Genomic DNA, 144,179 nt, shown 5'->3' on the forward strand with positions numbered 1-144,179 from the left:
TTACTTTTAAAATGTATTCCATTACAGAATACAGAATACATGCCCCAAAATGTATTCTGTAACGTATTCCGTTACGTTACTCAATGACAGTAACGTATTCTGAATACTTTGGATTACTTAATATATTATCATGCTTTTTACAACAACGTGAATGTACTATTGCTGTGTGATTTATTACTATTACTGAAGGTCCGCGACTCCGAACTGTAGTAAAGGGACCTCTGACTAATACGGCGGGGTCCCTGTCAGCTCGTAGCCGAAAAATAGCTTTACTTTGTTGTGTGGGTCAACTTTTCTTGCGAGAGACAGAGAGAGGCGTTGAAAGACTGCTCCAATGGAACTTATTGTTTTCGGAGGAAAACACGAACACAGTGTACAGTCGAGTCTTAATAGCTTACTTACAACTGGGCTCGTCAGGCTCTCTTCTTGGCTGAAGTGGTTATTATTATATTTACATGCTTCCAGCTCCCGTTTTTCCTCGATGACAACTCATACCTTTCCACTCCCCTTTTTCTCCCTCCTCGCGCTCACAGACCCATAACGTGTATGGCAGTCCATTCTCCCTGCAACACGGACTACACACGGACTACACTGCCCATGATGCTACATTCTTTAGAGCTATGCTTGTAGCATTCTGCCTGTTAGCTTAGCACAACAACAACAACAACGAAAAGGCGCTCTCTCACCCAGGAAACACACAGTCGCAGAGAGAGAGAGAGAGAGCGCGTCGCCCTGTAGCCATGGCAACCGTAACGCTGCCGCCTGGAACAACAGAACGTAGCTGTCAAACAAAACCCAAACAGTCCTGACCCGCGACAAAATGAAACAGGAAAGTACCGCAGTGTAATCCATTTATTTCAACAAAGTAACTGTATTCTGAATACCACCTTTTTAAACGGTAACTGTAACGGAATACAGTTACTCATATTTTGTATTTTAAATACGTAACGGCGGTACATGTATTCCGTTACTCCCCAACACTGTATACCATATATACACATATATAAATACAGAATATATAATAGAGATAAATAGGAATACTAGTGAATTCCACATTTGAGTTTGAATATTGGTGTGTGTATACACACACCAATATTTTTGAATACACGTGTCCATATTAATGTTTCCAGATTGTTTGTATAGTGCACTTTCTACACCGTGCTCTTTGTACAGTTTTTATTTAGCTGCTTTTGTCTTGCACTGTCCACTTTTTTGCAATGACAATGCAGATTTTCCACTTGTGGGACAAATAAATGCAGATTTGCTGTGTGTGTGTGTGTGTGTGTGTGTGTGTGTACGCGTGCGCGTGTGTGTGTTTGTGCAATATTGGCATTTGTTTACTAAGATCCAAGGCAGGCCAAACCTCTGTGTTACAACCTACATACAAAAGACACACATTCACAATATATGGCTACACAAGTCTGTTTTATTTCAAAGTGTTTCAAACTTTACAGCGTTTGCAGACCCAGTGTCCATCATCCCTGCATTTGGTACAGGTGAATTTCTGACATGTTGCACAGGTAAACCTGCTGCGATTCCTGTTGCAGCTCTCTTGCACCTGGCACTGCGTTGTCTTTACAATCCCTGGCACAGCAGCTGCAGCAGCTTCAGCAGCCTGCCTCTGTGCTAATATTTCCTTGAGCTGCATGAATCGGCAACGAAGTTGCTGAGCTAGAAGACTCAGAAACAATCTTCTTTTGCCTGTCCACCCTGTACATGTCTTGTACAAAATGTAGGCATTCACCGCCGCCAGGTACAGCATATTGTAGAAAACCGCTACTGGCCACCTGCGTGTTGCTGCTCTTACGGAATACATCCGTGCCATTTGGTCCAACACGTCTACACCACACTGTAAAAGCAGAGAGAGAGAGTCATGAGTATATGTTTTTTTTTTCTATAGGCCTGTATAGCACACATCAGAAAACATTGTAGCACTGGTGTAAAATTGTACACACATTCACATACCTTCATGTGGTTATAGTCTGTTATCGTGTTGGGTTTCCTCTTTCTGCCGTCACCGATCATCACGTCTTGGTGCATGGAACTTAGAACACACACAGTCTTGTTTTTTTAGGCGCAGAAATTGTCAAGGAGACACCGCCACTTCTAAGCACTGAAGTGGAGAATACCTCTCGCTTTGCAGTATCTTTTGCAAGTTGAGGAAGTTCAAGCCGGACTTTATTCACTGTGCCCAGTAACGTTGTTTTGCGCTGCAGCAGTCTGTGCAACAGTAACAGTGAAGTAAAGAAATTGTCCGTTGTGACGTTTGTCCCATCATCCAAAAACGGCTCCATCAGTTTCATGACCACGTTCTCTGCCAGCCTCTCTCCCTTCTGACGACTGGGGTCCTTTCCCAAGTAAGGAGATGCACTGCAGACATATTTGGTGTCCAAATCCGTGGCCATCCAGAACTTGATCCCAAATTTGTCTGACTTGGTTGCAATATACTGTATGAATGGACAGTGAAGTGAAGCACGAACGATTTGCTACTGCACTGGGCATTCCAATGTCCTCCTCTACCCACACAGTGCCGTCTTTTGCCGTGTGGCTCTGGCTGGGCTTCCCAGAACCACAGGGCCTCTTCCGTGGAGGCATGTTGGGTTCTTGTTCCGTCTCCTTTTCAGATTCTTCTGAGGAGGTATCAGTGGCCTGCTGGACAAATGAAACCTCTCCTCCATCAGAATCTGCTTCGTCCATTTCCTGAAGCAAGGCCAAAGCCTGTTGCGTTGAGAGGTTCTTCCTGCGTTCCCTGTTTATCTGCTCCTGCTGAGATGGGGCAGTATGCTCTGTTCTCTTCTAATCAGACAAATAAGGCGATGACTTTCTGCGAACAGTATTTCTTATAACTCAGCAGTATAATGCATCATAAAACAATATCATTCATTCACAATAAATCAGCAGTCTAATGTAATGCAAATCAGTTTAACAAATGTAATAGTTATCACCTTCTTCTAATTCAGGAGAATAATGCAAACTAAAACTGCATAATAATTCACAATCTTTAATTAGGGGTCTAACATGGCATAAAGTAATATTATAATCCCACATTCCCCCTTTTGATCTCTTTAAAATAAAGAGCTCACCTACACCCTGCAATCCAGTGTTGCCAGGTTCATTTCTTCTTACCCCTGAGGCCCTTTGTCCCCCTTCAACGGGTGAACCATATCTGAGATGACCTTTGTGTTTGCGCAGTTCAGATGCAAGAAAAACTATCATTACAACAACAATAGTAGGTACAGATGACACTCCCATCACTCCCCAGTTCTCCCACAGCTTTATTTTGGTGCTACCTTATACCCTTCAAATGTACTCAGACTAGAACCTCTGTCCGAGGAGCTTTTAGCCTTTATTTTATTGCTGCAGCTACCAGCGTCTTCCAGTCGGGTGATCCTCTGCTCTTCTTTCTTCAACCTCAGGGGTTAGACAACCCTTCAGTCGTTGCACAGATCAGGGGATTATTCTGCCCCGATTTCAAACAACGATCTGTGTATTCTGGGGTCACAGCTGTGTCCCCCAGAGAAAGGAACAGGAACGTGTCCCCCTTTTTCCAAGAGCCTCTCGAACCTCGTTGGTCTGGTGTTCCTGGATTTCCGCCAACCCCTTCATGGTTATTGCTGTGTTTATGGGATCCATCCTCTCCAGGTCACTAGTCGGAGCCCAAACGCCATGACACTTGAACCCAGTTGGTGTCTTGGGAGTCTCTGTGTCTGCCTCTGCTGCGAAGGATCCTCGTATATCTGTGACCTCGTCTGGTGTCGTATATCTGTGACCTTGTCTGGTGTCTGTTGCTTTCTCTGTAAGAGACAGCAAACCAAAACACCTCTCGTCCTAGCCCTAATCATCTAATGTTGTTATCCATTGTTCCTCTAGTGATTCAAAATCGGTTTAGCGCATCATGTTCAGGACTTCCTGACCAGTAACTTATTCTAATCATAACTTATGTGTGTGTAAGCGTGTTTGCATTTAGCCCTCTGCACTCAAGTCATTTCCTACACTTTATCAGTCCGGACATCACGCCGAACGAAGCTTATGACCCTCAAAAGACCGAGTGCCAACTCATTATAAGCACATTTGCAAGGTGTGTATGAAAATTATTAAAACCACTCATTTTAACAAAAGACATCAAAAACAAATTAGTCATTTTTAATTCTAACATTTGCCCCCCGTTCTCACAAAAATCATGTGTTTCCTTCCGCCTACCGTCCCACGGTTTCCTCTCCAGTGTGGTACTCAGCTTCTCGTGAACACAGGCATTTTATCTTCTAAACGCTATTCAGTTCATTTCAATGATTAGCGCTTAAACATGGAAATAATGATTTATGCTTCTCACTGGTTCTCTAAAAAAGTCTGGAAACCTTTTGGGTCAGTATTAGCTTAAGTTTTACCATACCTAAGTTATTAAAACACAAATGAAGTCATAAAAATGTTCATATAACCCTTGTTTGATGTTAAAACTCAACTTCCCCCTCTTTTTGACACATTCCCATGTGTCAATTCAACGGAGCTAGAAAATTAAAAGAAAAGGTTAGTGACCTCATATCTCAGAAAGTATCAGACTTTCTCCCATCCAGTGTCGTTGCTCCAGTCCTGTCATCCTGTGCCAGGGAATGAAATCAATTTAATCGTCATGTTAGATCTGTTCAACTCCTGGCTCCGCCCAGAGCCTGTGTCCGCAGAATTGCCTAGAAACAAAACCTGTATTAGTATGAACTTCACACATAAAAACGCCTCTTTTAAATTCTATTCCCCCTGTTTTTCCCTCACTGACCACAGCAGGGGAATCCATGTCTTGATTCAGCCATGAATCCAGCTCACGTGATACATCACTGAGCCCCACCGTCACTGGCATCTGACAGGGTGGTGCTGCATATTCTTCCTTTAATGTCGCTATTTTCAATCTGTTAATTAGAGTGCTTAAATATCAAATAGACTGAGTCTATAACAAGTCAATACAGCTGTAAATGTGGCCAATTATCAATCTATTACCAATCAATAACAAAAGATAGCTTTTATTTTATGCATGCTTTTAGTCAACCACTCACCCAGAGGATCTTCAATCCCAGAAAATTCCTTCTCCACATTTAATAAGTCTGTCCTCCTTCCATGCCCTGGTAACTGGTCCATCCAGAGCCATATCTGTGTGAAGCACAGTAAACAATTCAGTCGAGGCCTTAAGCCATAAACAGACATCACGCACAGACATTGTTTTCATAACCAAACTGCCTTAGACCCTGTCCCTTAAATCTACACAAATGCCCTCTGGGTGACATGAAATGCATTTAACCAATAAACAATCAATGGCTTCTTGTTGTTGTAACAGATTCTGTATTTGGATGTTTGTGTGCAGCATTTTGCGTGTCAGCATAACCATTTGTTAGTAAAGCATTCTTCATTGCATCAGCGTGTGTGTGGATCACTTTTCATTGCACAAGCGTGTGCATGTGTGTGTGTGTGTGGATCACTTCTCAGTGAATTGAATCAGCATTTTGATTTGTGTGCGTGTGTGTGTGTCATTTCTCACTCAATCAACGAGTGCATATGTGTTCATATGTGTGTTTCTCTTCATTCTGAGTCAGTGTATGTAGATGTGTGTGTTTGTGTTCATCACTTTCCTGTTCTGGTGTTCTGGGTAAACCACGGCCTGAAGCGTGCCCTGGGGTCCTGCCCTCCTCCTTTTCAGTCTGTTTGGTCCATTGGTGCTACTGCTCAAAGTTCTGTCCATACTGGTTCTGGCCCCAATTGAGGCAGTCCTTTTCTCCAGTGTCCTGCATCTTCTCCTTGTCCAGCTCCTCCTTAACTTGACCCTTTTGCTTCTGTAGCTCCTTCAGGGTTTGCTCCTGCTGTTGGAGCTTCTCGTCAGGTTTGGCGACCTCCTGCTCCAGCAAGCTCCGGCCTGATTTCAAGTCCTGTATCTGGGACTCTAAGCCTGACTGATGGGTTCGATTAGCAGCCAGCTCCTCCTGAGCCATGCTCAGTTTCTGCTCTGATGCCTTGAGCTCTTACTGAGGGCAGAAACCTCAGAGTCTTTTCCGTACACGTCAGATTGAAGTTTATTGATGTTTTCCTTGCTTTGCTCCACGGCCTTCTGCAGCTCTGCTGTTCGGCTCTTCTCAGAGGTCAGCTCCTGGCCGAGCTCCGACACCTGTGCCTTCAGCTTATTTTCTTCTGGTGCTTTTGTCCATTCTGAGGTGCCTCCTGACCTCAGTTACTCCCTTTTTGCTGTCCGATCATCCGTGTTGGTCCGTCACTGTCCTGCACAGTTTTAATGCAGAGTTGTTAAGGTCAGCATTCTTTTGCTCACCCTCACTTTTCATCCGGGCTTAATGGGCGTCTCGTCACAGCTCTGTCAGCTGAAGCTGTCTGGAAATCTCCCCCGTGTAGTGAAACGGGCCTTGGATTTAACGCTCTCCGTCTCCGCTGCATGAGATCGCTTTCCTGCAGCACTGTTGACATTTTCAGGTTGTTGTTGTGGGTCCAGCTGCTGTAGCATTTGGTCAGGGTCACATCAAAGATGGTAGAGGGGAGAGCAAAGATGGTAGAGGGGAGAGCAGGAGTCCAGGTCAGGCTCGGCTTTCAGGGCCGGCAACGCAGCCTGTAATCAAGCATAAAGAGAATAAACAAAACAAAAACAGACGAACAGGAAAATGATGTTGTGTTGGCTGTGTTATTCAGAGAGGGGAGAAACACCGGGCCAGGCCCTGTGTCAGCCTTCTCTCCCCCTTTTTTTTGTTTTTTCTCACCATATAATCAACTCATAACCCACCAAGTTGACAGGACAACACAGGTACATGTTAAAATTCTTAAGATCATGTTTAAAAGCCCAAAAAAGGAATTTTCTTTCATTCAGTAATCACTTGTATTAATCAATCAGCAGAAAACATGTCACAATTTGACTCTCTTAACCACTAAATTTGTTGTTTCATCACTGGTTGGTCAGACCAGTGTCTTTCTTTTTGAAGTTAAGTTGTTGTCCTGCAACCCAGAAAGTTTATTTGTTAGTAGTGGATAAACTTTATCATTTAACAACAGGTGTATGTTAAGTTTCGCTGCTTTAACCTTGCTGGAAAATCTTCACGTGTTCATGAATGTAAGCTGTTTTTTCATTGCGTGTGTGTGCGTTTGTAGGTGGGTTATTTTAATTTTTTTCTCAAACAAGGCATTTCTCTAACACGTGCCTTTCTCATACATTTCTCTGGTTGTGTGTGTGTTTTTATTTTGTTTCCCAAATATTGATTTCCCACCTTAAATAACAGCATTCCATGTCTTCAACCAGGAGTCAGAGCCTGCTTGTGAGATTCAGGGACACATGGTGCTAACAACAATTCAGCCAAAAACTTGCCTGAAAATTTCCAGTGATGGTAACCGATAACTGGAGGAGAAGATGTCCTTTAAGCTTCTTTTCAGGGTGGGGACAAAGTGAGAGGTCAAGCTGTAAAATTTTGAGCCAAAGCTTGGCCTGTCTGTCGTCCCAATTCTGTTAATCCATCCTTTTGCCGCTGTACTCAGGTTTCCAGGTTGAGAGAAATCCACCTGTATTAACACACTAAAACATTCACTTAGTATTTCTTTTCTGAAAACATCCATTCGCTTCATCTGCCTAGATTTTACTCTCTCTTGGTGCATACTTCACACAGTCAGACAGTTGCCTTTTATGGGCATGCAAAGTTCCTGTCACACACACACACAGCTACTCACCCCCAGCAGCTGCAAAGCCGTCTTCACGTCCTCTCTCCACACTCTCAGCCACAATCCTCCGCTCCTCAATATGAATGTATAAAACCAGTAATAATTATCCCTAGAAACACACCCTCAAGAAAATTCACTGTATTTAATCATTTATCCGTACTCACTGTGACAAATGCAATTCATGTAAAGAAGATCCCCTATAGGTGAAATTTCAACTCGGCACGACCCCGAAATAAGCATGCCTTTTATCTAAGTAAAATGCAATTACTACACCACCTCTAGTGCTGAAATTCATGCTTGATCACACCCTATATCATGATAAAACCAACAGTAAATCAAATGTAACTGCTTATATTATTGAACTGAACCAAGAACCACTTAAAAATCTTATAAATCCTGCTTCACACCACAAAACTGAAACAAATCACCCTCGTATTTATCACTCAATCTTATCCTGCCAACTGAAGTGCCGGTCTAAATCATGCACGATTTGTCTCTTCTATATCAAAACCCAGCCAAACATCAAACATTCACCGTAGTCATTCAAAACTTTATTTGTAATATTATAATCAGCAATATCAGCCTCTTAATTACAGGCATGTATCATTGTTTGCAACAGTGTTTATAAAGCCGCTAATACTCTAAGCGTTTCACCGCCTCCTCTCACACCAAACTCTCTTATTTTATATTACAAAGACGTCTTATATTTACGATCACTCTCAGGCCTGACAGCTTTAGCGCCTACACAATTTCGACAAATTTAAGTTAACGGTCCAACCGAAAAAGTCCAACTTTTTTGTGATCAATTAACCAGTATCTGTCCAACAGTTTCTGGCCTCATCTCTAAAGTCCCTAACTCAATTTAAAAGTGTCCAACACCCAAGGTCCAACCTTTGCTGCCCAAAAAAGCACCGATACCGTTCCAAACGGTAAGGAGACTCTAACTCCTAGCTTATTCCAGGATGCCCTGTACCCCACAGTCAAGCCAAACTGAACTAACCCTGTTCGCCGACAGGTCAAGGTCGCGCGTCCGCGGCCAGGAGGGACCGTAACGTCCGGGCTATGCGCTTCTTAGCAGTCCAACTGCCGTTCTTGAAAAATTTGTAATACTTTGAAACAACAGTCAACACCCCAAAACAAGAGTATGACTGACGCAGGTCTAACCTTATGACCAATGAGGACTCTAACCCACAAAATGACCAATTCCCTAACTTTCCTACTTGGGACTCTAACCCAATATCACTGTTTTCCTTTTCCTTGGGACTCTAACCCAGTACTGTAACTTACAAACTTCCATTATCATTACTTCAACTTTCAAACCTCATGAGATTTTCACCAGAATCAAAACAGACACCTACCGGCAATTTCAGTGAGTAGACTTTAATTTTCCATGTCCAATTTGGCACACTTCGGATAAAATCAACAGGCCTGTGCCTACCTCTTTTATAAAGGCGCCTGTCCACTCAGTTCAATTGCTGGACAACGTCTGCCCATCTGACCACCTCGGACCGTCCAAGCCTCCAACTTCCACCCCAATACCACAGGACGAGCCCCCAAACTGTTACGGATTCAAAATATTGGAGATGGATACAAGAGGAAAAACCAAAATAACAACACTGGTCCGGCCGGGTTGAGTCAAACGATGATTTTAATGTACACGCGTGGGAGATGGACACTGTACGCAGACAGCATCAGATCTCAAAATGGTGGAGCATTGATCAAACTCTTATAGCCTCTAGTGGCCCCCACCTAATCATAAAAGCCTACACATTCACATTCTTTCTCTCACACGGCACCTAAGCTACGACCTTGGCTCCCTGTTTATCTGCTCCTGCTGAGATGGGGCAGTATGCTCTGTTCTCTTCTAATCAGACAAATAAGGCGATGACTTTCTGCGAACAGTATTTCTTATAACTCAGCAGTATAATGCATCATAAAACAATATCATTCATTCACAATAAATCAGCAGTCTAATGTAATGCAAATCGCTTTAACAAATGTAATAGTTATCACCTTCTTCTAATTCAGGAGAATAATGCAAACTAAAACTACATAATAATTCACAATCTTTAATTAGGGGTATAACATGGCATAAGGTAATATTATAATCCCACACCTTCCACATAGTCTTACGCCATCCGCTCACTTAAACTGGGGATGAGCCACTGATGATGAGCCAATTTTACGACCTGAAATGGGGTATGGGCAAAGCTCTTAAACGTGGTAAAGTATTTTCTCATTTAAAATCTCTGTCTTCTGATGTAATGTTTTTTATAGGAGACCCATATTCATCCTTCAGAGCAGAGGCGATTGAGAGCAGTGTGGGTGTCACAGGTGTACCAGTCCACCTTCTCTTCCAGGGCGAGAGGGGTTGCCATTCTTGTTCGCAGAACTATTCATTTTATATTCAAAACTCAGACATGTGATCCAGTTGGGAGGTTCATACTTGTTACAGGCACGGTCAACTCCATCCCCGTAGTCCTCTTGAACATCTATGCCTCTAATCCGGACTTCTTTAGTAAAATATTCAATCTTGTCTCACAATACAATGACCATAATATCATTATCGGTGGTGATTTTAATTGTTATTTCGATCCATTGTTGGATAGGTCCTCTGCGTCCGTGGCCCCAACTTTGAAAGCTGTTTCTGTACTCAATACGCTTACTAAATCTTTGGATTTGGTTGACATTTGGAGGCACCAGCATCCGTTAGAAAAGCAGTACTCTTTTTTCTCCCCTGTCCATGGCAATTTCAGTAGAACTGACTTTTTTTCTTATTGATTCCAGGCTTATTTCGAAAATGATTAGTTCCACTTATCACAGTATTTTAATTTCGGACCACGCACCTCTCTCAACGGTAATTGACTTTAATCTATACACTCAATTACTCAATATACAATTCAACCCCTCTTTATATCTAAATGACTCTTTTACGATTACTTATCTACTAAAATTACAGAATTTTTACAATTCAATGATAACGGTGCAGTTTCAGACTCGGTTTTGTGGGAGTCCTTTAAAGTCATTATTAGAGGACATATCATTGCTTATCAAGCTTCTCATAAAAGGGACAAACTCAGGCTGCGTACTAATATTGAGGCAGAACTAGCTGTGTTACAGGAGAAGTATCGCGATACTGGGGCTGTTGACACACTTAATACCATTCTGAAACTGAAATATGACTTGTTAAGGGTTCAAATATTGAGGAGGGATACAGGAGGGATCAAAATAACAACACTGGTCCAGGAGGATTAGGTCAAACGATGATTTTAATGAACACACGCGTGGGGAGATGAACACTGTCACACACTCAGCGTCGATCTCCGCCCAATAATACACAAGCAGTTGTTTTTATAGCATTAGGGTATTATTTATGATTAAGGATGGGTATCGTTTAGGTTTTATCCGATACCGGTGCCAAACTGGTACTCTTGAAACTGTGCCGGTGCTTAAACGGTGCTCAAACCGGTGCTTAAGGAATGGAGAACACAAAATTGGTCCAAAAACCTCTCATGTTCAGCTGTTTTTTTGTAAAAACATAACAATGTTAGCCTTTTCTGCAGCTATGGGGCATATATGGTATCACTCTTGGCTGGAAGCAGTGCTTAAACAATGGAAAAAACACAAACTTTGTCCAAAAACCTCTCATGTTTAGCTGTTTTCCACTTTTTCTTTGGTCATTTTAGCCTTTTTGGCCAGGGTGAAGGGAGTATCTGCCATCAAACAAGAAGACAGCCGCATGTAGCTATGATGATGTTTGCTAGTTCACCTTACATGCATTAATGTAATAACGTGGTTAGCCTACTCAACGTAAATTACACACGAACAACATTAAGCTACTCACGCAGAGAAGAACGGCTGCTGCTGCCATCATCATCCTCATCATTTCTGCTACACTGGCAGGGCTAGGGGCCAGGACTCTACTCTTCGGGTTCTTGGGGGATGTTGCTAACTCCGGGTCCGATAACAGGCACCACACCCGCAGTAGATGTGCACGGTGTGAGGTCTCGCAGCAAGCTATCAAATACGGCACATTTCTCGGCTTTTAAAAAAAAAACGCTATGCGTCGCCAGGTGTTTCATCAGATTCGAGGTGTTACCTCCTTTGACAGTATCAGCTTAAAGCACTTGTTGCAGGCAGCTGAGTTTGCATCTTTTGCTGTGAAGTACGGCCAGACTTTTGACCACTTCGCCTTGGGCATTTTTAATCTGTAGCTCTGCTCTAAAAGAACGTACGTACCTGGACCCACCTACTATCCTCGGAAACGTAAAATGATTGGCTAGAATCTAAAGTGTATCACAGCTCAGGAAAAAAAAGCACCGAAATAAAGCACCGAAATGTGCGCTGCTTTTCGGTCTGGTTACTACTGTTTATGACAGAACCGGTGCCACAATGGCACCGGATACCGGTACCCATCCCTATTTATGATGCCCCCTCATGCGTCAAGCAGATACATCACATGCATAAGTTTCAAATCCACAAATGTTCTGTTAACGACTTTTGACACAGTTTGAAAAGAACATTTTCTTCGCCTCCAAGCCATGTGCTTCCTGTTCATCTTCTGACTCTCGCTTATCTCCTGGAACATCAGAGCACATCCTACAACAAACTATCACTTATGCAGGCACAAAATGCAGTTGCAAGCTTGCAAAATATGTCTGAACTCTTGCCTAGAAATGAATCTACCTACGATGTGTGTGTGTGGACGTCTCGACCTCAATTGCACTCTGTTTCACCTCTCACCTCGCCTACTAAATGTCAAGGTTGCAGGGGAAAAAGAGGACCCAAAATGCGGAGCTCAGGTTAGCAGGGTGAACAGTGCGTTTATTTACAGTGTCCAAGAGGTGTCACAAACAGTTAAAGGTGCTATCCAAATAGGTGTTTCAGTTAAATCCCCAAGTGCTCCTTCGTCTGTGCAACCCCGAGCGTGAGTTGTGTTTCCTGGTCCTCCTCTCCATGCCGTTTTTACAGTTTCTTCCTGCAGTAAATATAAACAACGATAGTATTCAGGAAGAAAACATTGCATATAATTTTATCATAACTCTGGTTTTACATGTCCTATCAACTCAATTTAAAAACTGGTATAAAGTCCACACTTTTCCCGTCAGTTGTTCCGTCTGTCCTGCTCACATCTCCAATGGTTGTACACGTTGTCATTAACGTAGCTTCACTCTACATCAGCCGCTTTGCTAGCTAAAACACCAGTGTCGGCACATAAGGACGCTGTCATAGCCTGTCAACCACGTTGATTAGCTGCGTATATACGAATGTGAATCGCATTATTGGCTGGACTATGGGTTAAGGTGGCATCGTTGTAATCCCATACGGGAGCAGCCAGTCACTTACTGACTAACACTGCAAAACAGAATTGTTAAAGTATTAATTTTAATTTCAATTCAGGTTAGATTTTTTTTTTGTGCGCAATGCAGAATTTCTGTGCGCAGAGACCGTGCCAGCAGTGCGCAATTGCGCACATGCGCAGCTTAGAGGGAACATTGCCTCCCGGATGGCCGAACTTCTCACCCTATCTCTAAGGGAGAGGCCAGCCACCCTTCGGAGGAAGCTCATTTCCGCCACTTGTATCCGCGATCTCGTTCTTTCGGTCACTACCCACAGCTCGTGGCTATAGGTGAGGGTAGGGACGTAGATCGACCGGTAAATTGAGAGCTTCGCTTTTACACTCAGCTCCCTCTTCACCACAACGGACCAGTGCAGCGTCCACATCACTGCAGCCACAGCACCAATCCATCTGTCGATCTCCGGCTCCCTTCTCCCATCACTCGCGAACAAGACCCCGAGATTAGGGATGGGTACCGGTATCCGGTGCCATGATGGCACCGGTTCTGACATAAACGGTAGTAACCAGACCGAAAAGCAGCGCACATTTCGGTGCCTTATTTCGGTGCTTTTTTTTCCTGAGCTGTGATACACTTTAGATTCTAGCCAATCATTTTACGTTTCCGAGGATAGTAGGCGGGTCCAGGTACGTACGTCCTTTTAGAGCAGAGCTACAGATTAAAAATGCCCAAGGAGGACCGGTCAAATGTATGGCTGTACTTCACAGCAAAATATGCAAACTCAGCAGCCTGCAACAAGTGCTTTAAGCTGATACTGTGATACTGTCAAAGGAGGTAACACCTCAAATCCGATGAAACACCTGGCGACGCATAGCGTTTTTTTTAAAAGCCGAGAAATGCGCCGTATTTGATAGCTTGCTGCGAGACCTCACTCCGTGCACATCTACTGCGGGTGGGTTGCCAGTTATCGGACCCGGAGCAACATCCCCCAAAAACCCGAAGAATAGAGTCCTGGCCCCTAGCCCTGCCAGTGTAGCAGAAATGATGACGGATGATGATGGCAGCAGCAGCCGTTCTTCTCTGCGTGAGTAGCTTAATGTTGTTCGTGTGTAATGTACGTTGAGTAGGCTAACCACGTTATTACATTAATGCATGTAAGGTGAACTAGCAAACATCATCATAGCTACATGCGGCTGTCTTCTTGTTTGATGGCAGATACTCCCTTCACCCTGGCCAAAAAGGCTAAAATGACCAAAGAAAAAGTGGAAAACAGTTAAACATAAGAGGTTTTTGGATAAAGTTTGTGTGTTTTCCATTGTTTAAGCACTGCTTCCAGCCAAGAGTGATACCATATATGCCCCATAGCTGCAGAAAAAGCTAACATTGTTATCTTTTTACAAAAAAACAGCTGAACATGAGAGGTTTTTGGACAAAGTTGGTGTTCTCCATTCTTTAAGCACCGGTTTGAGTACCGTTTAAGCACCGGCACCGTTTCAAAAGTACCGGTTTGGCACCGGTATCGGATAAAACCTAAACGATACCCATCCCTACCCGAGATACTTGAACTCCTCCACTTGGGGCAGGAACTCATCCCCGACCCGGAGTGAGCACTCCACCCTTTTCCGGCTGAGAACCATGGCCTCAGATTTGGAGGTGCTGATCCTCTTTCCCGCTGCTTCACACTCGGCTGCAAACCATTCCAGTGCGAGCTGGAGGCCTTCACCCAATGAAGCCAACAGAACCACATCATCCGCAAAAAGCAGAGATGAGATTCTGAGGCCACCAAAGTGAAAGCCCTCCGCCACTTGGCTGCGCCTAGAAATCCTGTCCATAAAAATTATGAACAGAATCGGTGACAAAGGGCAGCCCTGGCGGAGCCCATCACCCACCGGGAACGAGTCCGACTTATTGCCGGCAATGCGAACCAAGCTCTTGCAACGGTTGTATAGGGATCGAATGGCCCGTAGCAATGGGCCAGACACCCAGCCTGGTGGCTCCCTTCACCTCTGGTGTCCACCATTTGGTTCGAGGATTGCGGCCGCAGCTCAATGCAGCAGCTTCGGCAATGGAGATGCTGAACATGGTCCATTCGGACTCAATATCCCCAGTCTCCCTCGGAATGCTGTTGAAGCTCTGCCGGAGTTGTGCGTTGAAGATCTCGCAGACTGGGGCCTCTGCTAGACGTTCCCAGCACACCCTCACTACTCGTTTAGGTGCACCGGGTCTGTCCAGCGTCCTCCCCCGCCACCTGATCCAACTCACCACCAGGTGGTGATCAGTTGACAGCTCAGCCCCTCTCTTTACCCGAGTGTCCAGAACATGTGGTTGCAGGTCTGGTGATACAATTACAAAATCGATCATTGACCTGCGGCCTAGAGCGTCCTGGTGCCACGTGCACTTATGGACACTCTTATGTTCGAACAAGGTGTTCGTTATGGCCAAACTGTGATTTGCACAGAAGTCCAAAAACAAAACACCGCTCGGGTTCAGATCAGGGAGGCCGTTCCTCCCAATCACGCCCCTCCAGGTCTCGCTGTCGTTACCCACGTGAGCATTGAAGTCTCCCAGCGCAACTGCTGGGAGACTTCAATGCTTCTTAGAGCATTGAAGTCTCTAAGAAGCACTGAAGTCCGCTTGTTTATTTTCCACGTAAACCCCCCACCCCCCAGGGACTCTAAGAAGGCTGGGTACTCTGAACTGCCACTCGGCGCATAAGCGCAGATGACAGTCAGGGCCCGTTCCCCGACCCTAAGGCGCAAATTGTATTCCAGAATAGACTACTTTTTGGTATCAACTGAGCTGGCTCCTTATATAAAAGATTGCCAGTATAAGGAAATAATAATATCTGACCATGCAGCCTTTACTTTGACTTTCATAGAGCCAAAACTGATTAAAACTCGAACTGAATGGAGGTTTCAATTGAAGTGGATGCAGGATGCTTGAGTTTTTAGGCAAGCAAATTAATGAATACTTTGAGCACAATTTAAATCAAACATCGGCAAGTAGGGCTGGGTATTGTCACTGATTTCTAGAATCGATTCGATTCCGATTCACAAGGTCCTGAATCGATTCAATCCACGATTCGATTCGATTCGATTCGATTCAATTCTATTTGAATCTGGGACATTTTGCCTCAGACAGTCAGAAATATTATAATTCAGATCAGTACATTTACATATTTTTGTATCTATAAAAAGGAAGCTGACACTTTCCAGACTTTATCAAAGGTGTGAGCATCACAGCAGATGCCTTTGTGTCAAAGTAGCTGAAGATAAAACACAGAAAAACATGAAGGTGATTTTCCTGGCCTGGGATTTTATAAAAATATTCTGCAGTACATCAAAAACGAAAGAAAATCATTAATCAACTTATGAACATTACCTCTGACGTTACAGCGGTTTTATTAGAGACACGGCTAAGCGTTTTGCATTTTGTATAATTTTAAAAAGTTTAAATTTGTTCAGAAGCCTGTTGAACGGCAGAAATTAGGTTTTCTTTTCGGAAGTAAGTAAAAGGAAAAAAAAAACATCGGCCGACAGCGCTGTAAACAACAGTAGTTTTGTGCGTAACAAGCAAGCGAATAATAGTGTTCTTGAAGTACACTGAGAAAGAGAGAGAGAGCTGTGCATGAAGTGTGATTTTATTGTGGTGGAAGCAAAACAGCAAAAGTCAGAGTTAGTCCATGACGATGTTTATGTGAAGCTTAGTTTGGATCTTCTTTTGCTGCTGGTTCGGTCAATATTGTTTGGAGAGAGATAAACTAACAGCTTTAGAATCAGCGCAAAAAGGGTGTAAACACAAAGCACGGACCCGCGGATCAGAATCAGCGAGCTGTCGACTTTCAGCCCCGACCGTGTCCGTGCCGTCAGGTAAGAAAGGCGACATCTCACTGATTCTGATCCACGGGTCTGCGCTTTGTGTTTACGTCTTTGTGCAGAAGCCGTGTACCTGCTCTCATTTACTGTTTTAAATGTTTGGTGGTTGTCAAAATTTTGTGACGTTTCACCTGAGATTCTGGAATTTTGGGCAAAATACATTTATATAAAAAATTGATTCAGGATTTTAATGAATCGATATCACGTTATCCAAGCCAGAATCGATTTTAATCGATGAATCGATTATTAAAACCCAGCCCTATAAACAGCTCATATGTCAGCTGTCAGCAGAACTGTAGGACTGAACAACTTCAGATCCCGAGTGTGTGAGGACAGAGAAGGATCAGCTCCATTTCAGATTTGAGAGATAAACTTTATATTTCAGTTTGATGATTCTGTTCTGTTTGTGATTACAGGAGCCGTCCTCAGATTCAGACCTCAGCACCACCCAGTGACAGCAGACAGATCATCCTATATCTTCACTCTTTGTAGTAACCCAGAAATTAAGTGATGGGAACAGTACAAAGGTTCAAGGACCACATGTGCTGTCAGTGAAATCTGCAGCTGTTTTATTGATAACTTTAAAGACAAAAAGTCAAAAGGATTAATCACTCATGTAACTGTATACATCAGCATTAACAGTACCTCAGTTTAGTGTTTCACAAAGCTGCTGATCTCAGACCTGCACAGCTTCCGTTTTAAACACTGAATGTACTCAGCTACATGAAGAGCACATGATGTTTTCTCTGACACAATTAAATAAAACTCGATTAAAGTCAAAGGTTGTATTTTGAAAGAATTCCAGATCACAAGTTTATTTATTTTTATTTATTTTATTTAGGACAGTGCATGTTAATGAACATAAATGTAAAAAAAATAAAAAATTACATGAATGTAAACATACCAGATTATAGCCAAGGGCTAATTTCCATTTGTTGTCCTTAAGCATAAAAAATAGACATAATAATTCATAAAAATTCATCATTCATTCATAATAAAAACTCCATCACCAAACTGACACATACACACCATTCTGTTCCCAAATAAAACATTAAAACTATACAACTCATACATGATCACACACTTGATTTGTCCATAACCAGTTTTTAACCTTTGCCTTAAACAAATTGAGTGTAGAGCATTCTCTAATGGGTTGAGGACGACTGTTCCACAGATGGCCGCCCTTGACAGAGAGGACGTTCTGCCCAAATGCTGTCCGTCTGTGGGGTATAAACAAGTCTCCTCGGATTGAAGCTCGAGTGGTCCTGTCTGAGCTTTCTTTATGCCTAATGAACTGCTTTAGTGGTGGTGGAGCAAGGGAGTGCAAGACTTTATATATTAAACACACTCTTTTAAGTTTCACTAAGTTATTGAAGTTCAGTAATTTATGTTTTTTTAACACATGACAGTGGTGGTGGGAAGTCGGTTTTTTGTCAAGTAGTTTTAAACTTCTTTTATAAATGTTTTCAATAGTTTTAAGTGTTGTTGGACAAGCAAGTGACCAGGACGTCAAACAATAGTCCATATGAGAGATGATCATTGAGTTCTTTGTTCACTGTTTTTTGTCAATAGTGTGTTATTTATCATAAAGTAATTCAGAGTCATTCATACCAGAGTAACCAGAGAGCACAACATATATTTAACTTTCTACAGGACTTAAAGATATTATATTATGTAAAAGTCCAGGCCCTCTGAGGATTATCTGAGTACTTCTAACATTACACAAAGCAAAGGTCTCCATCAGCGTTCATGAAATGCTGGGTTTATCCCTCTTGTGAGGGAGCTGCTGGTGAAGATCACGAGCCCTGCTTGATCCCAGGGATGAGTTTCAGTCTTGCTGGTGTTTCTGATATGATGCCGCTCACTGTGGGTCAACAGAACATCTGGCACAGGACAGCTGTAATGAAATAAAGGGAAGAAGTTTTGAAAAAAAATCTTGGAAATGACCTATATGTGAGAAGCAGATTTTGTATTTACTTTTCTTTTGCCAATCAAGATAACTAGAAGTATAATTTTCACCATACAATTACTAACCTTGTCATCTCCTGCACTGTCTGTTTTGGGCTCTGGGCTTGAGACTGCTTTTGCTGCACTGTGGTATGAGGTGCTAACCTGTTGACAGTATTGGGAAGGTTACTTTTAAAATGTATTCCACTACACATTGCAACATTGCAGTAACATATTCTGAATACTTTACAACTACATGAATGTCCTATTGCTGTGTGATTTATTACTATTACTGAAGGCTACTCGCCATACCAACACCAACTAGATGTTAAAATCTTAATATAAATGAGTAACAGTAGGTGGACATTAGGTAAGGCTGCACTTTTTGCAGCGATCTCGTATAGAAAACTATTCCGCGCGTATATAAAAGAGGTCCGCGGCTCCGAACCGTAGTAAAGGGACCTCTGGCTAATACGTCGGGTTCGTGTCGGATTTGTAGCCGAAAACTAGCTTTACTTTGTTGTCTGGGTCAACTTTGTCAACCCATAGTCCAGCCAATGATGCGATTCACATTTGTATATACGCAGCTAATTAACGTGGTTGACAGGCTATGACAGCGTCCTTATGTGCTGCCACCGGTGTTTTAGCTAGCAAAGCAGCGTGGCTGATGTGGAGTGAAGCCACGTTAATGACAACGTGTACAACCATTGGAGATGTGAGCAGGACAGACGGAACAATTGACGGGAAAAGTGTGGACTTTAGAAACGGTAAAAATGGCGTTTTATAAGGAAAACGCTCGAAAACACTCTCCACCTGTGAGCAAAAACAAAACCAAAAAAACACCACCCTTTCCTATTGGTGGAAAAATGTACCATGTCGACCAATCAAAAAATGATATGACAACATGGCATTTAGGGAGGGGGGAAGTTTTAGGAGTGACGGCGGTGTTTTGAGATGTGAGAGATTTGAGACGTTTAGCGCAAATCTTGTGTAGTTAGTGTGAAGTGTAGTCAATAGTTTTGTTGTGTGTGTCAGAACAATGAGGCGACTGCTGAATGTTACAGGTGTTACAGCAGTGATACATCTGCTGCTGTCAGGCCTGCAGGTATCAGGCTGTTGTTCTCCTTCATCTCATAGTGGACAGAAATTATTTTTTGGAGTGGCACAAATAATTTGTGTGGCATCAGATTTGATGCAGAACAGCTGATTGTTCTGTAAATAGTTTGAAATGTTTGTTTAAAAAAACGCCTTGGCTGCATTTTTAGGTAAACAGCTGCAAAAAACTACACTTTAGGACTAGGGGTAAAGGGATCAATAACAATTTAAAATTTATAATTTACAGTTTGATGATTTAAAGTCTCACACAGCCTGTCGAGGGAGACATGCTGCTTCCAAATAGAGCACATTTCATTTATAATGTTGTAAATCCAAGCCCATTATGTATTCATGATTTGAATCCTGGGTTGTGGGAAATCCCAGAAATACACCTTAGACCAGGGGTCTGCAACCTTTAACACCCCAAGAGCCACTTGGACCCGGTTTCCACGCAAAAGAAAACACTGGGAGCCGCAAATACTTTTTGAAATCTAAAATGAAGATAACACTGTACAGGGAGTGCAGAATTATTAGGCAAGTTGTATTTTTGAGGAATAATTTTATTATTGATCAACAACCATGTTCTCAATGAACCCAAAAAACTCATTAATATCAAAGCTGAATGTTTTTGGAAGTAGTTTGTAGTTTGTTTTTAGTTTTAGCTATTTTAGGGGGATATCTGTGTGTGCAGGTGACTATTACTGTGCATAATTATTAGGCAACTTAACAAAAAACAAATATATACCCATTTCAATTATTTATTTTTACCAGTGAAACCAATATAACATCTCCACATTCACAAATATACATTTCTGACATTCAAAAACAAAACAAAAACAAATCAGCGACCAATATAGCCACCTTTCTTTGCAAGGACACTCAAAAGCCTGCCATCCATGGATTCTGTCAGTGTTTTGATCTGTTCACCATCAACATTGCGTGCAGCAGCAACCACAGCCTCCCAGACACTGTTCAGAGAGGTGTACTGTTTTCCCTCCTTGTAAATCTCACATTTGATGATGGACCACAGGTTCTCAATGGGGTTCAGATCAGGTGAACAAGGAGGCCATGTCATTAGTTTTTCTTCTTTTATACCCTTTCTTGCCAGCCACGCTGTGGAGTACTTGGACGCGTGTGATGGAGCATTGTCCTGCATGAAAATCATGTTTTTCTTTAAGGATGCAGACTTCTTCCTGTACCACTGCTTGAAGAAGGTGTCTTCCAGGAACTGGCAGTAGGACTGGGAGTTGAGCTTGACTCCATCCTCAACCCGAAAAGGCCCCACAAGCTCATCTTTGATGATACCAGCCCAAACCAGTACTCCACCTCCACCTTGCTGGCGTCTGAGTCGGACTGGAGCTCTCTGCCCTTTACCAATCCAGCCACGGGCCCATCCATCTGGCCCATCAAGACTCACTCTCATTTCATCAGTCCATAAAACCTTAGAAAAATCAGTCTTGAGATATTTCTTGGCCCAGTCTTGACGTTTCAGCTTGTGTGTCTTGTTCAGTGGTGGTCGTCTTTCAGCCTTTCTTACCTTGGCCATGTCTCTGAGTATTGCACACCTTGTGCTTTTGGGCACTCCAGTGATGTTGCAGCTCTGAAATATGGCCAAACTGGTGGCAAGTGGCATCTTGGCAGCTGCACGCTTGACTTTTCTCAGTTCATGGGCAGTTATTTTGCGCCTTGGTTTTTCCACACGCTTCTTGCGACCCTGTTGACTATTTTGAATGAAACGCTTGATTGTTCGATGATCACGCTTCAGAAGCTTTGCAATTTTGAGACTGCTGCATCCCTCTGCAAGATATCTCACTATTTTTGACTTTTCTGAGCCTGTCAAGTCCTTCTTTTGACCCATTTTGCCAAAGGAAAGGAAGTTGCCTAATAATTATGCACACCTGATATAGGGTGTTGATGTCATTAGACCACACCCCTTCTCATTACAGAGATGCACATCACCTAATATGCTTAATTGGTAGTACGCTTTCGAGCCTATACAGCTTGGAGTAGGACAACATGCATGAAGAGGATGATGTGGACAAAATACTCATTTGCCTAATAATTCTGCACTCCCTGTATATATTGTTTTTTTTTACCTTTATGCTTTGTGTGAACAACTAAAGCAAGTAAGTAAAGTTTATTTATTAAGCGCTTTTCACAGACAGGCAGTCACAAAGCGCTGTACACAAATATTAAAATAAACAACACAATCAATAGACATTATACACAATGTAAAAGATCAAATATAAATAATGTAAAGAATATAAAATATGTAGATCAACAAAAGGCTTGTTTGAACAGAATAGTTTTTAACTGCTTTTTAAAAGAATCCACAGAGCAACTAAAGTGTGTTGCTTATGAAATCCATGAAGTGCTACAGAGAAAATGACATGTTATTTATGTAATGAACACATTTTGAACTCTTAAAGAAATATAACCAAAGGAAAGACACCCAGCTGAACTAAAATGATCCAGCAAACAAAAACTGTTTTTGTGTCTGGTTGCCCTTTGTCTGCTCCTCAGCCTCAGTAACTCTTGCTTCATGCCCTGGGGGTGGGGGTTGATTGTCGTTCTGCCCTGCACCTCAGTTCTTTGTTCCCATCCCAGGCCTATTTTCTATTTTGTATCCTTACACCCATTACCACAATATTATAATGTTGCAAGCAATCACAACTATATTCTCTTTAACTTTGATGTACATTAAGGAATCTATTCTCAACAACCTGGTAGAGCAGCAATGCTGATCATTTTATTACAGATGAAAGAATTTAGACAGTTTTTCAACTCTCAGTGATGCTGCAGTGATCATATGACTTTGGGACCTGCAGCGGAGTTTGGGCCCAGACACGGCTAATGACGTCAGACTTAAAGACCGGATTGAAATGCCTAGGTCATTGCTGATGTGTTTACTCCATGTTAACACACATAAAGCCACAAACAACTACAACCTGACATGTTGCTTTTATAGTGGTGGTCACACTTGCTGATGATCACTTAATGAAATGCAATTAATCTAGCGATCGTGGCTCAAGAGTTGGGTGTTCGTCTTGTAATCGGAAGGTTGCCGGTTCGAGCCCCGGCTCCGACAGTCTCAGTCGTTGTGTCCTTGGGCAAGACACTTCACCCGTTGCCTACTGGTGGTGGTCAGAGGGCCTCGCCTCTGTCAGTGCGCCCCAGGGCAGCTGTGGCTACAATGTAGCCATCATCAGTGTGTGAATGTGTGTGTGGATGACTGAATGTAGTGTAAAGCGCTTTGGGGTCCATAGGGACTAAGTAAAGCGCTATACAAATACAGGCCATTTACCATTTAATTAGCAGCTCCTGGCTCCTACTAACTCTCTTAGTTCCTGTGGAAGCAGTAAGGGTGTAGTTAGTTTTTCACATTTATGCATTTTGGCGTAGGTTTTGTACATAATGATAATATGGTATATATCAGGGCTCTAGACTAACTTTTTGCCATGGGCGTACCGGTACGCCTAACTTTAAAAATTTAGGCGTACCGGCACAAAAGTTAGGCGCACACAAATTTTATAATAATTTATATAATATAATGTGTTTTTCTGGATACACTGTGCTTTTTCAGCATTCAAAGATTGATGACACCGTGTCAGAGCACTGGCTATGAATTTCAGAAGGATCAGGCCTTAACTTAACAGAAAAGTTAGCAATAGTTCTTTTCCTATTACAGCTACATCCACTTCTGTCGTGCCTAGGCTGCTCACTAGGGCTGGGTATCATCACTGATTTCTATAATCCATTCGATTCCGGTTTTCAAAGTCCCGATTCGATTCAACTTAGCCTCAGACAGTCAGAAATATTATAATTCTGATCATTTATCAGTACTGACTTCATCAGAATTGTGAACATCACAGCAGATGCCTTTGTGTGAAAGTAACTGAGAATAAAACACAGAAAAACATGATATGGTATGGCTTTTTATAGCATCCTGGTATGGCTTTTTATAGCAGATAACCTTAAAAATATTCTACAATGTTCTGCATATAAAGTTTAAATTTCTTCAGTATTGAACAACAGAAAAAATAGGCTTTCTTGTCCGAGGTCATTTAAGTGAAAAAAAAGAAAAAGAAAAGAAAAAGACAGCAGCCGACAGCGCTGTAAACAACGGTAGACTGGTGGGTAATAAGCGAATGAATAATACAGAAAACAGAGATCGGAGACGGGAAACTGTTCTTGAAGTACAGAGAGAGATAGAGAGAGAGCTAGCTGTGCATGAAGTGTGATTTTAATAGTCGTGGAAGCAAAACAGCAAAATTCATGACGACATTGATCAAATGTGAAGCGCAGTTTGCTGCTTCTTTTGCTGCTGGCTCGGTGAATTTTGGTTGGAGAGAGACAAAACCTGCAGCTCAGAATCAGCGCAAAAAGACGTAAACACTGCACGGACCGGACACATCAGAATCGCTAAGCTCCGACAGCGTGTCCGTCTACGGGCCGTCGGGTGAGAAAGCCGAGAAAGACAAAGTTGATTCTGATGCGTCGGTTCCGCTCTGTGTTTACGTCTTTGTGTGGAATCCGTGTACCTGCTCTCATCTGCTGTTTGGTTGTTGTTGAAATGGTTTTGTGAGCTTTAATCTGAGAATCTGGCGTTTCTGGCAAAACACAGTTATATTTAAAAGTCGATTCAGGATTTAATGAATTGATATCGCTTTATTCAAGCTACTCACCTCCCACTTCCACCTGCACTTTCAACTGGACCACGGCCAATCAGAGAGGTCCCGCCCCTTACTATCTCTGATTGGTTTAGTCCACGATAGGGGCAAAATGTGTGTCTGTTGTTGACCACAGGGAAGGTTGCAGATTTTTTTTTTTTTTTGCTACCCGAACAGTTGGTCGCACAGGTGCAACCAAATTTTTTTTTTTAGTCGCACCACTGAAAAATTTGGTCGCATTTGCGACCAAATTGGTCGCACTCTAGAGCCCTGTATATAATTAATTTTAAGACCTTTTTTATTTCTGTCCTGATATGTTGGAACTGAAACAAGGCATGCTCTTTTTTTCACACTTTTGTCAACTCAAAAAAGTGATAGCATTGGCTCTCAGTCCAGTATATACAATAAAAGAGACTTCTCCTTGTAGAGGCATACAGTACTGTAGCACATTCACACCCATTGACTCGGGCTGCTACAACCACACAAGGTGGAAAGCTGAATCTCCATAAACAAAAACACAAACTGGTATGGATTTTGCTTTTTAAGAAGAGCAGTTTATTATTTGATTAGATCCATAGTCATTTATAAATGGAGCAAATTAGCTGTCACTATGTGTTTATACACCACTCAATATTTAATCATTAGCTATTATAATAGTATTTTCTCTGTTATTATCTCTGTTTTTTCCCCCAGTGTGTCTGAGCTTGTCTTCCTCCCATCACTCACAGCCTGTGGGGGCAGATGGCCGCCCCTCCCTGAGCCTGGTTCTTCTGGAGGTTTCTTCCAGTTAAATGAGAGTTTTTCCACTCCACTGTCACCAAGTGCTTGCTCATAGGGGGTTGTCTCTCTATTATTGTAGGGTCTTTAAATTACAATATAAAGTACCTTGAGGCAGCTGTTGTTGTGATTTGTGGTAAAATAAATTACACCGAATAGAATTTTTAAAAAAGTATTATTCAACATCAACTACACAACCAGAAAAACACAACATTTTTACATTTTTGCAGTAACTTTCTCTTTTTGAAAACCTTTTATCTAAATTGCCATTTCATAACGCTGCATCCTTGAAAATCTAAAACATTTATAGCTTCTATTTCCATCACACTGAGTTGCCAGTAGCAACACTTCAGGGACCCAAAGGTGTTAACCATTATACTGCATTATATTGCACTTCTGCTTCAATCCTTTTTCTGCTAAATTATGGAGGAACATAATGTCTATCTTGCAGGTAGGTGTACTGAAAGCATGTCTTGAATTTTCCTCAGCATTTTTGTTTGCAGAGAACAACAAGACAATCTGCCCCAAGTGATTAACAGATCTTCATCCAGTGCTGTCACAACCAGAGATGGGCAGTAACGCGTTACTTGTAATGCGTTACTGTAATCTGATTACTTTTTTCAGGTAACGAGTAAAGTAAGGGATTACTATTGCAAAAACGGTAATTAGATTACTGTTACTTTCCCATAGGAACGCTGCGTTGCTGCGTTACTAAAACCATGATTTCTTTGTGAGAATGTCTCATGACAGTGACGTAAGCGAGTGCGACGTTCGTGGCAACAGCTGTGTGCAGATCAACAGTGGATAATATATCGAGTACGGAGAGAGTATGAGCGTGCAGCGTTTAAAGCGTGGAAGTACTGACCTTACTTTAAGTTTGATTCCATAAAAAGTGACAAAAACATTAGTGTCTGTTGTGCGTGGGAAGAAAACTTCTTTTTACAGCGAAGAAAAACCCCCAAACTTCCGAGCAAGCACCGAGTGCGCAACGACGTAATGGGAAACTCACAGAGAAACTCGCGGATTCTTCCACTGACCGCTGCGGCTCACCTGCACCAGGGTAAACCTCCGCCTACCCCACTCCTGCTTTACAGGTGAAAATAGAGCAAAAGGACCGCTGAGTCTTTGACTTTATTTATTTTCTGCTGTTTTACTTGCATCTATTTGAAAGACTGAGTGTAAACACAAAAAACTATTTTATTTTATGTGCTGGAATGTGCAGAAAATAAGTTTAAATGTTAAACAAATTTATTCCAGTCAGAGAATGTTGCATATAATTAAATTTTTGCTTGATGCATAAAGTTAAAAGATTAAAACTAATAAAACAAGTTTTAAAAAGAGACTTTTCCATTTGATTACATTTTGTATGATGGATTATGTAGAAAAAATAGAATTGGGCTGAAAGATCTATCGCTTTATTACCTATTCAGGTTGTAAATCGTGTTTTTAAAAAGTAACTAAGTAACTAAGTAATTAATTACTTTTGAAAATAAGTAATCAGTAAAGTAACGGGATTACTTTTTTGGGGAAGTAATCGGTAATTAGTTACTGATTACTTTTTTCAAGTAACTTGACCAACACTGGTCACAACACATGGTCTCTCGCATTGTGGCAGTGTACAACAGAAAGACTACTGACAGTATGTGCAGCAGCAGCTGCAATGACAAACAACTGAATATAAAGCAGCTTGCCCTTGTCAGTTACTGATACTTTTAAATCATTACAGGTACAATCACACTCAGCCTGCAAGTTTAAAGAAGGAAATGTGTCACAATGAACACACGAGAATGGAGAATAAGGACTCCATTGATTTATTCTCAAATGATTTATAACTAAGGAAGTATTAAAGGAAGTAATCAAAGTTAATGGCAGCCATAATTTTTAGGAATATTGTAAAATTACAATATATAATAAATCAGTAATAATCAATAATCATACGACCATAAAATATGATTATGAAAATATGATGATGGACTATGATGATGAATAAGATGTTTGAATTAAAAATGGCGTGCTGTTGTCATTTTAAGCCAACAAGTTTACTTTTTGGACCAAAAATGCCACCTTTTTAGACAACTGTTTTAGGGACCTGTGTAGGGGTGTGTGTGTGTGTGTGTGTGTGTGTGTGTGTGTGTGTGTGTGTGTGTGTGTCTGAGGTATTCACTGAGCATGTGGTCAGTTGGGGCCATCTTCCTGATGTATTCATGGATGTTTGTCGTCTCATCCTGGACCGTGGTGCTGACACTCATCAGTCCCCAGCCTCCATCCTTCTGCTTAGCGTACAGCCTCAGGTTGCTGGACTTGAGGTGAAACCCTCCATGCATGGTCAGGAGCTTCCTTGTCATTTGGAAAATCACAGAATAATTAGTATTTGAGATCAACACTAACATGTAGTTTAAAGGTGTGAGAAGTAAATGCATCACAGACACTAAAAAGGAGCTGCTTCTCCCTACATTTGTCCAAATAAAGTACAAGTGATTTGCAATAAGGTTGATACAAAACACACAAAAGAGATCCATGAGATGGTTCACATCATCTAAACAAGACTCGAACAGAACCTAAATTGTTAAAGTTCACTTCCTGTCTGTGGGTGGATTGCATTTTTATTACCTGAGCTACTGTTGATGCTGTAAAAGCACCCTCACTGAAAGAGAAATACACATTTGGAGAAACTGTGCTGTAACTTCACATATTGTAAATTTTTCTGTCATTTCTTTCAGAAAAGAAAAATAAATAAGTTATAAACTCCTTGATATGGTGATGTCAGTATTTCACACAGACATCACATGTTAAAAACAGGTAAGGTACGGTCCTCCACACAGACTGTACACACTTTGTCATAGATGTAAGAGGACTGAAAAAAGGTGTAATAATAAATACAACCAAAAATGTTAATCGAGTCATTTGATTTATTCTAAATTTGAAAATTGCTTTATGTCCACCATTCTTGTGACTGACAGTCTCACTACCAGGTGACTGTTGGTGTAATTTAGTGATCTATAGATAAAACTAGCGGTGTGCGATACTGCATATTTTGGAGGTGAGATGGACTCACCTGTACGGCATCTACAATCACACCTGGCCAGCTTAAAACCTGTGCTCTGCTTGTGTTGTTGTTTCTGGTGGTGATGTGTACATCTGGCAGCGAGAGAGCTGCAACCGTGTGATTATTGTAAATGTGGACAGCGCGTGGGAAGGACCGGAGGCTGGCGGGCCAGCGGGACCTGCCAAGCTGGAGACGGAGGTCGAGGTGGGGGTCCTGCCACATCCGAGGGCGGCGTGGTCCTGCGAGCTGGCCGCCTGCCCAGCTGCCTGTGAGCCCTGGCTCACTTCCACGCCTGCTGCGTTGCCACTGCTTGCCACATGGGTGGCCCCCGGACCAGCTCTGGGTCTGCCGCTGCAGGCAGCCCCGGGAATCACTCTCGTCACCGCCGCAACTGGATACAAAGTGGTTCATCATCAGGAACCCTCACGTTAACTTTTATAGAGTGGAAAGAGTTAGCATTCATCCTCCAGCTTCACTGTGTTTATGTTATGCTAACATAGCTGTGTAGCTAGCGATCATGTAGCACATCATTATATACCAGCTAGTCCAACTTCAGTAACCCTGCAAACATCACTGCTGTTTAGTTTTCTCTCTTCATTTATGTTGGAAGTGAAACTAGCGAGCTAACTTCCTGCTAACTTCTAACTCCGTAAAAATTCATAAATTCTGTTTTCATGGATGCCTGGATGTTAAACTTCATAGTTACACCTGGTAAAGCAGCAACGCTGATCATTTTATTAAAGATGAAAGAATTTAAACAGTTTTTAAGTCTCGGTAATGCTGCAGTGATCATTTGACTTTGGGACCTGAAGCTGAGTTTGAACCCGGAAACAGCTAATGAGGTCAGACTTAAAGACCAGATTACAGGTACTGCACTGCAGTGGTTTGTATTATAACTATTTAATGATGGCTGAGGGTCGAGGCCAACCCTCTTTGAATAGAGGGGGTGGCTTAATGACACTGTATGCTTATGACACTGGGTGGCTTATGACATAAAACACTTATTTGTACATTATAATGTTATAATTTTCTTACACTGTGTGTAATTTTTATAGACACCTTGTTCATTGTATCAATGTGTAATTATGTATCTTTGATAAATAAATTATTTAATCTTGTATTTGTGTACTTTCTGGTTATTGAATAAAAAAATAGTCACACATCGCTCTGATAAACACAAATGGCTGAAAGAAATGTTTGATGGAAAAAAGGAAACAAGTGTCTTGCTGCAGTAGTACTAGAAGTAGTACTAGTAGTCCTAGTATTGTGCAACAACGAGGCTTCAAGAGCGATCACTCTTCTGGCTTGCAAATGGTGAAATATTGTCACAGTCTTAGCTGCAAATCAGAAATCTTCGTAAATTAAATGCCACACTCAGGAAATTCACGTTACAGGAGCACAACAGTCAGTAAGAAAACGTGAATCAGAGATATATTAGAAAAATACAAAAAATAGTGCACAAATTTAAAACAAGCAAAACACTAATGATTTACAAATGCTTGTCATATGCAGCCAATACACTCAGGGAATTTTATATCAGCATATCAGTATAAAGCTGTCTGTAATTCCTGGACAGTTCATGAAATAATTTTAAATTAAAGCTGCACTCCAGTTAACTTTAATAACTAATAACAGGTTTATGTCTTAGATCTACGGATACAGCCAAAACATATTGCTTGTATAATGCTGTATTCTCTCCCAGCTTACCCTTTTCTCACAATCAAAGATTAAGGATTGTGTTTTTATAGCACATAGTAAACTATCCCCTTTTCTTCTAGGCCTTGTTGTGTGTACCTCACAAGTCAAATTATACATTAGTGATACTTCGCAAAACATTTTGACGAGACGAGTAAGACGGACAATTTCGGCTGTGCGCTGTATGTGAGAAGTTAGGAGTGCTGTGAGTTTGGAGGAAGACAGGGTTTTTTCAGGAGAACACTGTTAACTTGCCTGAGGTTTGGGGGATAGAGGGGAGACGCTGGGGGGTTTTTGGGATTGTGAGAGTTTGTGACTCGGACTTTGATTGTGAATTTCCTATTTCGTATTAAACAAATGGAAATAAATAGTAATAAAGCTTTCCATCGGGGCATGCAGCCTGTATCTCCATTCTAAATATTACAAAAGCACAAGTTTAACTAAGCACTAAGAACTATGGTTTAACACATATTCACACACACACGCACGCACACACAGGCCCACGAACAGATGGCATTTTTGGCCATAAAAAAATAAACTTCTTTTGGCTTTAAAATTGAAAAAAAAAAATTGATATTTTTAATAATCAAATAATTGTTGAATTATTGAATGAGTTATGAAATATGATCGTTTTAATAATAGTTTTATTAATATGATAATTTCATGTTATTAAAAATATGTATTAATAATTTTATTAATAACATATTTTTATGACTGCCATTTGTTTTATTACGTCCTTTATTACTCATAAATCATTTTATTGTGGGTCATAAATCACTCATTTGAAGGGGCATATTATCCCTCCTCATATGCACTTTATCTAGTGTAACTTGAACTAAATATATTTTTAAGAGAATCTGAAAGACACAAAGGCACAGCTAAAAGGCTGTGTAAGTGAAGGAAAGTCCAACCTTTGTGGGAAAGAGCCCCCTTCTGCTCGAAACTGTCTGATTCGTCCCACTTGAAAATAGACTAACACTCTTTAAAAAACAAACAAACACAACGTGACTGGACTCAGCTGATTTGCAGATTTTTTTATCCCACCCAAAAAAAAGAATCGGTAGAGAAAACAGAAAATATTACATACAAGTGGGCTTAGAGCATCTTTTGATTTGAAATGCACCAGCCCCAGTAACATTAATTTCATGGCCTTAATACTGTGAGGCAGACACCTTACAGTACTGCAGAGGATCCTCATGAATAGACGATTCCTATGAGCAAGCAGTCGGTGACGGTGGGGAGGATGAACTCTGTTTTAACAGGAAGTGAGCTTCAGATAAATTCAGGACGAAGTTAGTTTTCACTTGCAGGTGCACCAGTTAATGTCACATCCAGACAACGTCTCATTGGATTCATATTTGCTTATTGTGCTGAAATGATCCGTGCTCTTAGAGAGTCTGGCAGGTCAAAGTAAATCCTGCTTGTGGCAAACTCTTCTCTGTAGGGCAGCAAGTCCTGCAGTGAGAACTCATCACTGTGGCCCGTCCACACAGTTAGAGTGTAGCTGTCAATGTCAAGGAAAAAAAGGTATTAACATATGTCAGAATGGTTTTGGAAACTCCGCCCATTTGACTTTATTGTGATTTTTTTGACTTTATTGTAACAACAGATGAAAATCTAACTTTGTGGCATTGAAACATTAAAATGGTCCAATGAAATCACAGCTATGAGACAAGAGTGTGGATCGAGTTAAACTGTGATGCACACATGCTTCTGTGCAGTGATGACACTTTCTCTCTCACTGCTTGGCAGACAGAGATCTTATCTAAGAAGCTAAAAGGACAGTTTATGATTATATGGTAGGTGCACTTGCAGGTGCACTTGCAGGTGCACCAGTTAATGTCACATCCAGACAACGTCTCATTGGATTCATATTTGCTTATTGTGCTGAAATGATCCGTGCTCTTAGAGAGTCTGGCAGGTCAAAGTAAATCCTGCTTGTGGCAAACTCTTCTCTGTAGGGCAGCAAGTCCTGCAGTGAGAACTCATCACTGTGGCCCGTCCACACAGTTAGAGTGTAGCTGTCAATGTCAAGGAAAAAAAGGTATTAACATATGTCAGAATGGTTTTGGAAACTCCGCCCATTTGACTTTATTGTGATTTTTTTGACTTTATTGTAACAACAGATGAAAATCTAACTTTGTGGCATTGAAACATTAAAATGGTCCAATGAAATCACAGCTATGAGACAAGAGTGTGGATCGAGTTAAACTGTGATGTACACATGCTTCTGTGCAGTGATGACACTTTCTCTCTCACTGCTTGGCAGACAGAGATCTTATCTAAGAAGCTAAAAGGACAGTTTATGATTATATGGTAACATAACGCTTCAGCTGTGTCCCACACCAATGTGTGAGAAGTAAAAAGGAGAAACTACTGTGACTGCTTGCAGCCTACTGACTAACTCTGATCCACAATGAGACTAATTAGATGAATACAGTTTGCTGGATTCGATTTGCTCTCCTTTACTGATATCGAGCATATATATGGCTTCTTCAGACAACCAGGAGACAGCAAAGAAGCCACTGCATGTTTGTGGTGTTGTTCCGAGAAAAAGGTCCAATGTGGCCGATATTCACCTGTCTGACTGCTTCAGCAGCCATGTCAGCTGGGAGAAGGACTTGGCCAGCAGAGCTGCACGTACTGGGAATGTTACGGGATGTTTAAGGTCTCTGCAGATCTTCTCCATCATATGAACCATATCCCAGCTGTAGCCTGAACAAAAGAGAAACAAAACATAAACGTGTTATGTGAGATGTGTCACTATGGTCTGCTGAGGACTCACTGATTCTCGTTCTAACCTCACTCAGGAAGTGCTCTCAGGTGAGACAGGCACATAGTCCCACAATTCCCAGCAAGCATTCTTGCCTTCTTCCCCGTGAAAAATCACAAGAGCTCCTTAGCAGTTCTGGACCAACATTAGCCACCTGACTGCTGGCTGACTCGGCTGTCAAGGTAGTCCGTGAACATGAGTTCTTCTAGTGTCAGGATGAACTCTTATGTTGCATGCATGTATTTTCCTGGTGAGAATTTTATTTTTACTCTGCCAAGATGGTGTCAAAGAGACAGATGTTGTCCAAGACATGGAGGATGCTGGACAACACCTCCCACCCACTCCGTGATGTGCTGAGCATGCTCAGTGAGAGACAGATTTACCCAAATGAGACAGAAAATAGTTCCTGCCTGTGGCTACGTCCATCTAATGTGCAGCAACAGCTGCACATCCTCTACAAAGCAGAGTCTAAGAGGGCATCTCAATTTCAGCTTTATCTACACTCTCTTCCATGTGAGATAATGGGACATTTATTTATTTATTAGAACTATTGTTTAATATACTGTAATTTTTTATTGGTACTGTAACTTCTTAGTTACTGTCCTTACTGTCTTGGAGCAACTGTGACTGCAAAGTTTCCTCTGGCATTGATAAAGTATTCTGAGTCTCCTCACTGTTCGGGTACCTAAAGGCCCTGAGCTGCTGCACCACCTGCCCTTTGACCTCCAGGCGCTGAAACAGCGTGTGAGTTGTTGCTTCGTCAGGAGTGACTCTTCAATAGCAGCACTGCTGTTCATTCAGTTCTAAGAAGCAAATGAGTAAATCCACTTGCTGACAACATACTGCCAGGCTATTAGAGTCGGGTGCACCACCATGTTGTCTGCATATTTGAGAACTGTCATACTGTCCATATTACAGATTACATTATACGTGTAGGGTTAGAGGGTTAACCCTACATCTCCATCACCCCTCAGGTCTGTTGAGGACGCAGGATCCTCTGCTCTGGATGCACGGACCCATGCGAACCTAGAGCTCCCCTAGGGTGGACACAAAGCTATATATAACAGAGTTGTTGATTTAAAAAAAAGCAATAATAATATGAAGATGGTTTTGTGTTTCTCAGCCTAGAACAGCTACAATCTCATTTTCTGGGTTTAAGAGAGGAGAGTTCAAAACCAGAGAGAGGAGGCGTCTTATTTAAGCAGTGATAAGAATGATGAACATGTCTCTCAGTGTGTCACTTGCAGATGGGGAAACAGACCTGGATCAATTTCCCACATGCAGCGGTCGGAAGAAAATTATAGGTTAACATCTTTAGAAACACTCAGGCCGAGTTTTGACTGAATTGTTTACAGCTTCACTTCTATGTGTTAATTGCCCCTTGGGGATAAATGAAGTCTTTCTGATTCTGATTCAATTCAATTCAATTCAATTCAATTTTATTTATATAGCGCCAAATCACAACAAAAGTCGCCTCAAGGCCATCCTGAAAAGCGTGCTCCAAGGACGCCAACTTCTCCTTGAAGACAAGAAATGCAGTTCCAAAAAGCAACAACATGGCAGTCCAAGAGACAACAGCAGAGTCTTAAGCAGAGAGACCCAGCAGCAGCAGTATGTGCTGAGAGAAAGGGAACCCATCTTCTGACTGGATGGATGGACATGCGTTTCCAGCAAGCTGCAACTTCACTGTGTGTGACTGGTCTTTGAGAAGACTGTCTGAGTTTGACATTTTCCATGTTTGGAGTGAAATGGCAATGAACGAGACAGTGGGGACTGCACCGGACAAAGCTGAAGCTGGAATGCTGCAAGGGGGAGAGCAGACCAAAGTGGGCGGAGCAGGTGAGGACCCAGAGGAATGCTGTTGTTTAGAGTGGGAAATTAAATTTGGGTTGGCGAACCTGGGAGGAAAAATGACTGCTTTAAGTGGGAAAATTGAGAAGGAGTCTGAGACACTGCAGAGAGAAAGGTACACAAAATCACGCACAAACAGAAAATGCATTAACCATACTAACACATACAATGAAACTCATGAAGACCAGACAGCATCTTCAGCATGTGTTTCTGTTTGTCATCTTGTCCAGTTCACTTAGTAAGATGAGAAGTGATACATAGACCACTGGACTGATATTATAGTAGGACAGATGATTAAATTAAAGCAGGGGCAAACAGAATGGTGAAGAGGGGTCTGGATGAGTGAGGCTAATAGGTTGTTGAGTTTCTTGTTTCTGATGTGTGGAGGAAAGTTTTAACATGGCACACACCTGGTTACATGAGAAGAAACTCATGATCTAATAAGACATTCGGGTTATTTTGTGAGGTGTGTGGCTGATGGATGTTTTGAGATAATCTCTGTTGTTTGAGAGATCTGCACGATTAGAACAGAAAGCGCTATACAACATGTTGTCGGGAAAACGGTCGCAAAGTGAGCTTTTCCATACTAAAATGGGCTCGGGAGAAAGCCACTTATTTGGGACAATCAGAGAGCGAGTCCGGTTTAAAAGGATTCTTTTTTTTTTTTTTAAAGTGGCGTCATATTGCCGAAAGTGGGAACGAAATGCGACAAGATGCAAATGCTACTATCAGCAATGAATAATAAAAAAAAAATGGGGAACTGACTGGACTGACAAAAGTTTGACAGAAGTTGACTGACTTAACACCAACATGCAGGATTGCACCTCCACCCAGATGTGACAAAGGGTGGATGTATGGATGTGTGTTTCTTTATTGCAGGAGCAGGAGGATGACAGAGACCAGAGGGGGAGATTTTAGGGTCACATGAGAGGGTGGGCCCTGCAGACTTTAACCTTTAACTGCTACTTTTCTGGGAAACTGATGTTGTGTGAGGAAACTGTGTTTACAGCCTGTGTGTTGGTTATGCTATTACACTGTGTTGTTGAGAAAATGTTGAATGTTACAGCGGGGGAATGAGCATACAATGTGAGACACATACTGTGTTGAAACCAGTGTCACTCTTTTCACGGCAGATTGTTAACTTTCTGGCCTTTTACAGCACCTCTGGAATCTGGTGACCCAGGCCTGACCTCCAGGATGCTGCTGCTGATGTTTGTTTCTCTCTAAGAGCGCTTGTGGAGGATTCAGCACAGACAGACAAGTGACAATAGAGCAGATGTGCAGTGATTATAGAACATTTTAGTGTTGGGCTCATTATCTGACCATCACTGAGCTCATAGAGGTAAAATAAGTGAGTGACATTGCTTAAGGAACGTGTCATGGTCCTGAGTCTGCCGACTCAGTGTTTTGTGTTTCTTTATGCTTTTGTTTATTCTGAGTATGTATTCCGTTATGATTTGCCATTTGTTAGCTTTCTGTTCTGTGCCTGCCCTGGTCCCACTTCTGTGTTCCACAGTGTTCTGTTCCTCCGTCTGCGTCTCTCTGCCCCGCACCCCGTTTCTTATGATCTCAGGTTTGTCATTTAGTTTTCCCAGTTCAGGTTTCTCCAGTCATTTGTCATTCCTCACTGCCTGTTTTGTCTCTCCGTTACTGGTAGATAAACGTCACTAGCATTATCATCTACTGCCTGCATTTTGGGTCCTTTCTCCCTCCAACACCACACGGCTCGCCTCGGCAGCCGTGACAGTACGAACCGGCCACAATGGACCCAGCAGCATTCAACCCGACCGAGGAGCTTCGGGAGAACATTATTTACTCGGTGGATAAATTAATTAACTTATGGCTGGAGCACGAGGGGAGAGAATTCCGTCAAGCCATAGCTAATCGGCTGCAGCGCTTAGTTTCTGGTCTCCCCTGGTTGCTCAGCTCACTTCACCCGCTCACACAGAATTTTGTTCTGAACGAACTTTGTCTTCACCCCCCTGGCTGCTACCACCCACCCTGCAACTCATGCTTCGCTGCCTGGCCCGACGGAGGATGCTCTGCCTGGCCCGTCAACCCAGCCTTCAAGGGAAACGGCGCTCACTCCGTTGACGCTCCTCGCCACAGTTGGACCTAGGGATTTCAGAGCAGCCGGCTGTGGTGAGTGGACAGGACAATATTATTGGTCTGAACTAGAGATGGCATGATACCACATTTTTATGTCCGATACCGATATCATAAATTTGGATATCTGCCGATACCGATATGAATCTGATAGTGTTTTTTAATCAATAAAACTGTTTTTTAATATCTTGCTGCATTTTGTATAAGTTCATACTCAAGTTTAAATAAACAACAACACTAAAGCTATTCTGTTATACCTGTATGTAAAAAATACACTGCACCCAAAATCTTTCATAGTTCAGCAAAACTGATCAATCTAATAAACTTAAACCTGCTCCATCCTCCCTATTCTGGTATTTTAAAGAGTACTTAGCAGAAATATTAAGCAACCTAACTAATAGGGTTGCAAACTCCCAGCAAAAAAAAATAGGGAACCACCCCCCACCTCATGATGCTTAATCGACGTAATCAACTTTAATTTGATGCAGGGTGAAAAAAAATGCACAGAAATAAATTATTTTTCAAGAATAATTAAATAGATTCAACATCTTTCTTCAACAGAATTGCACAGATGGTACCTTCCCAAAGGAAAAAGTACTATAGCTTACTAGGGTATATTAGACTTAATAGTTACTATATACAGTAATAGACTTCTATACATTTTACATCAGATTAAAACTTTGGGTGTAAGATTCAGATAATTATTTATTAAAAGCTCGACATTTTAAATGAGAATGAGAAAGAAAAGTATGTCTTTGTGCCCCCTTTTCCCTGTTCATGCCCTATCGGCCCCCCTGGCTAAACTTTGCTAGATCCGCCCCTGCACAGTTACCAGCCGTCAGCTGCATAGAAAAAGATCCTGGTGTAGAAAGTAATATTAAATAAATTCTAACAACAGCTTATCAAGCTTAAACGTGCTGCTGTTGTTCAGCCGCTGGTTTCCTCTTTCTGGCATGAAGTGGGCCAAAAACAAACAAGACAGAAAAGCCGATCAGCTGATCATTGATCAGTTTCATGATTGAAGTAGCAGCAGGAGAGAGAGAGGCAGTTGCTCCATATATCGGTTGTTAAGCTCAACGCTGGAATGCTTTACAAACATTCAGAGATGAACTTACACACTTGCTTTACTTCTCTCTGGGGTAACTTCCTCAGAGATGAAATGCTGGTTTGGTAGCGAGGCTACAAATACACTCAGCCGCTCTATCACGTGACCACACTGCTCCGACGTGCTACGGTTATGAGCCGAGTTACGCCGTGTCGCAAGTTTTGTGAGGTGCTTTTTTGATATTTAATGGATCGATTACATTTTTTATTTCTCTCCGATATCCGATCCAGTAATTTACGTCAGTATCGGACCGATACCGATACGTAATATCGGATCGGTCCATCTCTAGTCTGAACTGTGGGACTGTTTACTCAGGGGTAATGTTCTGTACGGCAAAGGACAATGACTGCTTATCGCCTGTTCAGTCTACTGCTCAGCTACCTTCAACCCAGTTTCCAGTGTCACCTGCACAGCAGCCTGTAGCTCAGTTAGCCGCCCGGCCTCAAGCTCAGTTAGCCGCCCAGCCTCAAGCTCAGTCTCCAATTCCACCACAGTTGTCACCTCAACCATTATTTCAGTCACCCTCAGTTCAGCCTCCTGTTCAGCAGCCACTAGCCCTGCATCCTGTGTCACTTGCTCCTCCTATACAACAAGCTCAGTCAAATCAATCCGAAAGGAACTGTTTCATCCGTTCATTCTAAGCAGAGAGACAAACCAATTAATAATGTAATCATTCCTCAAAAGAGACTGCGATGCACTCCAGGGCCTCCCCAGAGGCTGGGTTTCAGCCCCCAGCAGACTCTGGACCCCTGGAGGTTAAGAAGCCAGCTGAGGACTGCACCCGACTGTCGCTGCCTAAGCGGGGTCAGTGCTCCGCCCAGCTGCAGTCTGCTCTGTGTTTGCCAGAGGCCTCCGTGCCTGCTGGTTCAGCCCTGTGTGTGCCAGGGGCCCCGGTGCCCGCTGGTTTTGGGACTGTTTTCGCTGGAGGGCCCGAGGAGCCCGTCCAGCCACCAGCAGCTTCATCCACGCCTGCAGCAGCAGCTTCATCCACGCCCCGCACCCCGTTTCTTATGATCTCAGGTTTGTCATTTAGTTTTCCCAGTTCAGGTTTCTCCAGTCATTTGTCATTCCTCACTGCCTGTTTTGTCTCTCCGTTACTGGTAGATAAACGTCACTAGCATTATCATCTACTGCCTGCATTTTGGGTCCTTTCTCCCTCCAACACCACACGGCTCGCCTCGGCGGTGTTAATTCCTCTTTTTGGACTGTTAACTTTCATTTGCTTACTTGTAGGATGCAGTTTACCATGTGTGAGATCAATGAGAAATAGGATAACTGCTAACACATTTATCAACTGTTTGCTTTTACAGTAATATGAGGTGAATGATAGGACAGAAGATTTGTGTAAATGATGCATGGTTGAAAAGTTTAAAGGACAAAAAGGACAAACAGGACAGACTGTTAGGGTGATTTTGATAATAGTTGTCATTGTTATACTTAAATTCGTAAACTGCATGTTGAGATATTTTTCTGTTCCTCCATCAGCAGGAAGTCACACAAACACACACACGTGCTTGCACATACATGCACACACACACAGTACCTGATACACCACAGGGGTTTTACAATGGGTGGTGCTTGTGTAAACGGTATGCATCTCAATATAAGGTGGCAAGCAAAGGCTGGGGGCGGAGTCGTCTGAGTCGAGTGCAGAGTTGCAGCTCTGAGATCCGACCAGGCTTCCCTTTTAAGTTAAATACTGTTTAAGCTGATGTCTTGCTTTCTTCACAGGTGACAAGTCTCTGAGCCAGCGGCTGCAAGCCCAGACCCAACATTTACATTTCTTCACTATTGAACAGCAGTTAGGCTTTTTAGTGATATCATCCTAAAACCCTCAAATATGGGTGACAATACTAAAAGGTCCTAAATGTGCTGGTGGCATCTCCTCCCACTAATCTGAATTAGGGGTGGGTTCTGATTATTGATTTTCTGATTACAATCGATTCCAGTTTGAATAACGCAATATCGATTCATTAAATCCTGAATCAATTTTTAAATATAAACGTATTTTACCTGAGACACCAGAATCTCAGGTTAAACCTCTCAAATTTCCAACAACCACCAAACAGCTAAAACAGTAAATGACAGCAGGAACACGGATTCTGCACAAAGACGTAACCACAAAGCACGGACCCGCCGACGGATCAGAATCAGTGAGATGTCAACTTTCTCACCCGACGGCACGGACATGGTCGGGGCTGAATCAGCTCACTGATTCTGATGTTTCGGCGGGTCCACGCTTTGTGTTCACGTGCTAGATTCTGGAGCTGCAGGTTTTATCTCTCTCCAAACAACATTGACTGAACCAGGAGCAAAAGAAGATCCAAACTACAGATAAACATCGTCATGACTTCACTCTGACTTTTGCTGCTTTGCTTCCACCACGATAAAAATCACACTTCCTGCACAGCTCTCTCTCTCTCTCTGTGTACTTGAAGAACAGTTTCCCATATGCTTGCTCATTACCAGTCTACCGTTGTTTACAGCGCTGTGGTTTTTCTTTTTACTTAAATGACTTCTGACAAGAAAGCCGCATTTCTGCTGTTCAATACTGAAGAAAACTTTTTAAAATGCTCACAAATTGCAAAACTCTTAGCTGTGTCTGTAATCAAACCTCTGTAACGTTGTTTTTCTGTTTTATCCTCAGCTACTTTGACACAAAGGCGTCTGCTGTGATGCTCACACCTCTGATCAAGTCTCAAACGTGTCAGCTTTGTTTTTATAGATATAAAAATATAGATATGTACTGATAAGTGATCAGAATTATAATATTTCTGACTGTCTGAGGCAAAATTTCCCCGATTCAAATCGAATCGAACTGAATCGATTCCAGAAATCAGTGACCATACCCAGCCATAATCTGAATACATTTGTTTACATGATATTATTCTTCTATTATCAATAAAATTGAGTTCTCAGTGTACAAAAAGGCAATGGTGATGAGGTATGTTTACCTGGATTATCTGTCCCAGCAGTCCATCCTGTAGTCCAGCCCAGAGACAGCACAGTGTGTGAGGGAAGATGAGTCACAACAGAGAGGAAGGTGTGATGCTCCAGAGGTCCGATCTGCCCCCCAGGACCCGAGAAGATGTCTGCGTTGATCCACACAGGACGGTATGGCTCAATCAGCACTTCCTGCAGCAGGACTAAAGATGTTGACACAGCCTCCATGCTATGTGGAGAGTATAGCTCAGCGTTAGCGTCACACAGACCCACACAGCATTGGTGGAACAGAACCTGCCTCTCACCTCTTAAAGTCCAACTTTATCCCCTTGCCGTACTCTTTCACTCCCTCCAGCCATTCCCTCAGAGTGATGTCACTGTCTGTATCAGGGGGATGTGCCATGATTGGCTCTTTGGGATCACGACCTCTCATGACAATGTCAGCTTCAATCATAAGAGAAGGACCTGAAAAACAGTTGTTGCCTATTAGAAACCGACTCTTATCTTTCTTAAATATCATCCCAACGACAAACATCACTGAATACATCTTTTTATTTTCAGCCCAGAGGAGGTTAGCGCAGTATGACGAGCACACAGTCGCTCTGTGTTCAGCACATCCACAAAGGCTCCTGATTTTACCTCCAGCTGTGGCCTCTGCGGGCAGTTTGTATGCTCTCCCTGTGCCTGTGTGGGTTTCTCCAGGGACTCTGGCCTCTTCCCACAGTCCAAACATGGATTAAATGTTAGGTTAACTGGAAAATCTGGCTACGGATGTGAGGCGGATAAAGTCCTCAAAGTGCACACAATGTAGTTAAAATGTGACTTGCAATCTAAAGTTCTTTGGTTGGTCAGTAAGACTAGAAAAGTGCTTTATAAAAAAGAATGCATTACATTACAGTGTCCAGATTATTAGCAGACCTGAGATGAATCACAGCTCACACACCAGCCCTCTAATCCATGTTACATATCATGAAGCCTCCTTCCTTCACAATAAAATTACATTTTATTTATTCAACACAAAATACAATAAGGACACGCTGTGGAAGATTAATAATAACTACTGATTAAATGTATCCACAAATGGTGAGTAAAAACACTGAGTGCATCATGGGAAGCTCCCAGCAGCCCAGACCTGGATCTGGGCTGCTGGGAGCCTCCGTTTGAGGAAGCAATGTGTTCCCATATTTCTGTAGAACAGCCAAAGATTATAATGCATTCTAATATTTGTACTCTAAAATTAGGATTTCTGTTGAAAAGTATGATAATTAACATGAGTCGGCGGGGAGAAACTATGATTTCAGCCTTTATCAGAGTGACGCTGCCATGGTTACGTTAATGCGGTTGCTAATGTGAAGGAAGCAGAAACTTAACACGGTCACGCAAAATAGTTTCAACCTTCAGGACTAAACAAGGGCTGATTTATACAAAATGACCTTTAACATAAACAAAAATAAAATGTCAGGTGTTTGAATTTTCATGTTGACGTCAGCGGGACCGACAGCCACGTCACGGACTCACCTGTGAGCGCCTCCGCCAGCCTGCTCCTGCTGTTCGCTGCATGCGACCAGCTAACCTCGGCAGCGTCCATCCTCGTTATAAAACTCCGACTGAAGAAATAGTCCAGCGTTTGGTCACGCATCCCACCTGCGAACAGAACACGAGGGTCGCAGCCATTAGCTCCTCTCTGTCACAGTAAAGTGCAGCTCGCTAAAACAAGTGAGCGTAGCTGCAAAGCTCGACATTACCTGTTTTACCCTTTAAATTCCACAAGACATAAAATATAAAACACACGATTAAAATTAAAGTAATTCTGTGAAAACTCAGCAAAAGACTCGTTTTCATTGCCGACTTCCACGATCCAAAACGGAAGATAAATAACAACACATTTCCGGTCCGAGATTGTCGAAATAAAAGAACCGGTAGTCTTTTACTGATTCAATACAATATTTATCGAGATTTCTAAGTTTAAAATCTAAGTGACCAAATTGCCCCAATCTTTATTCTACTCGACGTGAGACAATAAAATATAAGCTCTGAAAGAAAACATCTCTAAAGTTAGAAATATCCTGTCTCAGAGTGACGCTGAAAAACTAGTTCATGCATTTATTACTTCCAGGCTGGACGACTGTAATTCATTATTATCAGGAAGTCCTAAAAACTCCCTGAAAAGCCTTCAGTTAATCCAAAATGCTGCAGCAAGAGTCCTGACAGGGACTAGAAAGAGAGAGCAGATTTCTCCTGTTTTGGCTTCCCTTCATTGACTTCCTGTTAAATCCAGAATTCAAAATCCTGCTCCTCACATACAAGGTCTTAAATAATCAGGCCCCATCTTATCTTAATGACCTTGTAGTACCATATCACCCTATTAGAGCACTTCGCTCTCACACTGCAGGCCTACTTGTTGTTCCTCGAGTATTTAAAAGTAGAATGGGAGGCAGAGCCTTCAGTTTTCAGGCCCCTCTTCTGTGGAACCAGCTTCCAGTTTGGATTCAGGAGACAGACACTATCTCTACTTTCAAGATTAGGCTTCAAACTTTCCTTTGATAGAAACTCCCTCAGCAGTATTGCTAATGTGTCTTCTTGAGCAGGGGGACCTTGTGGGCCCTGCCAGATTTCTATCCACTCGAGTGTAGTGTGTTACTGATGGTGTTTTTGGTGACTGTGGTCCCAGCTGCATATAGATCTTTAACAAGTTCCTCCCATGTGGTTTTGGGCTGATCCAGCACCTTTCCTATAATCACTCTCAGCCCTGTGGTGTAAAGTGCTTTGAGTGATAAAATAAAGTAGAAAAGTGCGATATAAGAACCAGTCCATTTACCATGAGGCAAGGAGCTCTCTCATATTCTGGTTCCAGGCTTCTGGAGGGCATCGCTGCAGCTTCCCACCCTCGTTATCAAGCACATTTGTGACAAAGACATTCTCACTCTCACTGACACGACAAGAAGATTTCGATTTATGTATCTGTGTATTTTCTATGTTTGGGTTTTTTTGTTGTGTTTTTGTCTCTTACAGATGCAGCAGTTGGTGATACATTGTGGATTTCTATTTGCTGGTTCTGATAACATCTTCCCCCCTTGAAAATAAGTTCTTAGTAGCACCAGGCAGATTTTTTTTATGCATTCGTTTTGTTTGCGTAATTTGCAGTAAACTGTCTCATGACTCATTTAAATATTCTCCTACTGACAGTGTGATAGATTATTAGTCAAAGTTTAAAGCAGTCATGGTCAAAGGTGACTTGATTTCTTTAGAAAAGAATGTAAATATACAAATAAGAGTAAAAATGTCCCATCAAAGTGAGGTTAATTAATGCTTCAACTGTAAACATACTCCAGCAATCTCTATTAAACAGCCGTGTACCACAGGCCTTCAAGCTGGCAGTAGTTAACCTGTTGCTTGACCCAGCTGTCTTAGCTAATTATAGGCCAATCTCCAACCTTCCTTTATTTAAAAAAAAACCTTGAAAGAGTGGTTGTAAAACAGCTAAAAGACACACTGGTTCACTGTGTTCATTTCATGCTTTGCTTCTCCAAAATGTGCAACGTACACGCATGCTGAAGTTGCAGTATGCTGCAGTAACAGCAGAGGGACATATTTGATTTCGAGGCAACACGAACAGAATCACAGGAAATGTTTAAATTAATCTCCAGTTTATTAAAGATGTGGCTGCGGAAATAGACTAGTCTGCTCAGTAAAAAGAAACACAGAATATGGCATATAACACATTAGGGCTGCCACGATTAGTCGACTAGTCACGATTACGTCGACTATCAAAATCGTCGACGACTGATTTAATAGTCGACGCGTCGTTTGAAGCTTTGTAAGATCACAAAAGACGCAGGAATAAGTAGTAGGATTTAAGAGTGTAATAACAGACAGAAACAGAAGATGACAGCACTGCATGTACAAGGATGCCAGCTGCCGTTAAACCCCGAAGAAGAAGAAGAAGAAGCTGTGTCCCAGAATTCATAGTGCAGCCCAGCTCAGTTTCCAACAATGGCGGCAGCTAGTTAGTTTTAATGTTACTCTTATTATTCTTTCTGGGTCACAAAATAAACGTTTAACATATTTTCTGGCGAGAATGTAGCTGTGTAAACCTCAAATATCCGCTCAGTTTATCAAGACACCACATATTTTCAAAAGCGCTCCGACGTTTTCGGAGACGTCTGTTACCCGCTAGCTCGATAGCTAGCCGGACTCCCGGCAAATCGTTTTCAAACCCACCGCTGTCTTTCGCTACTCAGGTTAAACATATATAAGTCACTTAGATAACTTAAAAATGTTGTTTGGCTTTTTTTAGTATTTTATTTGTTCCTGAGTAAATCGGTTTGGCTGAGATTAAAGTTATAGTTTTTACACAGCTGAATAAACGTCAAGCAGACAGCTGATTATCAGAAGTGTGAGATGCTCGAGAATATACTCCGGTGTCCTGTTATATTTTAGATAGCAAGGAGTTTATTAAACTTCACCGAAACAATCTGCAAATTTCATTAAAATTTAATAAACTATCATCTTGTCTTTATTTTTAGTTAGCACATACCTTAAACACTTAAAGCTGTAAGCTAATGATAGTTATATAAGAGCAGATGCTGCTGGTGCAATAAGCTGTACGTCCAATGGATGATGATCTGATTAGTCGACTATCAAAATAGTCGTTTGTGGCAGCCCTATAACACATTCATGCAGCCTGGTCCTACCAGCAACAGCCTTGTTCTACGAACAAGTTACAGGGTTGTGTAACATGCTGCATGTGTCAGCATTCACCGTTTAGCTTTGGTCAGAGATACAGCTGCTATTAAAGTGTTCAGTAAAAAGGAGGGAAACAGGCTGTTAAGCAGTCTGCTGCATGTGAAAACCAAAAACAGGTGTGGAACAGGAGAGACAAAGAGGTCCTAAAATAAAAATTGAGGCTGCAGGCAGCGACGAGGGTCCTGGTGCACGTTTGGATGTGCCACGGTCGAGCCAACCTACAGCTCGAGTGTGTGGCTGGGTCTGAGATGCACTGCGACGTCCTGCTTGTAGAAAACGGTTCTGAATTTCTGTGACAAACCTGCTACGTAGGAGATGACAGCTTTGTTTCATCTGTCGCCCAGCTTCTCCCCAGTTGGTGTTTGACCTCGTTTCTTCTGCATCTTTGCTGAAGGCCCGATGAAATAACCACGTTTTAAGAACATTCGTTACACGCGTGTTCATTCTCCTTCCCTTTGTGACTCAGAAAAGTCAAAGATAGAAAAACACTTAACCCTGCATACAGGTGGTTTGTAATTACACTCATACACAACAGCACTAACCAGCACACTACAGTTACCCTCGCTCTATTCTCATGCTCAGTTTGAGCTTCAGATCACCCTGACTATAAATTACTCACACCTCCATGCAGTCACTTTTGTACACAACATATTTGCACACGTCCTTTACATTTGTAACTATATTTATGTTAGTATTTCTATCATTATCTCTGTTTCTGCACTCATTTTATGAAAGTGCTTGTTGAGTTGTTATAGCAGCAAACTTCCCTCTGGGATCAATAAAGTTCCTCAGATTCTGATTGATGCCTGAGTTACTGCCATGTGATTGGCCCACATACTTGCCTTACCAAGCAGCTGAACGGGTCAGTCAGTGAGTAAATGTAGGGACAGCAGGGTACTTACTTGCTATCATGAGGAAAAATGTGCTCCGGAGAAACGGGTGGAAATGCATTTACTGTGCTGGACGTGCGAGCAGAGCACAGTGAGCATTCAGAGCAGGACAGACATCTCTCAGTCAGTAATAATCTTTATTCCTTTTCCTCAGGACAGAACTGATTTAGCACCTAACCAAGGTATGAGGCAAGCAAGCCAATACAATCCCCATTACACAAGAAAACTAATTTAAAAGCCAGAACAGTCGGCAGTGTCAACGTAGCCACTTTTTCCACAAATCAAAACATGTCTTTTTACATCTATAGATTACACAAATACTTATTATATATGCAAATGAATAGACAAAACTACATACCTGGGCTTACAATGTCACTACTAACAAAGGTATATCAACACTGAAATATTCTTCATAGTCTGCTGCATCCCATAGGTCTTCATCTGAAGTGTAGATTAGCATTGAAACGTAACAAGACCACAGCATCAAACAGCACTTGCATTAAGCACAGGAATACAGGAACTTTGACATATCTGTTGGCCAAATAAAAGGTTCACAATAACAACAAAAACACAGACCAGCTCTGAATGCAACTGTACAGATGAATGAAGGCATTGATATTTCTCCTCACGCTTCCTTCTGACCCACATTACAGTTCAGTCCGGCTCCACTTTAAACACACAGGTGGGGAGCAGTGACAAGCTCTGCTGTATTCATTCTTGTAAGAAGCACGCCAGGTAAAAACGTCCGTCTAGCACACAGTCCTCAGCCCTCACGGTAAGAAATCTACAACTAAAAACAATACACGTGTGTGTCATACAAAGTCAGGCTGTAGTTAGGCTGGTACACCTGGAGCTTAAAAACAAAGAAGCCAGTACACAGGAGACGAGCATACGACATTTTAGTACAGCTGGTATGTAGATTCAATTCATAACGCAAGCTTAGAAACTGTCGTAATCTTTCTTGTCTTTTTTGCCTTCGCCCTCGAAGCTGTCTGTGCCATCGCTGTTGTCACGGCGACGCTTCCGGCTGTTGCGGATGCTGAAGCGAGGGTTCATCTGCGGTAGAGGGTCCATCCCCAAAACTTTATGAATCTGACGGAACGCCAGCAGCCTAAGAGCAAACTAAACACAAAGTTGGAGAACATTTGAGTCAAAGAGCAGAAGCAAACCTTTCAACAGTCTCGGATGTGCACGTTTGGGGGGTTTATTTACTCTTTCTGTGACCTGATCAACTACTTGGTAAAAACCTGACAGAAGGGCAAAGCCAGTGATTCCACTGGGGCACCAGGAGGAGCAAGGCCGGGAATGCTGCAGGTGGATTTAACGTGACATCCACGCTGGAGTACGGTACAGAGTACGCTAGCAGGATCATCATGGGGTTCACTGCTGTCAGCAGGATGGAGGTCAGAAGACAGAGTTATTGGGAGAGAGTGGTGGGAGCAACGAGAGTCAGAGATGTTCCCTGGGAGTGAGCAGGATGGACAGGACAGCGTGCAGACGAGGGATAGAGCACATACTGGGTTTGTATTCATCTAATGGAGGACTGATAAGGAACGGGAAGGACAGCTACAGTCAGAAGACGGAGAACCAGCTTCAGCAAAACAACGTTGGCGAAGTCTGGAGAGGCCTCAGAACCATCTCGGGCCACAAACATCAGAACTCTCTGCCTGGGAGGGATGTGAGGTGGGCAAATGAACTGAATCATTTCTTCAACAGATTTGATTCATCCATGAGGCAGTCTCCAACATCGGCTGCAGACTCACCCACCCCCACTGCTGCTGCTCCACCTCTGACACTTCACACGTCCTCTACTCACCCTGCTCACTCCTCCCCACCCCCAACAACAGCATCCAATACACACTCAACACAAGGCTCCAGCCTGCCTCTCTCAACCACCCAGGTTAGGAGGGAACTGAGCCAAGAAGGCAGCGGGTCCAGATGGCATCAGCTCGAGGGTCGTCAGGTCCCGCGCAGACCAACTGTGTGGGGTGATGGAGCACCTCTTCAACCTGAGCCTGAGGCTGGGGAGAGTCCCACAGCTCTGGAAAACCTCCTGTGTTGTACCAGTGCCAAAGACTTCACGCCCCAAGTACCTCAACTGCTACAGGCCGATGGCTCTGACATCCCACCTGATGAAGACCCTGGAGCGGCTGGTCCTGGCTCAGTTTCGGCACCTGGTGAGCTCATCACTGGACCCACTTCAGTTTGTTTACCAGCCTGGCATTGGAGCGGATGATGCTGTCATTCACCTCCTACATTGTTCCCTCTCTCACCTGGAGACCGCTGGGAGCACTGTGAGAGTCATGTTCTTTGATTTCCCCAGTGCCTTCAACACTATTCTTCCCACGGTCCTGGACCATCACCTCACTACATGGATACTGGACTACCTCACCGACCGACCACAGTATGTGAGGACTCAGGGCTGTGTGTCGGACAGGGTCGTCTGCAGTACGGGGGCGCCACAGGGAACGGTTCTGGCTCTGTTCCTCTTCACCATCTACACTGCAGACTTCTCCCACAACTCCACCCAGTGCTTCCTGCAGAAGTTCTCTGATGACTCTGCAATAGTCGGCGTCATCACTGATGGGGACGACAGGGAGTACAGAGGACTGACCCAAGACTTTGTGGACTGGTGCCAGCTGAACTACCTCCAGATCAACACTAGTAAAACCAAGGAGCTGGTGGTAGACTTCTGCAGGCACAAGCATCCTCCACTGCAACCACTGAACATCCAAGGTATGGACATCGAGGCTGTGGACAGCTACAGGTACCTTGATGTTCATCTGAACAACAAACTGGACTGGACTCATAACTCAGACGCCCTCTACAGGAAAGGGCAGAGCAGGCTGTACCTGCTGCGGAGACTCAGGTTGTTTGGAGTGGAGGGCCCACTCCTGAAGACCTTCTATGACTCTGTGGTGGCCTCAGCCATCTTTTATGGTGTGGTCTGCTGGGGCGGCAGCATCTCTGCTGGGGACAGGAAGCGACTGAACAGGCTGATCCGCAGGGCCAGCTCTGTTCTGGGATGCCCTCTGGACCCAGTGGAGGTGGTGAGTGACAGGAGAATGGTGGCTAAGCTGTCATCCCTGTTGGACAACATCTCCCACCTCATGCAGGAGACTCTGACAGCACTGAGCAGCTCCTTCAGTGGGAGACTGCGGCACCCACGGTGTGGGACGGAGAGATTTCGCAGTTCTTTCCTCCCCACTGCTGTCAGACTTCAACTGATCAAACACATCCACACATGTGCAATAACACTAAGTGCAATACTCTTTTTCTGACAAAGTTGTACTTTTGTATTGTTTTACTCAGTTGTACATAGCATTTGTATTCTATTTTATTCTATTGTATATAGTATTTTATTTTTTATTTTATTCCATTCCAGTGTTTTCTAATTTCTAGTACATAACTTTGCACTTTTGCTGTAACAAAAGAAATTTCCCACCTGTGGGATTAATAAAGGTCATCTGATCTTATCTCTAATGCTAATGATGTCAAACACAACAATCAGATTGCCAGGTGCTGAATCTAACAGGTGGTTTGTTCAGATCTTTGAAGGAGAAATGCTTTATGATCATGTAACCACAATCTTAAAAATCAAACAAAAGCAGCAGCAACTCATCTTAAAAATTTTCAAATGCTAAACGTGTCTGCATGTTTACAGAAATATAGATTTTTTTACTTGGGCACTTGAGGTAATGTCCTCTCTCTGCTGCTCTCCCAAAGTTGCCAGGGTATCCACGGGCTTCTTTTCACAGGGATCTACCAGTCCTGGTCCACCTAGTAGGAAAAAAACACACTTCATTAGGAGGTATTCAAATCCTACTGATCAACACACCAACCAGCCAATAGGCCAGATGTTGGAGGTTTGAGTATACGTCACGATTTCTAATGTGAATATAAAACCACCCATCAAACCCTTTGATTGTCACAGATCTGGTTCTTTATATCTTCTTGCGTAAAGCATTAGATGCGTTTACACCAAGTGCAGCCTTTACTGCCACCGTACCCACAAGCATGTGGAAGTCCTGCATATGTTTAATAGGGCAACGTCCCAGTGTAAGAAAGCTGCCTGTGAACTGTACTCCTACAATATTGACTGACAGTAGCATGCTGGCCAAGGTGATTTTTAGCCCTCAAATATGAGCTGTAAATGGGCTGGTTCTTACACAGAATAGAATAAACCTTTATTATCCCAGGGATGAGACATTTCGGTGTTACAGAGCTCTTACAGCAAGGGAAAATAAAATATATAAGGAAGACACAAGGTGGTCCTATAAACATTAGCAAACAGAAGCAAATCTACTCTACAAACTCGGACCATCTTATCCTGATTGCCAGTGAACGATTTCACTTGCTGCAAAAACTCACCACAAATAACTTGCTCCTTTCATCCATTCATCCGGGCATTTTCCTATGCTAATTGTTTTCCAACATTCACACCCCGGCTCCAAAGGATGCATCACAGAAAAACTGGGGCTTGCTATCTCCCCCAAGGCTATTTGGATCGGCCTCCTGATCTACAGCCATGGGTGCACACAGCTTCATGCCCAGATATCTGCATCTGGTGTGCTCTTAAAAGTGTTCCTTTGGAGCATGTATTTTGAATTTGCCTGCACTGAAATTCGATCCAAGCGTCGGGAGAGCACACGAGGTAAACAAATGTTAACTGCTAAAAGAAACCTAGCTGAATTAGGAGCAATGAAGGACGTGGGTACAGAAACACACCCAATACTTCTGCATGGTTATAAAATCAGTCCTGAAAATGTTCACAATTCAGTGCTCCCTCAGTATTTCACGTTCTCAGCACCTCTGACCTGTGGACACTGAAGAGCTACAGGGGTTGATTTTTGTTGGTGATATTTTACTGAAGCCCTTCAGCTTCCCTGACTGAAGCAATCAGATCCCAGATCAGAACAAAGGGAAGGAAGTTTGATTCATAATGAATGCATTCACCACAGTCACACAATGACCGTCAGTGGGAGTGGTGAAATAGCCTTATTTAAATTGGGAAATTGTAGCTTTGATCAGAACAATGGTTTCAGTTCCTCCTGTGAAAGAGCCGCCTGACAACAGCTTAAACCCAGAAAACTCTCATTGTGAAGTTAGCTGAAAGACATTTTGCTACTATTAGACATTTCTTACATGTTTCCCTGACAAATACCACCTATTTTAGAACATTTAACATGACTGCAACTAATGAAAAATATAATTTAACTGAGGGGAAATGAAGATAACCCCAAAACAAAAAGAAAAAATTGAAAAGAAATAAAATCTGGAGAATACAAAACTTTAATAACTCAACAAAAGCCAAGAACGAAGCAGAACTGGCCCACCTTTCTGCCATTTAGTTTTGATTTAAGAACAGAAATGGAATAAATTTTCTCCAAGTACAAAACTAACAATGCAAAAGAAAGCCAAACCACCTTACCTGGGAGTAAAATCCCAGAGGAGATACATTCAAAGACACGTCTCAGTGCATCACCGGGGCTCAGAGGGGCAGACGCGCTACTGATGGCCTTCTCGACCAGTAGCTCCATGGCCTGAACAGAGCACACAGAGGAACAGAAGATGTTAGAGATGGTTGGGAACAGCATCGTGGCTTTTCTCACATCACTTTTATTAATTAAGATACCTAATATTTTACACTACCTTTAAATATTTCAAATATACCAGCAAAGCTTTAGAAATGTTTCTGACTTTGTTAGTGCTGTAGCTGCTGAGTTCAGCATTTACACAGTTCAACAGTCAGGAGCCAGACTTTCAGTGGAAGGTTTGAAATGGCTTTGAGCAGTATCCCAAACAGCTGATTCTGTTCATCCAGATGTTTTCAGTGGGAGAAACGTTTCATCATCATCAGGTGACTTCTTCAGTCTCACCTTATAAACAGGACACTGACCTCACAGCCCACTGAAGGAACAATGGGCTGGGATCTCAGTTTATTGATCCGCAAACCGTGATGACCATTGATCAACAACCACTGATCAATGGCCATGAGTCCCATTCACAGAGAGTTGGGGAATGGCTGCAATCACAGCATTGTAAGATGGTGACAGATGGACCCTTAGGCCCCCTCCTCGATTCAGAGATGGTCTTTCCCTTTTCACGTAAATGGCCTCCTTGACACGGCGCTCAAACCAGCGCTCCTCCCTGTCCAGGATGTTACATCCTCATCATTGAAACAGTGTCCACTGGCCTGTAGGTGTAAATAGACTGCAGTGTCCTGGCCTGACGAGGTGGCTCTTCTGTGTTTATGGACTGAGCATGCACCAAGACGTTTGGAGCAGGAATTCTCACAGCTTTAACATCTAAGTTTTTGGCAGATTTCTCCAGGGTGCACAGTGTGGCCTGACAAAAAATAAATAAAAATCTGAAGATACTGGACAAGTGGAGGACAAAAGAAGAAGTGTCAGGCCTTTAAAAAAAATAAAAAAATCAACAGCCGATAAACATGACCTTAAAGTCATGTCCTTAAGAATTAAGGACAAACTCCCAAGTCATTTCAAATGTCCTCAAGGGGACAATGAGCTGGTCCAGCATTCCACAACAAAAATGAAAAGCTGATGCTCCTCACCAATACAATCCGATATACCCCAGGGCCACCGGTACTGGGCGGATCATTCCCCCTCATCCCTGGACTCAGTTTCATCTACAAAAGGCTTGTTAGTGGGCCTGACGAGATCCTTGAAGTAGCCCTTCCACTGCCGGATTATGTCCTGAGCTCAGTAGCACTCCATCCACATTTAGTGCACCAAATTACAAAATCAACCCGTGACCTAGGGTGTCCCAGTGCTGCGTGCACTTATGAACACCCTTATGTTCAAACATGTTATTCTGTTATTGGACTTGTGTGCTAATGACATGTCTATACCAAACACCATTCAGGCGCAGATCAGGCAGGCCATTTCTTCCAGTCACGCCCCCTTAGGTCTCACCGTCGTTGGCCACATGAGGGTCGAAGTCTCTCAGCAGGACATTAGCGCTGAGAAATGGTTACCCTCCAGCACTGCACCCAGTGGCTCTAAACGCCCCTCTCCACTAGCATGCACTCAGCTCAACACGGCTAGACTCTACTCGGCTTTGATCGTTTTCCATTACAATCGAGTACCAACTAATGTGTGTGAGGTCGTTACAGCAAAACAGTGGAAAGCCCCATGACATCATTAGTATGTGACTCACACAACACAACAATGGAGTACATTGAATCAACTTTGATCGCTTAGTACACCAGCCGAATAGAGACTAAAAAAAAATTACCTGGTACCAGGTACTACGACCTAATGGGAAACCCTAAAAACCAAGTCAGTACCAGCAGAAACGGCTGAAGCAGAATGGGTACTGGGAACTGTTTTTCAGTGCATAACTACAAACGATAAGTCAGGACTTGTTCCCTGACACAAAGGTCAATGGAAACAATCGAGTCCCAATATACCAAATATTCACTGGAAAAATCCCAACATACAGGTAGACAGCCAGAGGGGTACAAGAATACCCACCCCTGCCCACCGCCTCTAACCAAGGACAGCTCGAGACTGGATCAGATCCCAGAGTGTCTCTTTAACCTCACACATCAGTTCAGGCTCCTTCCCAACCAAAGAGGTGACATTCAGAGATCGACAGACCACGTGACTTTCGCGCGTTGCATTGCAGGTACGAGTGGCAGCAAAATTAAAACACTGCATCACGCGCTAGCACTTCCAGCAAGGGGTAACCATTAATTCTGCTGTTTTAATCCCTACTTGCATTTTATTTGCTCCAAAAGCAGTTATGTACAAAACGAAGGAGAGCACGGCAGGTCCATACAAAGACAGACAAAAGGCCAAAAGATTTAAAATGAAAAAAATAAATAAAAAAGGTACGAGGAAAAAAATCAAAGGGCTCATATTTATAATTATATGGTCCTAAGCGTGAGTGCATATACTCATGAAGTGTTTGGTAACTTCAGATTCCTGCAACAAACCCAGCTCCAGTTTACCGGCGGATGGGTACAGGACACTGACATGTTCCGAGTAGCCAGATATGTAGGTGGACACCAGGTTTTATTCTAAGGGCAGCCCTTCAAAAAACAGACAGAGCAGTGGAGTAGCCAAGGCAATAGACCAATATAAAACTTGATTACTAAAATATAATTTATTTCACATAAAAGATTTAAAACAGTTAAAAACACCTCTGGCCAGGGAGAACACACAGTAAAAACATAAAACAACACTAAAAGTCCAGTGGCATCAGCCACAGCAATAATAATAATAATGGATTGCATTTATGTAGCGCTTTTCAAGACCCTCAGAGCGCTTTACAATTCCACTATTCATTCACTCTCACATTCACACACTGGTGGAGGCAGCTACAGTTGTAGCCACAGCTGCCCTGGTCAACACCAGTAGGCAGTAGGTGAAGTGTCTTGCACAAGGACACAAGGACAGAAGAACACGATGACCAAGACAGACAGAGGTGGGGAACAAACCGGCAACCTTCCGGTTACAAGATGAGCTCCCCAACCTCCTGAACCACGGTCGCCCCACTAAAATCAGAACGGGGCAAAGAAAACCCAGCGACGTCCCCGGCCGTCCTGTCTGTCTCTTCGCAGTACTAGAAGAGAGAGGGGGCAGCGACAGTCACTGTTCTTTCCAGTGAAAGGGATTTCTTGTACCACCGTGTGTTTCGGGACTTGCCCCGCAATCCAGGCCCTCCGTCGCCTCTTCGTGACTTCGGAAACATGACTTGAACAATTTTTCTTCCACGAAGGAATCCGATAAAAACCGATCGCTTTACCCGTCGGCTTCCAGCGGCTGTCATGCGACCGGCTATGGCAGTTAATAATACAACAGCTTCTTGCCATTCTTTGCGTCTCTGTTTATCTCTGTGTGACTGTTGTCTTGTGCGCAGTAGCCACTTGTACCTACAATCCTTTGCGGTTTTACTCCGGAAATGACGTCACATTTTCGATCTCTATAGCCAGTCCCAGCAGCCAGGAACTGGAATGCCACAGCCTCTGCCCTTGATTGTCACTTGACCCTTATGGCATCTAGTGGAGGTGGTAAGGCCACAGGAGGGTGGACTGTTGTCTTCTCTTTGGGATGTGCCCACCAGCTGTGAACGGGACTCTGTAGTGGGGCCTCTGTATACCCATCCTGGGCAGGGTAGCTTCGTCCCTGCATTTTTATTTTTCATGAGAACATTCTTCTATAATCAGAAATGGAAAATTAAGGAAATTTCATTTCTATTTTTGTTTCATTTTAGTCTTTGAGAATCTGATTGAATTTATCAAAACCACCACAACACTTTCTGTGACTGTAATATCAATTCAATGCACATGAAGGCAAAGCAACAAATGAACCATTTCCTCCAGCACTAAACAGACTTCATTCAGCATATTAACCCACACAATGAGGTGCCTGGGGGGGCATCTGAAGGATAGTCAAGACCACCATAGAAATTTCTCTGAATTTTACAATTCCATTATAAAAACCGCAAAGTGTCAAAACGCACTGCGGTTGAGGTCTAATGTTAATGGCACTTACCCATCCGGGGAATGCTGACCACGTGGGAACTCGCTGGCAGAGGTCTCGCAGGATTCGGATGATGATCACGCAGGACTGAAGACCATTGGCTCTAGCCTTTGATGCAATAAAGTTAGGTTTATGGAGTGACCCAGCGTGATAAGAGATGGACCAAACACGTTAATCAGTTTCATTGTAGAGGCTCCAAACACTACTGTGCATAATGGAAGCTTGAGTATGGTTCGATTTGCATATAAGCCATAACTGTTTGCAATCAGCTGCCATTCCCAGTAGTCTTGGACCTCGCAGTTAGTAAGGGAAGTCACAGTTTGCAAGATGCACAAGAAATGAGGACTTTTCTTGCCATCTTCTAAACCCTGACCCCAGATTTGTCCAGGTATCTCACAAACAGGGACTTAAAGTACAAGAGTCCACCTGAGAGGAGAATATAAGGACTGAAAGAGGCAAGGAAATCTGTTTTACTTTGCCTGTGCTTTGCCTGGTAGCAAAATCAAAGCAAAATATACAGATGTTCCTTTTTCTCTCAATCCTCATTGTACAAAATATATAGAATAAAACAATACAAACATTGAACATGAAAGCACTTCTGGATGGTACAACCTTGTGCTGGTTACTGTGCAGCCTTATGGAATCACATGTCACTATATGTCAGTCTAAATTGGATTGGAGATACAAGGATGCCAATTCTTTGCTAGGAGTTTTTTTTGTGAGAGATTCAAATGAACTTGGGTTATCATCTCTACATACAACATACTTTGACCAGATTTTTGTTGGCACAGATGACATCCTTGAATATATGTGTGTGTGTGTGTTTTTGCTATAGTTTAATTATAACCCAAAAAAACCAAACAAATGAATATACTGAAATAATGCATCTCATAAGGCTACAAGAAGAAAGTAAAATGATGTTCCGAACCTGGAACCACTTAGCGTGGCGCAGAACAGCCAGAGCGTCAAGGCATTTTTGCCTGTCCAAGACGTCCACTGGGTCTTTCACCATACCCGAGGTTACATCTAAAAATGAATTCCAAGTGTCAAAATGGTGATGAGGAATGGGTGTTTGACCAGGTCAGCGAGGCTGGCAGAGAACAAACACATTGCCACACATACCAGCTTCTCTTTCCGTAACAACCTACACTTGCTTTTTCAGAATTTCAAAGAGATCCCTGACACTTGAAAAACACAGCAAAACACTAATGTCAAAGCTTTGTTTACAGACAGTGTACAGCATGTTAGGTCATTATGTTTACAGACTCACCTAAGACAAACAGACCAATACCATAGCTACACTGAGTGTTTGGTCACAAATGTTTGAAGCCAAAACTGTTTTATCAGGTAATTGTGTTTGTTGGCAACTTGTAAATTAATATGGACGTTTTGTAGATGTTTCTTGTTCAAGCACTGAGAATCAAGGGATTCGACAGCTAATGATGAACTGTGTTACAATTAGGAAGAACGGGCAAATAGCAAGTGACCTGATAAAAAAAGTGGCACAGCAACAGTAGGTGTGGCAAAGTTTTTGGGATGTGAGAAAACCTTGGTCAAAAATCCTTCCGAAGCTCTCAGGCCCTACCAACCCTTTCATAGGAGACGATGTACTAGTGTCGAAAGAAAGGGAGGGGGGAGGAAAAATTTAACTCTGTGCTCAAGTTGTATATTACATCAGATATATATATCTATATATAGATATATATAGATATAGATAAAAAATATATAAAAAGAGGAAGCAATGGTTGCTGAAGAGGAGAAGTACAAGAAAACAAAAGGGTTAGGATATCATGCATGCAAAAACCTAACATCAGTAGTTTGGAATAAGACCCCAACAATCATTATATACCAGAAGCCATATTCAGGTGCAACCACAGATTCCTCTGCCATAGTCTCCTTTCCTGAACTTTTATTAATACTCCCCTAAGAATAATCCTCAGAACAATCATCACAGTTACTGATTCAGTATAATAGCTGACCATCTTCAAATCGGTTGTACTCCTTTTTCCATAATGTCTGAGGTTAAAGGTGTTTGCTTTTAGCTAAACATGAGCCGCTTTGAGCCCAATTTTGAGTGCAGTTTATGTAAAAAGACGACACCAATCAACTCAGGGGAGCACTTTAGAACAGGGGACGTCAGCATGGTGAAGTGTTCAGTACACAAAAGGAACATTTGTTTCCTGTGACAAAATCACAACCAAATTTCTCCAACTCGGCCAAATCTTGATTACAAAAAGCAATGCAAAATTCCCACCTGTGCACAACTAGTTCAGATTAAACTTTAAGAAATGTCGTGTCTCCTACGTCTGTTCATTTATCACTTAGACGCGTACAGGAATTGTCTTTTGTCGCATAGCTTGATGGAAATTTGGAAAAAAAGTAATGTATGTCTCCCAACAACAAAATGGAAACAATCCCCTGAAACACAGGAAACAAAACAGAATCTCACCTGGGAATAACTAGACTTAACACAATGCAAACACTGATCATGCTTTGTTTAAAGGATAACGATAGCATCTGAGAGGTAAGAATTACAGAGCAAAAGCACGAGAGCAATACTGCTGGCACATACCCTTTTCATTTCTTTACAACAAAACAAAGTAGTAATGAGAACCACGCAATTACAAGACTCAGACAATATTTAGGTTGGACGTCTCATAAAGCAGATTATAGAAATCTGAGGTTTCATTTAGGTTTTAAAAACTATAATTTGCTGTTTACATAAAGGCAGTTCACACTGTGCACAACACAGTAAAGGTAAGAAATGATCTCTCATGTTAATGAGCTCTTTCAGCTGAATCAAATAAGGAACATGGACTACAACGGCAAAACCACCGTGTGCCAGCAGGACAGTGCTCTTCAGAGCGTCAACCAACATACTGAAACTGATTTTACAGAGAGATAAATATCAAAAAAAAGAAAGCGAAAGGCTGTCTTGGGTTTCCAACCTCCATCCCGGCCATTTTCCTCTCTGATGACGGGTGAAGTCAGCGTGATTGTCACTTGCATCTTTGGCTCGGTACAGGACGTCAGAATGATGGCTGCTTCCTGGACAGACCCTTTGACTTCATATTTCTCTGATGTTACCATCTGGAGGAGAACATTTTTTAAAAAGTGAAAATCAATTCATTTCCAAAAGAAATAACTTCAGGGGCGTACGTAGTCAGCTCAGTGGACACTTTCATATGTATAGTTAAACCCTGTGATAGTTAAGAAGGTAAACCAGCTCCATAGCGGGGAGGTTACTCTGCATCGCAGCCCCAGTCTGTGTGTGCGTACGGTAACTCTGTAATGTACAGCAAGAAAATCAGAGCTTCTTCATCCCTGAAAGCTGCTGAACCCATCCAGCTTATACCCTCATTCAGTTCATGAGGACCCCTCAGGAAGTCTCCTGTGGGGCACAAAAATACTGGAACTGGTGCAAGTACACAACAGATCACATGACAGGCTGCCGTATCAATACTCTCATCCAACAGATTACTCTGAGGCATATTCACAAGTAAATATTTAGTCAATCTGAAGAAAGAAGTTGGTCTTCATAAAAATAGCAGTTTGTATGCCTTGTGTCCGAACTGAGGCGGGTGATCTAAGTGGGGAGTCTGTCAAAGCTGCCACTAAAGAACAAGTGTGGGGTGACATGGTGAAGATATTACTGTTAGCTGTTTGGGGAGGTGCTCCACGATGGAGGTGAGGAGGCTCTTGGTGGGCTTCTCAGAGCAGAGCAGGACGAGATTGACATTCTTGTCCCCACGGAGCAGCAAGCCTTTGGCCAGGACACCAACCCTCATCACTCCCTTCAGGGCTCTGGGAAATGAGCAAAGCACAACAGCAACTATTAGACTTGAAATCCCTCTAAGTAAGCGAGTTTTCCTGCCTCAGGAGAGCCATGTCACTACATCAGTTTTTCTTTGGACACGAGAGTCAAACCTTGGAGTAAGTGGTTCTCGGCACAATCTTACACCCCCTCCTTCCCCAGGAGCACAGACTGCACTGTGTCAGTTGTTTTGCCTTTTTATTGTCACTACACACACGTACAGTGAGATTCAGAGCATCTCCGACCCAGCGCACACATGTGGGACAAGACGGGGGGCACAGCTCTGCAGCACTATATACATGTGAACAGCACCACCTCAATGTGCCTTGGGTTGTTATAGCAACGCAGCTGGAAGTAGGTACTAAGTAGGAGAAGGTACTAAAAATAGTGGCAATGGCCACCTAGTAGATGCACCCACAGTATGAATATCAAAACCCTGCATCACTGTGTGCTCAGCTTATCACACATTTCAACTTGACCTCTAACCTCAAGGTTACTACAACCTAACCGCACACCCTAAAAGAGCCAGGCTGAGTACGCACCAGTGGTAAAGAGCTATTAGATCTGCCAAACAGAAATGATCTGAACTTAGGCACTGGCTCCTGACTGACCTTGAAACTGTCTCGGTGGGTTAGGGGGTTCATCAAAGACAGTTCTACTACTAAAACTAAAGATTGTCATCCACCCACAGACCTGTCTTTTGCTGGTTCTTTCTTCTCTTTGTCTTCTTCTTTGGTCTTGTCCTGGTCTGTAATTATGTCAGACACCAGTTTGAGAGCACGTTCTGTAATTGACACAATTTTCTGGATGGACTGAAGCTCATCTTCTGAGGGGTAGATGGCTGCATGCTTGGTCATAACGTAGCGGTCATCTGAGGAGTCAGGCCGGCGTGGAGGCTGTAAGATGGGACAGTTCAAACAGGTTTAGGTTTTATTAAATGACATGCCAGCGCTAAGATCAAAAAGCTTAAACAGGTATAAAAAACAGACTTTCAAATGATACATTTCACCTCTTAAAAGCCAAACCAAGAAAAAAAAACGCGTTATTTTTTAACAACAACTATCAATTGTATTTTCAATTCAAACAAGAGATGGCCATCGTAGTCAAACTCAGAATACATAACCAGGTAAGAGAAAAGCTAAGTTCTTGGAGCCTTCACTGCAAAAGCCATAAATCTTCCTCAAATGCTCGTTAGTGCAACAGAACCGCAGGCAGCAGAGGGGGTTCACAGTTCCTGGTCCACAGTTCCTAGAACTATATCCTAAAAATCAGCCAGGCTCTTGTTTCCTTTTGTTCACTGCTAAGTCCAGCATGCTCATTGTTTTCAGTGATGGGCTCAGACTTTGTTAGTTGTTCCCTGTACATGACTAAAGACTGGGGGACAGAGCTTTCAGTCTGTGGCACCGTCAACCATAAGCTCTGTTGAGAGCTTATTTATTTTACAACTACTCTATTAGTGTCTTATTACAAAAACCCCAAAGACGTCTCCTACCACAGGCCCCTGAGGCTGCAGGCCGGGCATGCCAGGGCGGACTCCGAGTAGACCGGGAGGGCCCGGAGGCCCTTGTGGATATCCTCCATCTGGCATACGACGCCGCTCATCCCAATGGTGCTGTTCCTCCTCCATGCGTCTCCAGTACATGTCTTCTTCATAACGCCTGAAAATGTAAACCAGAACTGGTCTCACTCAAATATTTTATCTGTCTGCTTCTTGCACCATGTAGAAACGTTTCACTGCTCCTGGGGAAAAAGTGTGTATCATCTGTTGTACTTTATAGAAGGAAAATGGGGGCGATCGTGGCTCAAAAGTTGGGTGTTCGTCTTGTAATCGGAAGGTTGCCGGTTCGAGCCCCGGCTCGGACAGTCTCGGTCGTTGTGTCCTTGGGCAAGACACTTCACCTACCGCCTACTGGTGTTGGCCAGAGGGGCCGATGGCGCGATGTGGCAGCCTCGCTTCTGTCAGTCTGCCCCAGGGCAGCTGTGGCTACACCTGTAGCTGCCTCCACCAGTGTGTGAATGTGAGAGTGAATGAATAGTGGCATTGTAAAGCGCTTTGAGGGGTCCCGAAAAGCACTTTATAAATGCAATCCATTATTATTATTATTATTAAAATGTAACAACCAATTACGCAAACAGACATAATATTACAGCCCATAGGTGACCACCCTCCGTGCAGAGGGTCGCCTCTTTTGATAAGGCACTGGTGCATACATGACTCCACCATCTCCACCCACTAATAACAAGATCTTAGCCATACCTCATCTCCATTCTCCAGCGCTCCTCCTCTTCTCTTCTTCTCCAATACTCTTCTTTCTGCATCTGCTTTCTCATCTTCTCCTCCTGGATCTTTCTGGCTCGAATGCTGGGTTTGACTTCTACTTGGAGGTCTGGGTTTACCTTTTTCTACAAAACAAAAACTGCAATCAAGAACTCGACCGGTTATAAACGTAAGGCTAAGCAGCTGTGCCCCAAGGCTGACCATATGCCACGAGGGATGACATCATGATGATGATGATGATACTGTAACAAAGTGCTGTGAGATACAGTTTAAAATTAGTTGTCTGCCAAGTTGTCTTTTGTGTGGACAACAATGGTTCCATCCTTGAGAGAGGCTCTGAAAAGCATCGAGTACAACGGGGCACGACCAGAGGAGCGTGTGCAACGTGACAAAGCAGGGCATGCAGTCTGAGCGTCTGTCTAAGGGGAGTGAAGTAAATAAAGTACAATGTGTGGCAGGAAAATGTGCCCTGTCGTCACTGAGGAGAAGCTGCTACAGTCTGGCTGAATGAAAGAAAAAAAATAGCAAAGTGACTTCTTGCACAACACTGTATGTGAAGATAGGTGAGTTTAGCTGTGCAGTGCTCAAACACACAGACAGATGTGTATGATAGGAACACGTGTTATCAAAAGAGCATTTCCTGCTGTCAGCTGTTAATTTGGGGAAGTGCTTGAAGACTAACCTTGTACTGCAGGCGATGCCGGCGACCTTTTAGATGCATCTCCTTTGCATTTGGATCATTGAAACTACATTCACACAACTTGCAATGGAAGCGAATGACTTTGCCTTCATCGTTGCGGACCTGGAAAAAAAAGCAACACATTAGACTCCAAGTTTGAATTCCTGCATTGTTCCCAAGTATGTCCCAGTTTGTTCAAACTCACTTCTTCAACATAGTCATGGCCAACAGGCTGAACATCACTCTGCAGTACAGCAAGGGATGATGTGGAAAGATCTGGAATGTCACTCTTGGGTTCCTGGGACCCTGAAGAGGCTGCGACAGGCTTAGAGGCCTCGACTTTGGCCTCTGCCCTGGAATCTTCCATCTTCACTGTGGTCTGTAATTTGTTCCCACCTGCATGTCACCAATGACGCGTATTTAATCATCATAAAACCTAGAAAGTGAAGTACAGTCACAGAACAACTATACAGCTCGTGTGTTTAGTGGATTACAAAGGAAATGTATGCTTTTGATGCTCACTTCTGTACCTTTAAACTGTTTATCACAGGAAACGTGTGATTTCTTAGGACACTCAAGCCCAACATTAGCCAGGCATTTTATTAAGATGCCAATCTTTAGATTATTGAATGTGGTGGAGGGACAAACCTAAAAACCTGCTCCTATGTATTTAGAATGGATTAATTGACCAGTCTGAACCTATTAACCACGTGATGTGTCATGTGATGCGTTGCGCTGAGCAGATGTGAGTTTATGAGCTCTGCACTGGCCAGCTGTAAAATATTAGTATTTTAGCTCATTTTGCCAACAAATTGCCTCGAATGTTTATATAATGTCTTTAGACGAGTTTTTTGCACACCTTCGATTCAAGCAAAAAGAGAGAAATATGCAAACGAGGAGTCAAAGCGAAAGCTAGCAGTGACATAGTAGCCAGCAATAGCCCCGAAAATGAGACCATGTGCGACGCTGAGGATTTGTTATTTGTGTTGGGGAGGGTTGAGGTTTCCAGGCTTTGTGTTCAGGTTTTGCTGGGAACCAGTGTTCTTGTTTTATGCTCAATTATTTTGGTTGATAGGTTCAGACTGGTCAAATGCAGATTTGGTTAAATATGTAACAACACAAAATATATATTACTCTTCTTATATGTCAGATAAGTACTTGGAATGTTAAAGGGTCCAACAATGTGGTGAAAAAAAGTCAATTCTAAATTCTCTGAAGAAAGATTTGATTCACGTTGCTTTTTTGCAAGAAACCCATCTGACAGATGATGAACATAACAAATACTGTAGAGAATGGGTTGGTCAAATTTTTTTTCATCCTACTCCACAAATAAAAGGGGGTTTATTACCCTTATACACAAAAATCTTCCCTTCACTGTTACAGCCACTCACAAGGACAATGAAGGAAGATATATTTTGGTTAAAGGTATGTTGCATGGGGAAACTGTTCTCCTAGGTAATATATATGCGCCGAATGCACAGGATGGCGAGTTTTACACGGTATTATTTAGTCAATTAGTGGTCATGGACTGTGCTAATATATTATTAGCGGGTGACTTTAACTGTGTTTTATGCCCAAAAATGGATAAACTTCCCCCACAATCTACTTTGACAAAACATTCCAAAGCCCTTTGGCAAATTGTAAATGAGCTTGACCTTATGGGCGTCTGGCGACACTATAATCCATTATCTAAAGAGTACACTTTCCACTCTAACCCTCACTTGTCAGCATCTCGTATAGATTATATTTTTATGTCCAAGTGTATCAGTCAGTTGGTTCAGCAGGTAAAGATTGGTCATATAGGTCTCTCTGACCACACTCCTAACCATTCAACCCATGAGACATATTGAGCGCCCCATGTCTTGGAAGATGAGCACACTGTCCCTTTTGGATGAGAAATGTATACATTTCATAACAGAGCAAACATTATTTTTAGAAATAAATGCTATAGACCCGAGAACCTTATGGGATAGTTATGAGGCTTACATGAGAGGGGTGATTATTTCATACAAAAGTCATAAAAGAAAACAACGATTAATCAGCTGAAACATTAAGTGAGCTTAATATTGCTAGGACATCTTTGCGTAATTTGATAATGCGAAAGGCTGAAAGAGACGTCCTTTTTGCCAGACGACGGCTTTTTGAATCAGCTAATAAGCCTAACCGCTTTCTGGTTATACTCCATCAGGTTCTTTTATCACAGCTATTGTGGATGTGAATGGTGAAAGGCAAGTAGGAAACCGTCAGATTAATGAGTGCTTTAGAGAATTCTACGCAAATTTATACCAGTCTGAGATGGACATAACAAGGCTGAACTCGACTTAGTATTCCCTCAGCTCTCTGAAGATCAGGTTAGCCTGCTGGAGTCACCCATAACACTGATGGAGGTGGATAAAGCTATATCTGCACTGCAGTCAGGGAAATGTCCTGGGGCAGATGACTTCCCAGTAGGATTTTTTAAGCTAATGAAAGTGAAGTTAAATAGTTTATTATTAAGGGTTTTTAATAAAGCATTCAATGAATCGAAACTCCCAGAATCTATGTACCAAGCTAATATAACATTGATAGCTAAAAAAGATAAAAACCCGGAGTCATACTCATCTTACAGGCCTATTAGCCTTCTTGGTGTTGATAATAAGATACTTTCAAAGATACTGGCTCTTAGGCTAGAAAAGGTAATGTGCTCTATTGTGCATGCTGACCAGACAGGTTTCATTAAGGGGAGGAATTCTTATAACAATACTCGACGCCTATTTAATATTATTCATTTTATAAATTTTCATCAAATGCCTGGGGCTGTTGTTATTAAAAACTTATTTGTTTAGCCTTGCATTCCCCGCCTCCTAGAGCCCGCATTTTTGGTGTACTGCAAGTTATCTTTTTCGCTTTATTAATATCTATAATGTTTTAACCTTCAGCCTTTCGGGTTGTGCCTACTATGCCTGGTGTATTATTGGTTAGTTATGTCACCTGCCTGTTAGTATATTTTATTTGTATTTGTATTTATTATTGCTCTAGCTCGTTCTGTGAAGCACTTTGGCATACCTGTGGTTTTTTTAAATGTGCTATATAAATAGAATTGTACTGTATTGTTGTTTCTATGGATGCCAAAAAGGCATTTGGTAGAATTGAATGGGATTTGAGTTTGGAAAAAACTTTCTGGGGTGGATCAAAATTATATACAAATCACCAACAGCATCTGTGTTAACTAACGGCTTGCTATCCTCCCCAGTTACATTGAGCCTAGAGGTACAGCCCAAGGTAGCCCAAGGCCTCTGGCCATTAGACAAAATCCAAGTGTTCATGGAGTTAAAATTGGGGATAAACAACATGAAATTCTGCTCTATGCAGACGATATTCTTCTGACATTGACTGACCCTGCTAACTCTCTACTTGTTCTTACTAGGTGTATCAAGGACTTTGGTCTTATATCTGGATGTAAAGTAAATTTTGATAAATCTGTTGTAATGACTCTGTGTAGTGGAGGGGACCTTTTCACTGGGCACCATCAGGTTTTGTATATTTGGGAGCTGACAAGATGGAGGTCACTTCCGATATCATTTCTGGGAAGAATAAATCTCATTAAGATGGTAATCCTACCCAAAATATTATATCCCACAGGCATGTTGTTTGCAATTTTGAAATCAGAAGACATTAAAGTAATAATAAGGCTATGGTGGATTTCATTTGGGCAGGAAGAAAACCCAAAATTAAATTGGAGACACTACAGTTACCGAAAGATCTGGGCGGGTGGGGAGTGCCAAACATAGAAAATTATGTTCTCTCAATACTAGGGCTGTGCGATATGACCAAAATCTCATATCCCGATATAAGACATCTATCGTCCTGTTAACGATATAAATCACAAAAATGTAACATTTTCTGTAAATTCTGTGAATCTCGGGCAGCTCGACCTGCGTGAAGTGTTTCCAGCTGCGCGTCATGTAGCTGGAGTCGAGTGTTTTAACCGATGCATGAAACGATACATTTTTAGACATAAGTTGTAACGGCCGCCGTTTCTTTGTGAGTATTTATTACACGGCGTGCTGCGGGGAAAAGCCTGTTCTAACGTTTGAGTCTAAGGTTTATTTTTTAGCACCTGGCGGCTCTTTTTTACTTCTCATCCATAAATAATCTGCTCTTTCACGTGATTCAGTTTATTTTGAAAAGTCTCAACAGGATCTTGAGCTTTATTGTGAAAGGTTTATGTGGAACATAAACAAGCGGACACGCGATGGTGTTACAGTCATTGTTGCTAACGACAACGCATAAAAACAGGCGCTTGTCCGTCTGTAGTGTGGTTATATTAAATATAAGAGAAAGAGAGAACTTTAAGAAATTAATATAGCCACTACAGTGACCATCAGAACGGTGAAAAAAATATTGCTGTAAACAGTTTATTTTGCGACACCACGAAACAAACGACAGCGTAAAATGAAACGATAGACGTTTTTATATCGTCATCCGATATATATCGTTATATCGAACAGCCCTACTCAATACAAGCGAGGTTTCTTTCTTCCTGGATACATGAACATTCTGGGCTGCCATGGCCAAATATTGAGGAAGTATTATGTAAACCATCCTCGCCTGTTAGCTTTCTAGGGAAACGCCTAAATGACTTACCTCACGTAATAAAGCATAACCCACTATAATGCTATGTGGACGTGGGGAAAACTGAGAAAACTTTTTAACAGTAGTCATCCGTTTAATATTTTGTCAATGCTTATAAATAATTCAGACCTTCTGCCACAAAACAGTGTCGAGCTTTGTGGGATGGCATAAAGTAGGTGTAAAGAGTTTTTATGACCTCTTTAAACATGGTGAGTTTAAATCATTTGAATCCCTGAAGTCCCAGTATTCTATGTCAAAGACTGAATTTTATAAGTATTCGCAATTGAGACATTATGTGTTAAAAAATGCTAAATCATTACAAATCTCAACAGCCCCTTTTCGGGTGGAGAAATTTCTTCTGGGTAATAGGGAGCATAAACATTTTGTATCAAAGAGATTCAGAGATTTATGCCCTAATTGTGGATAAATTGGCGTGGTTGAGAAAATCTTGGGGGACGTTGCTTAAATGTGAAATAGATATACAAGCATGGGACAAAATCCTGCTCCTTCCATCTAAAATCTCTGTTTGTAACCGATTGAAAGAACTGCAGCACAAAATTTTCACAATGTGTATATTTCTCTGTATATTTATAGTAAGTATAATATGGGAACATCTCCGAATTGTCTCCAGTGTAAGGCCAGAGTGGGCACTAGATTCCATTGCTTGTGGGAATGTGCTATTATTCAGTCATTTTGGAAAGAGGTCTGCGCCAAGATTAGTACAGCCATTGGTCAGCAGGTGACAGAAAACCCATTAATGTGTATATTGGGATATATTCCTGTTTCACTGGTACAACATGAGCATGTAATTCAGTCACTGTTAATGTTGGCCAGGAAAAGCATTATGTTGAGATGGGTGGGGGCTGAGCCTCCCTCCATTTCTCTATGGAAGTCACTCATCATTGATGTTATGACTCTGATCAGGCTGGGACATTATATTGATGGGAGCTCCCGAATTTTTGTGGACAAATGGAAGAAACCACTGGAAACACTGGGAGCAACCTGTAAACTGGATCCTAATGGACAACAATTATGGACATAATTTATCACAAGTTCTCTGTGGACTCTGGAGAATGTGTAATATTCTAGTGCTGTGCAGTGTTACTGTCTTGGATGTGAACCAGTCTTGTATTTGTTGGAAAAAAAAGTTAAATAAAAGTCTTAAAAAAAAGAAAAGAAAAAGAATGGATTAATTCTATGTTTATGAGACACGGTTACTGTCATTGTTTTTCTGTTAAATAACCTAAAAAATGACTGCCTGCAGCTTAACTTCAGTAATCCCTCCCCTATCAATCACAACCCAATCCTACAATACTGCCTAAAGTCCTGCCATTAATTCATGTTTGGATTATAAATATGATCAAGTTGAACTGCTTGTTCCACCCGCTTCAAAACAAACAAACAAACAACAACAAAAGCTGCACCAGAGGACATGATCCACACTTCCTGCCAGTAAGTCAGTCGGAGTGAAATACAGCAGGGTGGCATTTATTTTAAATCACGCAGAGGAGTGATTAAGACATGGAAATCAACCAGGAGGCAGCCTATTTACTTCTTAAACAAGTAACAAAAGGTAAAAGCTTCAAATCTCCTGCTCTGGTATTCAGACTGTTAGTACCAACATTTTCAGACCCAACTTCAGTTTCTCTGCTTTTAATCAAAAGCCACACTTCCCGTTTCCCTCCAATCATCAGGAAAGCTCGTCACAAATAAAGCAGGATTGTTTTAAGCAGAACTATTCACATTTTTCATGAACAGGTGCCAATGAGACCAAAGAGCACTGCTGTTAAACAACTTACTAACCTACAAAGTTGATCTTGGGGGTGTTGACTTTTTTCCCCACTGAAGCAGCACTGGCAGCAGAAAGGCTGTTGGCTTGGGGGCTCTTAACACCTGCCACACCGCTGCTAACCAGGTTAATGGGCCTCAGGTAGGAGGAGCTGGAGGCAGGAGAGGAGGAGGTAGCCACACATGGAGAGCTGGTGGTACTGGAACTGCTGAAAGTAGCCAGTGTGGTCTTGCTTGGAGCAGCTGTAGTGGTGGATGATGTCTGAGTAACCATACTGGGCTCAGTGGATGGAATGGGCTTACCGAGTTTGGTGTGGAGTTTTACAACCTGGAAAAGAGAAACGAGTGTACAGACGCTTTCTGATTATTCTACATACAGCAGACACTAGAACAGATTCCTGTGTAGAGCCAGGTTTGCTTGAGCACTGACAATCATCGTGGACAGAAAGTATAGGCTGCCTCTTCAAATGACTGCTGTGTTTCATTCTTTGTTGTAACAATGCTAACTCTTACACCACTGCAAAGCCTGCTTCCTTCCCCTGAGTGGTGCTACGTTTGTTCATCTGTGGGTTTAGCAGCAGAGTGTGTGGGCTGTGAAAGACACCATGGGAATGTGAATCATACCTTTTGGTGCTTGGCTCCACGGATATGGGCAGCATAGGCGTCAGCACCAGTGCACGAAACATCACAAAGTTCACATCGGAGCTGGTTCTGAGCATTGCGGGCCAGTGCTCCTCCACCGCTACCACTGCTACTGCTGCTCTGAGAAACCTTCAACGCTGCTTCCTTCTTCTTGTGCTTCTGGCCTTCAAGGTGCTCCTTGTAAGTCTTATGCAGTCAGAATTGGAGGGACACACAGATTATTCATTAGACAAAACGCTAATCAACATTCCCACAAGCGACTGCATAAATGTTTTATAAATGTTGCTCTTCTTCAACTGAAGTTGTAGATTTACAGAAACGTCCTTGATCATTCTCGTTATGGTTCACTGATGGTTCACGGTTTTTTCCCTCCTCAGGACACATTACCATGTCAGTCCACCCAACTCTGATAAACTCCCCATCAAAGAATGGCTTTCTGTTTTTTGAGGGATTTGTAGAAAATCTCAAAGCTGGTCTTAACTGCTCCATCCCTGAAGCTTTGCTAGCAAACGTCTGATGTCTGAACCTGCTCTGCATCAGGCAGCTTCTTGTGTTTAGGCCGGTGATTCCTCAAACACAGCAGTCTGCTCACTGCAAACTGAGCACATGGCTTTACCTCTGACTTCAGTACATAATACTTCCATGTCCACTAATAACCATAAAAAATTAAATATCTTATGATTGACTGCGAAAAGCATTGAACTTAACCCTGTGTGTTCATTAGTTATCAGTAAATTAACCCAAGCATCATATCCATACACACCATATTTAGCTTAACATTCATTGTCGTCAGTCTTTACTAAGTCGAATGGGAGGCGGAGCCTTCAGCTTACAGGCCCCTCTGCTGTGGAACCAGCTTCCAGTCTGGATTCAGGACACAGACACCATCTCTACTTTGAAGATTAGGCTCAAAGCTAAGGAGAGAAATTTGTCTTCAAAGGGTTGCAAACGTGTACGATGTGCTCCACAAGCGTAAACTAAAATTTACAAATGTGTGCAATGATTTGTGTGTAACTGTTGATGTCCCACACGTGTGCGGCCTCTAGACTAATCCACACAAATACGAAGCAATCTGACCACATGTAAAACTATTTTACAAACGCGTACATCCAAACCTGAATAAATGCTGATCGTTTACGCACAGTGTATTAAGTTCAGCTCCTGAATCTGATAATATTACCCTCCAAAACCCTTTCTTTGCACACAGATGTCTAAAACTACACGCAACTTCTCGCTCGCTCGCTCACAAAACCTTCCATACGTGTGGACGAATCGCCCGATAGGTCACGCCATACGGGTTTGTGGCAGGTTTAAAGCTTCACATAGGTCCACTAATGTAGGCTGCTTTCAAGTCCCAGTGTAAAAGTAGGACATCAGGGCTTCCACTGTATGCCTGCGTCTCTTTGTATTTTTCCAAATAAAATGGATGTTTGTTTTTCTAAATGATCATCACAGCTAATAACTGCTTTACTAGAAACCAACGGTTTACCAAAGACAGACAGTGGCCTGCAGTGCCCTGAATGTTCGGGATTATTTGTTTGAACAGTAATGGTAGACCACCATGACCCGGATGACCACTGACATGTTTGGGATCATTTATTATGCCAACATTAATAATAATAATAATAATAATAATAATAATAATGGATTGCATTTATATAGTGCATTTCAAGGCACTCAAAGCACTTCACAATGCCGCTATGGTTGTAGCCACAGCTGCCCTGGGGCAGACTGATAGAAGCGAGGCTGCCATATCGCGCCATCAGCCCCTCTGGCCAACACCAGTAGGCGGTAGGGTAAAGTGTCTTGCCCAAGGAATCAGGACAGAGAGCCCGGGGATCGAACCGGCGACCTTCCGGTTACAGATGCGCTTCCCAACCCCCTGAACCACGGTCGCTGTTATTAGAGAGTGCTAAGATTAACATTAAAGTGTTATTCCACCATACCTGAATCAAATATCTGTTTATTTTAAATATATAACTTAACATACACTCACTCCAGTGGATGATCCACAGTGCGACCATGCTGTCCCCTCTGTCTGCAGCTGAGCACTGGCTGACTTTCCCCAGCATGTAAGAGCACATTATTTAACCCATACATGAACCTTTAGAGGCTGGTGTATCGGCTCTGTGATGGGTAAATCACCTCTTCTCGTTTTGAAAAAAATAAAACAAACAAAGCGTTACACTGGGACCTGAAAGCAGCCTACCCGTGTGGATCTGTGAGAAGCTGCAGCATTAAATTAGTCTCAGACATCCCAGGGAAAGGCTCCTTCTCTCAGGAATATGAGGGGGGGTTGCTTCACTGGTGAAAGCACCACAAGGTATAAAATCTTAAGCCTGACTCTGCTAAAGGAAACAGGGCTGTAAATCTCTCTTCACGCAAGCCTGACCGGAGGGCGGGTTGCCATGGTAACAGGAGTGCTGCCTGCAGAAGGGTCATCTCCACAGAGGTGCAGAAGAAGAAACGTGAGCTGGTATCAGACTCAGTTTCTGTGAGTCACAAGAGAGTGTTCCCTGTGTGCGTGTGGTGCTCTGTGATCGTTTGGCTGTCCTGAGTGAGCAAACAGACACAGCAGCCGTTTTTAACTCACAGCTTTAACTGCTTAGCACATTTATGCACTTTCAGTTCAAAAATGGACCCAACAGCATGCGATGTGATCTGTGTCCACACGTATTTAAGGAGCTTTGACATCTGTGTGCACAGAAAGGTCTCTGCAAGGTAACATGATCAGATTCGTGAGCTGAACCTAATAAATTGTGCAGAAACAATGAGTACTTCTTCAGATTTGCATTGATTTGTAAAACAGTTTTACGTTTGGTCAACCTGCTTTATATTTGTGTGTGGATTGAAGTACGACTCCTCAAAAGTTACACACAAAACACTGCACACATTTGTGAGTCTTAGTTTATGCTTGTTGAGCACATCATATGCATCTGCAGCTCTTCCACAGTGTCTGTGGCTACGTCCACACTAGCCCGGATAGATTTGAAAACTGCGTTTTCGTCTGAAAAAGCTCCGCGTCCACACTAGCGTTTCAGTCCTTTTCACAGAGTTGTGCGTCCACATTGAAAAGACCGAAAACACTTACGTTCCAGTCCTGCGCATGCATGAAACAAGAAGATTCCACCTGCTTCATTTCTGTCTGCCGTTTATTTACTTTCCGGCTCTTTGAAACGTTGTGGCAAAATGTCGAGGAAATGCACCAAGTTTTTTTAAATGGACTAACAATGAGGTGGAGTTGTTGCTGTGAGTAACACAAAAGTACAAAGTTGTATAAGCCAGTGAGAATTAAAGGATTTGAAGAAAAGCTCTCTGGAGCACGTACAAACTGATATTAATCTTTAATTATTTTAAAAAAATTATTTTAAAAAGCAACAAAGTTACCACTCACTGATGAGTTGATCAAAGAGTGTCTGGTAACTGAAAAGGAACAAACTGCATGACGCATCATTTACATTTGAATCCCACCGACCTCGTACAGGGCACACAGACAAGCTGATGAGCTGGATGGCATATATGTATTATCTTTGCATGGTTGAAAGACTTGCTGGCCAACATTAGGCACTCCATAGAAAACAAGTGGAGATATCACAAGACGTTTTACATTTAAACATGACTGTTAGATATCCATGCACTCAGCGGTGAACTCACCTGTGGGCCAGCACAGCTGATCTTACACACATCACAATAGTGTATCTGAGGAGGTTTGGGGGGCTGTTTGGGCCTCAGCTGTTTACTCTGAAAGGGGGGCTTCTTAGTAAAGGTGTTGCCTGTCCATGCTGCAGTTGCAGCTACAGCTGCCACTGCCTGCTTCTGCTGCTGTTGCTGCTGGTAGTAACTGGAGGCTGCTGAGTAAACTGCAGCTTCATAGCCAGAGTATGAGGTTCCTGAAAAACATCCAAACCTACTTACTGCTGCTCTGTTTGTCAACTTCTCAAAGGGTTCTCAGAAAAAACATTTATTTACACAATGAGACCATATTCAACATTTCTATTCAACATGTCACAGAATCAGACGAAAGGTCTCAAAGCTATGCTAACAGAGCTAAGGCGCTGTAGCTGTCCTATGAGGTAAACACAGCATGACTAGCATCAAAAAATGTTAGACATATTGTTTACCATTGTTATTGCCGCTCTCATACAGCTAAAAACAAACACATATACTCATTTGTTATCCAGAACACAACTGATCGGCTGCATTACGATTCACCTTCATGTTACTCACGAACTACAGTAAAAAAGTTGTTCCTGGAACAGTGTTTTTGTGATAAAGTCTCACAGCTTACCAGAGTATGTAACAGCATTAGTGCTGTATGTTGGGCTTTGGGAGTAAGACGGGACAACAGAGGCTGCAGCAGCCACGGGCTGGACAGTAGATGTCACTGGGTAGATGGAGAACGTCGAAGAGGCTGGACTAGGAGCAGCTGGCTTTATCACAGTCACCTGTCGAGTCTGCTGGCTCTGGGTGTACGATGTCACCCCCTGGCTGTAGACTGGTTTGGGGGCTAGAAAACACAGAAAAGGATACAAAATTTCAAAGTTCTGCTTGGTCACGTTGTGCTGTACTGCCACAAACGATATTTTGAAAGTCGACTAGTCACCGATTATTTTTGCGATTAGTCGACTAATCAGATCATCATCCATTGGACGTAAAACGTACAGCTTATCGCACCAGCGTCTGCTCTTATATAACTATCATTAGCTTACAGCTTTAAGTGTTTAAGGTATGTGCTAACTAAACATAAAGACAAGATGATAGTTTATTAAATTTTAATGACATTTGCAGATTGTTTCGGTGAAGTTTAATAAACTCCTTGCTATCTAAAATATAACAGGACACCGGAGTAAATTCTTGAGCATCTCACACTTCTGATAATCAGCTGTCTGCTTGATGTTTATTCAGCTGTGTAAAAACTATAACTTTAATCTCAGCCAAACAGATTTACTCAGGAACAAATAAAACACTGAAAAAAGCCAAACAATAACATTTTAAGTTATCTGAGTGACTTATGTATGTTTAACCTGAGTAGCGAAAGACGGCGGTGGGTGTGTGATTCTTACTCTGAATAAGTACGCGGGACCACTGTGTGCGGTAAGACCAACTCTTTACTCACTGTATTACCATCTCCCGGCATGCATTGCCAGTGCGTAACACATAATTACACAATCAAACAATGATACATACCGCCCATACAACAAATGTACCAGAGACAATTACGAATACACCACATCTGCCCTTTTACACAAAAACAGAATATTACTTCTCTCAGGACAGAACTTTCGACCTTTTGATTCTTTTTTTTTTTCTCTTTTTCAAAGCCATACAAGAACATCTGGAAAACAATCTGCATTACATTTTAAACCTTTTGTTTCCTTTTTTTCCCGTTTCTCTCTTCTTCTTCTTTTTTTTGACAACTCTTTTTAGATTTATTTTACTGTGCTCTACCAAACCATTATAACACAGTTATATAACAACCTTTTTTTTCTCTTACAGATCTAACTTTTTAGGTTTAACTGTTGCCCTCCCTGACTTGGTTCTGACCACATCAGTGTTAACAGGTGTAGCAGGGATCACACTGGGTGTTTGAAGCTTCTGCAACACAGGCACATTAGCAGGTTCATGCACTGGTGAACTTAAAGGAATCAAATGCACGCAATTACGCCTCACAGTCCCTTGTGGTAACTCCACTGTGTATGATCGGGGTGTAGAGTGATTTTGGATAACAGTGCCTGCAGTTTTGACATCAGTCACCCAAACTTGCTCTCCTGGGGACAGGCTGCATAAAGGTTTTGCACGGTGGCGCCTGTTGAAGTTTGCCATGTCCATCATCCTCTTCTCCCTTTCCTTTTGAGCGTGCAGTATGTCGTCCGGCAGTGTAGGCTCCAGCTGCGATGGAAGTATCGGCAGTGTGGTTCGCAGACATCTGCCCATTAAAAGCTCTGCGGGGCTGTATCCGGACTGCAGTGGTGTAGCTCTATAGGCAAGAAGAGCTAAATAAGGATCAGCTGCTTTTTTCAGAAGATTTTCTACAGTCTGCACAGCATGTTCTGCTTCTCCATTACTTTGCGGAAACTTGGGGCTGCTTGTGATGTGTTTAAAGCCGTACGCTGCTGCGAAGTCTGTAAAGATTTGACCTGAATACTGTGGCCCATTATCAGACATGAGGACCTCTGGGATGCCATGATGGGCAAAGAAAGATTTCAGGTGAGTAATGACGTCGTTTGATTTTGTTCTGTTTAACAAAGAAATCAAAACAAATCTAGAGTGATAGTCAACAGCGAGAAGGTAAGTTTTCCCTCCCAGCTCGAAAAGATCTGTGCCCACTCTCTGCTATGGGCGGGCAGGGTATTCTGTTGGCATAAGTGGCTCACCTCGATGACCTGACCTCGATGCATACGCCACTGGTCGCCATCCTTCTTCTCACAGCTGCAAAAGAACACCTCCGAGACCATAGGATGAAGCATCTGCTGATACTTTAATGTCTCTGTTGGGGTCATAAATTGCGAGCACTTGGGGTGAGGTCAGGGCATCTCGCAATGTTTTGAAAGCTGTCGCTTGGTCAGTTCCCCAATACCATGCGTTCTTTTTGGAAAGAAGATCTCGCAGGGCTTTGTCTTTTTCAGCTAAATGGGGGATGAACTTGCCCACTTGATTCACCATGCCCAGAAAACTGCGCGACTCTGACACATTAGTTGGCTCTGTCATTTCTGTAATCGCCTCCGTTTTCTTTGGGTCAGGACTGATTCCTGTATCCGCTATGATGTGACCCAAGAAAGCAACCTTGCTCTGGGAGAGCTCGCATTTTTCAACATTCAGCGTTATGCCTGCTTTTTCCAATCTTTGCAGTGTAGCATGGAGACGGGAATCATGCTCCTGATGTTTACGTCCCCACACCAACACATCATCAATGTGACACACCACTCCTTCGAGACCCTCGATGACCTCGGCCATCATGCGCTGAAAGTGTTCAGGCGCTGAGTTGATCCCAAACGGTAGGCGGTTAAAGTAGAACCGCTCAAAGGGTGTGATGAAGATGGTGAGTTTGGCAGACTCATCGGACAGGGGAATCTGCCAGAAGCCCATGTTGGCATCCAGTTTGCTAAACACTTTGGCTCCTGCGAGCATTCCGAGACTTTGTTCAATCGATGGCAGCACATATTTTTCCCTGCACACATACTCATTTAGTCCGGTTAAGTCTACGCAAAGTCTCAGCCTAGGCCTGTTTTTCTTTGGAACAACAACCATGCCAATCTGTTGGTTCCTCAACTCGGGTAATGACACCAAGCTCTTCCATTCGTTGGAGTTCCTCCTTTACCCTTCCCATTAGAGGCAGAGGAAGCCTTCGCGGAGTTTTGAGCGAGTATGGCACAGCGTTCGGTTTGAGTTTAATGTGATAGGCCCGCTGCACTTTCCCTAGACCATTGCAAAGTTTAGGGTAAGTAGTCTTCAGAGTGTCCATTGAAACTGCGTCAACTCGCACCAGCAGGCCAAGAGCTGTAATGGCGGGCAGGCCTAGCAGTGGAGTGCTCAGGTTTCTTACAACATAGACCTTCTCTGTTGTCTGTTTTGCACAGCACCGTCCAGTGGTATTTTTCCAGGGCCTAACAAAGGTTTTTCTGGCTGCTGGACAACTGGTCTGTGTTCGTTAGCAAAAATCTTTGATAAGTCCGAGTCAGCTATTACAGTCACATCTGCTCCAGTATCCAGTTTGAAAGTGATTTTTGCATCTTTCACTTGTATGATGGCTGTCCACGCCTGGCCGTCACTGGAAACTGAGCCTAGGAAGAAACCTTGCTCCTCTTCCTCCTCAATACTTTGCACTGTCTTGCTTTGTCTGCAGACTCGCTGGTAGTGACCTTTTTTTCCACATAAATGACATTTTGCATCATTTGCTGGGCACTCGGGTTTCGGATGTGGAGAGCCTCCGCACTTGTAGCATTTATTACTTTGTCTCTTGCTATATTGCTGTTGTGTTTTGACAGTTTTATTTTTGAACATGTTGAACTTTGTTTTGTCGTGCTTTTGTATCACTCTGTCAACTGTTTTCGCATTTACTTGCATTACATTTGTTTCACTTCTCAAAGCTGACTGTTGCTTTTTGATTTCTTCTGACTGACTGGCCATATTTATAGCTTTATCCAAGTCCAAGTCTTTTTCCATCTGCATGCGCTCAGACAGCCTCGTGTCGGCCAAGCCCACTACTATTCTGTCTCTTATCAGCTCATCGTGGAGCGGTCCGTAGTTACAGTGCTCTGCTAATGCATGCAAGGCAGTCACGAATGCATCAACAGTCTCATTCGGCTCTTGTTTGCGCATATTAAAACGTGCGCACTCATAAACAACATTTTTCCTGACAATGAAAAAGTTGTGGAAGCTATCTCTCACTTTAGCATAGTCCCGCTGGTCTACATCACTTAACTTTAGTCCTCTCAGGACGTCATCCGCTTTGTCTCCCATACAATATATCAGAGTGTTTGCTTGATTTTCCTCCGAGCTCGCAGACAGATTACTTGCCTGACGGAATCTCTCGAAGCGACGGACCCATCTTGTCCATTCGTATGGTTTGGAAAAATCAAAGGGCTCCGGTGGTTGGATGCTAAACGTAGCACTGGGGGTGCTAGCCGCGGTGCTAAGTCCTGCCCTCGGACGATCGTCTACGTCGCCATTCGGCATTTCGTTTCCACCTTCCCCTTCTCCTCACACTCGGCAGATGTATGGAGTCTTACAAGTCACACAGCACTTCTGACACCATGTGTGATTCTTACTCTGAATCTGAATAAGTACGCGGGACCACTGTGTGCGGTAAGACCAACTCTTTACTCACTGTATTACCATCTCCCGGCATAATTACACAATCAAACAATGAACACATACTGCCCATACAACAAATGTACCAGAGACAATTATGAATACACCACAGGGGGTTTGAAAACGATTTGCCGGGAGTCTAGTGAGCCTTGCCCCCGGCTAGCTATCGAGCTGGTGGGTAACAGACGCCTCTGAAAACGTCGGAGCGCTTTTGAAAGTATGTGGTGTCTTGATAAACTGAGCAGATATTTGAAGTTTACACAGCTACATTCTCGCCTGAAAATATGTTAAACATTTATTTTGTGACCCAGAAAGAATAATAAGAGTAATATTAAAACTAACTAGCTGCCGCCATTGTTGGAAACTGAGCAGGGCCGCGCTATGAATTCTGCGATAGGTTGGGCCACGAAGTATCCACCCGACCCATCCTTCAAACCTGGGGAAATAAAGGACGCATTTGTGGGCCGCATTACTCGGAGTCTTGGAATTTGGACAGTCTTCGTCGTGTCGCTCTAACGTAATCGGCCTACAAATGCGGGCACAGGAGGATGCGGTTCCTGAATTTGGACACAGCTACGATAACGGACACTGCTGCTTCTTCTTCTTCAGGGTTTAACAGTAGCTGGCGTCCTTGTACATGCAGTGCTGCCATCTTCTGTTTCAGTCTGTTATTACACTCTTAAATCCTACTACTTATTCCTGCGTCTTTTGGGATCTTACAAAGCTTCAAACGACGCGCTGACTATTAAAATAGTTGTCGCGACGTAATCGTGACTAGTCGACTAATCGTGGCAGGCCTACTTCTGAGCCACGTAGTTAGCCTCCAATTTATAATATGTTTTAATATATGGGGCAGGGATAGCTCAGTAGGTAGAGTGGTTGCCCCATGATTGGAAGGTCTGGGTTTCGAATCCACTGAACGGCTACCCAGAGGTTCCCCTGAGCAAGATACCGTCCCTACACACTGCTCCCCATGCGCTTGATTAGTGGCTGCCCACTGCTTCACTGAGTGAATGGGTTAAATGCAGAGAGCGTAATTTCCCCACGGGGATCAATTAAATATACATTATTATTATATGAAAAAATAAGCGTTCACAAGTAGCAGAACAGAGTGTTTCGTGGTGGGGTTAGGCGTTAATAGCAGCAGTTATTTCACATTCCCTGCTGTTGTACATCGTAGAGTGACAGCAGCTAAAAGCATCTCTTTCACGCATTGTGGCTGCAGCAGCCCGTCAATGAAGGAGCTGCTTAAGGCCGTCAGGCTGAGATGCATGGGGTGGCCACCATTCTCCTGTCACCGACTACCTCACTGGGTCAACAGGTCGTCCAAGAACAGCGCTGGCCTTCTTGATCAGCGTGTTCAGTTTATTCCTCTCCCAGCAGAGATACGGCTGTCCTCCACACCAACACAAACACAGTCATAGGAGCTCCCACTGCACTCCATAGGAGCCGAGGCTCCATTGCAGATACGACCTGCTGTGTCTTTACCTGTAGTGTATCATTAGTCCAGCCTACTGGTCGGACGAGTCAGAGATCATGGCTGACAGGGGAACATCTACAGGCTGCTTAAGCCCCAGAATGCTGCTTTCAGCACTGGTAACACAACCAGTGTGAGAGCAGCAAAGGGTGTCATCACCGTGTGTTCCTTCTACTGTGGTGCCATTCAAAGCATCTTAACAAACTGGTGGAAACTCCCCCGCCTCCAGATCAGGAACCACGCTGTGTTTAGTAAAGATAGCTCTCCCACCAACACACGAAGCAGTCAGCATTACAGTGGCCTCCACCCATCCCTCACACAGCTTCCCTCAGGGACACGATGAAACACCACCCTGTGCCTCCTCCACCCGACTAAGAACCAGCTACATTTCCAGGCTAACTCACTCCCACACAAACACAAAGCAACCACTCCACACTGCATTGCTCCTGTGATTTCTATATATCCAGTCTTACACCTTTTCTTTATTAGCACTGTAAAGGACATACTCCAATAAATTACATACACTGTAACCATTCTTGTATAATTAATATTTGACTAATTAATACCAATTTTTTAGTTCTCCAACAGGCCTCTGTTATTCACAGCTCACATCTTTGCTTCCCACACAGTGACAATATGTCAGCACTGTGTGTCCCATATGTAAGGCAGTAATAACAATAAATCTAACGTTGACTTCCCTCCCTGGGTAGGACACTTGACACTGTGATGTCGTCTCTGGTTAAGGAGTGGGTTAATAGAAGGAATACAACAGTTGTAGCCTCTTTCCTGGACACATCGGTGGGTGGGTGCAGTCAATGCACAAGGCTGACAGACACTGAATTTGCAGTGTACTGTGTGGTAACCAGTCAACTTACAATTCATTCTCTGGTGACAGTGTGACCTTCATGGCAGGCCTTGCATAGACAAACCACATTCTGCATGGCTTCATTGTAAAGAGTCAGCACTCTAAGGTGTGTAGTCTAGTCCCATCACTCACTGTAAACATTTGAACATAATTTAAAATTATGTTAGGAGTGTATTTGGGGGAATTTTTAACCATTCTTCCAGAAGTGCATTTGTGAGATCACACACACTGTTAGATGCCAAGGCCTGGCTCACGCTCCAATTTATCCCAAAGTTGTTCTGTCGGGTTGAGGTCAGGACTCAGACCAGTCAAGCTCGTCCATGTTTTATGGACTTTGCCTCGGGCACTGGTTCACAGTGATGCTGGCATCCTCTCAACCCTCTGATTTTACGTGGCCCATCACTTTGTGTCACAGTTGGTGTGGTTCCCATTCATTTCCAGAGGGAAAGAGGAAAATTCCCAACTAGACTTTCTGCACAGGTGCATCCCATCACTGTACCATGCAGGAATTCACTGAGAGCGACCCAGTCTTTCACAAATGTTTGTAGAAGCAGTCTGGAAGCCTAGTTGCTTTATTCTGTACACATGTGGCCATTGAATTACTTTGAATACCTGAATTCAATTATTTGGATGGATGAGTGAATACTTCTAACAACATAGTGTGTAAAGAGTTTCAAAGTTTTAGAAGTTCAAATTCTTTTTACTTGTATAGCACCAATTCTTAACGGTCACTTCAATGCCCTTTATAACGTCCTGCAATATTAAAGAAAAAGCCCAATAAGCAGCTCATCCCCTATGAGCAAACACTTGGTGACAGTGGAAAGGAAAACAGGAAGAAATCTCCTGCAGATCCAGACTGGGGGAGGTCAGGCCATCTCCCAGGTGGGGGTGAGGGGAAACAGAAGATCAAGTAGGGACAAAGTTTCTTGGTAGTAAAATAAGCAAGTAATCAAAATTATTGCAAATCAATGTAATGGGGTACAAAAATGTGTATTTGAGTGTACCTGTCTGGTAGTAGGTATCTGCCACACTGGGTTGTGGCTGTGCAGCAGCAACAGCCGCTGTTGCAGTGGGTTGTTGGTAATACTGCTTACTGTCGTAAGCTACAGCTGGAGCCGTCGACCGGACATAGGAGTAGGAATCCTGCAAAATGATCAGAGTCTCAGACATCGTTGTTCATGCCACTGTTTCAGTCTATATTTCAATGCATGTCTGAGAAAAGAATCAACTCCAAACTTCTACTGGAGGTCTACTGTGTTTCTTATCATAATACTTTACTCCTCATAACAAATACTGAATCACAACTTTAAGTCTCACATCAATGATAAAACTGTCTGCTCTTAAACAGGACATGAAACATGAACTAAGTGTCATTTACACCATGGACAGGTCATCAGCCTTTCACAGCTGAGGGGTAAAAAGCAGTCTACAAGTGTTGGTTTTCCTATTAGCCCCTAGTTGCAGCAGAGTTTTCTGTTTAAAAGCAACAAGGGGCAGATTGGCCACCTTCACTCTGTCTTTGGAAGTGGTTCTTCGTCATTGGCAGCTGCTCTGAAGTGGGAGGTTCCAGCAGTTAGCCGTAACACTGAGAGCTGTGTGGAGGTGTTTCATTCAAGTGCACGAGTGGTTTACTGGACTACATCCAATGAAGACTTTATTTTTCCCCAAATATTTTCCAGATATGTGACCAAGAACCACATGACATCAATTTGTCCTAAACACGGCAGTTATGCATGACAATGACTGTGATAATGTAGAATCAAGTGATTAAGGCCCAGTCATACAGGCCTGGAGACAGGGCTGCAACCACCAGTCATGGGGGCAAAATAAGTACTCATGACAGCTTTCAAATGGTTGCTTGAGGTTCATGGCAGTGCCTGGGAAAATTAGTCCTGTAGCCCCCATCACACAGGCTAATCCCTGGGGATACCATACTGGACATAATACAGCCACCGGTTCCTAGGAACTGGTGGCTGTATTATGTTTTAGAATAAAATGGTCCTCAGAATTCACTCAATAATTCCACAGCGACGTCCCAACATAATTTCATTATGAAGATACCTAAAACTTTATAACATTTTAAAACTGAACAAGGAAATGTTGATACATTTGAATAAAGTAAGATATATACTCCTGCCTCAATGGCAAATTAACAAGATCTCTAAATGTTCACTAGATAATTGATAAAAACGGCCCGTGATTTTAGCTGTAATGTTTGAAGACGTTACACAGTTAGAAGCTTGAGTTTGAGCTTTTTGATGTCAACGTTGTATTTGGTTTTTGATCTCCTGTCCATCCCACATACTTTTAAAATATTTCTGTATACGATACCCACACATCTTTGATTGCTATAAGCAGTAATTAATTATTAATAAACAACAGAAAATTAAATTTTAAATTTGCATTATTCTTATAGACTACATTCACAGTAAGAGCAAAAACTGTGACAATAACCACAACACTTCATTTTGTTCAACTTTATTGTCATTACTATTAGAATATGTACAGAACCGCAGAGGTTTAAGGTCCAGAAAGAATGAATGCAGCTCGAGTCCGGTTTCTGGAGCCCTCCTGTTGAAAGAAGAAGAAATATTAATACAAACATGTCAAAGGCGGAAATCAGTCAATTTACCTTCTTCCCCCACCAATATATAGCATTTATTATTTCTTAGACAGCTTCTATATTTTACACGTCCTCCTGATAGTACACTTAAATAGCGCCTCAATAAGGGTAGGTTTAAAACAAAAACAACCATTTCCTTATTCAAATTGATTTTAGCATGAATAATGTGATATCGATTCATTAAATGCTGAATCGATTTCCTCAGTGGTGCTAGGTTTGAATACATGCAGCCTACAGACAGCAGTGTAACATGACAGCTGTCTGTAGGCTGTTAAACTAAAAATAAATGTGCTGCCATCTGCTGTGAAGTAACTTAAACATGTCACACATGCCTGCTACACCAAATCTAAAACCATTTCTTGGCCCAGTCCGATCTGCCAACTATTGCTGACCAACTGGTGCCCATACTAGGTTTGAACACTTACTAGTCAAGCAAAGCGACTGGACTGTTTAAATTGTACAGTTTCATTAAATCTATCTATTCCATTTCAGATGCTAAGTAGTTGTCATCAGAAAAGGTTCAGGTACCTGCTGGTTGCTTCCAGGTCTCGACACCGACGGTGCACAGGTAGAGGATTGCCACGTTCGACACAGTTCCCTCACAGGCAGAATCAAGTACTGTGGTGAGGATATGTAGGAAGATCCCCACGCTAAGGATCCACAGCAGCTTCCTGGCAGCAGACCCACTTGCTTGCCAACTAACCAATCATGTCCTGTAACTCAATCAAGTTTCCCCCGTCCTCATTTTGAAACGCCATCATTAAGCTTTTGAGAGTCATTGCATTTAATTTGACTGATTTAAAGCATTTATGGAGAGAATGTATTAACTTGTGTGTAATTTATTTAATTCCTGCTGATAGTGTCCAATTAGAAACTAGTTAATGGAATTCTGCAAATGCATTTATGGCACGTGAGCTCCCACAAATATAATGAAGGCAGCACATCTCTCCCCATATTCCTCATTCAAAGAGACTCCAAAGAATGTTCTGGAATCTGTGAGTCTACAGAAAAATGTTGTGGTACCTGGTAGTTCTGTGAGGTGACTGGTGGGGGTGGTGGAGGGACTTCAGGCTGCCGTTGAGGGTAGCCATAATCTGTGGCCGCGTGGGTCGGTTGGTATCCTCCGTAAGCGGCAGCAGTGGCAGCAGCTGCCACGGCAACAGGCGCAGGCCTAGCTACTGCAACTGTGGCTGCAGCAGGGGCGTAAGCTGCTGCCACAGTGTGTGCTGCCACTGGTGCTTGATGAACTGTGTAACTGGCCACTGTCGTTGGATGGGTGTATGCTACCCCGGCTGCTGGCTGCTGGCTGGGAGACACAAAGGGAAACATGAAGGTTATCTCGACAGTCTAACTGAGAAATGCCTTGGCACATGTTAAAAGATCTTTTTAAGACTCCAGTGTCTCCAAAACTGTACAGCTGTCCCCAAACTGCCATGACAAATTGCATATTAATGATCAACAAACTGGTCTCACAGCCCACTGTTTCCCCAGTGGTGCCAGTTTCAGTCATTGTGCGAATGTCCTGTTTATAAGGCTGGACACCTGCAGTCAGCTGATGATGATGGAAGGTTTCTCCCACTGAAACGTCCAGATGAACAGATTCTGGGGATTTCTTACCTGGATGACCGAGGATGCATCAAGACTTTACAGCTGTACTAACTACCAAAGCATGTATGGAGATTCTTTTGACCCTGCTGAGATGATGCCACCATGATTACATTTAAAAATCTTTTGTTTTTTTTAATCCTCCAACTAATGGGACTCAGAGGTCCCTTAAATTATCATCTGAATCGTGCAGTATAGACAACTATTAATACATACCTTGCATTATTTGGCATATAAAGACTTTGTGTTGATTTATTTAAATGTGCATGACAATTATGGTGCAACTGCATGCTCTTCTGTACAGGTCAGCTGTAACACATATCAGGTTTACTTTGTGGACTAATTTGTAATAAAGCACTTCTCCTCCTGATAAATTCAATTGTATTTATATAAGACCAAATCACAACAGCAGTTGTCTCAAGGTGCTTTGTGCTGTAAAGCAGGGGTGTCCAGCTCCAGGCCTCGAGGGCCTGTGTCCTGCAGGTTTTAGATGTGTCCTTAATCCAACACAGCTGATTTAAACGGCTAAATGACCTCCCCAACATGTCCTGAAGTTCTCCAGAGACCTGGTAATGAACTAATCATGTGATTCAGGTGTGTTGACCCAGGGTGAGATCTAAAACCTGCAGGACACCGGCCCTCCAGGCCGGGAGTTGGACACCCCTGCAATAATACAAAGAAGAACAGCCAACAGTCACATGTCCCCCTGTAAGCAAAACACAGCCTTACAACTACTGAGTATCATCCTAAGTTGCTGCAATGAATCTCCGGGGAAATGAACTAGGCCGTCACATTATTATTTCACTTTGACTTTAAGATCGTCTTTAAATCCACCCCTCTGTAGGTTGATCCTCTTCATTTAAGTTCAGATGTTCTCAGGAATCTGAACATTCCTCAGATTTTTCCCAAAACCTCAGGAATGTTCTCAGCACCTTGCTGAAACTAGGCTGTGCAGACCTGAGGGAGTTCAGAAGGCAAAACTGGTCCAACATGCAAGCTGTGCCTAAAGATGAGTGTACTGTGTTACTCCATTTTATTAATGTGGAGTTAACAAAACAATCCTAAAACTAAATCCTGAAATATAGTGACTTGATGGTCATGAAACAGATCATCCAGGACGGGTAAAGAGCAGAGCCTGCTGAGAGAGAAAGCCATCACAAGGACTAAAGGCGCCAACGCAGATCAATAAGATGCGATGAGAGTGAAAGGAAATGGAGACGGGGCCAACAAATAGGGTTACTGTATAAGTTTCCAAGAATCCTTTGTGAAGTCACGTAAAAACATTGTTGATGTGGATTCAGCACACAAACCAGGATACTGACAGGATTCAGAGTCCAGTTTGATTTGAACCAAGACATTTTTAAGCACAGTGGTTAGCGCTGCTGCCTCACAGTCAGCTGGGTCTGCGTTGGCATGCATCATCATTTGGAGTTTGTTCTGCCTGTGTGCTCACTCCAGCTTCCAGCCACATAACACATGCTTCTTAGGTTAACTAACCATGGTTGGTGTCACTGAGTGTTTCCCTGTCTGTGTTAGAGTACTACACCTGTCACCTTATGACAACCAGGTGTTGGTTCAGGGTGACAGGTGGTCTCTAACCTTCTTTCCACTGGTGCTTCAAATGCCTACTTTGTGTGAATGTGATTTAAGTGTTTATACGGTGACACCAACACAATCTTTGTCATACTCAAGGAGAGCAACACAATCCAATCTGAGAACAATGTAAAACATCGTCAGTGATATAGTTCATTTCAGGGCCTGAATATCTGTTTACCCCATATTACAACAGTCTCACTACTTCGCACACCTTAACGGGTTAGTTTGGATCCAAAGCTCCCAACTTTTTTGTTCAGAAATAAAAAAATAAATTAGACAAACAGCTGACGTCATGTTGCTGACCATGGCTTCCACCACAGCAGCTGCTCTACCACCATTTCACCATAAATCTTGTGTAGAAAATTAAAATGTCAAAGGTAGAATAATTATGCCCGAAGCCTACAATACAATGTACAATCAAAGAAACCATTTAACAGTCACGGGGACATTTTAGCAGTTTGAACAAGAAAAGCCAGTTTGGAAACTTTCAACTTTTCCAAAGTGCTGAAACTTCACGGGGACATTTGGAGAGTAAGCGGCGCTCCTTTGGTTTATGTTTGAAGAAAAGTAAAAGAAAAGTGCATGAACACTTCGCTAGAACAGGGCCGAGGCTGTTGGTATCCAACCTCCCCCCCTTGTTAAAATAACAGATTAAATTCATACAAAACTAGCAGGTGGCTTGCTCGTGCTTCAGAGGCCTGACTTAGTGATTGAATCCATACCATTATGCTCGGGGTGAGCACTGAAACGGCACATTTAGGCCGTAAAGCCTTCTCTTTTTTAAAAAGGTTTTTTGACTGCAGCTGAATTTGGACCGAGCCCTGTTCCCTTTGCTCTGACACCGACCGCATCCCAGCACACACACTCACCTGTGAGAGCAGGTGCTGCTCAGCAACAACATCATCATAGTAATAATTATTATAATAATCCTGCACTCTCCCATGAGATGCATGTTTTGGGATCACGAGTGTTCAGCCCTGCAGTGACACTACAGGCAGGTTATATTTTCCTACCAAATAACTATTTCAATTGGTCCTTATAATAAAGTCTAATAATGTCACACATAAGGGGACTGTCCCGTATTTGGATGCCCGAGCCCCCATGGAGTCTCCCATGTGTTCGGCCTCGGTCTGGAGTAGATCGGCAGTGCTTCACGTTTATTTCCGTAGTTTTCTGTCGGAACTGCGGAGCAGGTCCAACCGTAGCACCGGGAACAACAGCCCCCTCCCCCAATGCGAACAACGGGATCAGTGGGCAGTAGCAAGCCTTAATATTAATATGTACGTACAGCATATAAAAACAAGCCATCGTTCGACCACAGAAACATTATGCAGCACACAGGAACCCAAACAGCCAGGTACCCCGCATCCCCCTACCTGTACTGAGCGGCAGCGCCGTGGGTAAATCCAAAGTAATTGCCGGTAGCCATTTTGGCATCTTCACCAAGCCGGCCAGGCACTGCGGAGGACACACACAGGATAAGCTAACCGTTAGCAGCGGTCCAACAACTATTTATTCACGGTTTTATTGCCTTTCTTACGCCTGCAGACACATCAACATTTTTAAAGTTGTCCTTAATATAAATTCACATTTGGTCGATACTTACCATAGGTGAAGGATACTACTGGACATATGGGAATCATTGGTTTTGTATATTCTACCCACTCTCTGCAGCGCTACACCAACCTATATATATTACATGTCGCACCCGGAAATGGCGTCATGACGCATGCGCAGAACGGTAAAACGTTAGCGTTGGGTGCGGTCCTACAGTGAGCAGAAACACACACACATTCAGTCTGCTGTAACATGTCTGAATAGCGTTGGGACAGGGCCGTGAGTCCCGCTGTGCGGCGTCCCATCGTCTTTTAACAACAGTCCATAAATGTGTGCATACTGAGGACAGCAGCTGCTCCCATTCTGGTCTCATATAAGACTGTAGCTGCTCAGCAGACCCCACTCGCGCTTTTGTACATTTCACTGAGCGGCAGATGTTTGCAGCTGATGAACGTCTGGACTGGCATTTATAATCGTACTTTTCTAATCTTACTGATCACTCGTATTACTTCACACCACACATCCATAAAGCACGCACTGTCAAATATTACTCGTTTCAACATACAAACCTGATGTAGAGGACTGACTTAGAATTTTACGTAAAGTCAACAAATGGGCTCTGGGGACATTTTGTCTATCTTAAGTAATTCTGTAAGCCTTCCAACATCTATGTCAGCACTCCTGTAAGATTGATCTCAGATCTTACATTTGAATTTGTACATTAATTTAAATTGATTTTCAGTCATTTATGCTTCAGATTTTATTTTAAAAAATTAAAATAAAACAGATTTAAGTATTCATTTCATGCATAAAGTTTGTTACATGGACATGACAGTTAGACATGAACATGGTCCATCTTACTCATGTGAGAAACATCACAATCCATCACAGTTCACATAATACTGCTTGTAAATAAATAAACGTGAACTTGGCTTTGAGCGCAGTTTGGGTGAAGATTCATTAGGTGATCAGTTTGTGCAAGTTTGATTAAAATGTGACTGATACTCTAGGTGAAGTAGTGATTTTTGTGAACTGTGGACATCTGGACAACAGAACCTTTACCATGGCAGGAGCTTAGTCTTTCAACAGGATGAGCTAAAACTGCTGCATTAAAATTCACAGCATGGACATCAGTGTGTGAATATAAACTATAAAAGACCTCAAACTCTGGTATTTGTCGTGGTCAGAGTAGTCTCTGAATGTCCCAAGAACCAGTAAACACAAAATATAAAAAGTTTGAATTGTCCCTCATCTTCCAAGGTGAAGTTAACAATCCCTCTTGACATCTGATTTCCCTGCAGCCCTGACCGTTTCCCTTTGGCTGGTTAAACCTTTAAAATTGTGCATTGATATTAGTGTAGCAATGTAAGGAACATACAGGCAGGACTAAGTAGATACAATTTTCCTATGAAAAACATTGGGCCTCACTCAGTATGTGTATGGAAACATTCTTATCTAGTGCAAAAAACAAAACAAAACAAGTGCACACGCAAAAATACAGAAAACCTGTACAAATTTAGTTCCTACCACTGTGTGTTTGTTAGTGAATCTGAATCATCCAGATACTGCCATGCCTCTACTTCTCTTTGCAAATAAACAAGTTTACCTCAAGGTGAAGTGAAGAAAGTGAAACTCTTAATACTAATAGTAATCATCAATAGTAACTATAATCAGTCTTAGTACCATTATTATTATTATTACTGTTATTATTATTGCTGTTGTTGTTTCAGTTTCAATTTTATTTCTATAGCACATTTAAAAGACTCAGGTACATCATAGTGCTTCACAGACGAGCCGCATTTGCGGGGTTACAGCAGTAAAGGAGCAGGAAAATACAGTTATCAGCAAAAGAAAATACAGTTATAAGATGGTGACGTGGCAACAAGCGTTGTTGTAGTTACCATTTGATCATTAATTACATTTCCAAAACACCATGTGCCAAATGATTCTTAGAATTACAATAAAAAAAAAGTTCTGAAAATGGCCTTAAGGCTCTTGTGTTTCCTGGGTGGCACACGTCTGCAACATTGTGTTGAAGTCTTGTGGTGTAACAAGGGACCAGCACTTTATCCTCTGAAGAACAGTGTTGACAAGTTTGCCCAACTGGTCGATATGTGTGTGGCTTTTTTTAACCCCCCTTTTTTTTAACCGCATCTCTTGGGGTTGTTTTGTAGTATGAGGCATCATGTCTGCTGTTCCAAACTGGGCATTAGTACAGTTGCAGTGACAGCTTGGTTCACATTGTTGGAATGAGTCTGTTCATAGTTTTTGAACAGAACTTCTGCGCACATACAGTGGTGTGAAAAAGTGTTTCAGATCATTAAACAAATTTAAATATTAGACAAAGATAACAAAAGTAAACACAATATGCAATATCTCAATCAAAGTGTTTATTATTTATGTTAAGGTGTGTGGCGAGAACGGGGCCCAAATGCAGGACTTTCCAATCCTGCAGGACTGTGCTCGTGGTCCAGGTGTGACAGGAAAACAACTCCAACACGCGACATTTACAAACACTTTGCTCCTGTGACACACTCCTCTCCAAGTTCCTAACAAGACAAGGTACAGAGATCAGACTGGTGAACTCACAGAAACACACGCAAAGACTATTTCCACTCAGGGCTGGGATTTCACTTACTTGGTAACTCAACAGTCTAGCGTTGACTGAAGCTCAGTCAAACAGTTAAGTAGTGGCCAATCTAGACGGAAGACAGGTGTGGCGGCTTCAACATGGGAAACACCTTTTGGCCTGATGACGCCCATAAACTGGCATGCTGGAACACACACACACACACACACACACACACTTAAAGGAGGAAGCAGGGGACTGGGAGGGGAGACAAAACAAAACACATAGAAAAACATACATACAGGCAGGTCGACTGACAGAGACTTCCAGAGCATCACAATTTAGGAGGGAAAATCCAAACCTACATCATATATAGAGAAAATACTGTAAAATGAATATTTTAGAAAGAGGGACTGAGAGATCGACAGAGAGAGAGAGATAAATCCCTTTTGCAGCACTTATGTTGCAGTAAGACAGCTACTAGACCAGTTCTAGGTTTGCAGCTAAGAAGGTCACACTTAACGCAATTTTGTTCCAAATTACAAACCTAGGCTATTCTTTAAGCTTTACTTCTTGATTTAGGAATCAGATTTAATCTAAAACCCTTCAGTTTCAGATTCTACTTATTTAAGAGAATCTAAGACTATCTATTCTTGCAGGGCTGATAAAGCCAATGTAGTGCTATGAGCTCATTTAACTTGTGCTCAATAGTAATCCCTCTGAGCAGTTTGTGTCTTTCATTGCATGACAAATAAACTGTTATCAAAACCCAATTTGGTGCATTGACCCTTTAACACAGAGTTCCTATAGAGCTGGGGTCGGCAACCCTGGGCACGCGTGCCACAGCTGGCACGCAAAGGGTTAACTGATGGCACGACCACAGCTGGACTGGCCATCAGGCATTTACCCCGTGGGCCGATGGTGATTTTTTGTTTTTATGGGCCGATGAATTTTATTTTATTATTTTTTTTGTAACGGTATAAACAATGAAAGGTGGTGGATTGGCCAGATGCTGGCCGTTGTGTAAAAATAACTCAGTTGTTTCATGGTGGCTATGGCAGAGCTTCCACAGAGGCCAGCAGGTGGATGAGGGAAAGGGGAGGCAGGAGGAGGAGAGGCCCGAGGCATTCATAAGGTTAGTTAGTAGAGTTGCCAACCGTCCCGTAAAAAGACAGAATCGTCCCGTACTCAGAGAAAATATTACGGGTTTCGTATTGAGCTGAAAAGGAACACAGTTTGTCCCGTACTTCAGCTAGAATGGAAGAAGACACAAAGCTGGATTTATTCTGTCGTTACGCTGTCAGCTGCTTCTTCTTCTTCTTCTTCTCTCATTCTCCCCCCTCCCTCTCCTGTTGCTACTTCAATCATGAAACTGATTAATGATCAGCTGATCGGCTTTTCTCTCTCATTTATTTATCTCCCACTTTGCGCCAGAAACAGGAAACCGCAGGATGTCGTGCTAAACAACAGCAGCACATTTAAGCTTGATCAGCTGTTGTTAGAATTTATTTAATATTACTTTCTAGTATCAGCTGATGTTTGCTGGAGCCACAGCTGTTAAGCTGCTGGTCATGATGGTTTGGACATGTGGTGAGAGGGAAACATGAAGATGAAACCAGGAGATGTCCTTACTGAATCATCAGAGCTGAACAGGTGATGGAGAAACAGGTTTACCTTTTAGGTGACATGAATGAGTTGAAGTTATGAACTGTTTCTGAGAGACAAATAACACCAGGATCCTTTTCTAAGTAGCTGACAGCTGGTAACTGTGCAGGGGCGGGTCTAGCAAAGTTTTGCCAGGGGGCCAGGTAGGGCATTAACAGGGAGAGGGGGGCACAAAGAAATACTTTCTTATTCTCATTTAAAATGTCTCGCTTTTAATAAATAATTATCTGAATCTTACAACCAAAGTTTTTATCTGATGTAACATGTATAGAAATCATACATATACCAACAAGACAGCGTACATCACTGTCACAACAGCGTTTGTTTTCATTCAAAGGCTTTATGGCTTTTCCTATAATACCTGGTGGGCCGGTCTCTAGTCAAAATGCCCAGGCCGATGTTTTGTCCCAGTCCAGCCCTGTGCACGACACGCAGTGAATTAGGTGCATTAAAAAAAAATAATAAATGGCCGGGCCAGCGGTGCACATCGCAAATTAGCTCGCATAGACACATTAGTTGTGCCGCTTCTTAATGATGGTATCTTAGCTAACAACCCCAACTACCAGATTCAACTTCTAATTGGCTAAAAATAACTTAGCTACCGGTGAGAGGGACGTTGTTAGCTTTCCACATTCCGACACTTCAAATGCTTCAGGAGCTTTCCGCTCAGCGCAGCATCAGCACCGCGGAAATACACGGATACATCCGTAGACTCAAGACAGAATTCACAATGTGTTTTTGGGATTTTCAGGACATCGAAATGCAGCTGATTGAACTGACAACCTCGACTCAAAGTTTGCAGAACTACGAACGCAGCTGGAATCCACAGCTGTGCGTGTTCATGGAGCTTTCATTTTCACCTGCTGGACGTCACTACCTGACAAGTTTAACTGTCTCCAGAACATTGCAGAGGTCTTATTAACAGTAGGTAGCCGTCTGAATGCTGGACACTCAGAGACCTGTGTCTCTGAGTGGGAGACCAGAGATCACATTAACATGTGTATCTTTGTGTAGCGCAGGGGTGGGCAATTCCAGGCCCCGAGGGCCGGTGTCCTGCAGGTTTTAGATGTCACCTTGGGTCAACACACCTGAATCACATGATTAGTTCGTTAACATGCCTCTGGAGAACTTCAGGACATGTTGAGGAGCTAATTTAGCCATTTAAATCAGCTGTGTTGGTTCAAGGACACATCTAAAACCTGCGGGGACACCGGCCCTCGAGGCCTGGAATTGCCCACCCCTGGTGTAGTGAGTAAAAGCCACCGAGTAACTGCCTCTATACTACTCGTGCAAACTTTCAGGCCCAAAGCTCTTGCAGGAACGAGCCCAGAATAAACGGGACAAGAGGGTCAATATCAGCCAGATACGTTACAGTTTATTATTTTAAAAGAAAACACAAAGGGTTTGCAATAGGCCTAAAACATCACAATAAAAAGGTCACTAACGATCACAGTATAGGGCTTTGGAGTTGACGTCACGCCGCAATGCATTGTGGGAGTGCGGCACCATTTTCGGGGTCTACGAATCAAAACAAACACACTGTGTTGGAACGACGATTACAAGATGCTTGTTTTTTTTTCTTTCTCTCACTCTCTCTCTCTCTCGCACTTTTTTTCCGCGTCACTCCGCACGCGAGCCTTGTGCTTTGCGCTGGGAAGAGGGGTGAGGGGTGGTAGTTACACTCAGTAGCACAGGAACAGAACAGGAGGGAAAGAGAGAGAAAGAGAGCCAGGGACAACAACGTCACATTAGAAAGGTATAGTAATCATCCATAACTATTTTCAGTTGCAGATGATAAAGGATTCAGAAAGTGTTTTCATGCAGGTCCATATGACAGAGAATATGCATCTTCTTTTTGTTTTCATATTGCAATTTATATTTAATTGTGTTGTGGTTTGCAGTGTTTTGTGTTGTTTCACTTTAAATTTGTTTAAAAGGAAAAAGCCGAAAATTTAAATAGTTAAAAGTAGGGATGGGTACCAGTATCCGGTGTCATTATGACATAAACGGTAGTAACCAGACCGAAAAGCGGCGCACATTTCGGTGCTTTATTTCGGTGCTTTTTTTTTTTTTTCCCGAGACATACACTTTGGATTCTAGCCAATCATTTTACCTTTCCAAAGATAGTAGGCGGGCCCAGGTACGTACGTTCTTTTAGAGCAGAGCTACAGATTAAAAATGCCCAAGGCGAAGCGGTCAAACGTCTGGCTGTACTTCACAGCAAAAGATGCAAACTCAGCAGCCTGCAACAAGTGCTTTAAGCTGATACTGTGCAAAGGAGGCAACTCCTCAAATCTGATGAAACCCCTGGCGACACATAGCGTTTTTTTAAAAGCAGAGAAATGCACCATATTTGATAGCTTGCTGCTAGACCTCACACCGAGTGCGGTTGTGCTGCCTGTTATCGGACCCGGAGTTAGCAACATCCCTCAAGAACCCGAACAGTAGAGTCCTGGCCCCTAGCCCTGCCAGAGTAGCAGAAATGATGACGGATGATGATGCAGCAGCAGCCGTTCTTCTCTGCGTGAGTCGCTTAATGTTGTTCATGTGTAATGTACGTTGAGTAGGCTAACCACGTTATTACATTAATGCATGTAAGGTGAACTAGCAAACACCGTCGTAGTTACATGCGGCTGTCTTCTTGTTTGATGGCAGATACTCCCTTCACCCTGGCAAAAAAGGCTAAAATGACCAAAGAAAAAGTGGAAAACAGCTAAATATGAGAGGTTTTTGGACAAAGTTTGGTTTTTTTCCATTGTTTAAGCACTGCTTCCAGCCAAGAGTGATACCATATATGCCCTGTAGCTGTAGAAAAGGCTAACATTGTGATCTTTTTACAAAAAAACAGCTGAACATGAGAGGTTTTTGGACAAAGTTTGTGTTCTCCATTCTTTGAGCACCGGCACGGTTTCAAAAGTACCGGTTTGGCACCGGTATCAGATAAAACCTAAACGATACCCATCCCTAGTTAAAAGTTGAAATGTGAATAGTTGGTTTTTGTATTATATGATTTATTTATTACATTTTATGTGGAGTGAATAAATAAAAGTATATTTACGGTGGCCCCTACAGACAAAACACGTACAAACTCCAAAACACGTAAAAACTCCAAAGCACGTGCAAACTCCAAAACACATAAAAACTCAGAAGCACATAAAAACTCAAAACACGTACAAAATACAGCAGAAGTGCTCCAGGATGCTAGGCGCAGTGTTGAGCTTTTGTTACCTACTGGCTACACAAGCCAGCAAGTACCAACGACCGGATTTGGTGTGTGGTAGTAACAGGTAAATGAACTTTTTTTTTTTTTTTAATTATTTGAATATATATGAGTGCTTGTGTATAAATACACAAACAATACACATGCTTTCAATTGTGTAATTTAAGTGATCTAGGTAGCTCTGTTTTGGAAGTTCAGTTAATGCTAGAAATGTGTTTTGGAGTTTGTACGTGCTTTGTCTCTAGGGGCCACCGCATATATTTATATATAAACATATATAAATAAAACCACTTCTTTTTTTTACATTAGTAATTCGTTTTGTGCATAATTTTATATTATTGTTAATAATAAATTAATTAAAGCAACAAAACAACCTGAAGAGCCGGTTCGGAGCTGAAAGAGCCGGCTCTTTTTAGTGAGCCGAGCCGAAAGAGCTGGTTCTCTAAAAAGAGCCGGAAATCCCATCACTAGACTGTACAGAGACCGATTGCGTCCAGAGGCGAAGCAGCGGTACTTGCAGAAAATAGCATGCATTGGAAATGTTGACCCGTATGAAATACGGCCGTGGAGTAGAAACCCTGAAGACCAACCGCTATTGACGTAGCCTGACATATTGTCATACCTTGTCTGTGGAGTCAGCGCGTACAAGTCTTCATTTAACCAAAGGTAAGTCAGCGTGAGTACTGCGAGTAAAATGCGTTTGATTTTCCCCCGAACATTCAGATTAGTGCAGCATAAATTCATTCATGAGGGGGAAATTACAGTGACAACATGTGGAGGATGTTAGGTGGATGACATAGTGAGTTCAGTGCATTGATGAGACATTGTCCTGAATGATTTAGTTATTCTTTATGGTTAAAGAAATTGCAATAATTTATTCATATTTATTATAAATAATCCTAATTATACATCTTGCTTCCATGTTTTTATCCTGTGTCACTAAAAATACATTTTATTTTAGTTTTATACATTGATTAATGACCTGCAGAATCTCCTTATCATATTAAGTGATTCATAATTGTCACTTTATGCTTTCTCCATCTCTAAAGTGATGACATCCTTGCATTACATACTTTAGGTTCATTTTCTGCAGGCAGGTTTCTGACAGAGAACAGGCAGATTTAGAATATAACATGCAGCGTTCTATAGATGGATACATAAAAATATGAAAAATTACATGTATGTGCTGACTTTCTAAACACTTTGTTACATTTATGATAAAGTAGATAAAACACATTTATGTCGGCCTTGGCTCATTAGTTCTTGTTTTTAAATGGACTTTGTGTGTGTTTCAGGTCCTGCACACTCAAAGACTGAATCAACCAGCATTGCAGCCATGGGTCACTATGAGCATCACAGGGAAGGTTGAAGCCGCCCACTGCACCTGTAAGGCCGGAGTCGCGGAGACCTGCACCCACGTCACTGCTCTTCTGTTTAATGTAGAAGCAACAGTGTTGATCTGTGGCACAAGGACTGTTACAGATGAACCTGCATACTGGGTTTTGCTGGGTAATATGACCAAGATACAGCCAGAGGTTGGCCATAAGATAGACTTCTCCTCTTCAGCTGCCCAAAAAAAGGCTCTCAATCAAAACATAAACAGACCATCTGTAGTGACAGGTAAAAGGAGCCGTCCTCAAAAAAGAAAAATCCCACCTGCTACTGTGGAGGAGTTGTCACTGCTATTGGATACTTTGCTGGAACACAGTAAAGCTGTGGGTTGTGGGAATGACCCATAATGTTTTATCTAGGGGTCTAGATTTATGCCTGTAGTGCACTGCCGTGTAAATAATTTGCATTTGCTAAATATGTACTGACTGAGTACCACTGTTCAAAAGCTGAATAAAGAAACAAACTAATTTTTGCCTCTTTTTTTTTTTTTTTTTTAAATTAAAACCACTTTATAGAACATCACATCTGTTACAATGATGATGTCATTTATAGTTTACAAATGACAAAATGTTTACACAAAATCATGACAGTGTTTACATGATATCACCCACTACTAACACTACTTTATTTACTGTATCTTTTAAAAAAATACCGCTATTTATACAGCAAAAGACTTAAGAATATTTAACAGGAGCAAATTTCATTTTCCCCTGGTTTTACTACCACACTGTTCACCAAACGCAGCAAACCTTCACCATCTTATCCAGAAGGGTCACCTCTTCACCCTCACATGGAAGAAGTAATCTGATTGGCATGGTGGTATGTTTGAAGCAGGTCCCTTGTGTAGCGCTGGAACCCAGTCACGATGTGTTGCATCCATTTCATAGGCTGGTTTGCTGCAATAATGCCAAATAATTAGCAACTCTATAAATAGAAAGTAGTTCTGCAAAATCACTCAGTGGGATGTTTGTTCTAATTTGCTATGACCTCAGAGCGCATCGAAAATAAAACTAATAGGCTATAAAGAGTGATATGAACATATATAGAACTTACCGGAATAAAAATGTCTGGAGCACACCAACAGATATTTGGAGATGGAAGAGAACTGGATATCAGCTCGTCTCACAGCTGCTATCCAGGCTAGACGCCTTCGTTTGGTAACATCCGATACACGAGCTGCCTCATGTTGCTTCTAGGTTGGGAAAGAATGAAAAGATAAACCATTTTCAAGCTTATTCTCTGGCCGGTCGTGGATCAGTCGTGGAACTCTTTCTTGGCTCTCGGAGGAGGCGGACGCACTTTTCTCCTCTCTCTTATCTTCCCTGCTAGTTCTTATGTCCTTGTCTAGTCTCATGTCTTTTTTGTATTACTTTCCCTGGAACACTCTCTCACAGTCTGTGTCTAAAACCTAAAAGAGAATTATGGATTTGATCAACTGGTCTCTGAATGCTATTGACACCCTTTAACGAGAAGTCTGGGCTCGGGAGAACCCGAGTGCCCTGGAGGGACTTTCCCTGCCGGATACACGATGGACGGGTGGCAGAGGATCGTGTGCCTGGTGGGACTGAAGATATCTACCTATTCGGAACCATGATAACAGGGTTCTTGCTGATCGGAGCTGGCTTGGCCCTGGCCTATCGGAGAATTAAGAGAGCGGAACCGGCTGTTCAAACCCCCACAAGGCTGCCCGCTGGGATTGGAACAACAGGTGCAACTTCTCAGAAAGGGCTCACTGAAGGCAGCATGGTTAAGAGCTTGGAGGCGCTTATGACTGCAGTGAATGCTCAGAATAACACCTTTGAGCGTATGTATGTTGGATTACATCAGGAAAGAATCAACTCAGAACAACATCTCTGGGCGGAAGCTACATCTCGGATCAGTTGGCTGCGGTCGTGAGGTCTCAGAATCTGCTATGTGAGCAAAAGAGTGACAAGACCACGGAATTAAAGGTAAATAACATCATGGAGAAACTCGCAGCTATTAACGGGAGATTGAGAGACCAGTGTCGGAGTGTTAAAAACAGCTTGAAATTCTCATGAGTTGTTTGCAAAAGAAAAATTACCATCATAATGCGGCTACCCCTTCGGCACCAGCTGTGGGCTCAAGGCTGGAGCTGAACAAAAACTCCCTGATAACGACTGTGTTGAGTCTGTTCCTTCCCATTCCCTACAAGGCCACCTGGGTTGGCTGGAAAACTGTTTACTTAGCCTCGCGGGGCGAAGGACACTGTCTCAGCTGAACTATGGACACGCACATACATATACTGATACTGATAAGCACTCACTGACGCATCACCCTCCCTATCCAACGCCACCTTCAACGCTTACCTCCCCTCTGATGTGGACATCGGGTCAGCTGGAGGCGCAGTCGAAGATTGCAGCGGTCCCAGATCAGATGTACACACTGGAACACTTTCCCATGTTACTTGTCTGTGTTTATTGTGATATGGTGTGTTGATACCTGTGCATTCCTGTATTATCCTTTTGTGTTGCACATTTCGATGTTTTTTTTCCTCGCTACCTGGCCTGACCTGTCTCCCCAATGTGATGTTTGTATTGTATGTACGGTCGGCAAGGTCTGTCATCTCGGTTGTGGGCAAAAGACCTGCAACTGACAAATAAAGGCTATCTCATCTCATCATCTCATCAGGCCAAAATCCTTTCCACGCCCACCCCCGTGACATCACGCTCCAAAGCCCTATAGTCTTATTGGTGCAACCTGTCAGCAATGCAACTATCACGTGAGGACTTGCTCTCCCCCTGCGGCCCCAGATGCTCGTTGCTTTAAAAGAAACAAATCCACCCCAAATAAATACGAGCCCAACAGAACACTTATCGCATGCACTAAGTGCTTTAGTTCAGGCAATAATTGGTGGCACTAAAATCACTCTTAATAAAACTTATTCACCGCAAATCCACACGGAGCACCTCAAAAAGACCTAATTCCCCTAAGGTAAGAGCCCAGCTCAGGGATTTCACATTGCCCGACTAATATTGTACCAGCCCAGTAGAAATAAAAACAAACCCAGCATAAAAAAAAAAAAACGTTTTAAAAGGTGACCCTACTCTAAAACCTACTTGGGAGAAAAAAGCAACGAAAAGGAGAAGGAGGAAAAAACAGTGACAAATTCACATGTGCAGCCTGTCCTGCAGGAGGCAATACAATATAAATTAGATTGCAGTGCATAAATATCCTTTTTTTTATTGTCAAATAAATCATGATCGCTCCAGAAAAAGAAAGAAATATATAAAAAAGAAAATAATATACAGTGGTGTGAAAAAGTGTCACACTTAAATGTTTCAGATCATCACATTTAAATATTACACAACAACAACACAAGTCAACACAAAATGCACTTTCGAAATGAAAGTGTTTATTATGAAGATAAATTAACTGTGGTGTGTCACAGATCAGAAGATCCTCAAAAGCCAGACATCATGCCGTCATCCGAAGAAATGAACAAATGAATTGAGATCTGTCAGTGTGGAAAAGGTTATAAAGCCATGTCTAAAGCTTTGAGACTCCACCAAACCACAGTGAGAGCCATTATCCACAAATGGAAAACAGGGGTGAACCTTCGTAGGAGTGGCTGGCCGTCCAGCCACGACTCATCCAAGAGGTCACCAAACAGCCCAGAACAACATCCAAAGAGCTGCACGACTCACTCGCCTCAGTTAAGGTTCATCACAAGGGGGAAGTAACAAAGTACAAATACTTTGTATTCTACTGTACTAAAGTAGAACTTTAAGGTATCTGTACTTTACTGAAGTACTTTTTATTATATTTTTTTTTTTTTATTACATATTACGGCCCGCGGGCCACATCCGGCCCTTTGTGTATCCTTTTCAGGCCCGCGTGAGGTCAATAATAAATTACCACTAGATAGATTATGTAAATATATGTAGTGCGTGCAATACGACGGTGCTGCTTTTATTCTGAAAAGTGCTACGTATCTGCGTGTCGCGAGCTTTGAGTGAAGGTGAACGGCCATAAATGACGTTAGCCTCAAGATGGCAGCACACGCTAAGAAGCGAAAAATTGATAACGAATGTCGCGTTTTTAACAGGACATGGACTACCAAGTACTTGTTCACAGAAATTAAAGGTAAAGCTGTGTGCTTGGTCTGTGGTACACAGGTCGCTGTTGTCAGGGTTTCTGGGTCGTTGACCCAGTATTTTCAGTTCACGTTCACTGTTTATCTACTGCCTGTTCCACTTCCTGTTTTATTGTGTTAGCCTTGGTCTGTGTGCATTATGTTCAGTCCTTTTCCCATTTATCATTAGTTCATTATGTTCAGCTGTTCACTCACCTGTCTCCAATCGTTGTCATTGTTAGTCATGTATTTAAGCCCTCTCTTCCCTTCAGCCCTTGTCGTGTCATTGATGTTATGTTGTCGTTTCCGCCTGCGTTCGGTCAGCTAGCCATTCAGTCTTTCAGTCAGTCCTTCATTCATTCATTCATTCAGTCGTCCAGCCAGCCAGCCCTTTCCTACTCCTGTTCTGTTTGTTCACTCCATCGACAATAAACACCAACCTTCACCTACCTACCTGTGAGTCCAGCACTTGGGTCCTCCTTCTCTCATCCACGACACTAATCCTGACAGCTGTGTTAAAGGATTACAATTTGAATCGCCACTACACGACCAAACATGAGGATAAATACAGAAATCTGTCTGAAAAAGAGCGCGCAAGGGTGTCTGATGCATTGCTAGCAAAACTGCAAACCCAACAAGGACTTTTCACCAAACTTCACACCACCAGAGAGGCTGCCGTTCGGACAAGTTATGTAATATCTCACAAAATCGCCAGGAAAAGTAAGGCATTTTCTGATGGAGAGTTTATTAAGGAGTGCTTATTGGACTCAGTTGCACTGATATGCCCAGAGAAAAAGGACGCGTTTGAGAACGTCTCACTCTCCTGACGTACTGTGACTAGGCCGGTTGAGGACATCGCTGAGAACTTGGAGCTTCAGCTGAAGAACAGAGCTGCAGACTTTGAATGTTTTTCTCTGGCTTTGGATGAGAGCTGTGATGTGCGTGATACCGCCCAGCTTCTCATCTTCTTACGTGGAATAACTGCAGACTTTCAAGTCACGGAGGAGCTGGCTGCCATGCAGTCAATGAAAGGAACAACAACCGGCAATGACTTATTCATAGAGGTAAATGCATGTTTGGACAAATTAGGACTGAAATGGGACAATCTGGCAGGTGTAACAACAGATGGTTGTCCAAATCTGACTGGGAAAAATGTAGGACTTTTAAAGAGAATGCAGGATAAAGTGACAGAAATTAATCCTGTGCAGAAATTGACATTTTTGCATTGTATTATACATCAGGAAGTGTTGTGTAAGATAGTGTTAAAGATGGACCACGTTGTTGATGTTGTAACTAAAACAGTTAACTTCATCAGAGCAAGAGCATTAAATCACAGACAATTTATTGCTCTTTTGGAGGAAAATGAGATGGAACATGGTGACATCAGCTACCACTGCTCTGTCAGGTGGCTCAGCCTAAGCAAGGTACTAAAAAGTGTCTGGGATCTGAGAGAACAGATTCAGGATTTCTGTGTGAAGAAAGGACATGCCGTCCCAGAGCTTTCAGATGAAGATTGGGTGGCAGACCTCGGATTTGCTGCGGATGTGACTGCACTAATGAACCAACTAAATGTCAAACTGCAGTGCAGGGGGCTTTTTGTGCACGAGATGTACAGTGCAGTAAAGGCTTTCATGAGGAAGTTGCAGCTTATCTCAAGCCAAGTGAAGGACAACTTTCTGACCCACTTGCCAACACTACAGGAGGCTATCCCAAATGCCAATCACCTCCACAAGTACTCAGCCATGTTAGAAGTACTGCATGCAGAGTTTTCAAGGCGATTTCAAAGCTCTTGAAAATGAAACGGACATGGTTTCTTCTCCCTTCACCTGCAGTGTGGATTCAAGTGAATCAAGTGATGTTCAGATGGAACTCATTGACTTGCAGTCTGACACACTTCTGGCAGAGCACTTCAGGTCAGTCTCACTGCTGGACTTTTATTCCTCCCTCAAAGAAGAGAACTTTCCACACCTCAGAGGATTCTAGTCCTCTTTGGATCTACCTATGTATGTGAACAGACATTCTCGGTGATGAAGTTCAACAAATCCAAACACAGGTCCTCTGTCACTGATGACCACCTCTCAGCTGTTCTTCGCATAGCCACCTCAGACATTCAGCCAGATTTCAATGCCCTTGTTCAAAACCAAAACAGGCTGGATTATTCTCACTGAAAAGGAGGAAAACATGACACAAGTCATTATATTGTTGCATTTCTATAAACTTGTTTTTTGTTGAGTTAAACATGTTAAAATAAAATGACATTGATTCGGTGGTTGTTTTTGTTTTATTTGGAATATGCGCACAATTTCACATAGCATAGCCCAATATAAATATTTACATTATTTTATTTTTGTTTTATTCTTCTGATTACCAGTACCAGCTATTCGTCATATATAATTTAGTGAATTTTACAATTTAAGAAAGTTAAGCAGACTTGGGTTCAAGATGTCGTTGATGTGGCCCTCTGACGCAACTCGGGTTTCTCATGTGGCCCCTTGTAAAAATTAATTGCCCACCCCTGGTGTAGAGGGTGGAAATCAGCCAGGACAGCTCATGAAATATAATAATAATAATAATACATTTTATTTGAAAGCGCCTTTCAAAACACTCAAGGTCGCTGTACATAGTAGAATAAAAGCAACATAAAAGCAAGCAGTTTACAGAATCATAAAAGCATAAGACATAAACAAATAAAATAGCAGAGTGGAGAGGTTATGTGGGATAAGCTATTTTGTACAAGTGGGTTTTGAGCTTGGACTTAAAGAAAGAGAAGGAAGAGATATTTCTTAAATCAGGAGGTTGGGAATTCCAGAGTCGTGGAGCAGAGCAGCTGAAAGCCCTGCTCCCCATGGTGGCAAGACGGGGGGAAGGGACGGAGAGTGAAAGGGAAGAAGAAGATCTGAGACAACGAGATGGGGCGGTGATCTTAACCAGATCAGAGAGATATGGAGGAGAGACATGATGAATAGCCTTAAATGTGTACAAGAGTATTTTGAAATTGATGCGATATTTGACCGGGAGCCAATGAAGCTGCTGCAGGACAGGAGTGATGTGGTGGACAGAAGGGGTTCTGGTGATGATACGGGCAGCAGAGTTCTGGACGTGTTGGAGCTTGTGGATGGATTTTTGAGTAAGACCAAAAAGAAGTGAATTACAATAGTCAATCCGGGAAGTAACAAGGCTGTGGACAAGAATGGCTGTGGCATGTGGGGAGAGAAAAGGACGGAGACGATTAATGTTGCGCAATTGATAATATGCAGACCGAGTAACATTATTAATGTGTGAATTGAAAGATAAAGTACTGTTGAGGATGACACCCAAACTTTTCACAGAGGAAGAAATGAAGACCGGTGAGTTATCGATAGCAATAGAGAAACTGTTGGTTCTGGATAATGTTGATTTAGTGCCGACCAAGAGGAGCTCGGATTTATTACTGTTGAGTTTGAGAAAATTAGAAGAGAACCATCAGCTAAACAGAGAGTAAGGGAGGATGGGGCAAGAGCAGAATCAGGTTTAGTGGACAGATAAAGCTGGGTGTCTGCTTACATATTATTGATTTCAGTTGTGTAAATCTACAAGAGCCACTACAGCTGATTTTAGGGTTCCCCACCTGCTAAATTACACTGTAAGATAGAAACCCCTGCTGAGCAAAAGGAACAAAGGCTGCTCTCAGTTTTGCCAGAAAACATCTCGCTGATCCCCGAGACTTTTGGGAAAATACTCTGTGAACTGTCTCTGCTGCTCGTCTTCAGAAATGACAAGTATCTCAGCCTTCCACACAGCTAGCCTTTCGTTCTCATCATTCAGATTGTATCATTGACTTTAGGATCTGTTGTTTGATCTTTTCCTTCCATCTCTCCTGGTTTATTTCTCACCGATCTCACTTGCTACAGTGACTACAATAAAAACATCCCATTTGTGGAACAGCACATATGTGTCTGATCACTCTGGACTGCACGCTCAATACAAATCTCACCGCCAGTAAGGACCTCAGTCACAAAGAGAAAACCTCAACACATAATATACACAAATCCCAGCTGTCATAATGTGCACCAAATTAATACTGTTTTTTCTCAGTCCTTGCAGCGCTTTCTGTCACCTAGAGCCAGTTAATGTCTCCAGACCAGCCCTAAAGAAGTGCTCCCTGATCTTTGAAAATGAATCCACTGAGTGTGTGAACAAATGTCATTGTTTTAAGCCCCACAGATACAATCATAGTCTAACTGTACAATGCAATGTAGTCCAAATAATCCAGCACATATACAGCAGTGAAGAGACAGAGGGGTCAGTGAGCAGGGACCTTTCAAAATGCTACATTTTAGGTTTTATCTTTCGCCAGAATCACACTCTTACTTTTCTGCGTTCATGTATTTTAAGTGAAATTAAAGCTAATTATAGCTTAATGGCAAGAAAGCGAAAGTGGAAAGTGCTAAAAAAAAAAGAGAATTATCCTTTTAAGTGAATCTAAATATTTTCCTTCCTCTGTCTAAAAAAAGCTTCATCTCCTCTCTCTGTTTATACCAACTCTACTGTCTGACTGGCTTTTGGAGACTCAGATTTGAAGTTTGCCAAACAGAAAAATCGATATTGTTCACTGAATGTTTTCTAACAGTAAATATTTTTCAAACATTTGTTCCCAGTTTCTGTCTTTCCATGTGTTGTCCCTTAATCTGAACTGGAACCCAATGAAGCAGAGTGTAATCACCTCCTACGAGCCATCCTGTCACAGTGAGTGGAAGCTACAGTATCATATACTGGCTCATTGTGATTTACAATGTGAGCTATTCATGGTGGCCTAAAACAAACTGTGTGCATGCTCTTGTTGTTAAAGAGAATCATCCTGCAAAGCCACAAGTCAGCGTCACCTGCTTGTCCAAAGTGAACAGTCATGAAAAGATCAAGTCATACAGAAGGGAAGTGCAGTGGAAGCAGCAGGATCAGTCATGGACGCACAAGTGTTTTTGCAGTCCATTTTGTGGCACCACAAGGGAGCCTGGAGTGACTGGAGCCCCACTGGATCATCACCAGTAGGAAAAAAAAAAAAAAAAAAACACCACGTGGAACATTTTTGTAGAATCGTTGCAAATTTTCCAGCACACACTGGATGTGATCTGGGAATGCAGTTTCTTGCAACATGTACTCAGATATTTATGCACTACTTATGTAAGAATGCTGTTTGTTGACTTCAGCTCAGCATTCAGTACAGTTATTCCCTCCAAGCTGATCACCAAACTTGTGGCTCTTAGACTCAGCAACTCCATCTGTATCTGGATCATGGACTTTCTGACCAACAGACCCCAGCATGTTAGGTCAGGCCATAACTGCTCTACCACCATCACACTCAACGCTGGCACTTCACAGGGCTGTGTGCTGAGCCCGTTCCTCTATGACTGCAGACCTGGGTATGGATCCAACTCCATCATCCAGTCTGCAGATGACACCACGGTGACTGTCTCATCAGTGACAACGATCACACTGGCTACAGGGAAGAGTAAAGCACCTAGCTGTGTGGTGCTGACAATAACCTGCTCCTGAATACCAGCAAAACCAAAGAGCTCATTGTTGACTTCAGGAGGGAGAAGACAGACACCCATGTCCCCATCTACATAAATGGCACAGCTGTTGAACGGGTCTCCAGCTTCAAGTTCTTGGGGACCCACATCTCTGAGAATCTGTCCTGGTCAACTAACACCTCCAGCCTGGTCAAGAAGGCCCATCAGCGCCTTTTTTTCTTTACGATACTGAAGAAGAACCACCTATCTACTGACATACTGGTTAACTTCTACCGCTGTGTGATAGAGAGCATCCTGACCAACTGTGTCACAGTGTGGTATGGGAACTGTTCTGTTGCTGACCGCAAGGCACTGCAGCGGGTGGTGAAAGCTGCCCAACGCATCACAGGGACTCCACTTCCTGCCATTGAGGATGTCCACAAGAAGAGATGTCTATGCCGAGCACGCATCATTCTCGGGGACTCCTCTCATCCTGCCTCCAGCTCCTCCCCTCCAGAAGGCGCTACAGGAGCCTTCAGACTAAAATCAGCAGGTTTAGGAACAGCTCCTCCCCCACAGCTGTCACCCTACACTGTCCACTATTGTAGTCTGTTCAGAGAGCTACGCTTCCACTGCTGTAGATATATTCATAGCACTCTGTAGATCTGTTTACCTCACACCGGTACATCTGTATATATGTAGTACATCTGTATATTTGCTCTTATTGCACTTACTGATAAGATGCAAACTGTATTTTGTTACCCTGTATTTAGACATGTGTAATGACAGTAAAGTTGAATTCTAAATGCTATCCTAAACATTTAAACAAAAGCAGCTCCACAGCTACAGGAGAAGTTTTTAGAAGTGATTTTTAGAAGGCCAGTAAAGAGAGCATGGAGACAGATGGAGGATGCCAAATCCACTGAATCTACACGCTTCCTGTTTCCACCTCATCCTTCCAGTGCTCTACTATACTCTCTGCTCTCTCTACCACAACTGCCTTTTAACTTGCCTGGGCCAGGTCTGAGTCCAGCTTTGCCAGGTCACATGACACAGGGGTGTGGTCTGATGTCAACAGGCAGGTCAGTGGAGCCCTCTGGTGATGGATATATGCCAGTGAAACAGGAGGAGGCCTGAGGACAGACAGCAGGCTTAACTAGCAGGACAAAGTAGCATGTAGTACTTGAAGGAGTCATCAGCCAATCAGTTCTCAGGAAAATGGAACATCACATATATTTTCCCTTCTTTGATTTTCATCAATGTATTTCCTTTGAAATTTAAATTTTATTTTATTTTTTTATTTTGAAATATTTCCTTCTGTCAATATTTCTGCCTGATTAGAAGCTCATAGGCAGTTCCTGTCACTCTACAATAAAACAATGTAAAGGCTGCCCTCTCTGCCCTCCCACTAGCTGACCTAACTGACACAAGTAAACTGTGCTAAGATGCCCTACATGGACTAAGGTTCTTGGCCACATACATATAGATTTGTGTGGCTGTAGAAATCATGCCATGAAGCTCCCAGCGCACATTTTTGATGCTTCTGTCTGTGGCAGAGTTGGTTTGGAGCTCGGCAGAGCCTTGGTGGCTTTTACTGATTATACACCCCTACCCATTTATTATGAACAAACAGCACAACTGTTTGTGGTTTTTTTCTATATTACACTTGCATGATTTAGATTTATACTTATGTGGCAGCTATTCACTGGCCTGACAAAGTTATTTTAAATGATATCATGTCATGAATAACACAAGTTATTTTCCATGAAATCGAAAAGTGGTGAAATTCTCAAAAAACGAATGAGACGTGCATGTAATTTGACATATTTTGTTGTTTTGTGTGTGTGTTTCTCTGTGTGAAATTTTGACGTGTATCTGAAAAACACAATTTTGAAAACACTGGAAAGACCTCAAGACATTTTTTCTTTTGCTTACTATGCAAACAAAAATTCCCACCAATGCTTTTCAGTGTGAAATTTAGTGTGTAGAGAAAATACCTGTGCCAGGTTGTCTCCATCTAGTGGTGAATAATGCATTACCACTACATCAGGTGAGTTTTTCTCTGTGCACAGTGACACAAAACTCATTTAACAACATAAACTATTTAAAAAATGATGTAGGCAGATCAAGGCAATGTTACAGATTCAGTAAGAACAGAAGTTTATTGCAATCCTTCAAATATGCAGGGTGTCACACTAACACAGTTGCTTATGTCCAGCATAGCTCTGTTATTATCAATTTGATTTGAAACGTGTCCAGTTTATTGTCTTAAACTGGCATTAAAGTTTCAATGAACTAAAGTGGTCCCCCTGAGTCAGCACCCAGAAAGCTCGTGTATTTGAAAAATGTGGCCATAAATACGAGCGCTGCTAGGATCTTAAAACACTGGGGCTAAATCCAGACCTGAAATCTCTGGAAGTTTCACTCAGTAACAGCACCTTTTTAATATTATTGACTATATGTTATAGTCACATTTATATAAAATGTCAAACATTATACGTTAGCTAAAGGTTGAAGTCACAGAGCTATACTGAACAACAATGCAATTTGAGTTCTTCTTGTTTGTACTATATATTTGATTTACTGTAAGCAGCGGGAGTAAAACCTAAAGAAAAAATAGTAAAGACATGAATGAATCTCTGCTCTTACAGCTTTTATTGTGCCGTGATGTCTCCTTTGAAACTGTCCTCTTGCTCGTCTCTTGGATGCTCACCTCTTCTTCACCTTTCCTGTTCCTTTCACCAAACTGCTGCACTCTTGTTCTCTGCTCTCGCCTCCTGTTCTGGTTATAATTAGAATGCAGTCAGCATGTGCCAAATGAACTCCCCCCAAATCGATCATGTTTGATATGATGATGACGTTTTTAACATCTTATTTATCAACTTATTTAATACATTGTATCAATCAATTATTAAACAAATATCAGACTGTAGAAAAGCCAATAATAATGCACTGAGCAAGTTCATGCCATAAGAGCTAAATGTCCATCAAAGAAAATCCTGAATGCCTGATACAGGACAGGCCAACATTGAATGCAGCCACAGATGGACATCAGTCAGCTTTCTGCACTTTCCACCTGATCACATCTGTCCTCAAAGTCATGTCACTTCCTCTGTGGTTCATTTATGTTTACTTTTACATTTGCAGTTAAAATAACTTTAGTGACATAGTGCACACATTGTTTCCTATGGACTGCTGGGTTATCCTGGTTTATTTAAGTTAGTATTTTTAAAGGTGCAGTCAGTCATTTTTTAGGTTACCTGATAGAAAAAAGCATCTTGTACTCATAAACAAACATAGAATAGTGGATAACAATGACACATTGTTAAATGTGTCATTGGTCACTGCTTACTTTCCTCATTCTTTAAGCATTACTCATCCTTAGTATGTCATTTATAAATACAGATATACGTTCTTAGAAAGAACCACTTCTGAGCCTGATCTCCTTACTCCAAGGAGCTTTTGTGAGTTATCATTGTGCCAGAGGAGGAGGGCATCCACTACTTCTTTCATTTCACCTGAGTTCGCCTGTGGGAAAGCACAGCGCCGAATCCCCTGACTATTTCTTTGAATTCAGGAGTACTAGGGAACTAATCTTGAGTGATTACTGAATTATCTGACTAAAGCCAATGAACCAGAGAAATTCTAAACTCTTAAACATCCCAGGGATGTCTGAATTTATGTCTGCACCTTCAGACTCCAGATATGAAGGATCAAACCTGTTTTACCCCCGGTGTTGTGCCAAAAAGTGATCGTCTGACAAAAACTGATTTCCAATGTCTTTACTTATATTGGTAAATAGACTTTAGTGAACATGATTTACAAAAGGCTATATATCAAGTTTAATAACAACCCATTTTTTTCAAGTATATTTATAACTCTGTGTTATTGTAACTATATCAAAACCAACCCAGTCCTTTTGGGACACTTAAAATATGTTTAGAGAACTATTATTATATTTGTTGCAATTTCTGCTGTCCTCTTGGCCAGATTACTCTTTAAAAAAGTCATTTTAATGTCAAATTAATAAATACGAAGTAAAAATCACTGCCAAAAAGTGATTGCAGCTTCTACCTTGTGACAGGAATGTTGTTTGTGGCACAAGATGACTCAATATCACTCATGAGGGATACATTTGACATGTTTCACATATTATAGACCAAAAAATTGTCTATAGCAGTTTATCCCTCTTGTTATGTTGCGGGTCAGATTGACCCAGAACAGAAGAGATGTCACATGTCATCTGCATCACTACAGAAAACGAAAAAAAATCTAAATTATAAAAGAAAATTGTAAAATAATCAATGCCAGTGTTTCTGACACTTTTGGATGAGTAAATTTGCCCCGGGTCAAATTAACCCAGAAGCATAATTGGTGTTCCTGGAAACCAACATAACAGGAGAGTTAAATATGATCAACTGGTTTTTGACAAATACCGAAAATTAGTTTATGGCAGATATGACTTTTTGACACAACACCAGCTAACTGACAAGACCTAGTTAAAAGCTAATATTGCGGCTGAATATTATTGCACCTAACCTTAGGCTCCAGTATTCTAAAACTGGCACTTCCCCTCTGATAAACCATATGATTATGTAACAAATATGTCAGCTTACCAAAGAACAGAGGACAATTTATTCAGGGTGTGACAGCACTTTACCACCTGTGTCCAACATATCATACACATTTCTGGACTGGAGCACGTACATTGTTAAAAACTCCAGGACTTCATCACAGCCTCTCTCACATCCGCTTTACATGTGTAGTTTACAGGAAACTTAAATAACACTGGGTGAATATGTTTGTAGCAGGATAAAATTAGGGTCCCTTATATGAATGGGATTTAAACAGGGAGAAAGAAGAAAAATATTGGCATCAGTTACCAACACTTCACTCAATTGAGACTCACTTGTGTTTAACACTGGAATATGTGAACATATTACTTATTGAGTCCTTTCTCAGTCCATGGGTTGTAAAACCGCAACATCCTCCATCCGTAGTAAGAGAAAGCGTCTGTGGCAATAACCAAAATGTCTCCATACAGCCTTTGTGAATAAGAAAATATTTTTAAAAAATCTTTTTAAAATGTATAGAGCTAAATATAAAACGTGTCTGTGAGTCCTTCAGTCCAAATACTCGAGGTTGAGAAGAATATATAGCAGCCGCGGATCCCTCAATGGCACCAGTAAGACGGCAGGACAGCAGGGCCTCATCCTCAGCAGAAAAGTCTCCTCCACTGCTAGCAGGAGAATGAAACATGAGTATTTTAAAGGTACTGCGTGTACAGATATCACCGCTGGCTCACACAAGCTTGGACTGACACAGCTACAGACCTTGGCTGTGTCCCAATCCAGCGACCGCACGCTCCTGAGTACGCATTTTGAGACCTATTATGTCACAGCGACACGACGACAGCTGTCCCAATCCGAAGTGTACTCCAAATGCGCCGTCGACTTCCCCAAATTTGAAGTGTGGTCCGGTGTACACTTCATGGTCCCATATATCCCACAATTCATAGCGTGGTGGTGGGTGTGGATAATTTTGCCGAAAAATACGGTAGAGGGCTGAAGCGGAGCGGCCAAAGAGTAAACTTTCAAAAGTAAGTACTGAATATGATGTCACTTATTTATGTGCGAATGTTTAATAATGAAGAACATTAAAACATTACTGTTGGCCACATGTCAGCAGAGTTATGTGACATTAGTGATGTTTGTACTAACTTGGTTTTAAAGCCTTTACTTTTAAACATACGCCGTTCAATAGTCGACCTTAATCTTACAGAGAATGTGATGATTTTATGGATAATTAAAGTCAGTCATATATCCACAAACACAACAAGCTGAAAGTCAGTGATGCTGCTCGGTTTGCAGTCCTGAATATCACGGCACAAGCAGGATTCACTGCACTGTTAATGTTAGCTATGTTATATTGCTGCCTCTTGTTACGGATTCAAATATTGGGGATGGATACAAGAGGAAAAACCACAATAACAACACTGGTCCGGCCGGGTTGAGTCAAACGATGATTTTAATGATCACACGCGTGGGAGATGGACACCGTACGCAGACAGCATCAGATCTCAAAATGGTGGAGCATTGATCAAACTCTTATAGCCTCTAGTGGCCCCCACCTAATCATAAAAGCCTAAACATTCACATCCTTTCTCTCACACGGCGCCTAAGCTACGACCTTGGCTCCCTGTTTATCTGCTCCTGCTGAGATGGGGCAGAAAACTCCAGTATGTTCTGTTCTCTTCTAATCAGACAAATAAGGCGATGACTTTCTGCGAACAGTATTTCTTATAACTCAGCAGTATAATGCAGCATAAAACAATATCATTCATTCACAATCAATCAGCAGTCTAATGTAATGCAAATCAGTTTAACAAATGCAATAGTTATCACCTTCTTCTAATTCAGGAGAATAATGCAAACTAAAACTACATAATAATTCACAATCTTTAATTAGGGGTCTAACATGGCATAAAGTAATATTATAATCCCACACTCCCCCTGTTGAGCTCTTTAGAATAAAGAGCTCACCTACACCCTGTAATCCAGTGTGGCCGGGTTCACTTCTCCTTACCCCTGAGGCCCTTTGTCCCCCTGTTGGGTGAACCATATGTGAGATGACCTCTGTGTTTGCGCAGTTCAGATGCAAGAAAAACTATTATTACAACAATAGCAGGTACAGATGACACTCCCATCACTCCCCAGGTCTCCCACAGCTTTATTTTGGTGCTACCTTATACCCTTCAGACGTACTCAGACTAGAACCTCTGTCTGAAGAGCTTTCAGCCTTTATTTTATTGCTGCAGCCACCAGTGTCTTCCAGTTGGGTGATCCTCTGCTCTTCTTTCTTCAACCTCAGGGGTTAGACAACCCTTCAGTCCTTGCACAGATCAGGGGATTATTCTGCCCCGATTTCAAACAACGATCTGTGTATCCTCGGGTCACAACTGTGTATCCTGTGTATCCCCCAGAAAAAGGAACAGGAACGTGTCCCCCTTTTGACCAAGAGCCTCTCGAACCTCGTTGGTCTGGTGTTCCTGGATTTCCGCCAACCCCTTCATGGTTATTGCTGTGTTTATGGGATCCATCCTTTTGAGGTGACTAATCGGAGCCCAAACGCCATGACACTTGGACCCAGTTGGTGTCTCGGCAGTCACTGTGTCTGTCTCTGCTGCGAAGGATCCTCGTATATCTGTGACCTCGTCTGGTGTCTGTTCCTTTCTCTGTAAGAGACAGAAAACCAAAACACCTCTCTTCCTAGTTCTAATAATCTAATGTCGTTATCTACTGACCTTCTGGTGATTCAGAATTGGTTTAGAATATTCAGAATGTCCCAGGGACTTATTCTAATCATATCCTATGTGTGTGTAAGCGTGTTTGCATTTAGCCCTCTGCACTCAAGGCATTTCCTACACTTTATCAGACCGAGTGCCAACTCATTATAAGCACATTTGCAAGGTGTGTCTGAAAATTATTAAAACCACTCATTTTAACAAAAGACATCAAAAACAAATTAGCCATTTTTAATTCTAACATTTGCCCCCCCTTTTCACAAAAATCATGTGTTTCCTTCCGCCTACCGTCCCACGGTTTCCTCTCCAGTGTGGTACTCAGCTTCTCATGAACACAGGCTTTTATCTTCTAAACGCTATTCAGTTCATTTCAATGATTAACGGTCGAACATGGAAATAATGATTTATGCTTCTCACTGATTCTCTAAAAAAGTCCGGAGACCTCTTGGGTCACTATTAGCTTAAGCTTTACCGTACCTAAGTTATTAAAACACAAATGAAGTCATAAAAATGTTCATATAACCCTTGTTTGATGTTAAAACTCAACTTCCCCCCTTTTTTGACACATTCCCATGTGTCAAATCAACGGAGCTAGAAAATTAAAGGAAAAGGTTAGTGACCTCATATCTCAGAAAGTATCAGACTTTCTCCCATCCAGTGTCGTTGCTCCAGTCCTGTCATCCTGTGCCAGGGAATGAAATCAATTTAATTCTCATGTTAGATCTGTTCAACTCCTGGCTCCGCCCAGAGCCTGCGTCCGCAGAATTGCCAAGAAACAAAACCTGTAATAATATGAACTTCACTTCAATATGAACCTGTTGACTACTTTTGACACAGCAAAGGAACATTCTCTCCTTCCCGAGGACAGGCACTGACTCCCACTTATCTCCTGGAGCCAACTGTCCCTTATGGAGACACAACATTGCAGCTACAATTTTTCCAGATTGTTAAGTTGATCTGTGTGTAATGCTCCGAATCAGGTATGTAATATTAAATGAATGTCGTTTAATCAACTGCCACTACTTAAAACTTAGCAAAAGATATAACTGAATAAAAGATTACAAAGAAAAGCATGATATCAGTGTTATGTAAGCGCGTGCGGCCTTCCATGCCCAAAGTCACTCCAGTCCATAGATCAGTCAAACATCACGCTGACTGTAGCTTTTAACCCTTATTAACTTGAGCACAACTCTATAATGAGCAACAAACTGCAATATGTATAAAAATGATCATGGTTACACCTGCAATGAAAGATCATATGATTATCCTGACACCTGTAAATAGAAGATTAACCTGAGGTTATAACAATCACTGTAATACAAATGTTAATGTATTGTCAACAGCTTCAACAAATGTTTAATGCAATTCTTGTTATATGATTCTGATGTAACAATAATGCTGATGCTAAAATAACAGTAAAACACCCCCTTTTATCCCGTTTATAAACTTCACACATAAACGTTTATAAATGCCTCTTTTAAATTTTATTTCCCCCTGTTTTTCCCCTACTGACCACAGCAGGGGAAACTTTGTTTTGATCCAGCCATGAATGCAGCTCACCTGATTCATCACTGAGCCCCACCGTCACTGGCATCTGACAGGGTGGCGCTGCATATTCTTCCTTTAATGTCACTATTTTCAATCTGTTAATTAGAGTGCTTAAACATGAAGTAGACTGCGTCCACAACAAGTCAATACAGCTGTAAATGTGGCCAGTTAACAATCTATTACCAATCCATAACAAAAAATAGCTTTTATTTTATGCATGCTTTTAGTCAACCACTCACCCAGAGGATCTCCAATCCCAGAAAATTCCTCCTCCTCATTTAATGAGTCTGTCCTCCTTCCATGCCCTGGCAACTGGTCCATCCAGAGCCATATCATCTTGAAATATACATGCAACAAGCCAAACCACACCTTGGTCACACCAACCCTTTTCCGCCCTGAAGATGTCCAACGCCATCTTAGTCTGGACTGTCAAAGGTGACTTTAACGCTGACTGTTCCGACAATCCATTTTATAACATTTCCTGGTCAGATTAGCCAATCTCTGCACCAGGGTTTTAATAGTTTTGCAATTTTCATTAGTTTTTATTTTGATTTAGTTTTTACTTCAGATTTTCAATTTTATGTCAGTTTTAATTAGTTTTTACCAATTGTTTGCTAGTTTAGTTTAGTTTTTATTTTTTGAAAATCCTTAGTTTCAGTTTAGTTTTGATTAGTTTCAGTTATAGTTTTAGTTGTGTTTGCAATAATTAAGTGTAACAAAATCCCAGTTTCATCCTATCAGTCATGCTCTTCTGCTTATCCTTGGGTATTGAGACTATTAACTCTTGCAGCACCGGGTGTTCGTAATTTTGGTTCAAGTGAATTGATAAACTTTTTGAAGGCAATTGACTCACACAGTTGTGTAGATGTCCCCGTCCTGTTGTCTCGGGATGCATCACGCTGCCTTGCCTGGGGTTAGCTTCTGTTTTCTGGGGATGAGGGTTGAGTGTGCTCCCTTACCTTCTCAAGGTAAGCTAGGTTAGCCTTCTTGTGTGAGCTTTTCAAGTGCACTTTAAGGTTTGTGGGATTTTTTCCCTTTAGAAATGTCCCTCATAACTTGTCTCTTTCCACTACAAGACACTTGCTTTATCCAAAACACAGTCATATTCAAAGTAATCCCAAATTGGACTCTGGCGCTTTCTCCCGACTTTTCCTGACATGATTCTGTGCGTGAACGGAGCAGCAACCAGTGTCGCCAACTCCTCAGTAAGGAAAATCGCTATTGGTTGTCCTAAAAGTCGCTAGAAGTCGCTAAATGACGTCATCACCTAATTTGCATAATTGGTCATGCTAATCTAATTGTAACCTATGTTGTTGGAGAGAGAAATAACATCGTGGAAGAGACATAAGGTGAGTAAAAAACGTCCTAAATGCATTTAGAGTTTATTTAGAACTACAAATTAAATTTCTTTTAGCAATTATTGTTTTTTTTTTTTGACACAATTCCAACCCTGCTCCTTTACCCGGGCTTGGACCGGCAAAAGTGACCCGAAATAGGCACTCTGGTGGAGTTACTTTGTGTGTGTGTGTTTATAAGTAGTTTTAAACCTTGTGATCCACAAAACAGCATAAGAGTAAAAGAGTAAAAGAAGAACTGACTGCGTTACAGCACCCGCTGCTTGTTGAGAGTAAAAGTGATACGCGCTTTCACGTCTTTTTTTAGCTAAGGGGTCTGAAAACTCGCTAAATATAGCGACAAAGTTGCTAAGTTGGCAACACTGGCAGCAACACAGACGACTCGACTAACGTACTGCCACCTGCTGGCATAATTAGACAGCAAGAAAAAAATCTGGAAACTAAACTTCATTTTCACCCTTGACTATTGTAGGACGCGCACACATCAATGAAAACTAAACACATTTTTGCTATAAATTCAGTTAATTTTAGTTAGTTTCGTGAACACTCCTTACAGTTTTAGTTAGTTTTCCTTTTTTTTGTTTTTATTTTTTTATTTCCGTAAACGAAAATGTTTTTTCATTTCTAGTTTTCGTTATTTCGTTAGTTTTCGTTAACGATAATAACCTTGCTCTGCATACTGGAATAAACATAATCAACATGATCAACATTTTACTTCGTGTTGTTTCACCATCTTATCGATTCCAACTCTTCATCCGCATGTGGTTTGGCACATTATATTTATCTAGAACTCCACTCTGTCTCTAAATGTTTGAAGAATTTTTCATGGTTGGGGTCACATTTTGAGAATTTGACCATAAGTGAAAGTTATGGTGTTATCACCCCCATGGGGGCTTACCTTTCCCAGTTTTGATGATATTCCTCCCTATTCTTTGCAAGTACCCCCTTTTGGTGGCGAGAAACTGTTGGTGTGGTCAAGTGGGTGCTGTAAAAACAAAAGCTCAGGACAGAACAGTTATCAGTCATGTACTTCATACAAAATTAGCATATATCGAATTTCATATTGATCCTCTGAGTGTAATGGTACATTTTAATTTGAATTTATCAAAGCTAAACACAATAATTTTTTCTTTATTTTGCTCTTGTTCTTGTGCAGCACTACATCCTATCACATGCCCCTGTCAGTTATATCTCTACTTTTCTAAATTATTGACTATTTCAATGAAAGGACCTAAAAGACAGGGACCAGTGTTTATCATTACATATCTCCATTTTGAATGTGACAAGTCTACCATTTCCCTGTTATCCATAGATATTTTTTCGGCTTTTTTTTTTTTTTTTTTTTTTTCCCTATAAAAGTTAATTGACTCTTTACAGTGGCCTGCTATGGTTAATAATAACATGTTCAGTCATGAGTGAAATCAAACCTTTTCTTCACTTTAGCATTTAACATTCCCAACAATATAATGTGACACATTAATCGAAACACAGCTACTAAAACACAATTTTGTTAATGCAAACATCAGTAACTCAAAATTAGCAACCAAAGGGTTAAGTCTGCAGTTCCACACTCTCACGTGAAGCTACATTCTCCCCCTCCAGCCTCTCTTATCCTCTTACAAAAACAAAGCAAGACAAAACATCCACCCTTCTTTTACAGGCTGGGTGAATTGTTTGTGGACATTTACTAATCCTAAAGTCGGCACCGTTTTTGTCTCAGTATCAAGTCAGTTAAAACTTTTAGTCGTCAGTCCATCACAGTCCAGTCACATGCATACATCCACACACATTAATACCAGAAGTTGCTGATAATGGAGTCTCACGCGCAACCTATTCGAGCCTCCATCACCAGCAAGATGACGTCATCATTTTAAAGGAAAACAGTTCCTTGTTTTTTGACTGGATTGACTCGCTGCAATCCTTTTAGGCTCAGGACTTCTCATGTGATCAATGTCCCATATAAGTGAATTTCTCCCAAGCCCATTATAATCATGGAGAAAAATACTTTGCGACTGTTTCCAGTAAGAATATTTTATAGCGCTTTAAAGTTCAATCTCTCAGGCCTGGATTAAAGAGCTGATTTGTTAAATCAGGAACTCACAAAATACCAAAATATCACCACCGGTGGATCACACCTCTCAGATGTTCTTATTTCAGTGCACTGTAACAAAAGCAAAAACAAACGTAACCAATAAAATACTAATAAAGTAACAAATACTGGGGCCCATTGCAAACATGTCCAAGCATAAAACCATCTTTCTCTCTCTTAGAGAAAGAAAACAATCCAAACCTCACTGATAAAATCAACCTAGTGTCAAGCAAAACCCAAAAATCAACCAAAACTTCACCAGAAAGTTTTTCTCCCTCCCGGGACAATATTGTGTAGGGATACAGGGACCGTAACTCCTTGTTGCACTGAAAAAAAAAACGTTGGAATTACTTGATTCAATAGTGAACACTGGTTGCACACCAATGTTTTGCTTTGGCAGAAACTTAAACAACTGAGTTAAATCAACACAACCTTTTCATATTCAGTAAACCTGTGCATTTCGTGTTCATAAAACACGATTGGAACATGTTCAAATGGAGTAAATTGAGCTCCTGGAATATTTTAATCCTTCAATTCTGACAGTTTATTTCAACACTATTCAGTAACTTTTGTCCAACTACTACTTGGTCACTTAAATACTACATGTTGTCTTCATATTGCATACGGTTCAATAAAGTCTAGATCCTGGTTACCATAAAAATTGAATGGGTCTACAACAACTACCATCCTCCTATCTTTATCCTGGTTGCAGCAGGGCTGAGAAATAACCCCGGACAGCTGACCAGTCTATCAGATAGAAACAAACAACCATTTACACTTACATTCACGGGTAATTTAGAATCATCAATTAACCTAGCTCTAATAGCTACATGACTTTTCACTGTGGCAGGAAACCAGAATACCCAGAGAGAAACCACTGCAAACTAGCCAGACTGTGGATTTGCACCCAGGACCTTCTTACTGTGGAGCAACAGCACTAACCAGCATGCCAACAATGTAGGAAATACAGGAAAGCTATGATTTCCTGTATTTGATGCAGACTTCTTTTGTTCTTGCCCTTGACAGGTTAATCCACAATAAATAGCAACAGCGTGCATGTGGTGTGTGAGTCGTTGTCTGCCTCTTATAACTCCAGTGATTTTCCTGTAGTTTGAAATCTTATGCGGTGTTGTGAATTCCGTGAGTTGAGCAACTAACCACTCTTATTAGATTGTATCGTGTCATTTCAATGAGAACAAATTGAGTTGTTGAATTTCGTACAGATCTTTAAAGCCTGAGGCAATTGTGTTAAACACACGCGAGATGCTTACGTAAATCCAAGGGCTGGCCCTTTTTTTCTTTTTTTTTTTCAGTGTGTTCCTCCTTCAATTAAATCTCAATCACAAAAATGTGGGGCTCCGAAATAAAACTCACACCGTTAATTCATCATTTTCACTCTGTACCACTGCTCCTTATCAGGCTGTGTGAAGCACAGTAAACAATTCAGTCGAGGCCTTGAGCCATAAACAGACATCACGCACAGACATTGTTTTCATAACCAAACTGCCTTAGACCCTGTCCCTTAAATCTACACAAACGCCCTCTGGGTGACATGAAATGCATTTAACCAATAAACAATCAATGGCGTCTTGTTGTTGTAACAGATTCTGTATTTGGATGTTTGTGTGCAGCATTTTGCGTGTCAGCATAACCATTTGTTAGTAAAGCATTCTTCATTGCAGCAGCGTGTGTGTGTATCACTCTTCATTGCACAAGCGTGTGCATGTGTGTGTGTGTGTGTGGATCACTTCTCAGTGAATTGAATCAGCATTTCGATTTGTGTGCGTGTGTGTGTGTCATTTCTCAGTGAATTGACTCGGCGCGTGTGTGTGTGTGTCAGTTCTCACTCAATCAACGAGTGCATATGTGATCATATGTGTGTTTCTCTTCATTCTGAGTCAGTGCATGTAGATGTGTGTGTTTGTGTGTGTTTGTGCTCATCTGTGTGTTTCTCTTCATTCTGAGTCAGTGCATGTAGATGTGTGTGTTTGTGTGTGTTTGTGCTCATCTGTGTGTTTCTCTTCGTTCTGAGTCAGTGCATGCAGATGTGTGTGTTTGTGTGTGTTTGTGTTCATCACTTTCCTGTTCTGGTGTTCTGGGTAAACCACGGCCTGAGGCGTGCCCTGGGGTCCTGCCCTCCTCCATTTCAGTCTGTTTGCATCCATTGGTGCTGCTGCTCAAAGTTCTGTCCATACTGGTTCTGGCCCCAATTGAGGCAGTCCTTTTCTCCAGTGTCCTGCATCTTCTCCTTGTCCAGCTCCTCCTTAACTTGACCCTTTTGCTTCTGTAGCTCCTTCAGGGTTTGCTCCTGCTGTTGGAGCTTCTTGTCCCGTCTGGTGACCTCCTGCTCCAGCAAGCTCCGGCCTGATTTCAAGTCCTGTGTCTGGGACTCCAAGCCTGACTGATGGGTTCGATTAGCAGCCAGCTCCTCCTGAGCCATGCTCAGTTTCTGCTCTGATGCCTTGAGCTCTTACTGAGGGCAGAAATCTCAGAGTCTTTTCCGTACACGTCAGATTGAAGTTTATTGATGTTTTCCTTACTTTGCTCCACGGCCTTCTGCAGCTCTGCTGTCCGGCTCTTCTCAGAGGTCAGCTCCTGGCCGAGCCCCGACACCTGTGCCTTCAGCTTATTTTCTTCTTGTGCTTTTGTCCATTCTGAGGTGCCTCCTGACCTCAGTTACTCCTCCTGTCTCTGGCACGCCCTTTTTGCTGCCCGATCATCCGTGTTGGTCTGTCACTGTCCTGCACAGTTTTAATGCAGAGTTGTTAAGGTCAGCATTCTTTTGCTCACCCTCACTTTTCATCCGGGCTTAATGGGCGTCTCGTCACAGCTCTGTCAGCTGAAGCTGTCTGGAAATCTCCCCCGTGCATGAGATCGTTTTCCTGCAGCTCTGTTGACATTTTCAGGTTGTTGTTGTGGGTCCAGCTGCTGTAGCATTTGGTCAGGGTCACATCAAAGATGGTAGAGGAGAGAGCAAAGATGGTAGAGGGGAGAGCAGGAGTCCAGGTCAGCCTCGGCAAAGCAGCCTGTAATCAAGCATAAAGAGAAAAAACAAAAACAAAACAAAAACAGCCGAACAGGAAAATGATGTTGTGTTGGCTGTGTTATTCAGAGAGGGGAGAAACAACGGGGCCAGGCCCTGTGTCAGCCTTCTCTCCCCCTTTTTTTGTTTTTTCTCACCATATGATCAACTCATAACCCACCAAGTTGACAGGACAACACAGGTACACGTTAAAATTCTTAAGATCATGTTTAAAAACCCAAAAAAGGAATTTTCTTTCATTCAGTAATCACTTGTATTAATCAATCAGCAGAAAACATGTCACAATTTGACTCTTTTAACCACTAAATTTGTCGTGTCATCACTGGTTGGTCAGACCAGTGTCTTTTTTGAAGTTAAGTTGTTGTCCTGCAACCCAGAAAGTTTATTTGTTAGTAGTGGATAAACTTTATCATTTAACAACAGGTGTATGTTAAGTTTCGCTGCTTTAACCTTGCTGGAAAACCTTCACGTGTTCATGAATGTAATAATAATAATAATAATAATAATAATAATAATGGATTGGATTTATATAGCGCTTTTCAAGGCACCCAAAGCTGTTTTTTCATTGCGTGTGTGTGCGTTTGTAGGTGGGTTATTTTAACTTTTTTCTCAAACGAGGCATTTCTCTAACACGTGCCTTCCTCATTCATTTCTCTGGTTGTGTGTGTGTTTTTATTTTGTTTCCCAAATTTTGATTTCCCACCTTAAATAACAGCATTCCATGTCTTCAGCCAGGAGTCAGAGCTTGCTTGTGAGATTCAGGGACACATGGTGCCAATAACAATTCAGCCAAAAACTTTGCCTGAAAATTTCCAGTGATGGTAACCGATAGCTGGAGGAGAAGATGTCCTTTAAGCTTCTTTTCAGGGTGGGGACAAAGCTGGGGCCAAGCTGCAAACTTTTGGGCCAAAGCTTGGCCTGTCTGTCAGGTTGAGAGAAATCCACCTGTATTAACACACTAAAATATTCACTTAGTATTTCTTTTCTGAAAACATCCACTCGCTTCATCTGCCTAGATTTTACTCTCTCTCTCTCTGGGTGCATACTCCAGACAGTCGGGCAGTTGCCTTTTATGGGCATGCAGAGTTCCTGTCACACACACACAGCTACTCCCCCCAGCAGCTGCAAAGCCGTCTTCACGTCCTCAATATGAATGTATAAAACCAGTAATAATTATCCCTAGAAACACACCCTCAAGAAAATTCACTGTATTTAGTCATTTATCCGTACTCACTGTGACCAATGCAATGCATGTAAAGAAGATCCCCTATAGGTGAAATTTTAATTCGGCACGACCCCGAAATAAGCATGCCTTTTATCTAAGTAAAATGAAATTACTACACCACCTCTAGTGCTGAAATTCGTGCTTGATCAAACCCTATATTATGATAAAACCAACCGTAAATCAAATGTAACTGCCTATATTATTGAACTGAACCAAGAGTCACTTAAAAATCTTATAAATCCTGCTTCACACCACAAAACTGAAACAAATCACAGCTGTATTTATCACTCAATCTCACCCTGCCGACTGAAATGCCGGTCTAGATCATGCACGATTTGTCTTTTCTATATCAAAACCCATCCATATATCAAACATTCACCCTAGTAATTCAAAACCTTATTTGTAATATTATAATCAACAAAATCAGCGTTTTAATTACAGGCATGTACCATTGTTTGCAAATCATAATTATAAAACTCAATAACACGCTAAACAGGAAGCAAAAGTCCTCTGTGCGCTTTACAGCAGCCACCTCATTTGCATGTTCACACACCGTCTAAAAATAGCTCGCAGCGCTGCAGCGCGCTGTCGTCACACACAGTCTCACACACAGTCTCACACACAACTCTATTATTTTATATTACAAAGACGTCTTATATTTACAATCACTCTCAGGCCTGACGGCTTTAGCGCCTACACAATTTTGACAAATTTAAGTTAACGGTCCAACCGAAAAAGTCCAACTTTTTTGTGATCAATTAACCAGTATCTGTCCAACAGTTTCTGGCCTCATCTCTAAAGTCCCTAACTCAATTTAAAAGTGTCCAACACCCAAGGTCCAACCTTTGCTGCCCAAAAAAGCGCAGATACCGTTCCAAACGGTAAAGTGGTGCAACCACTAGTTATTCTGGAGTGTCCCAAGCTCCACAGTGACCAACTGACTATCCCTCAAAGAGGACAAGGGCCTTCAAGTTACACACTATGAAAGGCAGCAACAAGTTTAATGTTCAGAAACCTAAAGTATGTATCAGCAGCAGAATGGAGCTAAAAATAAATGTTTGTTTCAGTTCTATGAAGCTTTGAGTATTTTGGATTAGTAGCACTGCTGTGTTTGTTGCATCATATTGCTGTAACTGTTTATATGCTTTATATATTCTGAGCTAAGTTGATCTATAGTGTTACATCATATTCTATAAGGATGTTATGTGTTTGTTTACTTTCTGCCCAGTTCGACCCATTTAGCAGAAGTCAGCCTGTTTAAGGCTCTGATATCTATTCTGTATGACTTAAAGCAGTTATGACATGGTCTGATTCTCTCACCCAATAAAGGAATATTTCATATATCAGTCAAATGGTGGGGAGTCCCAGATTTCCCAGACTTGGCTCAGGCGATTAGAGGATCATCAGGGGGTCCTTTTGTCCCTCTGTGGGGGGATACTCCCACTAGGTTTAAATCTAGGACTTCCCACCATTTGACATTAGAACTGAAGAAGCTTCTCGGATGAGAGGTGAAACGTCTTCAAGCAACTTAAAGAAGTCCAGATGCTTTTCTTTGCAAGCTCCTTTGACATGTATCATTTTCATACCACTTTACAGTTATGTGGTAACTTGTGTTGGTCTGTCACAGAAGATCTAAGAAAAATTCCATTTACGTTTGTTGTTGTAAAGTGACAAAATGTTTTTCAAGGTACTGTAGGTCAATATTCTTCTTCTTCTATGGTAGAGCAGGCTGGGGAGAGTAAGACCCAGCTTTAAAATGCTGCCATCTGTTAGCACAAATGACTGTAGAAAACATTGGTTATTGCAAAAGCACATTTTTTTGGGGGGGCGGTGCCACCCGATCACAAGGGCTGGCAAGGCTTTCGGAGCCTGGGGAGCGGACACCCGCACAAAGGGTGGCCAGGCGGCCCGGTCCGGGTTTTTTCTTCTTTTCTTCTTTCTTTCAAACGCCTGGTGGGCGGTGCCACCCGATCACAAGGGCTGGCAAGGCTTTCGGAGCCTGGGGAGCGGACACCCGCACAAAGGGTGGCCAGGCGGCCCGGTCCGGGTTTTTTCTTCTTTCTTTCAAACGCCTGGTGGGCGGTGCCACCCGATCACAAGGGCTGGCAAGGCTTTCGGAGCCTGGGGAGCGGACACCCGCACAAAGGGTGGCCAGGCGGCCCGGTCCGGGTTTTTTCTTCTTTCTTTCAAACGCCTGGTGGGCGGTGCCACCCGATCACAAGGGCTGGCAAGGCTTTCGGAGCCTGGGGAGCGGACACCCGCACAAAGGGTGGCCAGGCGGCCCGGTCCGGGTTTTTTCTTCTTTCTTTCTTTCAAACGCCTGGTGGGCGGTGCCACCCGATCACAAGGGCTGGCAAGGCTTTCGGAGCCTGGGGAGCGGACACCCGCACAAAGGGTGGCCAGGCGGCCGGGTCCGGGTTTTTTCTTCTTTTCTCCTTTCTTTCACATGCCTGGTGGGCGGTGCCACCCGATCAAAAGGGCTGGCAAGGCTTTCGGAGCCTGGGGAGCGGACACTCGCACAAAGGGTGGCCAGGCGGCCCGGTCCGGGCTTTTTCTTCTTTCTTTCAAACGCCTGGTGGGCGGTGCCACCCGATCACAAGGGCTGGCAAGGCCTTCGGAGCCTGGGGAGCGGACACCCGCACAAAGGGTGGCCAGGCGGCCCGGTCTGGGTTTTTTCTTCTTTTCTTCTTTCTTTCACATGCCTGGTGGGCGGTGCCACCCGATCACAAGGGCTGGCAAGGCTTTCGGAGCCTGGGGAGCGGACACCCGCACAAAGGGTGGCCAGGCGGCCGGGTACGGGTTTTTTCTTCTTTTCTTCTTTCTTTCACATGCCTGGTGGGCGGTGCCACCCGATCACAAGGGCTGGCAAGGCTTTCGGAGCCTGGGGAGCGGACACCCGCACAAAGGGTGGCCAGGCGGCCCGGTCCGGGCTCTTTCTTCTTTCTTTCAAACGCCTGGTGGGCGGTGCCACCCGATCACAAGGGCTGGCAAGGCTTTCGGAGCCTGGGGAGCGGACACCCGCACAAAGGGTGGCCAGGCGGCCCGGTCCGGGTTTTTTCTTCTTTCTTTCAAACGCCTGGTGGGCGGTGCCACCCGATCACAAGGGCTGGCAAGGCTTTCGGAGCCTGGGGAGCGGACACCCGCACAAAGGGTGGCCAGGCGGCCCGGTCCGGGTTTTTTCTTCTTTCTTTCAAACGCCTGGTGGGCGGTGCCACCCGATCACAAGGGCTGGCAAGGCTTTCGGAGCCTGGGGAGCGGACACCCGCACAAAGGGTGGCCAGGCGGCCCGGTCCGGGTTTTTTCTTCTTTTCTTCTTTCTTTCAAACGCCTGGTGGGCGGTGCCACCCGATCACAAGGGCTGGCAAGGCTTTCGGAGCCTGGGGAGCGGACACTCGCACAAAGGGTGGCCAGGCGGCCCGGTCCGGGCTTTTTCTTCTTTCTTTCAAACGCCTGGTGGGCGGTGCCACCCGATCACAAGGGCTGGCAAGGCTTTCGGAGCCTGGGGAGCGGACACCCGCACAAAGGGTGGCCAGGCGGCCCGGTCTGGGTTTTTTCTTCTTTTCTTCTTTCTTTCACATGCCTGGTGGGCGGTGCCACCCGATCACAAGGGCTGGCAAGGCCTTCGGAGCCTGGGGAGCGGACACCCGCACAAAGGGTGGCCAGGCGGCCTGGTCCGGGTTTTTTCTTCTTTTCTTCTTTCTTTCACATGCCTGGTGGGCGGTGCCACCCGATCACAAGGGCTGGCAAGGCTTTCGGAGCCTGGGGAGCGGACACCCGCACAAAGGGTGGCCAGGCGGCCCGGTCCGGGCTCTTTCTTCTTTCTTTCAAACGCCTGGTGGGCGGTGCCACCCGATCACAAGGGCTGGCAAGGCTTTTGGAGCCTGGGGAGCGGACACCCGCACAAAGGGTGGCCAGGCGGCCCGGTCCGGGTTTTTTCTTCTTTCTTTCAAACGCCTGGTGGGCGGTGCCACCCGATCACAAGGGCTGGCAAGGCTTTCGGAGCCTGGGGAGCGGACACCCGCACAAAGGGTGGCCAGGCGGCCCGGTCCGGGTTTTTTCTTCTTTCTTTCAAACGCCTGGTGGGCGGTGCCACCCGATCACAAGGGCTGGCAAGGCTTTCGGAGCCTGGGGAGCGGACACCCGCACAAAGGGTGGCCAGGCGGCCCGGTCCGGGTTTTTTCTTCTTTCTTTCTTTCAAACGCCTGGTGGGCGGTGCCACCCGATCACAAGGGCTGGCAAGGCTTTCGGAGCCTGGGGAGCGGACACCCGCACAAAGGGTGGCCAGGCGGCCCGGTCCGGGTTTTTTCTTCTTTTCTTCTTTCTTTCACATGCCTGGTGGGCGGTGCCACCCGATCACAAGGGCTGGCAAGGCTTTCGGAGCCTGGGGAGCGGACACCCGCACAAAGGGTGGCCAGGCGGCCTGGTCCGGGTTTTTTCTTCTTTTCTTCTTTCTTTCACATGCCTGGTGGGCGGTGCCACCCGATCACAAGGGCTGGCAAGGCTTTCGGAGCCTGGGGAGCGGACACCCGCACAAAGGGTGGCCAGGCGGCCCGGTCCGGGCTCTTTCTTCTTTCTTTCAAACGCCTGGTGGGCGGTGCCACCCGATCACAAGGGCTGGCAAGGCTTTCGGAGCCTGGGGAGCGGACACCCGCACAAAGGGTGGCCAGGCGGCCCGGTCCGGGTTTTTTCTTCTTTCTTTCAAACGCCTGGTGGGCGGTGCCACCCGATCACAAGGGCTGGCAAGGCTTTCGGAGCCTGGGGAGCGGACACCCGCACAAAGGGTGGCCAGGCGGCCCGGTCCGGGTTTTTTCTTCTTTCTTTCAAACGCCTGGTGGGCGGTGCCACCCGATCACAAGGGCTGGCAAGGCTTTCGGAGCCTGGGGAGCGGACACCCGCACAAAGGGTGGCCAGGCGGCCCGGTCCGGGTTTTTTCTTCTTTTCTTCTTTCTTTCAAACGCCTGGTGGGCGGTGCCACCCGATCACAAGGGCTGGCAAGGCTTTCGGAGCCTGGGGAGCGGACACTCGCACAAAGGGTGGCCAGGCGGCCCGGTCCGGGCTTTTTCTTCTTTCTTTCAAACGCCTGGTGGGCGGTGCCACCCGATCACAAGGGCTGGCAAGGCTTTCGGAGCCTGGGGAGCGGACACCCGCACAAAGGGTGGCCAGGCGGCCCGGTCTGGGTTTTTTCTTCTTTTCTTCTTTCTTTCACATGCCTGGTGGGCGGTGCCACCCGATCACAAGGGCTGGCAAGGCCTTCGGAGCCTGGGGAGCGGACACCCGCACAAAGGGTGGCCAGGCGGCCTGGTCCGGGTTTTTTCTTCTTTTCTTCTTTCTTTCACATGCCTGGTGGGCGGTGCCACCCGATCACAAGGGCTGGCAAGGCTTTCGGAGCCTGGGGAGCGGACACCCGCACAAAGGGTGGCCAGGCGGCCCGGTCCGGGCTCTTTCTTCTTTCTTTCAAACGCCTGGTGGGCGGTGCCACCCGATCACAAGGGCTGGCAAGGCTTTCGGAGCCTGGGGAGCGGACACCCGCACAAAGGGTGGCCAGGCGGCCCGGTCCGGGTTTTTTCTTCTTTCTTTCAAACGCCTGGTGGGCGGTGCCACCCGATCACAAGGGCTGGCAAGGCTTTCGGAGCCTGGGGAGCGGACACCCGCACAAAGGGTGGCCAGGCGGCCCGGTCTGGGTTTTTTCTTCTTTCTTTCTTTCAAACGCCTGGTGGGCGGTGCCACCCGATCACAAGGGCTGGCAAGGCTTTCGGAGCTTGGGGAGCGGACACCCGCACAAAGGGTGGCCAGGCGGCCTGGTCCGGGTTTTTTCTTCTTTTCTCCTTTCTTTCACATGCCTGGTGGGCGGTGCCACCCGATCAAAAGGGCTGGCAAGGCTTTCGGAGCCTGGGGAGCGGACACTCGCACAAAGGGTGGCCAGGCGGCCCGGTCCGGGCTTTTTCTTCTTTCTTTCAAACGCCTGGTGGGCGGTGCCACCCGATCACAAGGGCTGGCAAGGCTTTCGGAGCCTGGGGAGCGGACACCCGCACAAAGGGTGGCCAGGCGGCCCGGTCTGGGTTTTTTCTTCTTTTCTTCTTTCTTTCACATGCCTGGTGGGCGGTGCCACCCGATCACAAGGGCTGGCAAGGCTTTCGGAGCCTGGGGAGCGGACACCCGCACAAAGGGTGGCCAGGCGGCCCGGTCCGGGCTCTTTCTTCTTTCTTTCAAACGCCTGGTGGGCGGTGCCACCCGATCACAAGGGCTGGCAAGGCTTTCGGAGCCTGGGGAGCGGACACCCGCACAAAGGGTGGCCAGGCGGCCCGGTCTGGGTTTTTTCTTCTTTTCTTCTTTCTTTCAAACGCCTGGTGGGCGGTGCCACCCGATCACAAGGGCTGGCAAGGCTTTCGGAGCCTGGGGAGCGGACACCCGCACAAAGGGTAGCCAGGCGGTCCGGTCCGGGTTTTTTCTTCTTTTCTTTTTTCATTCACACGCCTGGTGGGCAGTGCCACCTGATCACAAGGGCTGGCAAGGCTTTCGGAGCCTGGGGAGCGGACACCCGCACAAAGGGTGGCCAGGCGGCCCGGTCCGGGTTTTTTCTTCTTTTCTTCTTTCTTTCAAACGCCTGGTGGGCGGTGCCACCCGATCACGAGGGCTGGCAAGGCTTCCGGAGCCTGGGGAGCGGACACCCGCACAAAGGGTAGCCAGGCGGCCCGGTCCGGGTTTTTTCTTCTTTCTTTCACACGCCTAGTGGGCGGTGCCACCCGATCACAAGGGCTGGCAAGGCTTTCGGAGCGTGGGGAGCGGACACCCGCACAAAGGGTGGCCAGGCGGCCCGGTCCGGGTTTTTTCTTCTTTTCTTCTTTCTTTCACATGCCTGGTGGGCGGTGCCACCCGATCATAAGGGCTGGCAAGGCTTTCGGAGCCTGGGGAGCGGACACCCGCACAAAGAGTGGCCAGGCGGCCCGGTCCGGGTTTTTTCTTCTTTTCTTCCCTTCGCTACTACCTCCTGGGCCGCCCATTCACCCTCTGCTCAGACCATGCCCTGCTGCAGTGGCTCCACTGCATGAAGGATGCCAACGCCCGGATCACTCGGTGGTATCTGGCTCTGCAGCCCTTTAAATTCAAGGTGATCCATAGGCCGGGCGCGCGCAGATGGTCGTGGCCGATTCCCTCTCCCGCGGGGGGGTGGGGGGGTGGGGGGTGGGGGGGGTGTAGGTTTGGCCAGATGGGCCCCGGCCTCAGTCGGGCCGTGGGGATGTGTGGCGTGGGTGTGGTCTCTGGCCAGCTGCAGAGGAGGAGTGACGCAGTGAGCTCCTGGGGCGGCGCTGGGGCCGGGTGAACAGGTGTGCTGGGATCTGACAGTGATTGTGTCTCTTTATAAGTTGGCAGTGACAGTCGGAGGAGGGGAGCGGACGTGACAGCAGAGAGAGAGAGCGAGAGTGTCTGTGTCCCAGTAAACAAACCACAGTGTCAAATAAAAGTTCAGATGTCATCATATTCGCTCCAGCGTATGTTTCTTGGGTCCAACATTACAGTCATAAATTGTACAGACCAGGTGAAACACGAATCAGAGAAAATTAAAAATAGTTGTGAAAGGAGCAGAGGGGTTTTTTGCCATTAAAGATATGGTAAATGGCCTGCATTTGTATAGCGCTTTACTCAGTCCCTAAGGACCCCAAAGCGCTTTACACTACATTCAGTCATTCACCCATTCACACACACATTCACGGCAAGCTACATTGTAGTCACAGCTGCCCTGGGGCGCACTGACAGAGGCGAGGCTGCCGGGGCTGGATGAACTTGACGTATATTTAAAGGGAAAAGTAATTTGGTGTGGGGATTTTAATGCACACAGCACATTATGGGGTAATGGTAATGATCGGAATGGTGCAGTGATTGAGGAATTGATGGAGATGAAGAATTTTGTGTGTTTGAATGATGGAAGTGGCACGAGAGTGGATGTTAGAACAGGTGCAGAATCAGCAATTGACCTTACATTGGTGTCAGACTCGCTGGCAGGTATTTGTTCATGGCAGGTACTGAATGAGACAACGGTAGGCAGTGACCATTATCCTATAATGATGATGATTGGGTTCAGTATAGAAAAACGAGACGTAAGGGGGGGTGAAGTAGTGGTGTTTTAGAGATGCTGATTGGGATACATTTAGATTAGTTAGTGATCAAGAAATGCAAAAGATTGATATAAATGTGGGGGTGGATGAGTTAAATTATTTTATTTGTAAGGCAGTTTTAGAGGCGGCCAGCAGGGTGATGAAGAGGACAGACGGTAGAGGGGAGAAGAAGATTGTACCATGGTGGACAAAGGAGTGTGATAGAGTGATTAAATATCGAAATAGGGCATTTAAGACTTTAAACAACAATCACAGTTTTCAGAATTTCATTGAATATAAAAGATTGCAAGCTAAGGTAAAAAGAACCATTAAAAGTGCAAAGAGGGACTTCTGGAGGGGGTTTTGCAATTCAGTGGGGAGGGAGACAAGAATACAGAACATTTGGTCAATGATTAGAAGGATGAATGGTATGAAAAGGGAGTGTGATTATCCAGTCCTGAGGGATGGAGACATCATAGCAGTAACAGATGAGGAAAAAGCAAATGTGTTGGCAAAAACTTTTGTTAAAATCCACAGTTCAGGCAATGTTAGTGAGGAAGGGCGACAAGGAAGAAACATGACTATTGCAGAGAATAGAGGCTTAATGGACCTGGTAGGGGATACAGATGATTCATTAAATATCCTTTTTACAAAGACAGAACTACATCGGGTACTACAGAAATCTAAATTATCAGCACCGGGAAAAGATCAGGTATGCTATACCGTGTTAAACCAACTCAGTGAGTCAGCTAAAGATCTTTTGTTAGGGTTGTATAACAGAGTTTGGGAGGGTGGGAAACTGCTGCAAAGCTGGAAGGAAGCTGTGGTGGTACCCATACGGAAACCTGGAAAGGATGTCACAAATCCAGGAAATTTTAGACCTATAGCATTAACATCGCATGTTTGTAAAGTGATGGAGCGTATGATAACTGAAAGATTGACGTACTATTTGGAAACTAGAGGATTTATCTCTAAATATCAAAGTGGGTTTAGAAGAGGGAGGAATACTATGGATCCAGTTTTATGTTTGGAACATGAAGTTCAAAAAGCACAAACAAACAGTGAGAGTGTAGTTGCGGTGTTTTTTGATATAGAAAAGGCCTATGATATGATGTGGAGAGATGGCCTACTAATTAAACTCTGTAAATTGGGTATTAGGGGGAGGATGTACAGGTGGATAATGGATTTTTTAAAGGGGCGACATATTCAAGTGAGGATTGGGAAGGTTTTTTCTGAAAGGTTTTTGGTAGAAAATGGTACACCTCAAGGGAGCATAGTGAGCCCTATGTTATTTTCTTTGATGATAGATGATGTGTTTAATGATATAGAGGCAGGGGTGGGATGTTCACTTTTTGCTGATGATGGAGCAATGTGGAAGAGAGGGAAAAATATAGAGTATATTGTGAAGAAACTGCAGGGAACAATTAGAAGAGTCGAAGAGTGGTCTTATAAGTGGGGTTTTAAATTTTCAGTTGATAAAACCAAGGTGATGTTTTTTTTACAAGGAAGAGAGTTGGTAAAGACATCAAGCTTAAGTTGTATGATCAAGAATTAGAAAGGGTGAGTAAATTTAAGTTTCTTGGATTGTGGTTTGATGAAAGGTTAACATGGGCTGCACATATTCAGAAGGTGGTGGACAAATGTAAAAAAGTGTTGAGTATAATGAGGTGTTTAGTTGGGAGGGACTGGGGAGCGGATAGGAAGTCTTTGAGGGCCATATACACTGGGTTGGTCAGATCACTGTTGGATTATGGGTGTGTAGCATTTAACTCAGCAGCAGACACAACTCTGGTAAAGTTAGACCATATTCAGTATCAGGCACTACGAATTTGCACAGGTGCATTTAAAACAACTCCAACAGCAGCTTTATAGGTGGAGATGGGAGAGATGCCATTAGGACTGAGAAGGAAGAAGCTCATACTTAATTATTGGGCTAATTTACAGGGCCACGGGCAGGATCACCCAACGCATGAAGTACTTAAACCTTGCTGGGAGAAAGAAAGGAGGGAAATGAAGAGCTTTGGATGGATTGTGGGGAGACAAGCAACAGAATTTAATCTGGATCAGTTAAACATTAGTCACAGAGTGCAGTTACCGGCAGTACCTCCATGGCTACTTCCTGATGCTACAGTAGACTTAACATTGTTGAACAAGAAGAATGAGGATAAGGCATTTACTTTGAACTCTCATGCGGTACAGGCTTACATTGACCAATATTATAGTTATGTTCAAATATATACAGACGCCTCAAAGAACACAACCGGTCAAACTGGTGTTGCAGTTGTGGTCCCAGAGTTTTCGGTGGAAATGGGTAGAAGGATTAGTGATGGACTTTCTGTATACACTGGGGAAATGATCGCAATATTATTAGCTGTTCAGTGGGTGGAAGACGTGAGACCATTACATGCTGTCATTTGTTCAGATTCAAGTTAATCATTGGTCAGTCTACAGCATAGTCACTCAGACAGTAGAGCAGATGTTTTGGCGGAAATTCAGCAGTCACTTTTCCGGATACGCATGATGGGACTTGCAGTGGTGTTTTTATGGGTTCCAGCGCACTATGGAGTATGGGCGAATGAAAAGGCAGATAGAGTTGCAAAGGAGGCCGTAAAACATGGGGTGGTTGACATGGCTGTTAGTTTTGGCCAAGCAGAGATAAGGAGTATGGTAAGGCTAGATATGAGAGCAAGATGGCAAAAGCATGTAAGGTTGTATAAAATTCAAAGGAGGGTGGGAGGAATGAGAAACGCAGGACGGACTAGGAGGGAGGAGGTGATCATATCCAGACTGAGATTTGGACGTACTGGCTTGAATAATACATTATTCATGATAGGGAAACATAGTACCGGAAAATGTGATTACTGTGGGGTAGAGGAAACTATAGAACATGTCATGTTGCAGTGTCAGAGGTATCAGGTTGAGAGGAGACAATTGATTCAAAATCTCAGTAACCTAAAAATCGAACTGGATCTTGTTGATTTGTTGCGAAAGGAATCGGGAAGTAAAAGTTATCAGGCCTTATTTCAGTTTTTAAAAGAGGGGAACCTGTTTGAAAGGATTTGAGGATTTTGTTTTTTAAATTTATTTTTTTATTTATTTTTTTATTTGTTTTTTTTTTTTTTTGAGCGTCGTTCCAGACCATACTCCATACCAGTTGGTGGCGGTAATGCACCTTTCAGTTGTTTGCCAACCGCCAATACAAATGTAAGAAAGAAGAAGAAGAAGAAGACTAGTGTCGGAGCATTGGCGTTTTTGGAGAGTCTGAAATTCTGCCCCTGCCTGCTGGATAGGGATGGGTATCGAAAACCGGTTCTTGTTGAGAACCGGTTCCCACTGTTTCAATTCCTTGGAATTGTTTGCCATTTTTGCAAACGATTCCCTTACCGATTCCAGTTTCCCCGAATGACGTCACCACGTTGCGGAGCGTCATTTACCTGACAGGAAACATGGCGGCTCAAACGCTCAAAAGTTTGGTTATACTTTTTGAGAACGGATGACAACAGGGCAACTTGCAATACTTGCAAAGTAGATATTTCATTTACGGGAGGAAACACTACGAATATGCAAAAGCATTTGCTCACAAAACACGCGATAACCTTAAATAAATGTCGTGTTTTTAATTCTGCTCCGGACTCGTGAATCTCAACCCAGCAGCAGCGGTAACGTTTGCACGTCCTCTCCCGTTAATGCGGCAGGTAAATAATCAACAACAGTGCATATTATGTTAGCGCGATCTGCCTTATTACAAAACCTGCCATTACTGTGCATTTAGGTGACCATGATGAGACAGACAGAGTCTGGCTCAGATGCTGGCAGTTCTCGCTGCAGTCTACCGGTAGCGTCTCCTTTCAGGCCAGGATAGACGAATGTCACCGAGCAGTGACTCAGTTTGTGGCCAAAGGCTTGCAGCCATTTGCCACAGCAGATGATTTTCGGTAAGTGAATGTGTTTAATTGTAGGCAGGGACATTACTGGATATTCTTGTGTAATTGCTACAGAATCATTTACGTTATACTTTGTTATTGCTACAGAAGAATATTTATTTTATTATTTTACATTTACAGTTTTTTTTCCTGGGGACCCTGTGACGCCCCATTGAAGAGCCGTAGGCTGGATCTCTTAAGATCTCACTGCTGGGTTTGTAAGGCCATGTTACTCCTAAATTTCTATCTTGTTCAAAGAGAAGATATAAAACAAAGTTCTAAGCTATTCGACCCTAGTGTTCTCCTTTTTTAAAAAGAATCGATAAGAGAATCGATAAAGGATCGAATCGTTAAACAGAATCGAAAGTGGAATCGGAATCGTGAAAATCTTATCAATACCCATCCCTACTGCTGGAGCCGTTGGATTATTTCTGGTGACTGTAAGGAGTTTTGTTTCCTCCCTAGGATTTCGCCTCGACTGGTTTGTTTTCCGTCTGGAGGTTTTGGCAATAATCAGTAAGCTCTCTAACTCTCTGTAAAGTTTACTTTAAGCTTTTCTCAGTTATCGGGCAAGACCCTCCTAATTCTCACATCCCTCTCCCTTTTTTTCCCCTCCAAATCTCTTTATTTGGTTTTCCAGTTTTCTTTATCATAAAGGCGACAAAGATTCAAATGTAAATGATTACATATATACAATAAAAATTAAACAAAGTAAAAAAAAAAACAAAAAAAAAAAACAACAGCTACCAATGAGGCTCAGTGATCATTTATATCTGTTCCATATTAAAGAGATCTATAAAAGGTTGCCAGGTTGAATGGAATTCCTCCAACCTCCCCCTTAATAGGAATTTAATCCTTTCCAGCTGTAAGTGTCTTAATACATCTTGTATTAACGCTGATGTGGTAGGAGGCACCTTTTGTTTCCAATTTAGTCGAATTAAATGGCGTGCCAGCAGTGTCACAAAACGTATCACATTATTTTGGGCGGCTGATAGGTCTACAACAACCGGCTTCACTCCAAATAATGTGCAGATTGGGTCTGGCTTAAGTGTTTTTTTTTAGAATTTTAGACAAGATATGAAAGACATTATTCCAGTATGTTGTTGTTATCCAGGGACAATTCCAAAACACATGCGCCAGTGAAGCAGGTTGCTGTTTACATCTTTCGCAGGACGAGTTTACATTGGGGAACATTTTTGACAGTTTCAACTTTGATAAATGGAGTCTGTGTAGCACTTTAAACTGTAAGAGTCCATGACGAATACAAACAGAGGAAGAGTTTACATTTTCCTGGGCTTTTGTCCATTGACTGTCTGTGATTCTCGTACCCAGGTCACACTGCCAGGCCTCTCTCAGATAGTCAAGTGTGACAGTTCCATCCAGTTGTGACAATGCATTGTGAATTTTTGTTATTAGTCCTTTCTTGAGTGGATCAAACTGAAATAAGTTATCTAAGGCAGAGTCTGGGGGCTGATCCGGAAAAGATGGAAAATGCCTCCTTACAAAGCTTCTGATCTGTAAGTATTTGAAAAAGTCATTACTGTGCAAGTCAAATATTTTCTTGCAGTTTCCGGAATGTGGGAAAACCCTTGTTGATGAATAAATCCTTTATTGAGTGCAGCCCCTTGTGGTTCCATTGAAGAAATGAAATATTTGAAAGTGATGGTGTGAACGTTGAGTTATTCATGAGTGGAGTTAGTATGGAGGCTTCCTTCCACCCGAAATGTTTCCTTATCTGTGTCCAGATTTTAATTGTGTGAGAGACTACAGGATTTTTAAAGTCATGTTTAGGGATAGGGAGAGCTGAATAGATCATAGCCTCTAATGAGGAGGGGTAACAGCTTTCATTCTCCATCGTTGTCCAGTCGGCCCCCTTAGTGCGCAACCAAAACGACATGGAACGAACATTACATGACCAACAATACAGACGGAAGCATGGTAACCCCATCCCTCCCTGACCTGTCGGTCTCTGCAGGTCGCCTTTCTTGATTCTTGGATTCTTTCTGTTCCATATGAAATAGGATATTAAGGAGTCTAATTTATTAAAAAAAAGGCTTTATTAATCACAATAGGGATACACTGAAATAAAAATAAGAATTTGGGGAGAATATTCATTCTAACAATCTTTATCCTCCCTGCTAGTGAAATTGGTAGATTAATCCATTTGTCTATGTTATTTTTGGTTTCATCATATAATTTAGAGAGATTATGTTTAAATAAACCACAATAATCCTGAGTGATATTTATTCCAAGATATTGGAACTGATTAGAAACCCGAAATGGTAAGGTATTGAAACAACTTGGGTTACCTATTGCTTTAGAGTTGACTGGGAACACACTTTTAGATAAATTCAATTTGTATCCTGACACTTCTCCAAAATTCTGCAAAAGTTCCATGATGACTGGGACTGATTTTGCAGGGTTAGAGATATACAGTAGTAAATCATCTGCATAAAGCGAGACTTTATGTTCTACTTTTCCCCTTCTGATTCCTGTATATTCGTCTGTTGAGTGCAGTAGAAGAGCTAAAGGCTCAATTGCTAATGCAAAAAGCAGAGGTGAAAGAGGACAGCCTTGTCTTGTTGAGTGATTCAGATCAAAGTAGTCGGAGTGGACATTGTTTGTTTGTACCGACACTTTTGGTTGGGTGTATAGTAGTTTAACCAGAGAAATAAATGTCGGGCCAAATCCGAACCTCAACAGGGTCGAGAAGAGATAATCCCACTCAACCCTGTCGAAGGCCTTCTCCGCGTCTAAAGAAAGCAAAATTTCAGGATCAGGATTATGCTTGTCTTGCGTATAGATAATGTTTAAAAGTCTTCTAATATTAAAAAACAGCTGCCTGTCTTTAATAAATCCTGTTTGGTTCTGAGATATAATCATTGGCAGAACCGTTTCCAGGCGTGTTGCCAAAATCTTTGCAAGTATCTTATTGTCTACATTAATTAAACTGATCGGTCTATATGAAGCCGGGTCTAAAGGATCTTTTTCTTTTTTATAGATCAAAGAAATGTTAGCCTGATATAGAGTCGGAGGTAAGGCTTTTTTGTCCAGCGCTTCATTATATACTTCCAGTAACAGGGGCGAGATATGATCTTTAAAGGCCTTGTAAAATTCTGAAGTATAACTGTCATGGTCCTGAGTCTGCCGACTCAGTGTTTTGTGTTTCCTTATGTTTTTGTTTATCCTGAGTATGTATTCTGTTATGATTTGCCATTTGTTAGGTTTCTGTTCTGTGCTTACCCTGGTCCCACTTCTGTGTTCTGTCTGTCTATGGTGTCACACTGTCTGTTTGTGAATCTGTCTGTTTAGTTAGTTCAGTGTCTTGTCTGGTTCTCTGTGTCTGAGTTTCCTGTTTTATTCTGAAGGTCCCTGTCTCGTGTGAGTGTGTTCAGTTAACGTCCCCTGTCCCGTCAGCTCTGATTTCTCCCAGGTGTGTTGCCCTCCTGTCCCTCATCCCCTGATTACTGGTGTTCTCCTGCCTGTTGCCGGTTCGTCTGTGTTTCACGGTGTCCTGTTCCTCGTCTGCGTTTCTCTGTGTAACTCCGCGTAAGTCAGTGTGTTCTACGTCTCTCTGCATCCTCTGTTCTCTGTCCCATGTTCAGGTCTGTTCTTTAGTTTCCTCCGGTTTAGGTCTCGGTTAGCTCCCCACCCTTCTTTGACTCTCATCACCAGTCAACGGCCTGCATTTTGAGTCCTTTTCCTCCTACACCACACGGCTCGCCTCGGCAGCCGTGACAGTATGAACCGGCACAATGGACCCAGCAGCAGTCAACCCGCCTGAGGAGCTCCGGGAGGACATTATTCACTCGGTAGACAAATTAATTAACTTATGGCTGGAGCATGAGGGGAGAGAATTTCGCCAAGCCAAAGCTGTTTGGCTACAGCGCTTAGTTTCAGATCTCCCCTGGTTGCTCAGCTCACTTCACCCGCTCACACAGAATTTTGTTCTGAACAAGCTTCGTCTTCTCCCCCCGGTTGCTACAACCCACCCTGCAACTCATGCTTCACTGCCTGGCCCGACGGAGAGTGTTCTTCCCGGCATGTCGGTCCAGCCTTCAAATGGGAAACGGCGCTCACGCCATCAAGGCCCCTCGCCACAGTCGGACCCCGGGATGTCAGAGCGGCCGACTGTGGTGAGTAAAAAGGATGACTGCTCCGATTTGAACTTTGAGACTGTTTCTTCTGGGGTTGTTCGGGGTGTGTCAGTGGGAGCTAATTCGCAAAGCTTACCTACCTTCGTGGTAACTGATCTCTCCCAGGTTGGCATTTTTAAGACTTCAGTGAAAGCAAAGGGCTGTTGTTCTTCTGTTTCTTCTGAGCCTGTTAAACCCATGTCAGCTAACTCAGAGTCTACTAAAACTGTGGCATACACCCCAGGGACAATTAACACCAGCTCTGATAATACCAAGACTGTTTATTCTTTCAAGCTGCAACCTGAAGCTCAGTTAGCCGCCCGGCCTCAAGCTCAGTTAGCCGCCCGGCCTCAAGCTCAGTTAGCCGCCCGGCCTCAAGCTCAGTTAGCCGCCCGGCCTCAAGCTCAGTTAGCCGCCCGGCCTCAAGCTCAGTTAGCCGCCCGGCCTCAAGCTCAGTCTCCAATTCCACCACCGTCGTCATCCCAACCATTATTTCAGTCCCCTGTAGCAGTTCAGTCTTCTGGTCAGCCTAACATTGAACCAGGGGTCCCAATTCCCTCTGGCTCTACATCAGCTCCTGCTGGAAGCTCGGATGAGTCCATCCAGCACTCCGCGGCTCCCACGCCGCCGCCTGCCTCATCCGCTGGGGGTTCTGGAGAGCCCGTGAGGGTCCGAGGAGCCCGTCCAGCCTCTTGCCTCGTCAGCTGGGGGTCCGGGAGGACCCAGCCAGCACGTCCTCATGTCTGCTGACGGTTCTGGCGAGACCGTTCAGCCACCACCGGCTCCACCACCTGCAACCTCCACACCGCCCCCTGCAGCAGCTTCATCCACGCCGCCTGCAGCAGCGTCAGCTTCATCTGCTTCGCCTGGTCCAGCTTCAGCTTCACCCACACCGTCGCCTGGTCCAGCTTCAGCATCATCAGCGTCGTCTGGTCCAGCTTCAGCATCATCAGCGTCGCCTGCAGCAGCCTCCTCATCAGCCTCCTCATCAGCCTCCTCATCAGCTTCAAGGTCGCCTGCAGCAGCCTCCTCATCAGCTTCAGCGTCGCCTGCAGCAGCCTCCTCATCAGCTTCAGCGTCGCCTGCAGCAGCCTCCTCATCAGCTTCAGCGTTGCCTGGTCCAGCCTCTGCGGCAGCTTTGCCTTCGCCTGGTCCGGCTGTAGCTTCCGCTTCGCCTGGTCCAACTTCAGCCTCAGCCTCGTCTGGTCCAGCCTCCGCGTCAGCCTCAACCTCGCCTGGTCCAGCCTCCGCTTTAGCCTTGCCTGGTCCAGCCGCCGCTTCAGCTTCTGCTTCGTCTGGTCCAGCCGCCGCGTCAGCCTCAGCCTCGCCTGGTCCAGCCGCCGCTTCAGCTTCTGCTTCGTCTGGTCCAGCCTCCGCCTCGCCTGGTGCTGCGGGGGCCACACAGCCTTTAGGTTTCCAACCGCCGCCTCGACATCGTCGGTCGTCTGCCAGGCCCTTTGTTGGGCATCATCGCTGCTATGGACGACCTCCTGAACGCCGCCACTGCCTTCCGCGTGGCCGGCCTCCGGACTTGCATTGCCGCCGCTGTTGCCGTGCGCACGGTTGGCCCCCTGAACTGTTTCTACGCCGTTGCCGTCTGCACGGTCGGTCCCCAGAACTGTTTCTACACCGTTGCCGTCTGCACGGTCGGTCCCCAGAACTGTTTCTACGCCGTTGCCGTCTGCACGGTCGGCCCCCCGGAACTGAACTGTTTTGGCCTCCTGCGCTGTCGGGCTCCTAGTCGTCCCCCTGAACTTGACTATCTGGGTTTTTGGTTTGTTTTTGGACTCTGTCCCTCCTTCCTGGACCCCCACCGCCCGCCCTGGTTGAGTTGTTTTCTGTTTTTTGGTGTTTTTTGTGTTTCTGTTAGGCTGTCTGGAGCCAGCCCTTGAGGGTGGGGGGTGGGGGGGTACTGTCATGGTCCTGAAAGTCCCTGTTTTTTTTTGTTTTTTTTATTCTGAGGTGTATAAGTCTACATAAAAACTTTTGAATATACTATTTATCTCCTTTGGGTCCCTTGTTATTTGTCCCGTATTGGTGTGAATTTCTGTGATCAATCTTGTTGGAGCTTGTCTCTTGATTTGTTGTGCTAGAACTTTACCCATCCTTTCCCCCTGTTCATAGTATTTATATTTTGCCTTGGTTAGAAGCTTAACTGTTCGTGTAGTATACATCAATTCTAAATCAGCTTGCAGGGACAGTTTCTTCTTGTGCAAGACTGTTGAGGGCCGCGCCGTGTGTTGTCTGTCTACTTCCTGTATCCTGTCTTTTATACGACTTTCTTCTTTTCTTTGTTGTTTATTCATTAGACTCTTCCGCGAAATTAACTGCCCCCGAATGTACGCTTTTAGCGCTTCCCACAAGGTAGACTTGGTAATATCCGGAGTGTTGTTAATTGACAGGTAGAAATCAATTTGGTTCTTAATGTCTTCTATCCCCTGTTTATTTGATAATAAACTATTATCAAATCTCCATATCTTTGTGTGATTGAACCCGAGGGCTAGTTGCAAAAGGAGGGGCTGTGATCCGACAACATTATTGTGCCATATTCACAGTGCTTTACTGACGGAAGAAATTTAGAGTCGATTTAAAAAAAAGTCTATCCTGGTATATGTCTGGTGGACCGGAGAATAGAATGAATATTGTCGCACATTAGGATTCTAAACTCTCCACGGATCAATAATTCCATAATTTCTCATAAATTCCTGGATGGCCTTTGCCGATTTAGATATTTTGGCTGGTCTACTTGATGATCTATCAAGGTTAGTATTTAACACCAAGTTAAAATCACCTCCTATGATTAATTGGTGAGTGTCGATATCCGGAAGCTTTGATATTATCGACCGTATAAATTGCTCATCGTCCACATTTGGAGCGTAAATATTTACTAACATAACTAAATGACCATAAAGTTTGCCAGTTACGATAACATATCTACCCTGAGTGTCTGGTAGTATTTTTGCTGCTGTAAATGGTACTGATTTTTTGATCAGTATGGCTGTGCCTCTGCTTCCAGCATTAAACGTAGAGTGAAATATTTGTTCTATCCATTTGCATCGTAATCTGTTGTGGTCTTGTACTTTTAGATGTGTTTCTTGCAAAAAGATTATATCCGCATTTACTTTTCTTAAAGGAGTCCAGTGACTTTTTATCCTCGACTTTGAAGCTGTCCAGGCTGGTTATAGTCGGGGATTTTAATATACACGTTGATGATGACTCTGACCTCTTTGCCAGAGGTTTCCTTAGCGTCATGGATTCTTTTCATTTTACTCAGCATGTGTCTGGTCCCACTCACACCAAAGGACACACACTGAACCTTGTTTTTACTTTAGGTTTAAACATTGATTTTATTTGTACTGAGGACATTTTTATTTTGGACCATCGTTGTATTCTTTTTAACCTGTCCTTTCATCTGTCTCTCTCTCCTATTCAACATGTGGTTAGCTCTCGCATCTTAAATTCCTCTACTGCTGTTAAATTTTCCGATGCCTTTAATTTAGTTTTATCTCCTTATAAAGATGTTCATTTTTTAACAAATCTTTTTAATAATCATTGTCTTTCTATTTTAGACAATGTCTGTCCTGTCAAAACTAGACTAGCTCCGGTTTCAAAGTCGTCTCCCTGGATAAATGACAGCATTCGCTTCTTAAAGCGTTGCTGCTGTAAGGTTGAGCGTTTATGGAGGAAAACGCGTTTGCATGTCCATGTCCTTCACTTAAAGGACCTTTTAGTCTCTTTTAACACTTCAGTTTGAGATGCGAGGGCGGCCTATTTCTCAGACTTAGTGTCTAAGAGCAGAGGTAACCCCAAGGTACTACTCGACACCATTAGTGATGTTGTTGCTCCTGCTCCACATGCTGTCCCAATTTCATCAAATGAAGATTGTGAAAAATTTCTTTCTTTCTTCGTTGAAAAAGTCAGTAACGTGAGGAACAATATCTCTCCTTCTGTGTCTCTCTTGTCTGCTCCAACTGAAGCTAGGCCTGTAATTTTAGAAAGATTTTTACCTGTGTCCTTACCTGAGCTGGTCAAGTTAGTTAATTCAATGAAAGCATCCTCCTGCTCTCTTGTTATTTTACCTGGATCTTTGTTTAAAAATGTCCTTCAGTCTATTGGTCCCTCTGTGCTCACAATTATCAATACCTCACTGTTTTCTGGTCAGGTCCCTGTTTATTGTAAGAATGCTGCTATTCACCCACTGTTAAAAAAAAAACCTAAGCTTGATGCTTCTCTTCTTAGTAGCTACAGACCGATTTCAAAATTACCGTTCATTGCTAAGATTTTAGAAAAGGTTGTGGCTAAGCAGCTTATAGCTGTTCTAGATGAATACAGCATTCTGGATAAATTCCAATCTGGCTTTCGTAGAGCTCACTCTACTGAAACTACACTTCTTAGAGTCTCCAACGACATTTTGATGAGATGTGATGCAGGAGAATGCTCCGTTCTGTTGATGTTGGACCTGACCTCCGCCTTTGATACTGTGGACCATCATATTCTGCTAGATAGGCTGAGACACTGGGTGGGTATATCAGGGGCTGCTTTGGACTGGTTTGAATCCTATTTGCATGAACGATCCTTTTCTGTGGCTACCTCTAAGTACAGTTCCTCTTCTACTTTTCTTGCCTATGGTGTGCCACAAGGTTCAGTTTTGGGGCCTTTATTGTTCTTACTGTATT

General features: G+C 43.2%; 3 protein-coding genes and 1 long non-coding RNA gene across 7 annotated transcripts in view; 1 reads left to right on the top strand and 3 right to left on the bottom strand.

Annotated features, from left to right (window-relative positions):
- Positions 1-239, top strand: part of ankrd34bb (ankyrin repeat domain 34Bb) — a 2,592-nt gene extending 2,353 nt beyond the window's left edge. The window contains exon 2 of the mRNA XM_084946939.1: positions 1-239. This exon is cut by the window's left edge and continues 1,999 nt beyond it. The gene's annotated coding sequence lies outside the window, so the exon portion shown is untranslated.
- Positions 240-17,671: 17,432 nt separating this feature from the next.
- On the bottom strand, positions 17,672-46,511 carry fam151b (family with sequence similarity 151 member B). Of its 3 annotated transcripts, none has more exons than XM_084946942.1 (7): positions 45,914-46,511; positions 42,385-42,510; positions 41,172-41,331; positions 40,878-41,095; positions 32,668-32,803; positions 18,893-18,970; positions 17,672-18,755 (listed from the first exon to the last, which is right to left on the bottom strand). In XM_084946942.1, the coding sequence occupies exons 2-7, from the start codon at positions 42,503-42,505 to the stop codon at positions 18,599-18,601; spliced, it is 870 nt and encodes a 289-aa protein (XP_084803068.1). In that variant the 5' UTR covers positions 42,506-42,510; positions 45,914-46,511; the 3' UTR covers positions 17,672-18,598. The 3 variants fall into 3 exon arrangements, with proteins under 3 accessions (XP_084803068.1, XP_084803066.1, XP_084803067.1); XM_084946940.1 differs by lacking the exon at positions 45,914-46,511 and adding an exon at positions 42,612-42,761 and having other exon boundaries at positions 17,674-18,755; XM_084946941.1 differs by lacking the exons at positions 17,672-18,755; positions 18,893-18,970; positions 45,914-46,511 and adding exons at positions 31,108-32,109; positions 42,612-42,761.
- Positions 46,512-46,620: 109 nt separating this feature from the next.
- Positions 46,621-88,526, bottom strand: zfr (zinc finger RNA binding protein). 2 transcript variants are annotated; one of them, XM_084946937.1, is made up of 20 exons: positions 88,410-88,526; positions 88,180-88,261; positions 84,626-84,908; positions 81,984-82,122; positions 74,115-74,333; positions 73,481-73,716; positions 69,809-70,012; positions 69,200-69,512; positions 62,988-63,178; positions 62,786-62,905; positions 62,083-62,228; positions 61,318-61,483; positions 60,519-60,721; positions 59,665-59,815; positions 58,960-59,101; positions 56,940-57,037; positions 56,024-56,119; positions 51,934-52,045; positions 50,185-50,282; positions 46,621-47,624 (listed from the first exon to the last, which is right to left on the bottom strand). In XM_084946937.1, the coding sequence occupies exons 1-20, from the start codon at positions 88,444-88,446 to the stop codon at positions 47,442-47,444; spliced, it is 3,219 nt and encodes a 1,072-aa protein (XP_084803063.1). In that variant the 5' UTR covers positions 88,447-88,526; the 3' UTR covers positions 46,621-47,441. The 2 variants fall into 2 exon arrangements, with proteins under 2 accessions (XP_084803063.1, XP_084803064.1); XM_084946938.1 differs by lacking the exons at positions 46,621-47,624; positions 50,185-50,282; positions 51,934-52,045; positions 56,940-57,037 and having other exon boundaries at positions 56,023-56,119.
- Positions 83,442-84,616, bottom strand: LOC146375524 (uncharacterized). Its single transcript, XR_014801839.1, has 2 exons — positions 84,131-84,616; positions 83,442-83,550 (listed from the first exon to the last, which is right to left on the bottom strand). It is a non-coding gene; the product is annotated as an uncharacterized LOC146375524 (long non-coding RNA).
- Positions 88,527-144,179: the final 55,653 nt, after the last annotated feature.

Source organism: Perissodus microlepis, chromosome 12 (assembly GCF_051167445.1).
Source record: "Perissodus microlepis isolate ML-2025 ecotype Zambia chromosome 12, ASM5116744v1, whole genome shotgun sequence".
NCBI lineage: Eukaryota > Metazoa > Chordata > Actinopteri > Cichliformes > Cichlidae > Perissodus > Perissodus microlepis.

Excerpts from the sequence above, each read along its gene's own strand:
- fam151b (XM_084946940.1), bottom strand. The coding sequence starts at position 42,708 with ATGAAAACGAGTCTTTTGCTGAGTTTTCACAGAATTACTTTAATTTTA. Across the intron at positions 41,332-42,384 it reads GCTGGCGGAGGCGCTCACAG|GTCCTTCTCTTATGATTGAA; the intron begins GTGAGTCCGTGA and ends ACTGTTTTTCAG. Across the intron at positions 41,096-41,171 it reads ATAAAGTTGGACTTTAAGAG|CATGGAGGCTGTGTCAACAT; the intron begins GTGAGAGGCAGG and ends CTCTCCACATAG.
- zfr (XM_084946937.1), bottom strand. The coding sequence starts at position 88,446 with ATGATTCCCATATGTCCAGTAGTATCCTTCACCTATG. Across the intron at positions 82,123-84,625 it reads TCACCTCACAGAACTACCAG|GATTCCTACTCCTATGTCCG; the intron begins GTACCACAACAT and ends ATCATTTTGCAG. Across the intron at positions 62,229-62,785 it reads GGCATCGCCTGCAGTACAAG|AAAAAGGTAAACCCAGACCT; the intron begins GTTAGTCTTCAA and ends TTTGTTTTGTAG.